Source organism: Strix uralensis, chromosome Z (genome assembly GCF_047716275.1).
Source record: "Strix uralensis isolate ZFMK-TIS-50842 chromosome Z, bStrUra1, whole genome shotgun sequence".
Lineage (NCBI taxonomy): Eukaryota > Metazoa > Chordata > Aves > Strigiformes > Strigidae > Strix > Strix uralensis.
The window spans coordinates 61659191-61803369 of NC_134012.1; the positions used below are offsets into that span (position 1 = coordinate 61659191).

Consider the following 144179-nt stretch of genomic DNA (forward strand, 5'->3'; position numbering starts at 1 on the left):
AGTAGATTATGTCAGTTGCTCTTCCCTTATTCACCATCACTATAATCCCAAGGTAGAAGGCCACCAAATTCATCAAGTATAATTTTCCCTTAGTGAAGCCATGCTGGCTGTCACCAATCACCTCCTTACTTTCCATGTGCCCTAGCATAGTTTCCAGGAGGATCTGCTCCATGATCCTCCCAGGCACAGAGACGAGACTGACTGGACTGCAGTTCCCTGCATCTTCCTTTTTTCCCTTTATAAAAATGGGGGTTATGTTTCTCCCTTTCCAGTCAGCAGGAACTTCACTGGACTGCCATGACTTCTCAAATGTGATGGATAGTGGCTTAACTACTTCATCCACCAGTTCCCTCAGGACTCATGCACGCATCTCATCAGGTCCCATGCACTTGCACACCTTCAGGTTCCTTAGATGGTCTTGAACCCAACCTTCTCTTACAGTTGCCCTTCACATCCCTGGCTTTGGCCTTCAACCTTCCTAACCTGATCCCTGGCTACCTGGACAGTTTCTCTGTATTCCTCCCAGGCTACCCTTCCTGTGAGTATGAGGCACGTAATTTACTTTTCATTTCCCAGTCTTTCTTCCATACCCCTCTTCGGAAAGGGAATAGACAAAGATTATAGGCATAAAATACTCAGTATATTAAATAATTAAACATGCAGTATCAGGTCAAACTCATTCTAGAATGTATAAAAAACATTCTTGTATAGAGGTTCTGAAACCTGCCTTTCCTCCCATGGGATACTGCCACATCACCCACCCTACAAGATGGAATGAGCGTGCATATAGAAGCAAACACACCTCTTCAATTCCTTCTCCTGGATATGAAAAAGGCCTCTATAGCCAGAAACATGCACAGAGAAAACTGATAATCTAAGGACAAAAAGAAATGTCCTATTCTGTTCAAAGACCATAAGCCTCCCACAAGGCCATCAGAACTAAGAAGAAACCAGGTGTGTTTGGACCACCTCAGTCCTGTTACTCTGACAGGAAATTCAGACTGATCCATGTGCAGAACCCACCTTTACATTCCAGTTTTAAAATGTTCTTTTCATGGCTAGAGATGCTCAGTGAGTTCATTATCAGTCAGTTTCCTTTCTTTATATGTATGAAGCAATGGAAAAATCCATATCAGTAGGTAAAAAGGAATGCAAATATAAAGAATTATTTATCTCTTTTGACTAATCAGACCATGAATTTGCTGGGGGGGCGGGGGGGGGGGGGGGGGAAGACATTTAATTTTCATTACAATTTACCTAAAATTATTATTTGTCTCACTACTGCAATGAGTCAACAAACTTGCTCACATCTCTTTGTACTCACAGGTTATACCCATTTATGCCTGAGAACAATACAGCACATTTAGGTCCAAAGAGTAGAAAACTCCAAAGTGTGTTTTAAAGCTCTTTTCACGAGACAGTTTGACTTATTCTCTTTTTGAGTTCTATTCCACTTCCTGCTTGCCAAGACTTTTCAACCTACCTGAACGCTGATGCACAAGAATCCAAGCATTTGACCATGTAAAAAAGCTGTAGGAAAGGCAAGTTCTAAAGCCACAGGGCAGATATGCATATATACACAGTTATACAATGGGTATGCTTTCAGACTAGAAAGGTTAATTGATGGACAGCAACCATACTGTCAGCATGATGCCTTGGAAACATACCCTCAGTCAACCTTCTTTGAGTTTGGATTTCTCTCTAAGAGATACAGGCCTGGCTATAGTGCAATAACCTGGCACCTTTCTCTTCAGAAACAGTTGAAAACCAGAGACATTTGTAGAGCTGTACTGGGAATGTGTTACAGTCAATCTCTGTGTCAGAGAATTAGGAGATGAGGTCTAAAGAGTGATCCTCACAGTCACAGCATGGCAACTTCAGAGTTTTTTCTTCTGGAAAGAGAAATGATGAATGGTTATGAGCACCTTTCTGGAGGCAAGTCTGAAAAATAAAGCCTGTTCTCACACATCTAACTCCAATCTCCCATTAGAAAGAGGACTGTAACTACTATTTTCAGTGAGGCTATGAAGACTCTGTGCCTGACAAAGGCAGGCTCCATCTAAAAAACATGACCACATAGACATGAGGAAAGACTGGCTCTACTGCAGGTTCCACTTCTAAAACAGAGCTCATTTCACTAGTTTATAACAGTATTACATTACATTGTCCTGTAACAAGGTAGCAATAGGTATTTTAATGCAAAAGCAGGTTTAGTGAAGGGAGCTACAAGTCAAAAATATTCATCTGCCTCTTCTCATTAATCATAATGCAGTTTAGATACTCTGACTATAAGAATTCTTAATGAAAACAATATTAGCAATCATGGAAATTGATCCAGTTTTAATAAATTTTGCAATATTTACATTTTCAAATAAAATACGTGTGTTCAGCAAAAAAGGATTTTTTTTCCTATGTAAACCTTTAAACTGTGTAGTCATCTCAAGGACCTACAATACTCCATCTTGATGGCAATTGCCACAATCTTAAATTATTAATTATATTAAAGTAAAAATATTTTTTAATTCCTCTATGTTAATAGTGATTTTATAGAATTGCTATATAATGCTCCACCATAATCTTCTATTCATTTACTATGATCAAAATTTCTTACAAGCACAAAGTAATTATTTCACTTCTATGGCATCTTACCTAAGGATCTCAAAAAGTTAAAATTTGTCAGCTAATTAATTCTAACAAAATTCCCATAATTTGGCAAAGGTTATACATGTATTACTTCAGCCACCAGCAAAATGCCTTTTCCTCTGATGTGAAATGCAATAGCTGACTGAAACGTCTCAGTAGAATAATATTTCAGGTCTTTTTCTACCACATGCTCAGCAGTCTCTATTACCCAGTTGTAGATTTTTCAGGATCTTACAAAAAATTACTTCAGAGAACACATATATTTATGTAGAAGGGATCAAGAAACACATGTGGTTCTCTACAGAAGGCATAGACTTAAAAAAGTAAAAATTTGGAATTAATATAGATTATGCATGTTTGGGCAAATGTCCTTTTTATGTTAGCAAAATGACTTAGCTGTAGTGTTTGTTACATTTATATTCCTGGACACCTTAGTGTAATTATCACACTTGTAATTTAACTGTTACACCATCAACTTACAAATGTTAGTTTAAATTGCTAGTATATGGCAATATCTGTAGGTTTATAAAAGACACGATAAGTCACATGCTTCTGGCAAGCACTTAAAAAGGACATGTTCACTAAGCATACATTTGGCATGGCTAATTACAGAATCAATTACACAAAATACAGGAGAGCAATAGAATACATTCTTGAACCATCCTGATTTGCACTAGGTAAAAACCCCAACATATCTCAAGAAATACAGTCAACAAGTCACCCTGTTTCTGTAAAAACGCATTAAGGCACTAGGGAAAGAATTGTCTGCAAAACTATTCCCAATGTATCAAAAATATGAGGTTTCTTATAAATCTAGAAGCACAGGTTATCATTCTCAGTGATCCTGCAGATACTTTGCAGCACCACTGTAATCACAAAGCAGCCACTAGCCTTTTTAAATGACAAGTTATCCTGCAGGCCTCAGGTCTAGCTTAAAACTACCTTCAGTTTTGTTCCATGCCTAGATTTGGCACGAATGAAACATCTGATTTTTTTCTTACAAAGAGGAAAAAAAGCACAAGTTCTTAATTTAGGACAAGCTGAATCCTTTATGCTAAACTATGTATTATGCTTTCTGAAGGGCATAGTATGCTTTCTGAGAGGCAAAGCACAGGAAAAAGTTTGATGCCTTTGCTCATGCTACATTTTGAATCACTCTAATATAAACCAGCCCCTGATTGGTGGTGATGGACTGCACACTACGAAGCCACACAGACCCCTCCTTTCATCCTGTCTTCAGTCCCTTCCTTTTCTCAACTCTCTAATTTGGAAGCACATGGAGAAATTGCATGAAAAATAAAATATATTCATGGTCTACTAAGTTTAATTCAGATATTTTAGTTACTTTTCAGATTTTGAGAATTGTATGTTGTTTATACCTCATACTATTTAGGAATGCCAGATCATAGCTCACTTAAAAAGACAGTCAAGAGGTTACTAAAGCTTAATCAGTTCCATAATCAGTGCAGTTCATTCCCTGAAAGAAGAACTCTCCTTTGTACCCTTTCAGCTCCAACAGCCACACAACACAAAGATCAGAACGATCTTTCTAGTTCACAGGTCTGGTCTGACTCAGCTCCTGGGCCAGTTTTCTAAAGCAATGTCAGTGTGTAAGCCACTTACTAAGATCCTGAAAAACAGTGTACAGGGTGATCATGAAACATCATGGCAGAACTAAGCAAAAGACAAACAGTGTGAAGCAGGTGTGAGCAGAAGAAAAATGGAAAAAAAAATAGTACAATATATATGTAAAAAGGCTAATACTGTATATGCTTCCCTCTGTCTTCTTTTCTAAATTATTTTTTTGGGCAGCTATTTTCTGGTTTGCTGTTACTTTGTGTCTCCTAAAACACTTTAATGACAATGTCAACATTAAAAAAATACAGAAAATCCACAAAAGGATAACCTTTGCCTCTTTTTAGAAGGGACCAAGAAATCCTTTTTCTCTCCACCCACCAAACTGGAAGGGAAGCATAGCAGTGAAGAATTTTCTTGAATCTTCTTCAGTCATTTTTCTAACATGCTGAAAACATGCCTCTTCCTTTCATATTCCCTGTCTCTACTCCTTCCCAATGTTTGCTTTCTTCTCATGATGATATGGTGCATATCGTTAACAGTCTTTAATGAAATTACTATTGTTTTGATTTTTTTTTTTTGAGTGCCATAGTTTGTACCTGCAACTGCTTACAAAGTATTTCAAGCAACCTAAAACAAGTGGCCTGAATAATTCAAGATTATTGGTAAGGGCACAAAGAGCCTTTCAACTCTGTAGGACAAATCAAAATGCATCACAAGATGATAGTGATGAATGCCATAAGCAATTATGTCCTAAAGTTTTGTATAAAACAAATGTGGTGTGCTCAGTGATCTATTCCATGTCGAGAAACCCACTACATGTGACACTGGTTAACAAGAGTTGGCAGTCTCCAAAGAATGGTTGCAGAAACAGTGCTTTATGAAATGAATTGCTCTTTTTGCCCTGGAAGAGGTGTTTTAGCTCAGAATTTACACACTTCATAAAGATGTGCTAGGTATGGCAAGCCTTTTTGAAGAGTGGTAAGGATATGGATGAACGCCGTGTCCGCTTAACTCTGCTGCTCAGAGATCTCTGTGAAATTTAACAGTAGAAATATTCATAGTACCAGATGGTCTGGAATTTAACTACATGGAGGATGGAGTGGGAGGGAAAGGAATAACCTTTGCCTTCACTGAAATAATCAAACTATATAATACAGTTTAGTCAGAGTATTCTTTTGTGGGTTTTTAACTGTGCTTCCTTCTTTTTACAAAAGGCACTGCCAGAAGGCAGGCCTGATAGCTGGCTCCAGGAAAACAGAGGTGCCAAGACATAGGGAAAAGGGGGACCCGAGCTTGGACTAAGCCAGCAAAGAGGAAGATAAAACACAATTTATGTGTGCTAAACCCCTGTGGCCACAGGACCCTCACAATTATCCTTTCTGACAACGTTACAGAAGAGAATACACAGAGATTATCTCAGTCCCTGGCTGGTTGTTGCTACCAGCCCTCACGCTAGTGTTCTGATATATGAGATCCTTTACAGCTGATGTCCCCAGACCAAGGATATTGGCCTCTAAAGAATACCCTGAGAAAATGAGCACTCCATGTAGCCATACATTTCGCATATCCTCCAACTGGTTCTGTGCATATGTCTTGCTTCCACCAGAGACCCTTTAATTAGTTGAAAATTAAGTATTAAATGTGCCTGGCATTTCTCACATCAACCAGTGCAAAGACCCAAAAAATCTGTTAATATTTTAGACAACTTCACTCCCAACTTCTTACTTCATGTGTTTCTGGAACCCAAAACTAAATTCAGAAAAGCAACACCATTTAGAGGACAACACCACGTAACATGTACTTGGACAGAAAGCAGGAACGAGGATCAAACCAAATAGATCAGAATAACCACACTCAGTAATTCAAATTACTCAGTAATTTTAAAAAGGTAGAGTATGCATCCTATGTATCACCTGCTATTACGCTTCCATTTGTCCTTCTGCCAAATGGTCCCTGAAGATATGCAACACCTGCACTCCAATATCTAGTAAAAGTGAGATTCTTATGGAAGCTTTATAGGTAAACTCTTAATCATTCAGTTTGTGCAAAGTGCCTATAAAGTTCAGAGCACAAAAGGCAATAATACCTAAAACTATCATAGAAAATTAAATTCTTCTTTGCTTCCAGTACTCTTAAAAAGTTTTAAGCATATTTTAGGTTTGCAGGAATAAACAGTGATGCTTTGTTTTTCAGAGGATTTGGGTGAAGAAAGCTGTTATTAAATCCATCCTAAGTACAGCCAGCTGCAGATTCAGACAGAGAAATGCTCTGGGAACCTCTGAATGCTCCTTGAAATGTTAAACATATAAGGTTCCTCAAACATGTTTTTCTGGGCTCTTGAGGAGCACGCAAGTAGTAAAGGATTTTGTTCCCCTTTTTGCCATTCCTGTGCATTGTGCACCATCTAGTGGCAAAACACCATATTTTTAAGTATTCAAACCCTTTCTTGACTTTACTATCAGTGCAAGACCTTATATTAAATGCATTTTTACCTATTTTCTCAGGTATTTCAGCTCTCTCTTACTTCGTGCCACACAACAGCTGAACACATTTATATGAATTTTTAATTAAGGTATTAACAAAATTAGTTGTAAGCAAATTCAAGATTCAGAATGAGATAGAAGCAATGAAAGCACAATTCAAATTACTGCTTCAATTTGATAAAGATATTCAGCGCAAATACATCCTTACCCTAAGCCAGAGGGATTGGTAGATGTCTTACAGAGGGCTAAGGGATACCTACATTAGATATACACAGAAAAGTCTGCAGCTGGTCTGCAGCGTGCCTATGTCAGACAGATGCATTCTGAGATGGTAGAATTTTTGTAATTTTTATAAACCATCACATCAAAACAAAGAGAAGATTATATTCCATTAACTTCTACTAAAGATTGTAAATAGTCATGTTATGCTGTTAATTTATACTAACAGGCCATAAAGGCCTAGTTTTAGAGGTGTATGTATTCAAAATGAGTTGACACAGCTGTATACTTGGCACCTCCCCACTAAAAAAAGATGTTGCTGACTTTGACAAAACAAGGGTATCTTTTTTATGCTATTACCAGTTTTTCAGACATTGTGTACCAAGAATTGCATGCAATTGTTTCCATAAATGTATTTCATTCAGCAGTGTGCAGCTTTTGAACTGTTTCCAAAAAACAGATTTAGCTCCATTCTTCATTTTGTTCCATAAAAACTGATTACAACACTGTCTTTATAATAGTTAAAATGGATTACCATTAAAACTAATGTACACCAATTCAATCATTTATATAGAACTTACAGAAAGGGGCCTGATTCTAGGCTTCTATAAGTAACATTTTTCCCTACAAGTCCATACTAATTTACAGATAGGTCACTGTTAAACAGGCATGCTACACCAAATAGTGTTAAACAAAAATAAGGAACATTTTGGTAACAAGGATAGAAATAATCGGCTTTGTAGCATACGGTTGAGAAAACATTTTAGCAAATACTACATGTATAAATACTGTTAAAGCTACTGTTTCGGTATCACAGCAAAATGACTTTATGTACCCGAAAATATGAGTTTTACTTGTACATATTATAGGCCTGAAAATAAGCTACAATCTCTCCCCTCTTATGTGGGTTACAACATCTCTAAACTTGTACACATGAAGAAAATTTAGCATATAAGCTCTCAGGCTCATGAGCAAAATTCTTATACTTTCACACCTAGCTTTCTAGTTCCAATGTCTGTCAACTATCTGAAGTGAGTTCTTTGCTGTAAAATAAATAATTGTTTGTAAACATTTAGTAATTATCGCTTATGCCTTTTTTTTTTTTTTACCAAACACTTCACCTCCTTTGCAACTTCTTCCACAGTCTTCTTGTAATCAATGCAAATACCTAACTTCAATTTCTTCATGCCTTTTAAGCATAACTGGAGATTATCTGAATATTCACAGGGTACATTAGCTTCTTTTTATCCTAATAGTTTTCCTCTCTATCTTTTGCAAGTGGTTCTCCACGGTAATGAGAATGAAAAGCTTCCCCTGGCAAGTACTCTTTTGTGTCAGATTTCAGTTAAACAAACCATCTGAACTGACATTTCAAAAACAAAACACAATTTAGTATTTGCAAAGAAAGAGTAAATCACACTCAAGATCAGGTAATATACAGATTCTGTACATGTTTAAGATAGTGACTTTAAACTACAGATGACAAATTTAGAACTAATATAGGTACCCGGAGCAAACGCATATCATACATATGTGTATGTATAGAGATAAAAACACACACACATAGCTTTGTTGTCTTTCAGCTTTGTAGGATGAGAAAAGCAACAACTTGTCTGTATTGTGCATATACAAGTGTTCTTGGTGTCACTACCTTACACACACAAAACCAGATAAATACACACTCCCTAGCTTCTGTATTGCAAAGCACGTATTTTGTTATAAAATTCAACCAGCACATACAATGTCAAAAAAATGTATTTGTTTACACATTAAATCCTTTTATCTGGGATATTTTTGTTTGGTTTAAGCTCTTCAGAAATCAGACTGATCCACTGGTTTATACTAGCTCAAGTCTCATGAGCACCCTCTATTGACTGAGATTCTCAGACCATGCTACTAATTTGCAATGGTGAAAAACTATTCCTGTTTGTAACATCTGCCCTAACTTGTCCACACTCAGACAAAACTGCATGATTAAATGTTAATTTTTTCCACTGGTTTATATACACTATTTGTTGCTGTGATTCCTTTGACACAAACAGGTACTGATATTCAAATCTTTCATGTATCCCAAACATCAATACATATTGCAACATACCTATAGCACAGTACTACCACACGTGCTCTGTACTACCACACGTGCTCTATCATTAGGTTACACTACATGAGCTACTTCAGGTCCTAGAGGTCTAACTGGAGCCATGCTCATAGCCAGGTAGTTTAATCTAGCTCCCTGCTGGGTTTCGGTGCTGCAATTAATATAGCAAGGGCTATTTTAAAAGCTCGGGAATACCTAGAAGGCAGTATAGACACATTCTTTGCCTGGTCATAAAGAAATGGGTAAAAACCAAGAGGTGCTGATTGAAAGCAACTTAGTATTTCTGTGAAAACCTTGAAATTACTTAAATACAACATCAATTTTTTCAGATGTTTAGTTAAAACAACTGAAATAGATTAAAACACAGCATACCCTGCCTTCTCACTTGCTATACTTTGTACAACAGTATCTCAGTATCCCTTTTTTAAAAAGTAATAAATTTGTATATTTTTGCTTTAACTTACATTTCTGTTTTTTAACTCAGTGAAGAAGTCAACAAGCGTAGATTTAACTATACAGAAAAGATGTTTTAACTGCAGTGCAAATTCAATACCAAAACTTCAAAGAAAGCAGCCCTGCTTGAAATGTGTACAAATCAATTCATTATATTGATTTGAAAAGAGTTGTGCTTTAATTTAATACATAGATGATCAAAGGCCAGAGTTGACAAAGTCCTATATTTCAGTGGGTAAGTTTTACGGAAAAACTGATCATCTGTAAGACACTTAACATCTCTTTTTTTTCTTCTCTAAATGACACAACCATTAGGACCCCCTTAAACTCTTATTGTTATTAATCTGTCTTCTACTGAAAACCTGTAAGACAATTTGGATTCCAAGCAGAATATGAAGGATCAGCTAACACTTTAGGAAAACCTTGAAAGATTGTAATTTAGACACGATATTTTTATACTACATCTTTTCTCTGGGTTTCTTCAGTCTTCTTCCTCTTACTAGATAAGGTGGAATCAAGGCAGACTTAGTGGTCCATACAGTTGATGACATTGGGAACTCATGTGATTAGACCAGAAACAACGGGACCTAATTCACTTCTTACAGTGAAATTACACTCAAAAAAAAATCATTAACATACACTGACTCTGCACCTGTGCCATAAGAGGGCCTGCAGCTCCTGAACAGAGCATTCTAAATTCTATTTGTCTTACCTTTGAATTTTTTAAGCATTTAATTAATTTTCTCTTTTAAGAAGCACAGTGGGAACACTTCACCAGCATACAGCAGGCTTGTTCTGTGTGTTATTGTACTATTTTGTTTTGTGTGTTATTTTTGTGATGGGTTCTACCCAATCACAGAATGGAGGAATTCTAAGGGCTGGTCCTTTAGGCTGCTTATTGAAACACTGGAAAGATCTGGGGGGAGAATCATTGACCTGAAAGAAACTGATTGAATATTGTAATCACTGATAGCCCTTATATACTTTAGATTATCAGGAGAAATGGCCTAAGAATGGAAGTATAAACTATAATACGGTGTTGCAACTGATACTGTTTTGTAGATGTGAAGGAAAATGGAATGAGATGCCATGTGTGAATTTGTTCTTTGCATTACGGGATAATGATGATGTACATAAGGAATGTGGTTTGATTGTAAGTGAAAGTGATATATTGGAGAAGTGAAAAGGGGGTGAATGGAAGGCAAAGGGAACAAAAGAATAGTGACGTAGACAGTTGCAACGAGCAGGAAGGTTTCAGGCCAGTGGTGGGTAGGACTAGGTGGGGAAATGCTCAGAACATACAAGCCCCTCTCAGGCAAGCACGGAGAGATCAGTTGAATAAAGGTGCCATTTTCAGTATCAGATTTAATGAATTGGAAGAAGTCTGCTGGTCCCGCCTGGGGAAAAGAGAGTGGTGCTGGAAAAAGCTCAGGAGGAGGAAGAGAGACTAAATACAAGGGATGGTCCAGACTGTTTTATGCCAGCACAAGAGCCAGGCTGCAATCTAAACACAGGGGCAGGCAGATTGATGAATAAACAGTATCAACAGCTGACTACTTTGTTCATAAGTCAGTCAGCACCAGCTATAAGAAGAAAGTCACAAAAGTAAAAGGCATGTCTGGAATGTCAACATCTCCATTAACAGAAAATGCAACAATTCTAGCAATCGCATTTGCTTAAGCACAAACCTCCTCTGGGGAAGAGGTTTCCCAAGAGGATGAAGAACAGGAGAAAATCTGAGAAACAGAATCCCTCTGGGAAGGGATCAGTGTGTGATCTGCAAGGGAAAGTAACACTGGAAAAATGAATGCCCAAAGAGACAGTCAGTTAACTGGATACCCCTGTCTGCACCCGTTCTGGAGGCAGACTTGTTTATGATTGGTACAGAAGACTCGGATTGATGGGGACCAGGGGTTGAGGAATTAAAACTCCTCAGCCCAAAACCCTGGTTTTAGTTAAGCTTGGGAATGAGACAGTTAAATTCCTAGTTGATACAGGGGAACATGTTCTGTACCAGGACCTGAGGGCAATAAATCAGATAACCCAGGATATTCATCCTATAGTGGCAAATCCATACATTGTTATGAACCCTCACTGAAGAACACGGTTGGTTCACACTCTTAGACATGAAAGATGCCTTTTTCTGCATTCCCCTTGATAGAAGTCAGGAGTTCTTTGTTTTCGAGTGGAAAATCCAGAAACAGGGAGAAAAACACAATATATCTGGACGGTTTTACCTCATGGCTTTAAGAATAGCCCAACAATCTTTCGAAATCAATTGACAAAAGAGTTAGAAATTTGGAAAAAAGAAAATCACCAAAGAGCTGTATTACAGTATGTGGATGACATTTTGATTGCAGCAGAGACTGAGGAACAATATCTTGCCCTGATCAGAAGCCTTTCAATTTTCCTGGGCATCAGCGGATACCAGGTATCAAAGGACAAGACCCAAACTGCCCAAGAATTGGTTACATATTTGGGATTTGAAATCCTGAAACGCCAGAGACAGCTAGGATCCAGCACAAAGAGGCCATCTGCCGCCTCCCTGAGCCCAAAACTTCTAAAGAATTACAGGCATTCTTGGGAATGGTGGGCTGGTGCTGCCTATGGATCATTAACTATGGATTACTAGTGAAATTTCTGTATGAGATGTTAAAAGATTCCCACAATGAGTATCTTGATTGTCGGGGTTACCATTAGCCAGGGTCCTTATTTCTTCGTGTGGGAACAGGAACGACACAACACCAATGTGATGATCAGATCGTCCACCTTTTTTTTTCCCAGTCCTAGTTACATTTATATCCTACTAAGTTCCGTACACGCACCCATCTATCTTCTAATAGGCTACAGGTCATCCACACGCGCTGTTCATGTGCCTCTACAAGCATTTGCATTGGTTAATTGCAATTAGCACGTAAAGCCCAAAACTTGCCAAAAACTCCCCTGTCTCATACCGTTTTGCTCAGACTTGTGTGCTTTTGCTGACCACAGGTGTTTCTCACTTATCTGCTATCTTGTGTGTTTTTGCCAGCCTTATTTTGCTGGCCTTGTCTTCGTCCTTGCATTCTTCTGCCTGCACTAACTTTCCCTCAGCGCAGCCCAGACTCCTACACTTGATTGAACTGATAATGCCAGACCTACATTTAAGAAATTAAAGTGGTAGCAGCGACAGTGTGCTAATCCAGGAAGCCCACAGATTTACTCTGGGACAAAAGATTACTGTATGTGTTCCACACATGGTAGTTACTTTGTTAGAACAAAAAGCAGGGCACTGGCTGGCTCCCAGCCGCGTGTTAAAATACCAAGTGGTGTTGCTAGAACAGGAGGATGTTCATCTTAAAACCACCTCAATCGTTAACCCAGCTGTGTTTCTCTTGACTGACTAAGTAGAAGGAGTGCCAGAGCACGACCATTTGCAGACCAGCGAAGAAGTCTACTCCAGTCAACCAGACCTCAAGGACATCCCATTAGAGAACCTGGATTGGGAGCTGTACACCAATGGAAGCAGCTTTGTTCAAGATGGAAAGCGAATGTCTGGGTATGCCATAACCACTGTTGACAAGGTAATAGAATCACAAGCTTTGTCTTCGAAGGAGTCTGCCCAGAAAGTTGAATTAATGGCCCTCAAGAGAGCACTAGACCTGAGTGAAGGAAAAGGACCCAACTTATGTACAGATTTCAAGTATGCCTTAGGGGTAGTCCATGCCCACAGGGCTATTTGGAAAGAAAGGGTTGTTATCAGCACAAGGAACTGTGATTAAACATGCTCAAAAACTACTGGAAAGCATTCAAAAATGCATTATAAAGCCCACCACACAGGTAAAACCACACCAGAATTGGGTAATCAGTTGGCAGATGAAGCTGCAAAGGAGGCTGCAGAAAAAGACATCCTAGCTTTGGTACCTGGAAAAGAAATAATTTACCAGACACACCACCCAAGTATGATAAAAAGGATGGAAAATTGATAACTAAATTACAGGCCAAGGAGCAGGTGAATGGGTGAATGGGTAGGCTGTTATGCCCACCAGACAGGTAATTATTCCACCCTCATTGATGAGGGAAATTGCTAGAAAAGAACATAATAAGGTACATTGGGGAACAGAGAATTTGATGAAACACCTTCAGAAAATTATTATGAGCAGAGCTATGACAGAAATTGTTCAGTCCATTACAGAGAAGTGTGAAATTCGTCTTAAAATAACCCGAACACTAGCAATAAACTAGTATTTCGGGTTACCAAAGGTAAGTAGATAGGGGTTACCAAAGGTAAATAGATTTTACTAAATTAGCCAGAAGGGGGGGGGGGGGGGGGGGCGGTTATAGATATATTTTCGTTTTAGGTGATACCTTTACTGGGTGGTCCAAGGCTTTCCCCTGTCACACCAACAAAGTGAAAGAGGTAATTAAAGATATGTTAAAAGAAATTATCCTGTGACTTGGTACACCTTTGGGGATGTCATCAGGTAATGGGCCTCATTTTATTGCTGAAATTGTGAAACAGTTGTTACCCATAAACAACCAGTCTAAAATAACTCTCTAAGACTCAATTTAGAGTTTCAAAAAGTAAGTATTCTTTATTGCAGTGCCAGATGCACAGGGGATAACTCCACCTAATAGCATGCTGGGGTATCTAAAAGCACTAAATATATATGGTTAATGTATACATATTCATTAGTTTTCTGAGAAATTATTAACATTCATACAATTTCTTGGAATTCATTAACATATGCAAATGTCTTTGACGCATGTGTCCTCATATTCTTCAGTGGTCTTTGGTGGTTCCTCACTGTGTCCATTAGTTGAACTCGGCTTCTGCGCATGCTCAGTCCTACTTCTTACTAAGTTTACCTACCTTGTTACCTACAGAACCAGTTTACACTAATATTACCCCTTTATCTTATTCTATTCAAGGATAGCATCTCAGAACAAGCTGCTTTATCTAAAAGCATTTGGCCTAGCTGTGCAATTTCAGTGGGAAAGGAATGCAGTTTCAGCAAGAGAAGAACTGTATGTCCTTCAGTTATTGTATCAATCCCTCCTTTTCTTTTGAGGGTTTGTAGCTAATAAGCTTCAACCCTCACTATTACACAAACTTATTGCATTTCCAGCAAAGGTTAGAACAGTAATTACAACATTGTACCATTATGCAAGTGATCACACAAACAGCTATGATAAAGATTAATAACAAAAAGAGCTTCGTTAATCAAGACCAACTAGGCAACCATGCAATTATTTTGTCCCAAACTTCTTCAAAGCCCAGAGAAGTATCATCCTTATTTACTTCATACAAGACCTTTGTTTGTTCCCAAATTTTTTGTAAATCTGTAGCAACTCTTTGACTTTGATTACATAAACACAACTGGTATTTATTAGGGTACAAACTCCTCCTTGTGAAGCTAGCAGCATATCTAAAGCCATTCTATTCTGTAATACTATCTTGCACAAGGAAGTGATTTCTTGGAGGGCCTTAATTGCATCCGAGGTCTCATCTGCGATTGTTTCTATTATTGAAGACACATTGACAATGGCTTTTTTTAATTCACTGACCCCTAACTGTGGGAAGAGCCATCTCACAAAACTATGAAATGTCTATTAATGGATTTGGGTTTCTTTTTACCTCCTGAACATAAGTCTGAACCCATCCTCCATGATGGTGTATTTTATTAACAATTGTTATGTTCGGGACTACACTACCTAATCATCTCATCAGTTGGAAGGAAGGCTCTTCCTGGCACACATTCCACATAACCAAAACCATCCCTTTCCTTTAGATACTGGCCAGGAGGTGTGTGTAGGTCCCACTTAATGTTTAATAGCCTGCTTAATTCCACAACTATTTTGGCTATAAAATGTGGGCCTCTATCCGATGACATTCCGATTGGTACACCAAGCTTTGGAATTATTTATTTTAGTAACACTTTTACTATTTCTCTGGCAGTACTGCTGCAACAGGGAAAAGCCTCAGACCATCCAGTATAGGTATCCACTAAAACTAACACATACTTCAACCTTCCATGCCTAGGTAGTTCAGTAAAATCTATTATTTGCCAATATTCTCCTGGTGCCTATCCTTCTGCCATCTTTCCAAATTGAATTTTGTTTTGTCTTTGAATTAGTCCTGCAACATATTTCACAACTCTCAGTGATTGACTTAACCATTTCTGTCATATTTCAACTGATAATTGCTTTTGAAGATGTGTTACCAAATTCTCTGTTCCCCAATGTACAGCATCAAGTTCTCTTTTTACTACATTACTCATAAGGGAATATGGTACCACTACTTGACCAGAAGGGGTGACTGCCCATCCATCTTCCCGTTTCTCTGCTTTTAATACTGTTATTTGATTTAAATCATTTTTATCATACACTGGTTTCTCCGGCAATAATAGTTCCTTTTCTAGTATTATAGTCAGCACTTTGGGTTCGATGCCTTTTTCTGCTGTTTTTGCAGCCAAATCGGCTAACTTATTCCCTTGCCAAAACAACAGTGGTTTGTCCTGACTGATGAGCTTCACAGTGCATAAGGGCCACCGCAACAGGTACATTTACACTTTCTAAAATTTTCAGAATTTCTTCTTTACGTTTGATTTCAGTTCCTTGTGCTGACAAGAGTCCTTGTTCCTTCTGTATAGCTCCATGTGCATGCACTATTCTGAATGCATATTTTGAATCAGTTCATATATTTACACGCTTTTCTTTACTCAATTGCAAGGTTCGAGTCAGGGCAATCAGTTCAGCCTTCTGAGAAGAAGTGTTGGATGGTAAGTCTGAGCTTCAACTCTTGATTTTATAGTTGTCACAGCATATTCTGACAGTCATTTCCCTTCTTTGATGAAGCTACTGCCATCTGTATACAAAGGAGTGTCCTTTAAATCAGGCCTACCTGAATAAACTTCTTCAGTGGTTTGCAGACAATCATGTTCCAGGTTCCCTTCAGTCTGCTGTGCTGAAAGAAACATTGCAGGATTTACCATAGAGGTGCTCTTCAGGGTCACATCATCTTGTTCCAAAAGTACTGCTTGGTACTTCAGCATTCTACATGGAAATAGTCAATGTCCACCTTTTTGATTTAGTACTGTAAGTACCATATAGGGAACATATACAGTCATCTTTTGTCCCATGGTGAACTTCTGGGCTTCGTGTATCATCAGTACAGTCACTGAGACAGCTCTTAAACATCCAGGCCATCCTTGGCTCACTGTGTCCTGTTGTTTGGAAAAATAGGCTATGGTCCATCTGGATTATCCTAAGTGTGCACCAGGGATCCAGCAATCTGTTTCCAATGTGTCAAAACACAACCCAAAGGTGATTTCTTTAAAATTCCCCCATTCATAGATGATCCAGTACTCATTTTAAACACAAGGAATCACGATTAAACACAAGAGATTACACACACAAGCGGATCTTTCACACAACAACACAAACAAATCATTATTACAATAAATAAACAGTTAGGATGACAATTATCGCAGTTACATTCAGCATTTATTTCAAATAGGGACTGTAACCCTCTGTTATTTCAAATGGGGATTCTAACCCTTTTCCAAATGGGGACTCTAACCCCTCACCCAGGATTTTAGCCCAACCTTGTGTAGCTTTCGTTGCATCTGACAGGCAGGCAACACTACGAGATTTTCAAAAGAATGCTTTAATACTCACAAACCAGTGGTCCTTTCCTCGAGCGCTCTTCGGTACAGGGATCGGGGTCTTTTCCGAGAATTCTCGGTGTGAGCTGAAGTTCCATGACCCCAGGATCTGTGGAGGCTCAAGAGCTAGGTCCCATCTGGGTCATCAAATTGTTAGCATAAACAACCAGTCTAAATATGTCCTTCAGTTATTGTATCAGTTGAGCAAAGCTTTGTATATAATTTGGGATTATCACATTACTTATAGACCACAATCCAGTGGTAAAGTGGAGCAAATGAATTATACTCTCAAACAGCAGCTTGGGAAAATTTATCAGGAAACACCTATGACTTGGGTACAGGCTCTACCTTTAGCATTATTAAGAGTTAGAATCCGTCCCCGTGGAAAGGGTAATTTGAGTCCATATGAGCTATTATATTGATGACTGCACCACGCTCTACATGTGCCATGTGCCACTCATATCATGGGAGAACTAAATTTTAAAACTTATTTGACATCTTTAGGGAATACCTTACGGAAGCTCCAGAAATACGTTGTGACAAATAGACCTTTGGAACCTGACACACCAGCACATCCTTTACATCATCCTGTAGATGATGTGTACATCAAATCACGGAACACTGTACCTCTGAGAGAAAATTGGAATGGACTGTTTCAAGTTTTGTTAACTACCTATACAGCAGTCAAGGTTTGGGGTAAAGGCCCTTAGATTCATTATTCAAGAATCAAGAAAGCTCCCACTCCATGGATAGTGGGGCAGCAGTCTCCTCTTAAATTGAAATTAAGGAGTTCATGACAGTTTTATGTTCGGTCTGTGACAATTACGATAGCCATGGGTTGTCTGGCCAGACCCAAAATGGAATCAGAATCTCCATTTAATTTTAACACAAAAAATTACTCAGATAATACACAGAAATGATTGTTGGGTCTGTACACATTTACCAGAACACTCTTTAGGAACACCAAAGTACATAGGGATTCCAATGCCTGACGATACCCCCTTATATGATAATATCACCATTACTCGAGGCCAGAGCTATGGACAGATTACAATGAGCGCAGACTTTCAGTGGGGCAGTGCTAAGATGACTACTCAATAAGAAATCTAAATAGAAGAACAGCAAGTATCCTATAACTATACTTTCATACAGCGATGCCATCTAAATGATGCAACTCCATACTGTAAAAACAACAGTACTATAGATGTAGGACTAAACGTGTCTAACAGTTATACGAAATATGTAGATGGCCAATTTGATCTAGCTCTCTTACACAGATTTAAACAAAACAAACCAAAACCCTCAATTGGGTGGCCTGTACCCAGAACAGAAGGAATAGGATGGTATTGGCTATGTGGTGGCAGAAATTTGGGAACAGACAAGAGTCTTGCATCAGACCACCAAAGACGATACATCCTGGAGCTTTGAAGAATTGTGGCACAAACTTACCTCATGGCTACTAAATTGGGTATGGTTAAGAAATCTGTTTGTAATAATAGTAGTAGTCTGCATCTGTATCTTAGCTTGCATTATGATTCAGTGTTGTAGCTGGTGTAGCCAAATCTGTATGAAAATAAGGTATGGGTATTGAGTATTGAGACCTTGGATTTGTGACTCCAGAGTCTCAAGAAAAGGGGGGAGTTTATGCCTGCTAAGTGATGCGTGCAAGCAGTTGATGCTAATTGCTGTAAGGGGCCCCAGACAAGAATGCACCCAAGGACATAATTTTGCAACTGGGTATGTCCCAGACAGGGCAGATAAGTCAGCAGACACCTGTGGAAACCCCTCAGAGACCCTTCCCCAAATTTTAGTACTCTTGTGCAATGTATTAACATATGCATTATATTCTCTGGAAATAGGTGTGTACTTCTCAGAAATTACATGCATATTTATTTCTTTTATTGTATGTAATAAGTGTACCCTTGTCTTTCGGCATGCACATTAGGTGTGATACAGAGAAATGATCACTTGTTTTAAGACTTATTTACTTATTTACTTATAGAAAACCGCTTAGCAACTTATTTACTTACTTATAGCAAGTTATAGTATTACTTACAGTATTTTTTTAATATTGCTAAGAATCCTGCTTGCCCAGACTGTTCTGTGGAATTTTACCAAGGACTACTCTGTCCATCAAAACAAAGCAGTTTACTCTGAAAATCTACCAAGAACTGCAGTGTTCAGCAAAATACCATGTTTTTGTCCTTGAGGAACAGGTGTGCTCTAACAAGCTGGGCCTCGGTAATGAGTAAAGATAGCCATATACGGATTGTAGAAGTTTCATTGGTTCCCCTAAATAAGACAGGATGAGTAAACCAGCTGAAAAACATTTTTGTTGTTCAAGAAATTGGCTAAGAGAATCTGCGCATGCTCCGGGGAAAAAACAAGGTGAGACAGACTACGAGCCTTCCTCCCAAAGACCCCTGAAGACGACCACAGGAGGCAATTGCGCAGGTAACAGATAACATAAACTGTTGACATCAGCCTCTAGAACTAACCCAGCCTTACTCATGCATATGCATGTTTGTGTTATGTAATCCAATGAATATGTATATCCACACTCTATAAGTTTTTGGTAAAATGTGCTGTGGGTGTGCAAGCTTTGTGGAGAAATCCCCTTGCACCCCGGCGCCGGAGTAAAACATACCTGCTTTATAACTCTATCCGAGTTGTAGAGTCTTTTTCCACAAATCAGGTGGAATGATTCCCCATGCATCCAGTGCTGCAATAAAGAATGCCTGCCTTCTAAAACTTCAAATTAAGCCTTAGAGGGTTCTTTTGAGATCAAATTTACAGTAACAATGGGTGTTGCATTTAAGGTAATGAATTAATTTGGTAAGAGATGAATCCCCTTGCATTCTAGCCAGTCCTCAGAGATTAGAGGGGCTAGGAGCAGCTGGACTTATCTAATAGGTATGCCAATTAGGGCCGTAACTATAGGCCTGACACCGATGCACAAACAGCCCGTATGCTGTAGGTCCGGCTGCATTCAAGAGAAGCAGTCAGGTTCATGAATAGTACGGTTTATTCTTATGCAACATCTACAGATTCTTTGAGATTGCCTACGATAAATGCACAAATTGCAGGTTGGCGATATAGCACTACACACAAAAATGATTGCAATCACACACACTTAATTCCCAGGTAATCACTCTGCATAGCCGAGGGCTCAAATCTTACCAAGAGGCATCCCTTGGGGGGGGGAGGAGCATAAACCTGTCCATCTGTCCCTCTGATTTGGTTTATCATCCCTCCACGTTAGACATAAACTTGGGGTAGTATTTATCTAAGTATGTATGTGTGTGTGTGTGTGACTGTGGTCAAGCCACTGTTTCTTGCGCATTCCTTGGTGCAAGGTGTGCGTTGGTTTTGTGAGAAAAGAGGAAGAATGAAAGATAAGGTCTGCAGAGTACTGCAAAACAGTCCTTGAGAGAAAGGGAAGAGCAGGAGATGAATCTGCATAGTCATGTCAAATGTTCCTTGAGAAAAGTGGAAGAATGGGACTGGGCAGCCTCCACCTTGCTTCACACGCCTCCTTGTTGCCATGGCATCACAAATCACCTGATCTTCACCCCATCCTGTGTTTGTTCTGGGCACCATGTGTTAAGGAAAAAAAAAACCTGTGTTTTGCAGGTTTTTTGCTGTTTTGCTTTTCCCACACTTCCAACAATGGGCTATCAAGAAACTAGAGCCACCACTTTGGGGAAGATCCACCTGAACTTTAAAACTGGTAAGTCTGCAAACCCAGGGGCCCCAGGCTGTGAGGGGTGCAGGAATCGATAGAGCTATATACAGACCCATGGAGAGATGTGCAGGGGAAGGCAGACCAGGGAGTAACAAAGAGAAGGCAGACAGAAAGGAATACAAAAGGGTCCAGTCACATGTAAGGGCTGGTCAATACACTTGTCTGGCTGAGCCCCGTGCCTGATAGCTGCAGTCTGTCTTATCTTCTTACATCTGCTTATCAAAACTTTTCTTAACTACCTGTCTGCCTAATCTCACTCTCTGTCAGGTGTGTGCACATGCTGCAAGTACTCTGTGCCAGATACTCGGGAGACCTGTGTGTGTGTGAGTGGAATTTGGTGCCAGCCACTGGAGTCAGACCTGGGGTATGGACGCCCCTGGCCTGTTGTGTCAGAGACTGGAGCAAGTGGGAGGATCCCAGTGTGAGTTACTGGAGCAAGTGGGGGTCTTTACCCTCCAGCCACGGGGCAAGAACTGTGTGTGTCCGAAAACGAGCTACTGGGGGGCACTCGCCTGAGTGAGAGGCTCAGCGCCAGTAGCTGGAATAGAACCGCCCATGTACCTGGTGCTCACTGCTGGGGGGCAGGTCTGTGTATCCTCCCCAAACGGGGTGTGCTTGGGTGTGTGTGTGTGTAATCTTCAAGCTGGACCAGCCGACGAGTCAGAGAGCTTGGGTCGGGACAGTGGTCTCACACAAGAGGGTCTGTGCTGGTGTGCCCAGGGAGACCTGCAAGTGTGGAGTGCTTTGGGGCAAGCGTGCGAGTGCTGCGTGTTTGCAGCGAGCACCGAGTTGGACCCGCCAGAGAGTTCAGGGACCTGTGGGACAGACAAGGGTAAAACAAAGATCTTCACTCAACAGTCAGAATTGAGTATAACTGTGAGCAGGTATTCTTTACTAACAGCGCTGGGCAGCACTGGGGATCGCTCCACCACAAGTGCCGCGCTTACTAACAAAACACTCTGACTAATATACACAAAAAGCATACATATGCATTAGATTTCTTAGAAAAGGCAGTCTTATGCTACCATTAGAATTCATTTACATAGTCTGAGCATGCATAGTAAAAATAGAGTGAGGGTCTTCTCCCCTCCTAAGGGGTCCCCACAGCCTTTTGCACACTGTCCGTTAGTGAACTTTAGGTCTCTAGTGTCCATATATGGTCAGAGAATTACTTCATCCGTCCTTCAGCTCCTGTTTGTTCCTCCAGCTTCCAGTCACTTATCTTGATACTGGCATCTTCTTAGGCACTTGTTTTCTTTAGGTTCCTGCTATTAGGGATGTACTCAGGGAGTTTTTCAGACTGTCCAAGGTCTGTCTTATCTTTACTAGGCAAGGAGTTAAAGCTTTTAAAACATCTTATAAGTGGGTAATGACTACAAAGGGTAGTTAGGAAAAAGTATGAATGAAATTATATACATTACAGTAAAATACAGGAAAAATACAGGAAAAATACAGGAAAAATAAAAGCTAGTAAAACACAAGTGATGTCTAACGTTAAAACTAAATGTCTTATTTTACAGGTCCCTGTACATTAGCAATTTCAAGTATACTGGTAGCAGCTTCCCTTCAAAGGCACCTGAGATCGAGGCAGGGATGCCGGGTGGGCAGAGGGGCCGTGCCGGTACTCGGGGGATCCGCGAATGTGTATGTGCTTGTGAACCTGGAGAGTGTCCCATGTGTGCTGCACTAGCAACCTGCTGCCTCTGCCAGCCCAGGAGGAGGAGAGGTCTGGGCTGTCTGACCTAGTGGTTGTTCGAGTCCTCTGTGGGGGTGCTGTCGTAGGCAGCACCTCCTCTGGGGCAGTGCGAGTGACCGGCTGTCAGCGTCCTCGGTGTGTGTGTCCATGTCTGTCTGTGTCTGTCACAGGGACACGTCCTCAGCTTCACTTCTGGTTAAGCCTGCAAATGGGAAAACACCCTCATCCCTCAGCCTGCGCAGAGACCTCAGATTCCCAGCCTGGACTCCAGCAGCTGGGCAGAAGAGGGCCTCGCCTAGAAGAGGCAGCCACACTCCCTACATAACTTAATAGCTGTATCAGACAGTGCTCTCAAAATTGTGTTAAATTTATCTGTTTACAGGGAGTACTCGGTGACAAAACCCTGTTTCTTTTCTGATACCAGTCCCTTCAGTGATCACCTCCACCTACATCATTAGTTGAGTCCGCAAAAATCTTTCTGGTGGATCTTAAGGTGCCAACTCTACTGCTGAAAATACAAACAGTATTCCTTGTCTACTCCTCCAACAAAAGAGTAAGCTGAACTTCATGAGTTTCACATACAGATACAAAAACCCAAACGATAAAAAGTCATAAGATTTTCAATATTGCAAAGTAAAACACTAAAATTAGGAAGTGTCATAATTAATGCCACTTTAATTCATCATATAGATGATAACAGGACTCCCACAACATGACCACATACTGTTTTTTCATGGTAGTATCTACATGTACAATGCAGAATGTACATTCTCTGAGTTCTGGGAACAAAATTAGGTTTTCTTTTGAAAAAGAAAATAATTTGCATGTTTCCTGCCTCGTTTATTTTGGAAGTAGATGGTGAAACTGATCAAGGCAAAGAATTAAAGCAGAGAAGGAACAGTTTTATGAAAGCTGCTTTAGAGAGCTCAAGCTCTATCCCTGTATTGGCTCCACCATTTCCCATGGATACCTAGAAAGTCTATTTTTTCCCCAAACAAGTAAAACTAGTTTCCTAGTTCTAAACTTTCCTTTAATTTAAGGGGAGTCATCCTTTGAATTCAAACCAAGATGCATGAAGGTAATTATCATGGAAAAAAAAAAAAATCCATTTGCAGGTATCAGTTAATTTCACCTTAAAAAAACCCAGAACACTGTTAGATGTTTTTAATACTAACTCTGGGCCTCAGCTAGTAGCCTACAGAATGGGAAGACTTAACAGCTCTTTCAACTCAAAATTGCTGCAAATACAATTTCACTAATCATGAGGAAGCATTTGTAAGCCAGACACTGACAGATCATTACAACCACTCTTATTAATCAACCCATATTAAACAATTCAAACACAAACTTAGCCACCACGTGAGAAACTTGAGAAGCTAAATTATCCTTTCTAGCACTCAGGGAGCCATGCTGCCACATTCATAAGCAATTAAATACAAGTTCTTAACAAACAAAACTAAATTAGAATAGGGAGAAAACTGAAAACACAAGCACACATAATATTCTTACCCATACCCTACCACCCATCCCTGCCCTTAAGATATCACTTCTTTTCTCTGTAACCTTAACACAGTCTATCAGGTTCTGATGAGTCCAGCAGATTACTATACTGTAAACATTCTTGTTGCCTCTTGGGGTTACATTTTGGGTTAGATCTTTGAACAGTAACATTTTTATTGCCTTCACCTTTCTCTAATGAATCAAGATTAAGCAAATTAAGCAAGGTGAAGGAGAGAAAAATGGAGTAATGGTCAGGTGCTCAATCTCACAGATGAGGGACCTGGGACCCTTCAGAGCAGTGATCGCTTCTGAAAAGCCACTTCCTGAAAAGCTAACACCTCCCCAGGACAGAGTCCTGATTATCCTGCTCCTGCCTTCCAGTCCTCCACATTGTGCATACTATCCCTGCAAATTTAACCCACCCCCCTCCCCCATTCCATTAATTGTTTGGGGAAAATTTGGTTCACTAACCATCATATCACAGACCATCCAATTTCCAGGAACACATTCTGAGCAGATTGGCACTCCTGCATTCCTGTTTCCTTGTCAGGCACAGCATACATTGCAGTACATTCCACAGCTGAATGAAACTTCTGTTAAGGCAGTTTAGCTAACTGAAATAATTTTGAGTTGAAAGACTCTTACTCTCCCCATTCTGTAGACTACCAACTGAGGCCCAGAGTTAGTATTAAAAACACCTAATAGTATTTTGAGGGGGTTAACTGAAATTAATTGGTATCTGCAAATCATTTTTTTTTTCTTTCATAATAATTACCATGGATGCCCCTGGCCTGTTGTGTCAGAGACTGGAGCAAGTGGGAGGATCCCAGCGTGAGTTACTGGAGCAAGTGGGGGTTTGCTACAGTTCTTTCCTAAGAAAAAGTGAAAACTCACATCAACCAGGTTCCATCTCTTCATGAGTGACTCATATTTATACCAATGGACCCTAGATCGGGTCCTTTAGCCAATCAGTTCTCAGGGAGGACTGCCTGGAAACCAATCAGGGAGATGCTTGAGAAAAAAAATAGTTGGATTGTGCCAAAGTCCTGGTGGGAAACACCAAAGTACACTATTATGGAATGCTGCCATGCCAGTTCAAGAAACCTTGTCAGCTAATACTGATTTCTGCTTACCTTGTAACAGCCTTGAATCCCTAATATAAGCTACCAAGCACGTCTACCAAGAAGTGCTAAAAGGTTAGTCTATTATAACTCATTGTACATAAACTGTTTGGCAACACATTCCTTTCACATGTCCACTGCCTTACTTTGTTTCTCTTCCAATGCACAACTTAAAACCAGAGCTGCCTTTAAACCTTCAGCTAGCACAGTGACTCCCAGAAAAAGAGAGCCTTCATAAAACATGTTGAAATTAAGAGGTAAGAATGAAGTACAGGCCCAAATGAAGAACTAGCAAACCTATGATATGCTACTGTTTTACCGAGTCTGAAAAGTGATAAAATATTCTTGTGTGTAATCTAGCCCCAACACTAAAAAGGAATCAATGCAGATTCTCACTCTAAAGAGTTGAAACAATATAAACATAAAATTAATGAGATTTTGCATTATTTTTAATAAATCTATTAGCCTAAGTAACTAAGCTAGCCATTTTCCCTAGCCCAGAAAGAACTGATAGTTAGCAGAGTCTTTTCCAGACATCTCTCTCAGTCCAGTTTATTGATTCAAAGACTTAAAAGGTAATTCAGACCACAGCTATATTGCCTGACAACATGGGCTTGAAAAACAGATACCTCATATCTACGTCCTTTCCTTTATTCTAGTCAGTTCCAGAAAAACAAACAAACAAACAAAACCCCAAAAAAACCCACAAACAATTTTCCTCCCTAGAATTGCATTACTGGCCCCTTTCTTTACAGATATTAGCTGCCCAAGCAGAGCTGATATCTGCATAAGGCTTGTGACATGGTCAGCAAGCACAAGACTCATTAGGCTTAAAAAGGCAGACTAATCTATTGAATTTACACCATAGGAGTAACAGTCACATTCTCTTCACTCTTGTGTACTCTTGGTTTCCACATAGCTTGTGGCTTTTACAGATGCAGTATGTTCATAATGCCTTCTGCATGTAGCGAAGTGGTAAGTCTCTCAGACTGACAAGTCTCCAAAATGGCACTTAATAAAGGATATTTAAGGACAACACATTGCAAGTCTCAGAGCCATCTCTCCCTGGGAGCATAATCCTGAAAGCATTACAGTGTCAGGCACCTAAATTCCCAGGATTAACAGCCAGGCATTGAAAGATCTGCACCTTACAGCAAGATCTGATTACACTAACCCACTACAGAAAAATAGTTAGTGCTTGTATGTGAGGTGTGACAATATGAATGCATCCCCCCAAAAATACTCCAAATTCAGTAGTCCATATTCCCATTTATTTTTGCACTTATCTTCTAACTACTAATTTGGAAGAGACACACAGGCTTTGAGAGTCTGAAACAGTAAGATCCTAGAGATACAGCTTCTAAGAATAATCAGTGAAGGAGGGTCACAAGTCATATATTCAGATGTTAGTTTTCCTTACTGTCCTGGTTTTGGCCAGGACAGAGTTAACTTTCCATGGGCTGAGAGAGAGCACAGCCAGAGGGCTGGGTCCCGACTGATCACTGGAGCATTCCATGTCATGTGATGTCATGCTCAGCATATAGGCGGGGGTGCTCTCTCACAGGGTTGTTTTCAGTTTCCACATCAGCTGGGCAGGATTCTCTTGTGGGTCGAGATCGCTGCTGGGGATGGGCTCTGTACCGGTCACTGCTCTGTGAGCCACTACTGCATTTTACCCGTTTTGGACTACTATCATTACTGTTATTCTTCTGCTAAGTAAATTTTTGTTATTTAACCTACAAAGGAAGCTCAGAGTATTCTCTTCAAGTTTCTTCAAGATTTTTTTTAACCCTTCAGGCATTTGGAATTCCTGAACAGCTACATGCTTGGGTAGAACCTAAACTTACAGTAGTTTCTGGCTGAGAGCAGTCTCTTCTACCACTTTTCCATAGTAATTCTAAGAGCCTGTTTTCATAATAACTGTATATTGCTAAGCTTTTGCAGGTAAGGTTATGAAACAACTGGGGATCAACACTTCTCTTCAGACTGCTTCTCTCCCATTTGTACTATCTTTTAGGTTTGCGTGGCAGGGTTTTGGTAGCAGTGTAGGGAACTACAGCGGCAGCCCCCTGTGAGAAGCTTCTCAGAAAGCTCCACCAGCTCCAGGTCGGACCCACCTCTGGCCAAGGCCGAGCCAATTAGTGATGGTCGCTGCATCTCTGTGAGAACGTATTTAAGAAGGGCAACCTGAGGTGGGGAGGCACACTTGTGAGGAGGACACCTATGTGAACACCAAGGTCAGTGGAAGGAAGGACAGGAAGGTGCACTGGAGCAGAGACGCACCCCCCCCACCACCACCACCCATGGAGATCACCAGAGGAGCAGAGATTTGCCTGCAGCCTGTGGAGGACCCCAGGACCCTATGGGAAGAAGCAGCCGCCGTTGTTGCTGTTCAGCGCTGGGAGGACTGCAACACATGGAGGTGACCCGCACTGGAGCACCTCAGGAACACATCCCATGGGGAGGACTCACAATGGAGAAAGTTTGTGGAGGACTGTCTCCCATGAGAGGGACGCCATGTGGAGCAGGGGGAACAATGCTGAAGAGTGCTTCCCTCTGCTCCCATGCAAGAAGAAGCAGCAGAGAGACTGCACCCCCCATACTCTGCCCCTGCACCTCCCGCAGAGGAGATAGAGATATCAGGAACAAAGCTGAGCCAGGGAAGAAGGAAGGGGTGGGGGGACGTGTTTTAAGATGCAGTAATGCTTCTGTCTGTTAACCCTTGGTGTCGTTAGCATTTGAATTAAAGTGATGTTCTTGTTTTTTTCCCCTAATGTGCCTGTCTTTTGCCTGTGACCATAATGGGTGAGTTAACCCTCCCTGTCCTTAGATACAGTTCCTGAGCCTTTTGTTTCATTTGTTCCTTCCCAGAGCTGTGGAGGAAGGGATGAGTGAATGGGCTCAAACCGGGAAACATGCTAAAAGGAGTAATGTTGTCTCACTTCTTGCAGGCACTCCAACTCTATTTTTGCCTGCACACTGCAATGCTGCCAAATGCATTCTTTATGGCACATGTAATTTTTTCTAGAGGCTGCAGCACAAAATGAATAGGGCATCAGGGCATTCAGATATTACTTCCTGTTTGCTGTCTGCAGTAATCAGAAAGCATTTTGAAAAGCCTATCATTAGTCATTATCAATACAGAGCCACCAGAGTCTCCTCCAGGATCAGAGTAAACTAGTGGCACAACATCCATTTCCACTCTCACACTGACAACCTCACTCAGACTCCAGAAGCCTTACAAATACACCTTTACAACAGTGCACCCCACTATTAAAGAGCCAACAGAATCAGTCAAGTCAAATCCTATACTGGCCAGTATTTATTTATTTATTACAAAACTCAGGAACCATGGCACACCCAAGTCCGGCACCACTTTGACCTCTGAGCTTTACTCAGATGTTGAATACATCAAAGAAAAACACAGCTTTTAAAGCAAGTTTCCACTGCATATTTTAATTCTGAAGAACCATTAAATTGCTCTTAGAAATTTCAACTCAGTGATTAAATAAAGTTCTACATATTATAAGAATTTGTAACATTTTATCCAGCACAGTAACTAAAGCTGTCAGCAGAACTAAAACATTTTCAAACTCACGAGTTGATATGTTATGATCACTTTAAATTCCCATGCAATTTTTTTTTATACTTACTAATAGTTAAGACAAAGGGTACCACATTATTTTTGCAATGATGCACTGGGAGACGGCATAAATTCCACTTGAAGTACAAGTGACGAATCAAAAAATGTAATACAGGTGGAAGAACTGGATTTAGCTTAACCTGCATGTCCCAACTGGAGTAACTGCAATCAGTTTTGCAAGATCTTACTGTAGCAGTATCACTTTTGTATTTTGACATCTCAGATACTACTTTGTCTTTTTATTTTTTTTAACATATGAGAAAGCATGTGGGGAAGAATGAAAAAACCCCAAGCTATACAACTTTTAGTATAACAATTAATTTTAACTCATTACATAAATTGCATTTTCTAAAAAATGCGAACTTTTCTCTATTTCAAGGAGTTTTTCCATCCAAAATGGAAAAGAAGCCTTAAAAAAATAAGCATTAGTCACCTTGTACTGCACTTCTGGAACATGTATAGAACTCTGGGAAAATTAACAACAAGAACTCTTCTGTCCAAATAGCTTATCATTCAGGAAGAAAATAACGATTCAGATTTTGCAAACTGAGAAAGCCTTTAGTGATACTAAAGCTGAAACAATTCCTTTATGTTTGGAAAACAGGGAGAAAAAAAAAAAAAAGAAACTTTGAAGAAAGTTCACAAGTACAATTCCTTCAAAGTGACTCTTCCTTCAGGGAGGCAGAGACAGAAGTTTCTGTAGGATCCAATATACACATGACTTATATGGTCAAAACTTCCTAACAGCAAATTAGGGGAGAAGAAAAAAGGGGAGGCAGGAGCATTCTCATAGCTATAATACCCTAATTGCACAAGCAAGATTTCACATGCCTTATGGATGCAATACAAAGTATACATACATTTTGTTCAAGAGTTTAAAGGAAAGAATCTTCCACGTATTTAGCTGATACTGAAGTCAGCGTCATGCTAAAAGAGATAACTTGACACCCATATACACATAGAAAAATTCTAAGGCAAAAAGTAAAAGTTCTAGCAATACTGAAAAGTACCACTGATTTTTTTAGCCTTTAAAAAACAAATTTATTACACGAAAAAAGCCTCATAAAGTAATTAAATAATGGGGTATTAAACAGTTTAGTTAGATGCTCATCTGAAACTCCATTTCACATTGTACGTGCCATAGATGACAAAGGTACTGCCAGAAGCACCACCAAAGATCGTAAAAGCCTCGCCAAACCAAACCTGATCTTTTAGTCTATAGTATTTCTTTCACCATGTAGCAGATACTTGTTGATCAGTGCTACAGTGCCATATTTTCTGTGTGTATATAGATTATACACAAGCAACTTACATGTCTCATTATCTTGAAAAGGAATATTAAAGAGATGGCACATACTTGTGTCATAGAAGTATCTTTCTGAATCCCAAAACATCCATCTTTCAGCTTAGTCTCCCTCCTAGTATGTTGTCTAGGATTTAGAATGCTTTTTTTCTTGAGTTTTACACACAAAGAAAACAAGTTTCAAAGCCCTTGACAGGGTACCATGAGTTAAATAAAGAACACAAAGACTGCGTTAGCCCACTTAAGAAACCAGGGAAATCATTACACAGAGCAGGATGTAAGGCTGAGTTGTCATAACTTCATAAATGGCACATTTAAGACATTAGTAAGAAGTAGAAATGTGGCTTTGTCTATTACAATGATAAAGCTATTTTCTTCTTCAGCCATTAATCACCACAGGAAGAAAAAATTACTTTGAGCATTAGCTACTGAAGGGCTGATGGCATCCCTTCACCAGGTGGAAAAAATTGCTTACAGGTACATGACCCACATCACAGAGGATATGGCTAGTTTCCAGCTGTGTGAATAAAATTAAAACCACATCCCTTACCTTTTTCATTTGTTACTATCTTATCAATTCTTTATGCACATTCACTGGTTTGTATCTGCATTGTTTCTAAGGGGAGTTTTCTCTCACACGGCTCACCCTCTGCCGAGGAAGTTTTAAGAAGAATACAGAACTTAACACCAATCATGAACTTTAAAGTTTGCTTATCAAAGTTATAAAGACCACACAATACATGCATAAACTTTGTACTGTCTATTATGTTCAACAAACCACTTACTACATATAAAAGCAAATTTTTAACAGTGACCGTCTAAAAACAATTTAGAACTGCACAAGCTGCAAAGAACAGTAACTTACATAAACTTTATAACTTATAATAAAAATAACTTAGATAAAAATTGAGTTTTAAAAATTAACGTTAAGTTTTTCTATCCATGACTACATGAGATATAGCAGTTACATCTGCCATTACTGGGACTGAAAGGACCCAGTCACAATTTCTCTCCTCCTCTTCACTCAATACTGGAAACATATGACACTATGGTAATATATGGACTTTGGAATATATCATATTTTCTTAAAGCACCAGGGACAAAAGCTGTCCAGTTCTTCTGGTTTGGAAGGTATGTGGTGTTGAATAAATTTGCAGGTGTGAATCCTCCCAACTCAAAAATTCCAAAGGCAAGTAAAAAGAAACTCCCGTATTTTTGTTTTCAAGTAAAGCGATTTTAAAAGAATAGTGTTCTTATTCTCTGAAACTTCATGGCCAACATCAGGACTTGAGACTATGTTTGTCACTTGGTTAACAACTTTTGTAAACCAAGCACAAAGCTTGTTAAGTAGTCAACAGAAGCAAACAGTAGAATAGACTGAAACACTCCCATGTTCATTTCTCTAGGACTAGTACAGCCTTAACTTCCCCAAGCTTTTCTTAGCCTAACAGCACACACTTTTACTGGAACTATCTTCTGGCTTCTAAGATCATTCCATTTTCCCTGCTAACTCTTCTCCCCCACCGTAATATCTCGCTTACTCCAATTTTCTTACACGTACTTGCACGTTCTATTGCTACACGGTTTTGCCTTCCGCTAGCATGGTGAAGCAAAGCTAAAAAAGATTGATTGCTTTCTATAACCATAAGCTTCCTCCCTGAAAGACAAAATGGCAGTTTCTTCCTTCACCAGTCCAGCAAGTTGGCCCAACTGGCAGCAGCACTCAGGTCACGCGGCTGATTTCCACCAGCGGTAGCTCGCTGCCGCCCCCGCCCCCGGGAAGCCGGCGGCACTGCAGGCCGACGGCCGCTGCAGAGACCGGACGCTGTAGTACGGCGCACGGCCGGCACCGCACCGCGGCGGGCCTTCCGGCCGGCCCAGCCCCACTGTGTGCACCCGGCCACCACCCGCGTCCGGCTCTCCCCCGCGGCACCACGGCCGCCGCCGGGCGGGGCGGACCCAGGACGCGTCCCCGCCGCGGCGGAAGAGCGCCCAGAGCCCAGCTCCCCGCGGCCGCTGCGCCGCGCCCGCCACGCACGGTAACAGGGTGCCTTGCGGCAGCGGCGCCACCAGCCGAGCCCGGAGCTCACGCGCGGTCCCGCCCTGCCCTAAAGCGCCTCCGTGACCGCTGCTCCCCGCACACTCCAGACACTCGGCCGCCCCCACTCTAGCGCGCCTCGGGGGCAGGTGGCTGCAAATCCGCGCCGCTGCGGCGGGCGGGAGAGGCCGGGGCGGGTGGCGTTGTTTTGCGCCGGCGCGGTGTCCGCCCCGGCGCAGCGCGTTCAGGGGCAGGGCTAAACCGCCAGGCGGTCGGAAGGCCGTTACGGGGTCATCCAGGTTTCGGGTCCGTGGAGGCAGTGGTATGCGTTTGTGTGTGTCTTTGAGAGGTGATCGTGGAGCGAATACTACGGAATATAAACTTCCGTTGTTTTGCGCGGATGCCGGCTGCCAGCTGCGGTCCCAGCGGCCCTGCCCCGGGGCGGAGGGGTGGGCGGCCGCCGGAGGCGTAGCAAAAGATACTAAAGTCATCTGTCACTGTTCGGAGGATTCCCCCAGCCTGCGAAGGGACTTGCCTTTTTGCGATTATTTTTCATTGTTTCCAACGGATCAGACTCGTTTCTTGGAGTGGGGGTTTTATACTCTTCTGTCTTGTGTCTGTGTTTGATCGGAAAACGAGAACACGTTTTTCACATGCAAAGAAGCTTCACTTTCACAGCAAAATCTTTCTCTCCTTAAGTCTCTTAAAAACTAGTCTTGATTTTTAGGATAAAATTTCACTGTATTTGGAGATGTGTGTGACTAAGATTTGGTTGGAAATAGCAATGTCATACAAATTAGAAGAATTTGACTGTTGTGTCCATACTTTTGGTGATAACAATGGTTATCTGTGTAGCGTTAAAGTTAATTGCTTTACTTAAATGCTTTTACTAACGGTGGACATGTTTTCAGGCATTTTTGTTTTCTTTTTTTAACTTAGTTGCCAAAATGACAGACTCTAAAAAGAACCTCCATCAGGACATCATTTCTCAGCTGCATAATTTTGCTGCTGTTGGAGATGCAGCCAAACTGAAAGCATTGCTCAGTCGTTATCCCTCACTTATCAATGCAGCTGCAGATAACGGCTGGACAGCCCTGATGTATGGTGCCAGAAATGGACACCTTGAGGTTGTCCAGATTCTTCTTGAAGAAAGGTAAGCTGTTCAGTAGATCCCATTGAAGAGCTCTAACCTGAGTCCCTTTTTGTCCATTTCAACTTGATCTCAGAAAAGTAAACTTATAGATAGATAGTAGCAGAATTTTCAGGGTTAAAACTCAAGAAAGTGGAGACCAGGGACTAGTGGCATTCCTCAGGGATCAGTATTGGGACCAGTGCTGTTTAACACCTTTGTCGGTGACATGGACAGTGGAGTTGAGTGCACCCTCAGCAAGTTTGCTGATGACAGTGGAGGTACAGGGTGCCATTCAGAGGGACCTTGACAGGCTTGAGGTGCGGGCCTGTGCAAACCTCATGAAGTTCAACAAGGCCAAGTGTAAGGTCCTGCAATTGGGTCAGGGCAATCCCAGACACAAATACAGGCTGGGCAATGAGTGAATTGAGAGCAGCCCTGTAGAGAAGGGCTTGTGGGTATTAGTGGATATAGGACTCACTGTGAGCCAGCAGTGTGCCCTCACAGCCCAGGAGGCCAACTGTATCATGGGCTGCATCAAGAGAAGCATGACCAGCAGGTTGAGGGAGGTGATTCTCCCCCTTTACTCCAGTCTCACGAGACCCCCACCTGGAGTGCTGTGTCCAGCTCTGGGGCCCCCAACATAAGAAGGACATAGAGCTACTCAGGTGAGTTCAGAGGAGGGTCATGAAGATGATTATGGGGCACCTCCATTATGAGGACAGGCTGAGAGAGTTGGGGTTATTAAGCCTGGAGAAGAGAAGGCTCTGGGGAGACCTTATAGCGGCCTTACCAGTGCTTGAAGTACAAGAAAGATGAGGAGGGACTCTTTATCAGGGAGCGTAGGGATAGCATGAGGGGTAACAGTTTTAATCTGAAAGAGGGCAGATTTAGATTAGATGGTAAGGAAGAAATTCTTTACTGTGAGGGTGGTCAGACACTGGAACAGGCTGCCCCCTCCCTGGAAGTGTTCAAGGCCAGGTTGGATGGGGCTTTGAGCCACCTGATCTAGCGGAAGGTGTCCCTGCCTGTGGCAGGGAGGGTTGGAATCAGATGATCTTTAAGGTCCCTTCCAACCCAAACCATTCTATGATTCTATTAAAATATACTCTGTGTCTGTTTATAACTGGATTCTACTATTGCAGCATGCTTTCCATATTTGCTAAGAAACTCATTAAAAGTTGTGAGCATCTCTAAAATTATTCCTTTGATCTTCAAGGATATATTGTCACTCCTCCCAGAGCAGAGACCAAGAGAATAGAACAGAATTTGTAGTATCCCATTCCAGCCACTGTACTGAGTATAAATTTGGTGTATTTGATTGTTCCACTTAGACTTTTTCTCTAAACCGCTTGCATCTATGTTACACTGCAGAATGTTTGCTGATGTACTGGCTGCTAAGTGGGACATGACAGACACACCTTTACCAAAGTTACTCCTTGATGAATTTCAGTTATCTCTTAGTTTTTGGACAATTCACTTCCTCCTTCTTCCTTGAGTTGTCACATTATTTTCTTCAGTCAGTATAACACCAAGCATGTTCATTTGTCAGAAACTTCCTATCATATTTGTTGTTTATATTCAAGTCAACTGTTCTAGTTTTTCAAGACAACCAGAAAAGCAAAGAATGCTTCAACGCTCTCCTTGAGACACCAAAGAAGATTCTTCTGAAGCCCAAATAAAAGTCAGGATCCAAATATTTCCAATGGAAAACATTTCAGAATGAAGGGTGAGAGTCGGGTGTTGCAGTTCAGCTGAACTCTACATTAATCAAGCCCACTCTGTTCCTCTCTGCAACCCTAATTACAGAACCAAGCAAGTTTAGTTCATTCTGTGGTTATGAGTAATCTCAGGATGCACAGCATTCCACAGCCTTCAGTGATCATCCTACCTTTTTTTTTTTTCAGTCCTACCCAGATGCTGTGCCCTCTGCTGGGGTTGCTGTTTTCTACTGTAATCAGTACATTCCAGCACATAGAGGACATTCCAGCATGTAGAGGAATATCTCACTGACAGACTTTATGGATTGAAATCATCTGTGTATTGAGGAATCTTTTGAGATTTTGGGGAATTTACCCATTTGGTAAATAGGAAAACAGTTTTTTAAGTTATGCTTACTGTAAAAAAAAAAACAAACGTGAATATCTGCTTGTAAATGTCCCCTTCAGGCCCCTTCTTTTAGGCAGGTGAACTCAGTTCCTGATGCTGTGGCCTCATTGATCTCATTTAGTTCATGCTTACTCATATTAATCATTTGGGAAAATACAATTGCTAGATATATAAACGTGAATATCTGTGAAGGTAATATTACATAACATTCCAGAGACTCATCCTGGAAAGCTTGTCAATTTTTTTTTTATATTCATCCATATTTGAAAAAAGCTACAGGAAATGTTTGTAGACTGGAAAAAAAGATCTTACCGATCTAAAGAGTTCAGGCCACTGCTGTGGACACTGAGAGGTAGCCTAATCACAGTCTGCACATACCTGAGCATATAGAAGGGGGAAGACAAAATCAGAACAAAATTTGGTTGCTGAGAAATAAGAAATTAAGAAGGAAATTAGGCAAGATTTTGCCTAAAGGAAGCTTAATCCTTAAAGATAACTGGGCAACAGTAATTTCTTCAGCACTGAAATCTTCTAAATTAAGTTTTGAATGCTTTTCTATTGAGGTTATTATAAAATCCCAAGTCAAAACAGTCTTGCGAGTGGTACAGCTACCAGTGTATCAGCAACATGATCTGATACTGGCATCTTCTGGTTTTAAAAACTCATGGGTGGCCCCACATCTACTGTATAATTTGTAGTTTACACTGAAATTTCTGGTTTACTTATCCACTTGAGTTTAAATTGACAAAAAATAAATGCATTATTTTTGACCTCCCAATCAACCCCAAACTTTCAGATTTTTTTTTTTTTTGTTGTTGTTAATATCACGAGGCAATGTTTCCTCATCTGTGTCGTTCTGCAGACATTTTGGTAACAAAGAGATCCCTACAGGGACCAGCACACAGTTGTAAGGGTGCTATTTCTCTCACTAAGCAGAGTCTGTATTCTTGGTTCTTATTTAATGGTAAATGTTTTATTGTAAACGTTTTGATGCTGTTTTCAGCATCTTCTAGAAAGTAATGTTCTAGAAGTTAAACTGCCTTTTTTTTTTTTTTAATTACTGGTTATTCAGAAGAGATCTGTAGCCAAATTTCTGTTAATGATCTTGAGCCTTTTTTTTTTTTCTTTTTTTTTGGCGTGATACAATGTGTGGGATTTTAATTCATTGCTGTTGTAGTACTGCATGAGCCTTGGTAAGTGATAATCTGGAGCGGAACAACACAAATGTAGAATCTGGCCTTAGCAAAAGAAAATGAAGTATGATTACTTTTCATCACCATAATGCTAAGTATTTAGCCTAAAGAGTGCCCCAATATAGACAGAGTGTCTAAAAGTCGTTGCACCTTAGGAGTATCAGATGTATATGCTGTAAGTGAGAATAATACAGCATCAGGACTCTTCCTAAACATATTTACCCTGTTAACCACTGTTCTTTTCTGTTTCTTTAGGTGTGACAGGTCCATCACTAATAAATCAAGGCAAACAGCTCTGGACATTGCTAAACTTTGGGGGTACAAGCACATAGCTAATTTGTTGGCTAATGTGAAGGGTGGGCAGGTGCCTAATTTTCTGTCAAATGATGTGAAAGAATATGAAAATTATTTTGGTTTGACACTTCTGGACAGAAGGAGTGATAAAAGAACAGATTCCAAGTGGCTAAGCAAAAAACAAAGTCATCCAAATACAGTATACATCCTCTTCTCAAATCTAAGTCCTTTGGTTACTTTGGCAGGGGGAATAGGGAGCCCCCAGCAGCCGGAAGTAAAGCTTTGCAGGCTGTACCACAAAGATGTGGAGCAGTACATGAACCAAACTGAAGAAGGCACATTGATTTTTCTTGGAGTTGAACTCCAGTTCCACATGAACCTGGTCGCTGCTTGCAATGGAAGAGTTCTGCAAGAAGATGAAGAGGATCAGTTAGTTGCTTGGTTTGCTCTTAGCATAGATTCTGCTTCTGCTGAGAAATTTCAACAGAAGCATGAGGACTGTTACTTTCTTCACCCACCAATGCCAGCACTACTGCAGCTACCTGAAAAAGAAGCTGGTAAGATGCATAAAATGCAGCACTTATCAAATGTGTAATCAGAAAGATACGGTTTGGGATTCACTGAGGTATAATGCAAGGAGAAACCACTGCAAAGGAATCAGGTATTTTCAGTGGCTTTAGAAATACCCTGACAGTGGTTTTGTGAAGAATTTTGTATGTAAGAAAATGTGTGCTTGCAAAGGGCTAACATGCAACAGCAAGTATTAGAGTGTAAAATCTATGGATCATCATGGTACTATTTAAAGATTAATGCATGCGCATTATGGTTCTAAATTTTCATTACAAGAAATTAAACGAAGTCCCTAATAAGTATGTTGGATACCTGTCTGAGAAGTAAACTGTGAGCAAGTCTTAGAAAGTCAGGATCCCAAAGTGAATTAATGTCATTATGGACATGTTAACAACTGCAGTTGTAACAATTTTGCTTTTACAGAAGGATAAAGGGCAAGCTTGACTTGAACCTGAAGTTTAAATGAAACAATGGATTATTATGTCAGTACCTGTAGTAGCCCTAAAATGGTCATCTAGAAAAGGTGTGGTATATAATTATGGCACTTTGTCCAGACAAAGTAACTTTTGTGAGAAATGGGGTATATTGATCTGGATAAATTTGTTTCTGAACCCATAAATTGGTCTGTAGCTACATAGTACTGTGCTCTATTGCGTAAGCTGTGCTACAAAGGAAAAGATCTGAATTACTCATCTTGCTCAACTTCTCTTGTAGTAGATTACAATTCAAGCCATAGTCTTACCTTTATTTTTATATTAAACTTTACTACTTGCTTTTTCTATACCTTTAAAATCTTACATGAATTAGTATATAATTTTGTGTGTTTTCGTTGTATTACTTTAAAGGAGTAGTAGCCCAGGCTAGATCTGTTCTAGCATGGCACAACCGCTACCGATTCTGCCCAACATGTGGGAGTGCAACCAAGATTGAAGAAGGAGGTTACAAGAAAAGTTGCTTAAAAGAAGATTGTCCCAGTCTCCAAGGTGTTCACAACACATCATACCCAAGAGTTGGTGAGAATATTGTAGGATAAACTTGGTCAAAAAGTGGCTTGTTTGTACTATTATATACCTGTAAATCAATTTATTTTGTTATTTCAACTGCTTGCTTCTGTTCCAGGTCTTACATACTTGTTTCTCCTCAGAGTACATGTGTCTCAGCTCTATTTAGCATTAAGTAGTTCAGGCTTCTCTTCTTTCAGTAGTCTGTGACAAAATCAATCTATTACAATGGAGTAATATCAGTTAGAAGTTCCAACAACTGAGATATCAATACAAAGGGTCACATTTTACTTTTTTTTTTCCTTCCCTGCATATTGTTTTCTCACTTTGCAAGCCATCCGAGCTTGAAATGTGAAATTTGGTCCTGTATCAAATTTCTGATGCAGTGCTCATTTTCCTGTAGTGCCGTTTTGACTGTGTTAGTCATCCTCACTGGCTTTCACTATTCATTGTCAGTTGCAAACTGCCAGGCCTATTTCTACTCAGAATATAAGCTTGTATAGAAAGTCTTTTATAGGTCCTTTTTTTCATCTGTTGCAAAGGAAGTATACTATGTTATTGATGGGGAACCAAGGAAGGAAAAAAACTTACCCTTTTGTTCCTGGATCATTTGGTAACTCTTTGACCACATTTCCCTCCCCTACCCTGTCCTCTCTTCTGCAGTTGTAGTTCTGGATGTTGTATGTGTGTTGGATGTTCTCTTACATGTCCTACATATACCTTTGTAGTAATCAAAGCAATTGTGCCATATTCTTTTGTCTTATGGACTATAGTGAAGCCTGCTAAAATACTAGTGGCTGTTTCTTTACAGTCTCTATCACAACAAGCTTAGAGAAGGAGTAGGATTATATAGGAAAGCCTGATGAACTAGCATTTTCTACTGATGCCTCTCTCTGAAGAAAGTTTACAAACAACAACACTGCATATTCTATGCTATGCCATGTGGCAGATATCTTTGAGCAGGACAGCCATCTTTGAAATTATTGCTTATTGTTGGTTGCTGAATCAAGCCTTTTCATACAGAGAAAATACTGGTGTTTTGGACCAAAAAAAGGTCCCAGAAGAACGATAGCAAGAGAGCAAATATATACAGGCAGAGGTAGATAGAAAAAATTAAAAACAACACATTAAGATACTTTAAGAGCTAGATAACAATAAAAAGGGTGAAAGGATCATAGACAAACACTGTGAAGAAAGGCATGACAAAAAGAATGATACCAATAGGAGAAAAGAAAGAAAAAGATACATAAAATGACCAGAAGTGAGAAAGTAAATAAAAGTGCAACATCAGGTGAGAGATTGATAGCAAACAGTCAACAAAGTCAAAAGTGGAAAGTTTAGTCAGTATTTACATTGTAACTAGAGTATCTAGCTGGTCTTTGGTATTTCAGACAAAAGTACATTCTTCAGGCCTGTGTGTGTAAAGGAGGTGATAGTAAATTGTTTTGCTGTAGAAATTATTGCTATCTGCTGGATGCATGGCTAGGTTAGTATTGCTGATACTCTTAACAGATTGTGTGCTTTGGTTGCAGGTATGTCCTGCATTTTAAGCCTTGGCTAGCAAACTGCTTCTACTAAGCATGTATGTGTGAAACAAAATAAACAGATATCTTACATGGAAAAAAAACCAAAAATGAAATAAAATAATAACTTGCTCTGCACATCTGTACAATTCTGATTTCAATCTCTTAAAGGTACATGCATTTACATGCATTGGTATTGAATAGGCTGAAATTTATCACTGCTTCTAGGTCTCTCAGATGTTGAAATATATTCCTTTCATGTCCCTTACAGATCCTGTTGTGATAATGCAAGTCATCCATCCAGATGGGAATCACTGCCTTTTAGGTAGGCAGAAGAGGTTTCCCCCAGGAATGTTTACCTGTCTTGCTGGATTTGTAGAACCTGGTGAGTAATTTCATTTTCCCTTACCAAACAGTTTTTCTCACATACCGTATTGTACATTAAAAATAATATAGAAATATGTTCAGTGTTATGTCAAATAAATGTTTTTGCTTCCTGTTAGATAAGTTGTTACAGTAAATATGCCTGATCTGTACTTTCCAGCAGCTGATTTATAAAAAAAGCAAAAAGCAACCAGTAAATATGATTTTAAAATAATTTTCTCATCATGCACTCTTAAATCATGTATTTAAGTGAAAAAATATTTTGAAACACATACAGGGTCCTTTCTTTGGTGACACTTAGCAAGGGATTAGCAAAGGAAAAATAAGAGTTAAAGCATAACTTAAAGTTAACATAAAGTTAAGCATATGCTTACATGTTTAGGGCCTGATTGTTTAGATGGAAGATAAACAGAAATTATATAATTTCAAAAGGAAAGAGATATTTTGCTAGCTGTGTTCAGGAATAATAGTTGGAATTAGTTGCAATTTTTAGTAGCTGCAGAACAATTTGTAAAGCATTCTTATATTGGGAATGCATCTTAATCACCAGTGAAACTATATTCAATAGCTGTGTGCAGGTGAAATATGGTGACAGCATGAATAAGTTTATTCAGGTATCATTTGAAAAAAGTCAAGATGTTTATTCCTTCACTTCTTTCTTTATTCTGCTGGCCTTACTACCTTCTGATGCTGAATTGAAGTATATAAACTAAAATTTAAGAGTAGCTGATCTTGTCATCAGCTTCTAATCAGCTGAACATAGCTGAACTAAAACTTCTATCTCTGATACATGGACTGTCTGTATCAGATAAAGATTCAGTTTAATGAACCTGTAATCAGTGATTACAACATAGTACATGTATGCATATGTAAGCCTATCACCATCAACACTCCACATACAGATCTAGCAGTTTTCTGTGAATATGGAAGTAAAGCTTTTCATTGCAGTTTAAGTTTGGAGAATTGTCTGTATGTGTTAAGACAATGGAGAATGAGTCAGGAAAAGTGAATAATACAATGCAGGAATGTGTGTAAGTCTTCTTAAGTCTCTATTTTCTTACTATTGTAATTTTAAATACTTATTTTCAAGTTCTATTACATGCTGTTACAATCATACTGATAATCTAAAAAAAATAACACTGCTATTTATAAATGAACAGATCAGCATTTCAAGTAATTAAAATAACAGTGTATTTCCTACCCAATTTTTGACATTTTAGGTGTGGTACTAATAGTTTGCATGTATGATAAGTTATCAATTCAGGAAATAAGTATTATGATGGAGAAATCACACTCTATTTTCAAAGTTCCATTTTGCTTTAGTGGCTAGTTTTGCCTTATTAGACTTCTGTATCTTGTGCTTAGGATCTGCACCCTGATCTGTGAACTAGATCTCTATAGATAATTGTTTTGGGCAGTTTCAAATCTTTTAAGTCAGTTCAAGGCACAGGATGTAATCGTTGCTTGGGGTATCTTCATCAGCTGCTTGCTCTTTGCCCTTTTTAATTAGGCGAAACAATAGAAGATGCTGTTCGAAGAGAAGTAGAAGAAGAGGCTGGAGTCAAAGTTGGCCATGTTCAGTATGTCTCTTGTCAGCCATGGCCAATGCCCTCCTCCCTAATGATTGGCTGCTTAGCTGTTGCAGTGTCTACAGAAATTAAAGTTGACAAGAAAGAAATAGAGGATGCCCGTTGGTTCACTAGAGAACAGGTAAAGTTCAATTTAATTTCCTTCTTGTATTTATTAGTCCGTGACAGGGTTGGTTCTGGCATACAATAGATACTTGCTTTTTTCAGCAAGTTGAATGAGCATGTATACTCTCTATTTTATCATACTACAGTTGCATTATATTGGAATTACAGATTACACACAACCAGAGAAAGGCAGATATTTACGGTAATTTCTGAGTCACTTGCACGCCCATTTTATATTATTTTTGCCACTTAGCTATTCACCTTTTCCTTTTGGGAGATAGCCAAATTATTGTTATTTTAACCCACTTCCTTAGCAAGCCTGTGCTTCTCATTTTGGCAGAAGTAGTATTCAGTAACTTTTAACATCTGTGTTTCTCCAAACAAGCATGCTACCAGAGTTGCTCGCAGGGGGGAGGTTTAGGTAAAAACTGTGGGACTTAGTTTGAGCATCTTTTTCCATGCAGTACTATTTTGATACTCTGGTATTGAATGCAGTTTACTGTGCATTAATAGGATATTCTACACTTAGCTTTCCTGAGTATTTAAAATGTGTCAAATAAAAGAGAGGAAAAAATTTCATGAGTGGAAAAAGGAAAGATTTCTTACACAATGTAGTCTTCACAGGTTTTTCCACAGGCTAAACTTTCAATAACAGTGTATTTCTGCCTAGCAGTTGCAAGTGTTTTGAATCTGTAAGTCAACTTGAAGGCAAAGTTAATCACCTATAATGTCAGTGTATTCTTGACAACGCTGAGAGCATTATTTTAAATGAATGTCAGTTCTGAATACAGCTAGTCACATGCAGGTTGGTCTAGAATTGGAAATAAGTGTACTTCAGAAATGTAGTAAATTAAAAGTGTATTTTTGTGTTGCTTGCAACTGCTTCAGAAAACCAGCAAAACACATTTCCTTCTGCACTCCATGTGGAGGAAAAAAAACAGAATAATTTATGGAACAGTGTAGAGCACCATCTGGTGGTCCTTACAGTAAAGAGGCTTCACAAAAACCTTAAATACTGTGTTAGCAGTCAATCTCCACAGTTGTATTAGAAAGACGGTCTCCTTTGAGGCACATTTGAGCTCAAAACTGTCAGAGTTCACACAGAATCCTGCGTGGTTTTTTCTCTGCATCTGTCTTGGAGAATCTAGTAGTGGCTCTAGTAATGATAGACTCATTGATCATCATAGTAAGATAATTCCTGCATTAATACAATGTTAGATTCCATATAGTATATTATACTACCTTCTAACAAAAAAAAAAAAATGTCTTTATTGCAGGTCACGGAAGTTCTCATTAAAGGAAACCAGCGTTCTTTCTTTATACCACCAAGTCAAGCTATTGCACACCAGTTGATAAAACATTGGATTGGAATGAATGCTAATCTTTAGTTCAAATAATTGATTTCTTCCAGTGAATGCTAAACTAGGAATAAATTAGAAAGAGCTTTTCATTTAGTAAATATGCAACCACATGAATTTTTGAGCTTTTCGTTTGGTTTCTCAGCTAAACCTTTGTAGGTTTTTCAGATCTAAGTTAGAACTGGACAACAACCCAGTGATTATCTCAAGCAAGCAAGGAACAAATAGGTAAAATTGGTACCTTGTTGTGCACAGGCTGCTTTTACATTTTAGAATCAAATTATTACACTTTTTGCTATTATGCTTTTGATGTTTGATTTGGTCTTTCCTGTCCCCCACTGGAAGGAGTCACAGCGTTACAAAGAGGCCTGACCTTGCCTGTTGTTTGAACTCTGTAATTACATCCTCATATTTTGTCTTTCTCATTTTTCCTATCGCCATTCTTTAAATTCTGCCTGGCACAGTGCTGAAAGTCTTACCAATGGTTATTTTTAAGCTAATAGCACACTTAAATTGTGAATATGTAGTACTTTGTATCTTTTACGTTAATAATCTAAGCAGAGTATTTACTCCTCCAGTGTGATTTGGCTGCACTTACCCAATTGTACATCAGCCTGAATTTAAAGGTATAACACAATATTCTGTTTATGAAAAAGGTATTGGAGAACCATCCCCAAAAGCCTAAATATTAGGTATTTTTATAAGATAATAATGTACTTATTGACCCTAGGCAGTGAGTTATTTCATTCTCTGATAATTAGAAATAGAACTGCAGAGTAATTGAGGAGAAAGGTAGATAAATTAAACAAGACATATTATCTCAAAATTTGTACAAAATTCTTTTATGGAAATGGAGACACTAAGATTGTTACTGCTATTAAAAATTTTACAGTGGAAAGAAATATTTACCCCAGTTATAAGACTGGAAAAGCAATATAGGAATTGAAATATTTATATTAATAATCATTATATTATTAAAATTATGTATTGATATAATGCTGCAGTTCAGATTTGTGCCTTAATTTGTTGTGTTACTGAAAAAAAAGTTAATATTCTTTCAAAATGGAAGGTTACAAAAGTATTCTGGTTGTATTATTAATGTCATTATGTAATGGTTCAGTAGTATGTGAATATGCATTCATTGCAGTAATACAAAAAGAAATGCAAATGACCCTAAGCAAATACAATTATAGTTGTAATTATTAGCTTATTATCATATGGTGATTTGTTTATTCAGAGTAATTTTAATATTTTTGAATCAGTGAATGATGTCAGATTTCTTTCAAATTATCTGCAAATTGGAATCAGTAAAAATGTTTTACAAATCCTAATAGGTTTTTTTTTTCCATCCAATGTTATACTGTGCTCAGCAGCCTTTTTTTTTAAGGCAGTGCATATCAAAATTTGAAGCAAGAAGCATTTCTGACAGCCTTAGAACAGCTGACAAATCATTACATTGCTTCATTCTCTTGTTTCAGCTATACCTACAAATGAGGAAAAACAGGTTATCTGAGCTATCTGGAAATGAGAAGGAAGCAGTACACCGCTTCCCTTAAAAATTGCTTTTACAGAGAAGGGGGAATAGAAAAGCTGTCATGAACTACAGCTACCAGCAGAACCACATGTTATCGGTGAAATTAATCTTTAAAATGTGGGACAGAAGGAAGCCTAGTTGCAGGTTGTTCATACAAGTAAAGGAGAACATTGGACAGTATGCAAACAGTGGTGGAAGCTAAGCAATGGAATGAATTTTTAACTAGCACTATGATGATTACACATAAAGGATGAACAAGGAACAAATGAGGAGCAGAGGGAAGAGGGAGGATAAAGCAAAGGGCAAATATAGGTAGTGTAAAGATAAATAATTTATCACATTGAAGTAACTAAAAATACGTGTATAAGACCCATCCTAATACTTGGTTTTCATGTAGGAAGTTATGGTGGGTTGCTATAGAGATGGGTTTGTAACTGAAACTCAGAAGAATGTATCCATAACCAATACTGATATTAAGAATCAGACTATTTTTTTAATTGAGAATCGGTATAAACAATGTATATCTTTAATTAATTACAATGGTAATAATTTGAAAAATTTCATTTTACTACATGAAAAAAGCAGAAAAATAATAGTTTCAGAAAGAGAACAACACTTCAGTAATCTTTCAGTTTGAGAGTGATCTTTCAGTTCTAATAAATTCTGGTGTTGCAACAATTTTTAATATGTATACATTTTCAAAAGCTAAACCAACAGTCATTTTTAAGCTTTTTCTTTTTTCCTTCCCCAACACATGAACCATTCACAGAGAAAATGACAAACACCCCTTGTTTAAGAAAACTAATTTGATAATTTAAATCTCTTACTTAAAGTGAAACTTCTTTTTATTGCTTAATTTGACCTGTTTGTAGGTTGTAAGATTGAGTTTTAGTTTGAAAATACCTATGCATAGAATTTTTCTGAAGGGTAGTTATTGTTTGCAGATTACATATGAAATACCTAACTGAAAAGCCAAATGCTGTAGTTATTTAGCAACTAGAGGAATTTAGAAATGTGACAAATTAAATTCAGCAACAGTTAAACAGAGGGTGGTTCTGACTGGAATATGGTCAGTGCAAGACCTCCATAAGATTTGGGTTGTTTGCCTTATCCGAAAGACTGCAGTTTTGCAAGTAGGCTATTTCTTGCCACTAAGTTAGTGCAGTACATTAAGAAAATAGTATTCCTAAAACACTAAAAATAGAGAGGTTTTGTTCGTGCTGTGTAATAATGATCTCATTCTCTTCCCCCTTGCTTCTACAATGGTACCAGAGCAAAAAGAGTACTCATTACATGCAGACGTACAAGGCAGAAAATTCTGGAGATGCCTTTTCTCCCAATTTACCTATATACTAGTGAGAATTAACTTCACTGTATAATTTGTAAATATTCTGTATTTTATGTGGTTTTGAAAATATAATCATTTACAAATAATAGGAACAGTAATTTGATAAAGTAGAAAAAAAAAGATGGCGTTGAAACACAAAACAAAATTGATACTAATAACTGTTAGCTGTTACTAAACTGTAAGATCATGTGATGTATTGCCATCTCATGTAAACTCATATAATACGGATTGTGAGATTTTTACAGACTTTGGATTGGTCGCTATAAGTATATTTCTTTTATCTCATTTTTCATATTGGATATGTGTAAACACATGGAAAATAAAATCATTCCAGTGTTGATACCATATATATATATACACAAACATTATATTTTGTGTTTTGTATAGGAATATTACCAAGTTGATAAACGATTATATTGAATTCTGCAACAGGTAAAGGAAGAGAGTGGATGTCAACAGGCTGATTAAAGGTAGACCAGTCATGATGCTTCATGGAATTAAATATACTAAGCAGATTCTGAGCTTAGGAGACAGAAATAGAAAAAGAAGTGGAGCAAGACTGTGAACAATGTTGCTTCCTCTTTTATCTTTAATTTTAATTAGGTAATCTGATTGATTAAGACTTTTCAGACAAAGCTGACATTTTGTAAAGCCCTGGTAAGTTTAGTTGTTACTTTTCTTACCTGCTTTAGCTGTTAAGAGTTAAATAACTAGTAGTCTTTTATTGGTTCAGTGATTGGAAGGATATGTGTATACAGCATATCATTGCTGACTGGGGTTGACAGTACAGAAGCGGTTAAGTCCAAAGGAAAAAAAAAAAATTGAACTTGTTATCCTATTAAGCCTTAGCAATACAGCCAGCCCATCTTTCATGAGCTTAGAAAAGCAAACTATTCAGAGAGTCCGTAATAGCAAGCAAATATCTGATGAAGATGAATACTGGCTCAGTATAACAGTAAGTATAAACATTTTTTTTTTTTTTTAATTGAAATTACACCCTGTCAGGTAGTATTCTGTGTTACTAATTGTTGTAACTCATCATAGCTTTTAAAAATATGGGATTTCTGCAGGGTTTTTTTCATAGTACATAGAATTTAAAGAATTTCAGTTATAGTTCAGTATATAGTTTAGTTTTCTGAAAAAATAAGAACGGTAGTTTCCCAAATAGAAGGGATTTTTCAGGTGGATTTTTGACTGTGAGTAAATAAGAAAGTTGTATTAAATTATAGGGATTTCTAAGATGGATTTTTGATTCCTAAGACTGTATCTGTCATTTTAGCATATAGGGACTTAATGTGTCTTAGTATATAATTTTAGAAGTGAAAGCCTACCTGAATGAACTTGTTACAGTGTACAACTATCGTGCAGGTTTCTTTTGGTGAACTGAGTTTCAAGAATAATCAAAGATTCTGGATTTACATTATTACAATGGATGAAACATTCTGAAGGCCAAAAGGTTGAATAATTCAGCTTGACAAAGAATTGTAGCACTTCATTGATAGGAACATCTTTGAGTATAGAAATTATATTTCATTATTGGAAATGGTCATGTGTTACAGTGAGATTTCTAATAATTTCATGACCAATTGCCACATCACATCTGAAGGGTATTTCACTTACCTGCTGTCATGTTCGATACTGACAAAGCATGAATTACATGCAAAAACAGAAACAAAAGTGACTAAAATGCAAGATAGCATACTAAATATCAGAATGACAAACTCACTGACAAGAAAAGGGTTAATCCAGCTAACATTCAAATTAGCAGTTTTTCCTTTGGTCTCTAAAAGAGAAATAGCAGAGGTCCAACAATGTCAACAGAAATGACAATTCATGGGATTTTTTTTTTATATCTTTTCAGAACTTTTGTTGAAGACAAAATTATTTTACCCAGTATAACAGAGATACAATGCACAGTAAAGTATGTTCTCTATGCCAGTTTTTAAAAATATGTTTTTACATACATGATAATAAATACATCCATTGCAATAAACTGACACCACTGGAAAAATCTGCTCAGTAAGTTGAAATATTCATTATGCTAAAAATATTCATTGTGCTAAAATCATCACATGATCTCTGTATGGACCATTTACAGCACAGAGACTACCTATTTCTCCATTTTGTTGCAGTGGAAAACAGTGCATATCTTTAAATGAGGGCAGAAATGAACAATCTTGTTGCAGAAATGAAACATCTCCAAAATACAAAATGCATGCTTATCTTTATTAATACATTATTTCTTCTTCTTGTGGCAAAAGCTCAAAATAATTAAACAGCAAGATTAGCTTAGTAAGTAAGTAGCAGCTTTATAAGAAAATGACTTTTATATATGGTTTTGCAGAATTTAAGAATTGAAAGCTGGACCTATGACTTCTCCCTGAAAAGACAAATATGCTTGTGCATATACAGCCCATGATGGCTGAACTTTTTTTTACCATGAATTTGCTGGCATTTACATTCTCAATTCTTAGTTAAAATAATCTTGAAAACATTTGACTGACTGCTACTTTATTAGCTTTTTTTAAAACTAAAATGAAGAGCTTCCTGTCTGCAGGAAGGTATCTTTAACATAATGGCAATAACGGTATACCCACTATTCCTTTAAAAAATACTGGTCAAAACCTATTTAACACTTTGTCTGGTGTCACTTGTTGCTTACAGAAGAGTCCAAAATAATGCAAAATCTAATTACAGGGGATTTGGATTTCCTGAATATGCTCATTTATGGCAAGAGTGATGTTCTTAGTTGCTTAGACAGTAACCTTCCTTGAGAATCAGAACTGCAGAAATATTATTGACTGATGTTTGCTATCTTCTCATGATCTGGCAAAGCAAAATCCTGATTTGGTGTGCTCATTAAAAATCCCACAGCACATTTCATGAAATAAAATACTTGATCACTGGGTCCCAATACAATACCTGTTGCAGATTAATTTCACTTACCCATGCTTTTCTAAGCATTTCGTTTGGATGCACTATTCTCATAGCTAATTGTATACTGCCAGATAACTACTGAGTTCCATTTGAATGGAACCCGATTCTTTGCAGCCATATAAGTCACGTTTTAATTAATTTTGTAAAATGCTTTAGGGTCCTGTTACAGTCCCTGCAAATGGCTGCCTGCTTCCCTTGTTCTAAACATTTTGCAAAGGCATTTTTTAAAAGCCAGTCTTTTCAGGAGAATATGTAGACAAAACTATAAATAGATGAAAATGAGATACATACCAGCCGAGGCAGGGAGTAAGAAACACAGCTAAGACAGACATTTTTGATAACATCACTTTTCTTGCATGTGTTTGGCATAAAATACATTTTTTGGCAACAGTCTTGCAGAAATGAGTGTTCAGAAATTATTCAAATAAGGTAATAGTGGGAGCTTGATAAAGAGATTTGGAGCATTTTTGTAGAAAAAAAAGGCAAAAACAGAAGGTATTTCAAAAAGACATATTTGAAGGAGGCAAATAAGAGGTAAATCAATAATGAGCCCTTTTTGCCTACTCTCTGTATGGCATTATTAGGCTCTCATACACAACTCATTCTAATGGCATTGTCTCCGTTAAGAGTAAATGATCTGTGGAGCATCTGCCTTGGTGCATAAAAACTAGCAGGTAATATGCCACAAAACACAGAAGAATAAAAAGAAAAATTCACAAGGAAAAATCAAGCTTTAAGAATAATTTGAGAAGGAGGAGAGGAACTAAGCAGTGAGAGCAGGGGCCAAACATAGTTGCTAAGTTGAGTAGCAAAGTCAAAGCAAAGATCAGTATGGAATAGAATATTGAGAAATACAAGAAGAGTCAATGGAAGTCAATGAGAACAAAATTCGGTGTAGTTAAGGTTATCTAAGGGCAATGGAGACAAAAAGTAGGATTCTGTATCCAAAGAGAGGAAATTAATCAAAAGGGTTTGACATCATTGAAATACAGAAGAAAAGAGAAGTAGAAGGTTTTTGTTTCAGAAAGGCTTGTTTGGGTATTCTGTAACAGTATTCTACAGTCTGTGAACAGTATAGGATTCAGAGGGGAAGTATTAAGTGAGCTGCCACTGAACGTATTTATAGCCATGCCTTCTACAATATAAGACACTGAAATTATAAGAAACTTACCATCTGAAACAGCAATTAATATTTTCCTGAAAGAACATTAAATATTTTGCAAATATATTGTATCACCACTCTATTCTGATTCAACATTATTAAATACTTGGACTTGTGCTGTCCCACACAATATCCTTGTCTCTAAATTGGAGAGACATGGATTTGATGGATGGACCAGTCGGTGGATAAGAAATTGGCTAGACGGTTGCACTCAAAGAGTTGCGGTCAACAGCTTGATGTCCAAGTGGAGAGCAGTGATGAGTGGTGTTCCTCAGGGGCCAGTATTGGGACCAGTGCTGTTTAACATCTTTGTTGGTGACATGGACAGTGGGATTGAGTGCACCCTCAGCAAGTTTGCTGATGACACCAAGCTCTGTGGTGCAGTCGACACACTGGAGGGAAGCTATGCCACCCAGAGGGACCTTGACAGGCTTGAGAGGTGGGCCTGTGCAAACCTCATGAAGTTCAACAAGGCCAAGTGCAAGGTCCTGCACATGGGTCAGGGCAATCCCACGTGCAAATACAGGCTGGGCGATGAGGGGATTGAGAGCAGCCCTGCGGAGAAAGACTTGTGGGTATTAGTGGATGGAAAACTTGACTGAGCCAGCAATGTGCATTTGCAGTCCAGAAAGCCAACTGTATCCTGGGCTGCATCAAGAGGATTGTGGCTAGCAGGTCCAGGGAGATGATTCTACCCCTCTACTCCATTCTCGTGAGACCAGAGCTGGTGTTCAGCTCTGGGGCCCCCACATAAGGACATGGACCTGCTTGAGCAGGTCCAGAGGAGGGCCACAAAAATGATCAGGGGGCTGGAGCACCTCTCTTATGAGGACAGGCTGAGAGAGTTGGGGTTGTTCAGCCTGGAAAAGAGAAGGCTCTGGGGAGACCTTATAGCAGCCTTCCAGTACTTAGAGGGGGCCTACGGGAAAGATGGGGAGAGATTCTTTCTCAGGAAGTGTGGTGATAGGACAAGGGGAAATGGTTTTAAACTGAAAGAGGCAAGGTTTAGATTACATGTAAGGAAGAAATTCTTTACTGTGAGGGTGGTGAGACACTGGAACAGGTTGCCCAGAGAAGTTGTGGCTGAGACCTCCCTGGCAGTGTCCAAGGCCGGGTTGGATGGGGCTTTGAGCAACCTCATCTAGTGGAAGGTGTCCCTGCCTGTGGCAAGGGGTTAGAACTAGAGGATCCTCAAGGTCCCTTCCAACCCAAACCTTTCTCTGATTCCAGGAAATATTTTCTCCATATTTTCCTTACTTTGTATTAGTTTGTCTCTTCTGCCAGTGTCTCATCATTACTGTATAGGTTCACTGAACATGCTTGCTTAGAAAACTTAAGTACACACATGTTTTCACATAAAATCTCCGTTTTGTAAGTATGCAAAAGTGAAGCAAAATAACTCCTGTATTCTCAATTTCACTCCCAACCAGCATTTTTTAAGAGAACTTTTCCTGCCTAACAAGATTATCTCAGTGGCATATGTTAGAAAAATATTCTGTTATTTTTTTACCCTTATTATCACAAAGCTTTTCATCACCTTCATTATCCTGAAAGAAATACTATTACGGATGTTATTCACACTGAAAATGAACACATCCTAGACGGAGCTTTAACTGTATTTATGGTGGAGAGTGATCTTTGATTCAAAATTAAGAAGTTATTCTGAGCTAACCCAAACAGTGCTGTTTAGAATAACCTGTCACATAGAGCACTATGTCAGTGGATGTTGACTTCCATCTAGTGAACTGCTGAGTGTCTCTGTTCTCATCTAAGCTAATTGGACTACTGTTCATCTAGTGTCCAGCAGTGGACAGAATAGTCCCTAATGCAGGGTCTTACCCTGCAGTCCTGATGCATACATCTAATCCTTACTCAAGTCAATGGGTCACTCATGTGACTAGGATTGAAGGCAATGAGATTCCTAATTCTGTTAGCACATCTCAGCTGTACAACCAACAAAGCAAGAACAGACAAAGACAATGCAAGGAAAACATGCACAAAAAAGATGAGTCAAAAACAAAGAACTGGTGCCTCTTCTGATGTAGTAAACCTTAGAGGAGAAAGCATAAATTAACATATGGAAATGTAGTAGAGACAACAAAACTATTGGCTTCATAAAGGTTCTTTCCAATATTTACTTAAAAATTGCTTTAAGATATCAACAATTTAACACACTGCATGTATGATTAAAATCAATAATATATAAATATGAAAATTAACATCTGAGAGATGTCTTAATCACAAATGAACAGTGCAAACAATCATTCTAAATTATAATTTTGTTCTACTTACAACCAATTACAGAAATAACTAAAAAAAAACCATATCCAGACTAATACAGATTAATCATCCTGTTCACCTAGGTCTTATGCCTCATCTTTGACCAGATAGCAAAATCTGTAATATCCTACCACTCTGAGCAACTTCGATCTGTCGCTACCTCTACTGATGGTTTTATGGCTGCATGCTCAGATTATTAAGTTTTAGAAGGTACTAGATCCTTTCTGACAATCCTGGCATGCAGAGAACCAACATTATCTGCCTTCACTACTTTCAGATTGTCCCATGCCACTAAACGCTATTTGAATAGTAGTGGAACTAGTGACCATTTCAGACCTAGAATTTATTTTGCGAAGTTTTATGATGTTTTGCCATGACAAAACCTGGCAAAAACATATAGCTATGAGAAGAAACTTAAATGAATATGATTTTCATTTGAATTGATCCACAATACTTTATACCTCCTCAATATTTCAGCATCCTTCTTGCAGTGTTTCCTCTTTTCTTTTTGGTATTGTTCAATGGTCTTTTCACTTTTCTAGTCCTTCATCCATCTTGAACCATGCTAACCTTATCCCCAAATCCTTCATAATTCAAAACCACTCCTAACTGATTACAGTCATGCCTATTATTCTTTCCTACAAAAAGACCTTAAACACTTTATGTACTAAATATATTCCTGTCCTGTAAGGTGCACTCAGCATTCAGTAAAATTCAGATTTTCTTTAGAGTAATCTGTAGTGCATACAGCTGTACACTTAATTATCAAATGCAAAGAGTAAAACAGGCAGCTGTTCTTGATCTGCAAATAATTTTTTACAGCATTTTAGCAATGAAGCTTAGCAATTGCACTTCCTATATTGAGATTAACCATTTCATTACTGACCATAGGATAGGGGAAAAAAATGAAAGTGGAATTCCTGGGGAACGACAGAAAATAGTATAACAAAGGTAAGTATTTTGGAAAGACAACCATGAAGGTCAAGAAGGGGAAAGGGGAGGGGAAGGAACTGAGTGTGTAGCATCTTCCTTAGGTTGAATTGAGAGAATTCCTAGAAGTAAAAATATTTTCTCAATTACAACTTAATGAAATATAACTGAAACCTCAAGTATCACAATCAGATTCAGAGCTCTGTTAGACTGTTGTTCCTATTGTCATAAATATATGACCAATCTGCAGATCTTACATAAGACACCTCTAAATAGGAGTTTGATACTCTTAACATACTTGCATATGTAACCCTTTAAGAGAATAACGATTTTTATCTGGAAGTAATAGACACTGTCTCATATCCAAAACTACAGATAAATATCAGTCCCAGATTTTGCCTCTGTGTCCTTTAAAGCCTTCTATTTGGCTTTAAGATCATTCTTCCCATGGACAACAGAGCTCAGCTGGCAAGTTTGGCTGTCTGTCAAGCTTTGAAATTTGACAATATAAACTTTACAAAGTGTCTACTGTGAAATAAATACAAAACTTTCTCAGTCTCTCTAGTGTATTCCAAAAAGATGGGGGAGAATGCCTGCACTTTTGCAGCCAGCTAATGGATGTGTTAGTGCACTAGCATATTCAGTCATTTAGCCTCACACAAAACTAGAAGTTTTCAGAAGTCAATGAATGTGTCTTGAAAGAAGAATTTTTTCCCGGTTGTTTGGCTAGCTATGTATAACTGCACACAGTGGCATGTAAAATGTGTCTTGCAGTGTCAGTGCAATGATTTAAAAACCTTTATCCTAATCCTCATTTTTATAACAAAATCCATACATCTCCATTACACCAGGTAAACTCACAGCCTGAAAAATTCACTCATGCTCTTTCCACAATGACTCATTTGATATACTGATGATCATCTAAAGATGGTTATGGCTATTAACATTTGCAGTCAGTTGATTTTTCCTACCAAAACTCTACTGATTTTCAAGACTATCCCGATGATGAATGAGCAGTTCAAACACTTCTAATTTCAGGTAATGTGAATTGGCTATTCCAAGGTCATGTAGAATACAATAGAAAATCTTTGGATTAAATAAACAGAAACAAATCCTAACACATTGACTTATTTTGGAAAGTTGATTATTTTCATTATCAAATGAAATATCAATCCCAGAAAACGCTACCAATTCTAATTGGTTAAATAGCGTCTACATTGCATGGGATACAGACCTCTTCCATCACTACCATGCCTTCAGTCAGCATTCAGCCCCATTGCATGATAGGAATGGTAGATGACTTTGGATTTTAGCTATTCTGTTAAATTCGATATAAATTTAAGGTCTCACTTCAGTGATCAACTGCAAGAAACTGGCTGACTAGCTAAATAAACATGGATGCAAAGCTCAGCTCCTAGTTGAGGGTTTAGGGATTCTTAATTTGTCTCAAATTATTAAAGCACACAAATAGTAGCATCCATAATGTTTCCCATGGGCTAAACCTTCTTTCATATCATGTTTCTTCAGGCCTGTTAAATTCAGACAGTGAAATTTCCCACAGGTCCACGGAGAAACAAAATTAAGCTTTTAAATTTTTATTTTCTTGATTTTGTGAAAAGAATAATATTTAAGAATTAATTATTAGAAGTATTCCACTTACCAATTAATTTTGAGTAGAGTAGGTCTTCAATACTAAGACAGCATTAACAATTAATCTTACATTTAAGAAGTTCCCCTATGAGATGAACAATTCATCTAGGACAGTTTTCTTCTTTCAACAAACAAACGCAAGGGACAACCCAAACTGTGGGATGCAGATTGGTTTTGGTTTGCTCTGCATGAGACTCAGTTATGCACTTAATCCTAGATGAGGCCTTTTATTCTCCTGTATTAAGTCTGAATTTTTCTCAAGAGAAAAAAACAATGATTACTAAGTATTTCATTATGTATATAAATAAAATTGAATTTAAAATGAATGCTTAAAACAAAATATTAATCTCTAAAAAGCAGAATTGGATAAAATCATACACTGGGAAAGGTCAGCCACTGAAAAAATCTCACACAATCATCAAAGAATATTGGTTCAGGCCCCACAGCTGAGATCATCAGACCTTGATTTTAAGCTATTATTTGGAAACCTTTAAAAATTTCGTACCAAATAATCAAGAGAAGAGAATAGAGGCACTAGTACCTCCTCTAGCACTTTTCTATTTTTCCTTATAACCAGTCAGTTCCTACATAGGAGAAAAGCCAAGTTAAAGAGCCTGAGAGAGCTAGAGAGCAAAATTATTCTAGAGAAACTTTCTCATTATCCAATGTTTTCCCTCCCACACAGAAGAGTGGAATCCAGATGTCCACAGTTCTTAGAAATGAGTAGAAAAAGAAGAAAAAGCTGCAAGGGCAGAAAGAGCTCTGATTCCAGAGAATGTAAGTTTACATAAATGTTTAACTTGAAAAACATCAGAATCATAGGTGGTTATTCTCCATTTACTCGTCAAGACAGAAATCCATCTTTGTGCCCCAATCTGTTTGTCAAATTGGAAATATTTACACTCAAGTGTGGGTACATACAGGTAATGTCTTGATGAGGCCAGTTGTTTTATTTTAGTTGAGTTGCTATCCTAGCTATTTCTGGCAAAGTCTTTCTTAAGATGTTGATGTTTAAATGCCTCAAATTTTCAGCATTCTTGCTGTAAATTTCTCAGTGTTGTCTAAATTTAACAGCTTGTTCTAATCCTACTTAGGTAGATGTCACTGTAAACTGTTATCCTCTAATGCACATGGCCTATTCTAAAAAAAGCCCAAGCAAAGCAGAATTTTATGTAATTGTATGAATGCCATGAAATCTTGCCTAGTACAGCTCCAGCCAGGAAACAGTATTTTCTTCTGCTTCAAACAGGGAACTGTGGCTCATATCCTCCTGGCAATGTGCCACTGATTTGCTGTGTGAGTGTGACAGTATTCATTATCCCTTTGTTTGCTCATCTGTAAAAGGATTATAAAAGTCAACTACCATGTAATTTACCCCAAACTGCAAACATGCAATGGGATATTGATTGTCCCAGTGTGTTCACAGGAATGAAGTAAATACTGAGAGAAGTAATGAAAGTAGAAAGGGTAGATCTTTCTATATGCAAATAGAATACCTTATCCTCTAACAACTGTAAAACTTTCTGAGAAAAAAATATATTAATTTCCTCCAATCAGAGTGAATTAACATGGCCTACCCTGTTTATCTGACTTCACAGTACTTATCAGATACTTAAGACAAAAGAAGTTAATACTGAAATGAAAAAAATAATGTTGTAAAAAATACACTACACCTTGAGGATAAAATAGGCATTTTCTATGAAAAGTGTCTCAAAGCTTATCAGACATTTGTGACATTTCTTACCAAATCATGGAAAAAATATTTTTTCTTTTTTTACCTTAAATTAGATGAACAGTTGTCACCCATTTGTAAATGCCAGCAAAATGTAGGAAACCTTGGAAATAAAGCAGATGAGGCTCTGGCGCACTTCACCGAGCCAGTGGATGTAAAAGGTACTGAAGAAGATGGAAAAGATCATGAAAACAAAAATCAGAGTAGCTCAGATGCATCTGAAGATAGAGACCTTGATAACGTATCAGACAGCGAAAAAGAAGGAAAGAAGGAAAAGAACTACCCTCCGCAAATGTTCTCTCCTCAGCAAGATGAAATCCTAGCTACAGTAACTTTTGGTGAATCAGAGGGCTCATCCACAGGAAAAATTACATTGTGGGGCAAGCCAGACTCTGCAGAGTCCATTAGCTTGGCTACTGGCAAAATTACTGCTGAAGTAAAATATGGTTCTTTTAATGTGAAAGTAGAAATTGAGAATGTTTCTTTGTTTGATTCTGAAACAAAACTCATAGCTGAAAAAAGGAAAAGTTCAAACAATAAATGTTGTCATGAAAGACACCAGAGAAGGCAGTGTTCAAACTGTTCGAAGTACCAGTGTTCTTCAACTGACCATTCAGCAGAACACAATGGGAATTACAAGGGATCTTCTAAACATAAAATTCAGAGTGCCATCAATAAAAATGCCTCCCTGAAAATCAACACTGAAGCAAATGAAATTAAAGTGGAATATACCAACAGAAAGAAAAATGTAAAGGTTAACATCAAACCTGGTGAACAGGCACAGAGCAAAACCTGCAACAGGGAACATGAAGATACATATTGGATTGAAACAGATTGCTCTGTAACAGAGGCACCTTGCAATACAGATTGTGAGTCATCTTTTAGCTTTTATGAAAAAGTAGACTATACATTCCCAGATGAATATACACTTCTCCCTCCACCTAAAGAATTTGCGGACTGTGACAAAATGCATTTTGATACAATTGCAGAGGGGGTATCTTCGTACCCTGTTAATGACAGAAAGGAATCTGACAGCCTCTCTACAACCTTGAGAATCTGGGGGGAAGAAAATTGTTTTCATAAACATAGCAAAAAGGACTATGAAGACCACACCAGTGAAAAAGAAGATTTTTCAAAAGATAAAATACTTTTCTCAAAAATAAATAGTACAAATTATTTTGTAGCTAGTAATACCTTAAATAACCCAAACACTGGGAAGGAGTATATCAGTAAGAACAATGAACTAGGTCAAGAAAGAAATATGTGTGACAAATGGAAAGACACAGGGCTAAAACCAGCAAGAAGAAAGTCTTTCCCAGATACTACCCTTGATGTACCATCACTAGTTCACCCTAGAAGGGATTCTGGGTTTTATTCATTGCCATCCTTACAAGTATTGCCTAAGGAGACCAAAGCAGGAGATGCCTGTAACAGGAACTCACATGTTCATATCAGCTATACAGAACTTTCTAAATGTCCTGACTTGACCTCCTCACTGAGAAGTTTGAGAGATCTTAAGTCTTCATATCAGTATGCTTTCACGTCATTTGATCATAATATTACCATTTATCCATCTGAGCCTGAAGAAAGTCTAGATGGGACTTGTTTACTGAATGACTATGTGGGGCAAGGTGAAGAAACAGAAGAAACATTAACGGAGAGTCTTCGGTCCAGTGGTGCTATAAATGAGAAAAAAGAACATGGTCATGAGGAGCCTCTGAGAAACTTAGCCATATGGGAAGAAGACTCTGAGTCTACTGAAGATGCTTCAGATGAAGGGACACCAGAGTACAACCATCTAGAAAAACACACTGAATTACAAAACAAAGCTCAGCTGGTAGACATCTCTCCACATTCTAGAAGCTCTTTGGGTGAAATACATAATGACAAGGAAAGTGCTAATAATGCATCCACAGAAAGCAACCCAAACCAACTTTCAGCTTTACAGCAAAATGTTCACCTACCCCCTGCAGAGCTTGAGGTAACAAAGAAAAGGAGAGGGTCAGTAATCACTGTGATAACTGGAGAACTAGAACGAAGGCTCATCCAAGGTGACACTAAATTGATACCTGATTCTTTTGACTCTGCAGTAAGAAAAGAGTCTAAACTTCCCTGTAGTATACAAGAAAAATCCTTGCTGTCATCCTTGCTATTAGGTCCTGGGGAGCATGACATAAATAATGAATCAGAAAGCTTCTCAGAGATACAAGACATATCTGGGGATATTCTTGTTGAATCTGATTGCCATAATGATTCCGCACAGGCTGCCATATTATCTACCTCTTTGGCATATACAGAAAAGAAAGAGAGTTTCCCAGAACAGTCAAATGTCGAGGAAAGACCAAAGAATTTTTGCAGTAAAGAGTCAACTGATGATAGCTTAAAGAGAGAGCCTGGAGCACATCAACTACCTCAGTTAACCAAACCCAACTCTGGTGAAATTGAGAAAAGGATTGAAATGAAAGAAGATTTTCATCAGAATGCAGATATTCCCCCATCATCAGTAAAACAGATTAGTCAGAAAGGTAGGTGTTATAAGACTTTGGGTGTTAATATCATTGACACACCTTTTGCATAGGTGGTTTATTGCTTTGGTGACATCTTTTTTTTGAAAATGAAGGTATATTATAACTTTACAAAGAGATTATATTGGCTTGCTAGACCATTTGGTTATAATATACAGTTATTGTGTTGAGGATCCTAGGAGCCATCTTGTAGAGCTAAGTAACTTAAATTTAAAAATAAAGAAAATTTTAATACAGCTTTGTTCAAGAAGTGGGTTTCCTACATTAAACAGTCAGCCCATCCTATGCTTCTAGTAAGAGAAGCAAATACCAAAACAAGAAGCGTTTTTTTGCAGTTGACATGTGGCATGGACTCAGAGGTCTAGTCAGTGTTTAAAACCATATAAATCTGGTTTTGGAATCCATGTGATCTAAGAGAATACTGAATTCTAAGTACATCTTAGTCCTAATTCTGGATGAGTCTTTACATGTCATGGAATGACCATACTAGATCATTTAACCTTCTTTCTCCTCTCTTTATGTCATTAAGAAAACTGCGTATGAAAAATAATTGTTTTTAATAGTTAATCTTTTACAAAAGTTCTTGTATTCCCTTCTGTAATCCATCTACTCATATCCATAACTGGTCATTTAAAAGGAGTGGTTTGAATTATAAAGATGTAAAGCCATACTGGGACACTGCACACTACAAAGTAAGCTTCTTACATTGTGAATATGTACACACACATATGTGAGTGTGTGTTTTTGAAATATCACTCCAAACACTTTAATTTTAATATTAACCAAGTTATATGCAAATATAACTAAGATTGTTCTCTCCAGAAGAGAATGTTTCCAGCAGGTTTGGAAGTTAAGAGTTTTATACTGGTCAAAAATACATGGGAAAATTTCTTCGAGAATCTTAGTAAAAAGCATCAGAAAGTTTTTAATAATCTTACTGGTATGTCCTCCAAGGTTGTCCTGTTTGGCACTGGTAATGGAAATTTCAAAAATACCTGAAGTCTATATAGACTATATAGATATATAACTAGATATTGCTATATAGATCAATATCTAAAATACTAAAATAAATAGGGAATTAATTCAATAGAAATCTCTTTAGAACAAGATATAGAAAGAAGACACTGAAGGAAGCCTACATGCTCAAAAACTTTGACTTCTCATACATTAGATCTCCATGGTTAAACACACAGCACAGAAGTGAGGTGTAGTTATTTCTCGCATTTTGATTTTATTCTTTCCTCTCCCTTCGCCTCTTGCTAAGAATTATCTATGTGTGTTCTTTCTCTAACCTATCACCTCACCTGGTCCGTAACTTTGGTCCTCTTTTGGTCTATGGCAGTGTTTTGATTTTCCATCCGTGTTATTCTTAGCAATGCTGTGGAGGTCCTGCCTTAAAGGAGTAAATGTGTACATCCAGAAAGAAGTATAAGCATTTAAAGTTTTAAAACTTGTTAATATGAAACAAAGTCCACTTGTAATGTGGGAATACTAACCTACCTAGTCAAGACACTGAGCACAAGGGACAGTGTGGGACTTCCTGTGCTTGGTAATTCAGTAACACTGGAAAGGAAATGTGTCATTTTTTAACAAAGAGTGAGAACATCTAGAACAGAGGAGAAAAACAGATGCAAATGTTGTAAAGAGGATGGGGGAAAGGAGTCCAGGCAATCTAGAAGTCTGCTGGTGCTGTGGGAACTTACTCATTATCAGAGGGGCAAGGACTCATGCAAAGGACACTAGAAGGGCACTACAAGTAATTGATTTCCTAACTCTCAGCAATAATCAGCTGCCCTGGAGAAGGGGCTCAGTGGCACACGTCTGTGATGGAGATCTGACTGAAGCCAGGAAGAGGCTATTGAGCCAAGACAGCACTTACACAGTCCTCTAGGGAGTCTGTTGAGGCTGGGCTCACTTTCTCCCTATCTATCCTTGCCAGTGGATTCAGTTGCATTTTCAGAATGGAATCCAGCACAGTCTGCTTTCCAATTGTTGTTTTAGCTGAAATAGTAATACAACAAATAAATTTATACTGCCCTACCTAGAAAGAAACTGAAAGTAGATAGGTATATTCTCCTTTTATCTGCATGTGCATCTTGCAAGATTTTTAATGGTTAAACAGCACTTCATATATCTACATACCGGCCACTTCAAAAATGTATGAGCACTTGTAAATAAAATCTATGAGCAATTTACATGTTTCTGCATAAAAATGGTGCCATACAAATGGCTATCTAGGTATTTAACTACAGATACAACTACCACAAGGTAATCACATGCACTTTTCTCTGCATGAAGACCTCAATTAGTCTAAAATATATACTTTCAGTATTATTTTATATGATATATTATATTTTCAGTATTATTTGCTATTTTCACTTCTGTGTTGGTTAGGTTATTCTCCTATTTAGAATGTGAAAATTTTAAACAGTATAATTGCTTAAGTTGTCTTACGCATTCCTTAAAATGTCTGGTTATAATTTAGACTTGAAATCGGAAATGAATAAAACCAGAAATCTGCCTTTGATGAAAGACACCAGAGCTAGTGATAGTTCCCAGGAAGAAGCAATAGACCAGTGGGCCAGGAGACGGAAACAGTTCAAAGACAGCAAAAAATGCAGTTCAACTGGAGGAAGCTCCATAAACAGCACAATTACTGAGGGATCAAGTGAGTACTTTAGCCTTACAATTGTATTCTTTCTCTTTCATGTGATTGACACTCTGACAGTGTTTTCCGCTAAGAAAATTCATAACTTCAGTCTATGTCTTAGTCATTATCATAAGCAAGCATATTTTATCCAATTGAACTATCCCTCACTTATGGGAGTTAGTATCCTCTCTCCTTCATATAACCAAGTGAAGAATCTGACTGAAAAACAGTTGTTTGTACCATTCTTGTTCATATGCAACTGATGTTAAGACAAGTTCTAAGCACAGACAAACAGGTAATTACATACAGCAGCAGCTTTGAGAGTGTAATGAAAGTCATACTTCTGATGCCTACTTTGCTTATGTCAAAGCCATGGTGAGCTGGGAGTCCTCTCTTCACTAAGATTACCACCTGATCCACCTTTATCTTCAGGCTGTTGCCTAGATTGTCCTTCACTGCCCCTCTAGTTACTGAAACAGTTATTCCCATAACTGTCTCATTAAGAAATCTGTCACATTGCTATATGCTTGAGCCTGTACCAAACTCATCATCTTAAATCACATGGGAAGGAATTTTAAAGAGTAACTGCTTGATGAATTTACATTTCATGCAAATGGAGTCCCTGAGGAAGGACTGTACAGTCTAGGAGAGAACATATGTGCTACTACTTACTTCACACCACCTTTGACTCCTGTTTTGTTATTTTAGTAGTGTAAGAAGTACTTTGATGAAGAAATGTGCACTTCTCTGTGGAAGTATTTTGTGCTGTGATGGTTACTTTTGACGAGGGAAGTTTTATCTGTAAATGTATAACCTCCTTTCTGAAGAAGGTTAAATGTAAACCTATGGAAGACTGAGAGATGTAAGGCTTCAGTGCAGGTCCAATAGAAGATAAACTGTAAATATGTTCTGTCCCTGTGCTGAAGAGGTAAGTTCTACACCAGCAGGGCATCAATTCACTACCTAAACATAGGTGTCAGTTGCCAGATGGGATGCCAATAGATTTCTGAGATGTGTGACCTACAGGCAACCCATGTCTTTTTAAAGCAGTTACTGGATGGCAAGTGAGATATCTTAAGGCATCTAATATGGTACTAGTCACCTGTGTTCAGATAACTGAGTCAATCCTTAAGTTTTTAATGCCTGTTATTAAAGCAGCAGGGATGAATGATGTGTCACATGAACATTAAAAAGCTGTTTATCAGTAGCAGTTTCCATGCTTTGCCCCTAAGACAGATTCAAGTCCATGGCAAGGAGATTAGAAAGTTACCATGTCAAACCACCAAAGCTCAAAAGCCTACCAGGAGAGAGATACACCGAGATAAACTGTTCATTGATTTCAACAGTAATGTCTGTTGAATATAAGACTGACCATTAATTTTACTAGATCAGGCACATGCTGATTTCATAGAGAAAATACAAAAAAAAAACCCAAAACAAAACAAAAAAAAACCCACCAATAAACAAACAATCCAAAAAAAAAAAAAAAAAAAAAAAAAGAAGACGACTAAGTTGCAAGAGCTACCATTGCTTTCCCTGGGACAAAGATTTTGGTAGCACATGGCATGATAGCACATGGCATGAACCTGAAGTGGTCTCCAGAACAGGTGAGTGAGCAGACAATTCTGTCACATATCTTAGTATATAAACATTTTGGATAGTATGCTACAGGCCTGAGCCTTCTGTCCCTTTTGCTTTGGTAGCTAGACTGTTCACTGGTGTTTGCAGACTTGAGACAATTCAAATCAGTATCTGGAAGCAGCAGCTCCTAACATGCTTACTTCCAGCAGCTGAGAAGAACCTAAGTGCAACTTGTTCCTTATGCGCATAAACTGCTCAGTTTGACATCAGTGCTGAAAGCTCAAGGAGGGGAGAGGTGAAAAGACATTCAAGAAATGTCTTGGCATAATTCCATAAGGCCAGCATGGCAGCATTTACTTCTCTGTTTTTGTCTATTTGTCACATTTTAAGTTCTAGTACAATTATAACAATTCTGTATCAAACTGGCAAAAAACTGTGCTGTACTGAATCGCTTGTTGCTAGTATAGGTTTTCTTAATTTAGAAATTCCTGTTAGCAAGCTAAGATGTGCTTTAAACATATCAGCCTAGTAGTATTTATTTATTTGCTTATTTTTATTTATTTACTAGCAGCTTTTTATACAGTTAATCCTGTCATCTTTTTATACAGTTAATCATGCCACCTCATACTTTCTGCATAAGGGAGAAGTCAGTGGATGTGGAGTATTTGTCTACATAGACACAGTTAAGCAAACTGTCAAAGTGAAAAAGGACTACCATTTAGATGTATTCAGGAAGTAACTTGCTGAACAAAACTAAAGAAAGTTTAATTTTTACCTTTTCTGTTTTGAAACAGGAAATCATTCTGCATAATTGCCACATCAAACACAGGATAAACAAAGCAAACAGATCCTTTCTCCAGCTGCATTAAATCTAGCTGCATTATACCAGGCATTTTGTACTGAAAGGAATATGATTTTTTTTCCCTCAGATAATTTACAATAAAGCATTTTTTCAGTCTATCTGTTAGTGCAGTCTCTGATGGTCTATACTTTTATATACTTTTCACTATCCAGTTTTAGATTGGAAGTTCCAGCTCAATAGTTGTCATACTATTGCATAGCCTTTTTCTTCACAGTCAAACTGCTGTTTATAGCCTGCCTGTCACACATTCAGCTGCCTGAGGTCCTATCTCCTTGTGAACCTGAACATTATTGCTTTTTCCTTTAGCGGAGCATTAGAGCCTTCCTCCCTCTCTGTGTTTATCTGGGTGACATGGTTTGACCCAGTGAACTCATTACAAGACATTGTGAATGCAAATTAAGATAAAATATGAACCTGAAAATCCTCATGATAACATCATATAAATATTAAACAGCCTAGGACAAGCCAGAAGTTTTATGTTAAATAAAAACAAAATCCAAACTATTATTTCCTCACCTCCCTTTTAATAAAACTAAATACATAGATCTGAAAGAGCTAAGATTAAGCAAACTTCAAATATGGTCATTGTGTACTATTACCTGAGTCATCCCAGTTACTTTTCAGTTTGTCTTTTCTTCCCATATGCACTAATCTCATACTAAATTTCTAGAAAATTTGTTTGGTTTCCTAATCAAATGAGCTGCATAAGAAAGCTTAACAAATGGCTAAAGCCTGACTTCTCTTAAAGAGGTGCAAGGTCCTCTTTCGACCATTTGCATTAAGACTTTACTTGGCATTTGAGTTCAATATGCAATAGCATCCAATATTGTGATCTTATATTTGGACATCTTTGCAGACTGCCCCTTTAACAGCAGCAAAATTGCAGAACTAAGTACAAATGTTACAAACAGTTCATTAAGAAGTTTGAGGCAATTATTCCATGCTGACTGAATGAGGTCTGTTATTCTTAATGCATTTTCCCTACTGACATTCCTTTTAATTGTTTTATCCTCATGACAGTAAATTCAGAGGATGCTCGGTCAGTAGATCTGAGACTACATTCTGAAAATGAGGACAGAGGCTTTTATTCAGAAAACTTTCATTCTGCTTCCTGGGTTTTCAGAGGAGATGATGTCTCTCCGGATAATAGTCCTAGATGTCTCAGCAAAAGGCCTAGACCAGTGGCAAGTAAGTTATCTAAAGCAGCAGGTAATAAATGTCATAAAACTGTATTTATTGGGAGGATTCCACGGGATCAATATTTTGGAGTAGATTCTGAAGACAGGAAAAAGAGCAACCCAAGGAACTAAAAAGTTAAAAAGTAAATAAGTAGTTCTTATTTAGCTACTGTCTTTCAAAATGTCATAATTACTTGACAAAACTGGTACTGGTAAAAGGTCATAATTAAACCTCATCTCTTGCTGCATGATAAGGGCAGAAGCAATGCAATTTCATAATTTCTCCAAGCATAGCAAAATCATAGAGAGCTATTTATGGACATAAAATATTACAATGGTCATAAAACCTGTTCTACATCAAAATTTCAAATATAGTAGATCAAGAAAGAAAAGAATCAAGTTTACTATGGGTATGAAGCTTTGCTCTGTGTGTAGTTTAAACCCTGTCATGCAAAACAGGTATAGTGAATAACTTTTTCAGGGGGGTGGGAAGTTTCCCTTCACTTTTCAAATGTTAAGTTACTGAAAATTAACAGAGTTCAAAGAACTAACACAAACTGAAACACCCTGTAGCTTTCCAGGAGATAGTTCTTTGATGGAGCTCATAAATCATTCACAATATGAGAGAAAACAAATGTCCTCTATAAATCTCCAGATATGAAAAATCTCCCTTGAAATATACAAGAATATTCTGGAGAGCCATTTTTATCGCCTCTTCCCCCATGGGAGAGCTCAGAAGTTCAGCGAGATCATTAAAGTAGGGATTGAAGTATACAGGCTCTTTTAAACAGGTAACATCAATTGGCCTGCTAGTAAAGTAACCTTTAAAGCAATTTCTATCTTCCAAACAGTACATAATTTGAAGACAAAACAGCTGTCATAAATTATTAAGTTGCCCTCCATTAAACAAATACAGTAAGACAGTCAAATGATCAAAAGCAGACACCCTGAGAATTCATATTTACACTGAAGTCCTTCATGAGTATAAGATATATTAATGAGCCAGACCATTTGAGACACAAATAATACTAGACCCTAGGAAATGTTGGAAGTAGGCAATTAGACCCTGGTCTTCCATTTTACTTCCTTTTCCCGTTATGTGTTAAATTCTGCTGACTTGAAAGACATTTCACATGGGTACAGCCATGGTGTCAGGAGATGCCAGTGTGGTTGGGATGATTGACTAGAGGATTGGAAGGCAGTGGAAGCAGGGAGCGGACAGGAGTGGGTAAACAAAAGGAAAAATTGGTATCCAAAAGACCTTCTAAAATATAAGAAGAATAAAACTACAAGAAACATATTTAAACTCATTTAAGAATTTAGAGCATATTTTGTATTTGCAGTTTAGAAGTCTGACACTGAGAGCAGGAGCACTTTTCTCTTTCACAACGCCATTGGTAGAGTGGAATATGTGAATGATTCTCCACCTCTTCATTACAAATTCCAGGCACTTAAACTGCAGATGAAAGCACACTTCATTGATACTGTCTGTCTTTGCCCTGACATGAAAGACATTTAATCAGTCATGGCATGAGGGAGGTACACGCTGGCAGAGGAGCAGCACCAAACAGCTAGGAGTGATACAGAAAGCATCCCAGCCATTTGCAAAATCAATAACTGTCAGTGCCTATAGATAAAAAGTTTTAAAACCAGGCTGCTGCTTGTTAAATTGAACTTGGCTTGTAGAGAAGAGGGGATGTCTTTTTTCCTATTTTGCAGTTCGTGAAAGAACGGTGAAGATCGCTAAAGGAACTGGAAATTACCCTTGGGGTTTCAGGATCCAGTTCTCAAAGCCTATCCTTGTGACTGAAGTAGACACAAGTAAGTTGTGTTCGTACGAGTTAAATTCTCCTATAAAAATGTATTAAAATAAATATATAATATTTAGTAATATAATATATGTTATCTACAACATATAGAACATCAGTTATATAATAATATGTAATATGTGAGTAAACCAGTCTCCACTGCTCTGTGTCCTTCCATGCCAGTTGGTACCTTATGCAAGTGTCTGCATCCAGCCTCTCTCCAGATGTAAAGTCCAGAACTTTTTGGGACTGACATCTCTTAATGACAACAGGCCTTTAAGAATGAAATGAAGGATGCAGTGACCCTCATAACAATATTTCCAAAACTCTTATTAGCTGGGGACACTTCTGTTTGGATGGGTTTCCACTGAGCCATCTATAAATCTTAACAGACATGCTGTTAACTTCTGCAGAGTAGTCTGATGATTGTGAGGAACGCCAGAAGAAACTGGCAAAACTGAATGAGTGAGAAAAAAGTAGCAGATGAGTTTCAACAAAGATGAAATGTAAGATAATGCTTCTAGAGAGAAATTATCTATACCATGTCTACATGATGGAAAACATAGTATTGGCAGTTACACTCAGGAATGAGATCTTGGGAGTCACAACTGAAAGGTCTCTGAAATCATTGGCTCTATGTGCAATGGCAGCCTAGAAATCTGTCTAAAAGCTGGCTCTGTCAGTACCAGCAGTAAGAATGAGACACAGGGAGTAACATTCATTTTGCTGCTGCCTAAAACCTTGGTTCATCCAAATCTAGAGTATTGCTTGCTGTTCTGCTCTCTGCATCCTCAGGATGGACACAGTAGAACTAGAGAAGGAGCAGAAGGTACAGGAGACCCTGACAGATTTCTAATACCAAAGGCAGGTATCATGAAAAATGTCATCCTAGACCAAGAATGGCAGTGCATGCCCTCTAGCAAGACATCTAAGTATAGCTCTGTCACTTTACCAGCATTGTTTTTTATATTGTCCAGCTTCCTGACAACACTGGGAAAGCCTGTGAATTCAGAAGCCTGTGAATCCATTAGTTGAACCCATCATTTTAAAAACTGCCTGCTAAACTACTAAATAGGGTCATCATTAAACTCCACTAGGGAAGATCAGAAAAGTCAGAAATCTGAGCCAGGGAGCAATATGCACAGAAAAAAAAAAATATCTGAAAAGGTCAACACTTTACTAATACTTTACAAGTCTAAGACTTGCATTAAAAACCCATACATCTCAACACAATTAGATTTATACCTCAGTCACGCTTTTTGCATGATGCTGCTGTTCAGTTCTAAAAACCATTCTAATGTTGCCTCAGAACAAATGTTTTACTTATTAAATACTAAAATAAAGCCTTCAGTCCAGAAGAGGAACTCAGGCAAAGGACAGACCTGTTCAAAAGAAATAAGGGAAAATGTTGGAAGTGGTAATTTTACTTTCTATATGGCTATGCCTATTGTTTCTCAAAGGATCTTGGAATATTTTGCTGTAAACTATGTGAAAATAAACATGATTTTGACACCAGATCCTAGAGATCATTCTGTATTTATACATGTCTGAATACAATCAGGAATTTCCCTTATCAACTGAAGCTTTACCAATAATGTAAATCTAAAAAACCTTTGCCTACAGAATACTAAACAAAGGACTTAGTATTGTGACTAAAGTGGCTATGTAATGTTCTTCATCCTGAAACAGCTACCTAATTTTTGTCCAGAATACGTATTTTCATAATCCTTGAGACTAGTCTTCACAGTATAACTTCTGTGAAAAATTATTTACTGTGAACAAGAGAAAGTAATTTTGCATTAAAAAACTTGTTCTGCTCATCTTATTAGAATGTTACTTTTGACTGCAATGTTAAAGATCAGTATCATTCATTGCTGATTATTTTAAGAAAACAAAATTGCTGGGCTCAGCCATCATTTGTCTTAATAGCACAACTGTGACAATGTGTGTGTGCCTGGACAACTAGCTGTTATTATCAGATTGATGGGAATTTCAGTATCTATTCATATAAAGTTATCTCTGTTGCAAAGAAATGTTTCTTCTCTCTAGAATGAAAAGTTTTACATGATTTCCCAGTTGTAAACATACAGATTCCCTTAGGGTTGTTTTGTCAAAGAGTATAACCTCGGAAGAGGTCTTTCAAATTAGAATGTGGGAAAGTGTTTTACCTAAATATAAATCATAGGTCATGCACACAACATTAGCCCTAATACCTACTAATTAAAATTAAGTATAGCTACTCATATTGTATATCACTCCTCTTAAATTTATTTGTATGTTTGTATGTTTTCTTTTCAAATGCAGTTGCTTTAAAATAGCAACAACAAAAAAAAGAGTATTCTTTTTTACAAATTTCTAATAAAATTGTTTTCTCAAAATATGACTAATTTTATTAAAACAGACAAAAATTGCATTTGTATCTCTTTTTGATTACACACTGAGACATTATTTTAATAATATTTTGAAGACTGCTTATAATCATAAAGTCTTGTATGAGATCCTCAAGGCCAGCACAACTCAAAATGTGCTGCCATTTGTAATACACATGAGGGTGAACCACGACTTTTTTGTGCCTGTTTATTATTAAGCTGTTACTATTCTCTTCCCTACAACTTTTAAGAAGCCTCAGAAATGCACTGAACAATCACATTTACTGCATAATAAGGTACAAAATCTTTAAAAATATACATGATATATATGGACATGGAACAATATTTTCCAAAACCATTTTTTTCCCAGTACATTAGGATTGCTTAATTATAAAAGAGAAGGAAAAAACAGACTGAGAAATTTGTAACTGGGATTTAAGTAACTGTGTACTGGTGCCCATGAATGAAGCGTATTTATGACTTCTCTAAATTGCCACCATTCCTGGCTGGCATGTGTCTGAGCACTATTTTATTAGGAGTGTCTGTACTTTGCAACAATTAACGAATAAACAAAAGGTTGATATATTAACAAATCTGATTCCGTCCCTCCTTCACTGACTCTTTGTTAATTTACTATGTTTTTTCCTCCTAAAGACAAAAACCCACAAAATACTATAGCCAAATTCTGTTAACCAGTAAGAGAAACATCAGGACAGAAAGTAGTCTCTTGGTCTTAAATCCAAAATTCACCAGAATAATAGATTTTTTTTCTACTAACTTTACTGAACATTGCATCAGGCATTTGTTTGCACTTTAGGACAAAATCCTCAGATACTGAAATGCCTATTTGCATCTTAAAGCTTGTAAGTCCTAATGGCATTTTTAACAAAATTTCTCCACTGCCGGTGATTATCTAGTGTTGAACCAGTACCTGAATTCTGAAGTTTCATTTACAGATGACTAACAGTTTTCTCAGAAAAACTTGCTCCACCTCCAAGTTGATATCACAAAGGCCCCAGAGCCTGACTGGTTGTACAGATACCTGTTTTGCTAGAAAAACTTGATCACATAGACATGCTTGATATCCTAACTCTAAATAATTTTTTTTTTTTTTTTAATTCCAGACAGTGCAGCTGAAGAAGCAGGGCTTCAGGTCGGGGATATTCTGATAGCAGTGAATGGAACTGATGTCACCAGCATGCCACATTCAGAAGCTGCCAATCTGGCAAGGAAAGGTAAATTTGAGGTCACAATAAATTACACGGAGAGGTCAGGATTGCTGTATGATGCTCCATATACATCCAGACAAGTTGGTTGATGGTTGCAACAGAAATCTTAATTAACAGTTTAATGCATTATTATTTAATACAGTACTACTACTTAAGTCACTTTTTATCTAGACCTTGCCAGGAAAACAGAAGAAAAACGGACATACAAAATATTCCCCAAAGAGCACATGTGACAGTAATACTTTTGTCTCTCCTGCCTTAAAGAAAGTGACTGAGAAAGTCCTGAAAGTGACTGGAGAGACACCAATACCTTATTTAAGCCTTATGCTTCCTCAGGAAAGGACTTCACAGCTTGGTTCAGTGCACCCAGCAGTTATTTATGTGTCACAAAGACCTGAAGTCTAGTCAGGAGAGCAGGGAGGTTATTTCACGAGGCATCTTTTTGCAGCACCACAGAAACAAGGAGTTAGTGATATTAATCATATATATTCTTCCTAGAATTGTGATGACTAAAATGAAGTCTAAATGACCAAAGATACCCATGTTTGCATGCTGAAAGTTAATCTACAGCCATTCTTTTATTGACGCCAGATATGGTTTTGACAAGGGCTCACAGGAAATTCAATAAATTAAAATGCTTTTACAAGACAGTGACAAATTTAACTTGACACATACCAAGTTCTTTAATTATAGAGGTGCCATTCACACTGTTATATTCAAGAGTATGTCGAATCTTTTAGTAGATAAATCTCTGATTAGTGGGTATTTTTAACTCCTCAGGGAATATCCCTGGCCTAAATCTTGGCACACAGACAGCATTCCCAAAGTCAAATGTCCTCAAAAGAGAAATCCAGCAAATATTTTGGAAATGAAAATGTGTCATAGTCACATTTCTTAATCCTCTTTAAAGCATTGCCACCTGCTCTGCCGTAGTATGCGATATAATCAGAATTTTAGGCCTTAAGGGTCAAAGCCATAGATGTATTGATAACATCAGCAAATATTATGAAATTGTACCTCATTGTTGACAACAATAACACATTTTTAGACAATCTTGCAACCCAACATCTCCTTTGAGCACTTATTTTTTTCAAATTATAAGTAAACGCTTTAGCACAGATTAGACTCCAACAGCAAGTCCCCTCAGTGAGGGGCACAGACAGCACAAAAGGTTAGTAGACTCCAAGACATGGAAAAGAAAGAATTCTTAAGAGCGTATGTAAAATAACAGAGACTGAGAGTGCCCCTAAGAACATTCTCAGAAATTTTTATATAAACCCCAAGTTATGTATACCCATTTGAGCAATGAAATCCAACCACTTCCCTAAACTGATAAAATATGCAAGCACCTAAGATGCTGCTTGCAAAAGTAGGTCACAAAAATTGTTTTGAGGTGTCTTCAGATAGCTGGCTCCATTACTAGTCCTCAACACAAAATTAGTTTCATTCTTGAATTTCTGTTAAAAGGAGGCCAAATATTGCTTGATTTAATTCATCATTTCCTAGGTTGCTCCTTGCTGCTTCTAGAAGCTACACTGGGAAGTGAAGGGAATGGGACAGAATATTACTTTCCTGCTCCATACTCTATAGGGGTATTCGAAAATATTAACAGATTATAGTTTTGACATATGTTTTCACATTCTTCATGTAATATTTTAGGTCCTGATATCCTGACTATGGTGGTGGGATCAGATATCAGCCGTTACCCTAACACCCCCAGACCTACCTGCAGAGGATATTTGCACAAACGAACACAGTCAGCAATACTGAAGGGCTGGAGAAAGAGGTGGTTTGTTCTGAAACATAATGGCTACCTACACTATTACAAACACAAGAAGGTAAGGAGAGAGGCTGGTGAGGAAGTAAGCCATGTCCTGAACTACAAAGTGAAGCAGTATTGTACTCAAATTTACAGATAATTATCTTGACTTACAGTATTTACAAAATAGCACCAGCACTGAAGATGGTTTTGTATGTGGTATATAGAGGAGGCTTGTTGAGCAGTTCTGCCTTCCTATATCCTAGTCACAGATAGTAGACACCATTGGGTTTTTATGGATTCACATTTAATCTCTTAGTTCTGATTATCAAGAAGTCTGTGAATCTAATAGTCTCTAGGAGGCTTTGGATTAAATGGTTTTGGATGTGTAGGAGCTCTGTATTCTATCGTGTATTTTCTTAAACAGGCATGATCATGAGACTTCTCTATGTGTACAAATAAGCCATGGAACAGCACAGAGAGGTATTGGGAAGGCTCAGTTTCTTCAGATTAGCATTACTCAGCACTTCATTCTCTGTCATGTGAGCAGGGGCCTGTATAGTACTTAATACTTCTAAGTAATATATAAGACTTTAAATTCATCTAACAGTAGACATCCAAAAAAGGAGTAAAACAGGAGCTTCATAAAGAGAAATATTTTCTTGGCTTTACCCTGAGGCTCCATTTTTGATATAAAAAACTTACAACACTCTAGTTGTATGACTCTTAATGGCCCTAAATCAGTGGCTTCACAGTCGACTCAGCTACAAACATATGAGTATTCTACACAGTTATTCACCACTAAATAAGTGAATAAATAAAGGCATTGCACTTTAAAAAAGGAGAAGAAGACAAAAAAAGGGTGTTTTCCCTTGAAGCAGTTAGCTCCAAGGGTGGGGAACACAGGCACCAGGCAGCAGGCACAGCTCATGGCCCTGGCCACAGTGAAACCAGCGAACTCACCTGCCTTATAGTAGCATTTTACTGTAGTTTCTGAGGCAGTTCAGTGGGTGATGCATGTAATTACAAGTTACTAATCCCTTCCCCTGTGTAACTTCATGATGAAGTTATTCATTGAGAAAGTTATGCTATAAAATCAAACAAATTGATTTCAAAGACTGTTTAGGGCTTTTTGTGGTAAAACATTTTACAGCTTGTAAAAAAGATTCAAGGTCATCCACTTAGCATTCATTTTAACCTGATTTCGAGAAAACTTAGTGAAGCTGAAAAAATTTGCCTTGGTGAAGGATTTATCACTGGAAGAAGCCTATGCAGCTTCCAGGGCATCTCCTAGCTGAGTTAGGAAGGGCATCAGTGGAAATATAAGCTGGTTAGAAGCAGGTGGAAACATGTTTGTCTCCAGTACACAGTTTCAACACATACCAGTGAAATACACCCATGTCCACCCATAATCAAAAACTACACGAGAACCTGAGCATGGCATCAGGTACTTGAACTCTAAATAGTTTTTATCTTTCCTAACATGGTCACACACCACCTGGTCAGCTCAGCATGTGAAGGACGTAGACGTACATGTACACATGTACATATGTAGACATAACAGCACAATTTTGCAAAAAACATGAATATAATCTAAACAAAATGATGTTAAGGAAGTTCAACCAACAGTAGATAACAGGGAAGTTAATACTTCACTACTGATCCGGAATCTACCTTTATATATTTTTTTCCACTATGTCATTTCTCTCTATTTCATACCTCAGTCTCCTATTTTTGTATTTCATTTTTTGTTCATATGTATTATCCTATTTTTTCACTTTTACATGAGTTCTAGAGCTGTTCCAGTAAAATCCTCACTTGAATTTTTTTCCTTTTTAGTTAAAACAAGAAATCAAATTATTTTTACCTGAAAGATGCTGATGCAATGGTTCTCAAGGACTGTACTTGGAGGACGGCATGGGTTAGTCTTTATAGTTAAAGATCTCTGACACCCCCAACAATGCATTCTGGTCCCTCCTCTGGGTGATCCAAAGCATAGTTTTTCGTGGACAATACTGTTAAGACAAAGAAAAGAATTCACATGAGGCACTGCAGTTTCATGTCCAAACTGAAATTAATCAGGATTTCAACATTTAAGCTTCTTGATCAAAAACAGACACTTCTGTGGGAAAAAGACATATTCTGAAAAGTAATTAAAAATTGTAGAAAGAGCTTGGTCTTCTACAATTGTCTATCCACCTGACATTTTCAGCAGAAAATCTGTTTTTTTCTATGCATATGCCATGATACACACACTAGCCATCTAATCAGGGTTATGCTGCAGAACCACTGGCTATACAACAAAGCAGTCTGGCTTTCCATCGTCTTTATTTCAACACTACCTATTCTGGTCTCAAGATAAAAAACAAACAAATCAATCTCACACTAAAAAGAATACAAAATATAAGAATATTTGTTTGGAGAGAAGATTTTATTTTATCCTAGTCAGGTCCTTCGTCAAACTCCTTAAATGTAAAAAAAAAAATCTAGTCATGTCTTTTAAACGCTCTCCGCTTTCCAATCAATTAAGTACCTCTGAATATAAAGAGTGTTAGATAAATTGGATTGAGGATTAGAAGGTGCCCCATAATCTTACATTAATAAATTTTCTTTTATTTCTTTTATCTAGCAAGTTTCTTTTTAAGCTTATCTTTTCTTCCCCAGCTAGCTTTGTCTTATTTACTGCACTGAAAAATTAACTATTTCAATCATACGAACATATGTTTTCCTAGTAGGCTCTTTAGCCACTGAAATCATGCATTTGTTTTTGCTTAAAAAGAGTAAATAAATTTAAAGCACCGCATAAACATTTTATAGTAATAATTACTGCTTGTTTTCATGCATTATCCAGGGCTAGTGCTATTCAACTGCTTTTTAAATTATTTCACACCATTTTTTTGCCAGTTACCTATCTCTCTGTCTCTGGACTCAAAGGATACACTGAAACATTGCAACTGTTTTAGAAACTGAAAGCACAAGGATCTTCTTCACCGCCTTATGTGCTTACAGAGTACTCCGAAGAGTCATTTAGTAAGACAGGAAGAAAGATACTTAAATACAAATACGCTTCTTCACTACCAAGAGATCCAATACCCAAGTGAAGATGGAGCTCAACTGGACCCGTTGGCACTTCTTTCTTTTGATATGATATGTATCAGGGCATACGAAGAACAATACATATAGATGCTGCTCATCCCACTTTCTTTTCTAAGGGAATTACAAACAATGTTCTTAATTCAACACAGCATTTATGTAACGTGTCAGCTGCATGATTAAGTTGGAAACATTATGTTCCAGGCCTTGACTCATTCAGAAGGAAAAGTTTTTCCACTTATTGGATATAAGATGTTCTTTGAAACAGTTCACTGAAGGCAAGAATAATTCAGGGAGACCAAAATAGTTCAGGATAATCTGCATGTCAGTATCCCACAAATTAACCAGTTATCAATTTCCAGGTCTTGATTCTGATGTTAAGAACAACAACTTACATAGGTGTAATTCCAGTGACTCCAGCAAGGTCATGCCTGATTTCCACCTATGTAAGAAGACAACCAGGCCTTTTCTTTATGCCTGAAGGGATGCATATAATGATTTGTCATGGAGAAAGGAAACAGTGTTTCGTCTTCTGCTTTAGTCCATATCAACAAACACAGAGAGCTACATTTCCTCATAATTGCTATCTACAGGAAGAAATTACCCATGTGAACTTTCCTTTCTCCACCTACATTAAAAAAGATTGATGTTTCTAGAGCTTTTTACATATTGACTCACCCATGTAATTGCTGCTGTTTCAGACTCATCTCTATCCAATCACATATTGGTGAAGTGACACCCATTGCAACAGATAGAGTCACTTAACATACAAGGTCATTTTGTTTTCCCTCAAACATATGCTGAAACTGACCTTGACTCTACAATCCATATAAGTAACTAAAACACATTTTCCACCTCAGTGAACATAGCTATATTTGCCACCTCACAGCAGAACTACTGGGCACATTGGGTTAGAACCTTGGTTTGTGTAAATTACTGAGATCATTGGAGATATAATGATTTATAATATTTTTGCTTACCTTAGCAACAGCGGAGTTCCATTATACAGACTACAGTTCTGATCCTTCATTGCCCAGACCACTGGATCTTCTCAAACATGCTTCTGTGCCAATGATGTGCCCAGTTTTCCTTCTGAAAGAAATATGTTTGGACATTGTGAGAAGATAGATAGACAGTGATGTACACTTAAGTCCTAACATTAGGAGGCAAATATAAGCAATCAAGTTGAACTTAAACCTTTTTTCAGGGAAAGCTGAAAGCACATCAGCATAGTCAGGCATTGGTCCTTTCTTTACAGATAGCAGTGTCTGCTCCTCTAAAACTAGCTTTTGTTGTTCAGTACAGTAAAGTGACTGCAAAGTCACCACAAAATGTTTATGGTGAATTCTTCAGTGTAGGACCAGTAAGATAACAAAAGCAATCTAACCACAGCAGTAGAACCTCAACATCTTAAGTAAGTTCACACAGATCTCTGAGCTGGCATCACCAAGTCACCTTTAGAACCTGGCTTAGAAACTTTACAGTATGCAGCAGCCTTCAGGATAAAAAAATACTGCTCTTGCAAACCCATTAAAAAGAAGGAATATAATTCTTGTGACCCAGGAACAAATAAGGGGTTTAAAAGCTGTGGAGCATGCATTCCTCTATCATGAGGACATACCTGCAAGAGCTAACAGTGTTCTAGGCTCATTAGAAATATTAAATGCTAATTAAATGCTGGAATTTACAAACCCACTAGAAATGCCAGCCAAAGCCAGAATTTCCTAGTTTCAGTTAATTGTTGCTTTCTTGCTATGTAAGACTGGTCAAAAACACATGTATTACAAGTGATTTTTATGAGTCATGGAAGAAAAAAAAAAAAAAAGGTAGAGTTGATAAAATTAAAGAATTAACAAAAGATCATGTTTGTAACAATGCCCTAGATCCTCTCTGGTTTGTGTCTTGCTGTGTTCATGGCTGTGTTTCCTGTCCCTTTGTCATAAATAGACTATGGGAAAGAGGAAAGTGAGACAGATAACCAATCTAGTGCCTGAAAAGTAAAATATGAAGTGAATATCATTCAGATTATGGCCTAGGAGAAGCTATAAAAATGACTGGCTCCAAACAGGGAAGTGTTATCAATGTATCTCCCTTGCAGATCTCCTTTCCAGAAATCAGAGACTGATGTATTCTAGTCAAATCAGCTCTGTCTGTCAGGTCCTTATGTTACCTTTGTCATTTATTCCATTTCTCTCTCTAACTCTCTCAGCTAAGAATGATGTGGAACAACAGTAATTAGGCATAAATGTCTAAAGAGTATACGTGTGTTACCAGCATTTTGTATGGAATCAAAGTAGGAAAGTCAAAAGAAGAAACTGTAATAGAAAGGAAGTAGGAGCAGTTAAGTTGGAAGGAGTAGCTAAATTGGAAATCACTGTTCTGACAGTAGAAAGAGCATGCTTTAGAGATTCAGACGTAGCAAGAGACTGAACTGTGAATAAAGAGCAAAGTCACCTTCACATGTAGCCCAAGCCTCAGAGAAATGGCCTTCATCATAGTTCATGGTTGTAATGCTCCGAAACATGATGTAAGAAAACCTCAACATATACTTGAGAAGTACTCTCACTGAACACAGTGGCAGCAATGAATGAGAGGACTGTACTCTCTATCAGTCTTTTTTGTGATTATATATAGTAATGTCAGTTTAAAAAAGAATTATGATTTGCATTTCTTAGGCTTAAAAGTTTAATGCCTCTAGGAAACTCAGGCATAGTGTGAGTGGCTAAGGCAAAGTTTCTCAAAGCTGAGACAAAGACAATGAGAACAAAGATGTACATTTCTTAACATCTAAAAGCAATCTGATCCCAGCCTGGTAAACAGCTATTACATCATCTAAATGACCAGATGTCAGGTCATATTCCTGTTTCCATTATGAAGCCAGTCCATTTCAATAGCTCAATAGAATCTTGTCTTCTCTGTCTATTGTACTTTAACACAGCCAGCACACTGACAATTAAGTATTGCTCACATAATTATACAGTGCTATTTACATTCAAAGGAGTCCATAACCTTCACTTTTTCTCAACGGCAGAATGCTTTCTTCACTGAATATTCTTTAATTAGTAGTGTCTCTATGAAGGAAATTGTTGTTCCTTAGTTGTCTCTATTAGAGTATGTTTGTGTTTGTAAATCATTCCATTCTCACCATCTGCTTTATCGAGAACCCCTGGAAACTGTATTACAATTTACTATTTCTTTTTATTCCAAATAAGATTCAACAGCAACATTTACACAGCCTGTATAACCAGATGGATACCAGTCTTCCATTTACCCTTTATTCACATCAAGACACATCACTTTCTACCCAGGCCTCACAGAACAAGTGAAAGCACTCCCTAAATGTAGAGAGGAGATTTAAATGCAGACTTAGATGTTCCCATTTCTTTCTACAATTCTCTTCTCTGTACATGGAAACAGGGCATTTTACAAAGTGTATTTACAAAAATTTTGTCATTCAGACACAACAGTACATGCTTCTGGTTTCTCACATGTACCCTTAGGACTGTTCCCAGTGAAATACAATAGAGAGGGAAAAAAATGCTTTTAAATTATTTTAATTTCTGTGGTATATACATAGTCTAATTATTAGACCAAGAAAGAAATCCCATGCCTGCCATGCATTGACCCTTCACATCATTTCAATCTATGACAAACATTCAGTCCTTTGTGCTCTTGAGCAAGCCTCTGTGTTCATCACTAAGCCTAAGCACTTTATACAAAAGGCTTAGCTATAAATAGATTTAGGTCTGAGCCATTGCTCATAAAGATACCACTTCTATTTGTTCTTCATTCTTGCTTGGAGTTTTATCATCATAGTCTGTGAGCTGCCACATTATTTAGAACTGGTATACAATCTGATTTGTTCTCTATGTTTTCCATTACACCTATGGCTCCAGGATATATTTTTCAATTTACATTTAAGGAGCTGCTGAATCCAAAGTTTCCAATACTTCCATTGTATTGTTTCTATTAATAAATAAGAAATAATGCTGGCTGATATGATACTCAAGTTAATTTTGGCCTACTAACAGATTGCATACCCTGACGCAGAGAAAGTGTCATAATCAGTTATATAATTTGACCTGATTCAGGCTGTTCAAAATTTTGACCCAATCAATAGTTCTTCCTAAGAAGCTTGGTCCTGTAAAGTTCATTACCTTTTGTGCAATAAATTGCAGCAAATTACTCAACATCAACAAAAGAATCAACTGGAATGTGAAGATTAATCATATCACAAGACCACTTGATTGTACTTAGTCTGACAGCCAATACAGTTAGGTGCAGGATAATTAGGTTCTTCAAATCAGAGGAGCTTTTACATCTTTTTCCCTTGTTGTCTTGCTCTTCAGTATGTTTCTACTCTCTCTAGTTTAGATGTGAATTGTTTAAAGCAAAACAAAACAAAATAATAAATAAACTCAGCTCTCCTGAAGAAAAATGCCATACAAATAGGTGGTGAATGGAGTTAAATCCAGTTGGTGGCTGGTCACGAGTTGTGTCCCCCAGAGCTCGGTTTTGGGGCCACTCCTGTTTAACATCTTTATTGATGACCTAGATGAGGGGATCGAGTGCACCCTCAGTAAGTTTGCAGATGACACCAAGTTGGGTGGGAGTGTTGATCTGCTCGAGGGTAGGGAGGCTCTGCAGAGAGACCTGGACAGGCTGGAGCGATGGGCCAAGGCCAACTGTAGGAGTTTCAATAAGGCCAAATGCCGGGTGCTGCACTTGGGCCACAACAACCCCCAGCAGCGCTACAGGCTTGGGGAGGAGTGGCTGGAGAGCTGCCAGTCAGAGAGGGACCTGAGGGTGTTGATTGACAGCTGGCTGAACATGAGCCAGCAGTGTGCCCAGGTGGCCAAGAAGGCCGGTGGAAAGGAAAGGAAAAAGATGTAGGGGGAAAAGATGTAAAAGCCTTACTCTCTCCTCTGCACCAGTGTGTCCAGCTCGAAGAAGAAATGCAAACAGGCTCTAGCTATAATTTCCTAAATACCCAAACAATGAGCCTACCACAAAGCACAGTAATTAAAAAGAAGACATAGGGAGGGGAAGAATTTAGAGGTACTACTAAGTAAGCAGCACCAGTAGTTGTCAGCAAAAAGCTGGTCAGAGAAAACCAGAAAATAACAGATGGTGAAAATGCTGCAAGCCTGAGCCAGGGAGAGTTGTGGCCATGTCAGCTGTGATGGAGAAAGTCAGGCAAATGATAAATAAGAAGCAAAAAGAAAAAAAGAGTTCATTTTCCTGTCTATTTTAAGAACACAAGGGCACATCCAGCAAGACATTTTTGAAAGACAGTCAAAAATTCAGTCATGCTCTGCTGCCCTGAAACCAGTCTGAACCAGTGACCTAGGGGCAACTGCTTTAATATTTTCCACTGCTAGTCTTTGTGCTTTCTAGCACTGCTCAGTTTTCACATTGTGTTTTACATTTTTTTCTATTATTTCATCTAGGATTTGATCTTATTTTCTGTAAAGATACTTTTACTCCATCTTCCTAGTACTTGCAGTCTCTCGTGTAGCTTCATTTTAGTCTCTTTTCATAGTGATTCCTGTTGTTGATTTTGATTCATTTCACTGCAAATAGCATGAAATGTTCATATATCTTTTCAGCTTCTTCTTTCTAATAGACAAAGAAGCTTAACAAGAATAGCAAATATAACTCTGCTCAAAATCTTTGAACACAGTGATTCATTCAGGAAATGCTGTCAATTCATTTATTTTCTGGAAGTATTTACACCAAATTAAATAGGGCTCATTTGTGAACCCTCCTAGGATACCTACATTACCATAATGACCATTTCATACAATAAAGCAAGGAGATGTCTACTTTCTATTCTTATTTCTCCTTTATTTCTCTCTCATAGTTATGCATTGTTTAATATTTTCATTTTTTTTTCAGAAACATTTCCCCTAAAACTCAGGCCATCTTAAGATAACTAGCAGCAAGGGAAGGGTTACTTCAGGTGTTTCTATTATTAGAACAGCATTTACCAAAGTAGCATAAGCTTTCTCCCTTCTACCCAAATGACTCCATCCATGTTAGATACTGCAGACTGCCAGGAATCCATGAAATAGCTGACATCAACCTTGAGAGAACAAAAAATCCTTCTTACTTAAGTGCAGAATGGGACAGTAGTAGCTAAAATCTGAGTTAGTTCTTTTAAAATCTGTATTACACGTATCATCAACTCAAGCAGCATCACATAGTTATATTAGGTTCCACAGCGGCAGTATCATCAGTAGGTTACTCACCAGTCACAGGCAAAAGATGTTACTTTTATAATTATTTTTTTCAGCAATATACTTTTGGCACTTTTTGTAACAGAGGGATATTAATCAAAGGAATTCTCTTAGGACATATTCATGAAAGCCATATGAGTGAAAAGAAATGCCCCTTATTGGCTTATCAGAATTAGGGGAGCATGACTGCCTACTAGTCAATGAAGGATATTTGGTCTCACTTTGAATGCCTTATATCCATCTTATTCCTTTCCTAAGTGTATTCATTTGAAATGGAGTATTCATAAATCATTCTTGATGCCATAGAGCTCTATCTGCATTCATTCTAGACAGCACAGAAAGTGTTTAGAAAAGGAGTTTATAGGGATGTGCAATCATAGTGGTCATACAGCCACTTCAGTATCTGCCTTGGACAGGATCCTGCTGAGTAACACTTCATCAACCTAGCACTTATTGTTCTTATTACACTAGGAATGAGGTTTGGAGCCTGAATACATATTTTGGTTATGCTGTCTTTGCAATGTAGTTTTGTATCTGAAGACATTATAAGTAAAGCAGGTCACACAGCACTGACGACTTTCAGGATTGCCTTCATCCTCTGTACTGACTTTAGTTTGGCATTTTAAAAAAAAGGAAAAAAGAAGAAAGCAAAAGAACCTAGGAAATGCATTCATGAGGGTTTATTTATACTAGTTTTCAGTATTAAGGGTTATTTTGTTCCTACAGAAGATTCATGTATAACAAAGGTATAATTACGTGTGCTAATGAGCATACAAACAAGTATTTAACTATTTAATAGTCACAGGTGCATATTTTGTTTGTGGAAAATATATATATTTATTTTTAGGATAATAAAAAAATTACACAGGGCACTTACAATTCAGCTCCTACTCACAACCTTTAATTAACTCCCAGTAATCAACTGTTTTTATTCTAAGAGACTCCACGATTTTACCAGTGGCACTAATGCTCTTCCTGTGTCCCATCATTAACTCATGTTTTCTGTTTTATTGCTGCCAAATCTGATGCAACTGTTAGAGCTCCAGTCATAGGTCTTCAAGCTCTCTAGCAATCTTCAAGCAAGAGAGCTAACTATTGTTTAAAACACAGCTAGAGTTCACTGTCCAGATGTGTGCACCTTTGTTTTGAGTTAAGACATACCTGAGGGAAGCTGGACTGGGAAAGTGGGGGGAGGAACAGCTTCAGCTACCTTCTTACATTAAGGAGCTTAATGGCTTCTTATAACTAACCACAACGACATTTACAATGCCCTTCAGTCTGAAAGAGCTTTTACTCAATCAGGAACAATATGGTACAAAAGGTTTTGAAATGCTTTCCACTGAAAGTTGTCTGAAATGAAGGGGAAGAGTTATGAACATAATGATATTTAGGTCAACTCTGCAAAGGAACTGAAATCCAGCCTTTTAAGTTATGCTCACTGTTTTCTGAATGTAAGCCTTTGTTCCCTCTATCAGCACATACAAGGTGAAGTTTTCAGCATAAACCCAGACTGCAAGCAGCATTGTTTAGTAGGGTCTCATGCTCCTAGATTCTTCAGCACACTTTGAAAATCCCACTCTCACTCAGTTACGCTCTCAAAAGTTGGAATATTTACATGTGTTTCCACATGCAGATATGACTCCTGATGAACCAAAACCAATTAAAAGATTAAAAATAGAGATACAAATTTAGAGGGTGTTTGACTAGTTTATCTTTTGTGACTGCACTGTATTTTCTGAGGCTACTGATCATTTTAAACCTTATGATGGTTCAAAAGCATAAGAGCTTATCACCAGCTTCTATATCTTTGAATATTCCCTGAGTTTATCCCCATCTCACAGGGACTGGTTTCATGTTAATTCTGAAGTTTGGCACTCCTTCTCTCTAATTGCAGGATGAAGGGAAGTGCAGACCCCTGGAAGTAACAAAGCTGGAAGGAGCGGAAATTGGTGTTGACACCAGTCTGGGTAAACCATTTGTTTTTAAATGTGTACCTCAAACTGGAAGCAGGATTTTCTACTTCTGTGCAACTTCCAACCAAGAAATGAAGAGGTAAGTGATCTTTCATTTTACAAGGTCAGTTGCGTTATTCCAGTTTAGAGAGAGGGAGTCTGAATTTTTGGAGGATGTTCATAATACCTGCCTTGATCAGTAGGAAAAAAAAAATAGTCAGCTACTTATGGGAAGATGGTGTCCTTATTTTCATTTACAGAAGTTTCAAAAATTATTTTTCAGCTTCATATTTTTTAATGAGAATATTTTTTTCATAAAGTCTTTAATATTCATGCTTTGCTCAAGATCCCGCTGAATTCTTGATTTATCGCCAGAAAAAAATATTCACCCATATTCTCATGCCTTGTCCCACATTGTTATATCAAATGGAAGTGTAAATCTTCCTGTAGATGAAAAGTTGCTTACTGGTCATTTCACACAAATGATCTCTCTTCTGCCCAGCAAGGACAGTGCTAGTAATATAACTATAATCCCATCTTCCATTTCCGTTACTGTCATTCTGTCATATTATCATTTTAGTATTTTAAAATGCAAGTATGCCACAAAAGCATACTGGTTGTGATGAGAGGCAATGAGTTTGGGTTTGACTCAGAGTTAAACTTAAAAAACATTATTCTTGCATTTCCCAAGGACTATAGCTGACAAAACAGACTAAAATCACCCAAACCACAAGTAACAACTTCTTAGATTTTAATTTCAATATGTACTAAAATCTAATCTTATTTCCCTTTTTGTTTTATTGTGAATTATCAGAATAGAAAGCTGTAAAGTGGGGTGACATTTGGTATTCATCCACCCATCTTTGTATGACATCTTACTACTTAGCATAGCACCAACCATTGTAATATCAGATCATTTTCCACTTCCAAATTCTATATCATACATAGTGCAAAAATCATTGCCAACTAATAACTTGCTTTATTCTGTAGTCTCCAATTTCAGGAACTCTTTATGTTTCCCACAAATTCCTTACCTACATTATAACAAAGACACAAGAAGAGTAATCATTTAACCTGATATGTTGAACCATATTCAAAATATATAGATTCCCTTGTTTGCAATATTACAACTTGTTACAGTGTGTTACAAAGCAAGCTTTGAGACATTTTTCTGAGAGTTAGCAATGTTTATTTAGATTTAATCCACTATTTTCCTATTTTGAAGCCTTGAATGGTCCTGAAAATTGCATATCCTTTTAGATGCTGTCTTTGTCAGCAAGAGTTAAAAGAGGCAGTGAAGCACATTTATTCTACTTACCACACTAAGCTATTCTCATTTTTTGTCATATCATAGATGGCTGGAGGCTATGGATAAAGCAGTGCATCCTGTCCATCAGGTAATGCTTTATTTATATGAGAAGCATATGTATACCAGATTGTGCAGAAGACTGAGAGACAGAACTTGTATTTGTATATGGTCAGATGCAGACAGCAATGTGGAAGCTGCATACTTTTTTGTATTGGGCTGCTGGGTCGTGAGTCAGCTTCAATTTTAAAGCCATATACAGACATGATTGTGACTCAGTAAATATGCTTTGCTGCCATATGGTGAAACGAATCAAAATGTTCCCTTTTCAGGTATCAGCTGCTTTAAGCTGGTTCAGAAACGTAACCTAAAATGAAGGTATCAGTAAGGGAGGAAGGGGAGAGATGACTCACAACCACATGTTCTGCCCTAGGTAATACTATTTGGAGTAAAGGGAGAGAAGGGCTACATATTCTTAAGTATGCCCTGCAATTCTGCCTTGGTTGCAAGCTACCTGCTTTTTGTGACAAAATGTTAGAAAGAGGGGGGGTTGGGGGGGGGACGGGACGACACACTGTTCAGTTCTTCTTTTCCATATTTTCAGAGATGAAGAAAGATAAGTTAGGTGATGAACTTTGGCTTATCTCCCTATCTCTTTATACAGCTACAGTCTCTGTTGGCCCCTATAGCTGGGAGAAACATAGCCATAACTGATCTTAAGCTGCTACAGAGAGACCTTGCTCAGCCCAACATAATTTAGTATGAATAGTCCCTGGTTGACCCCTGAACTGGGAACTGTAAAGCTCATTTTAGTACTTCCAGGGTTGTAACTATATAGGTCAAATCCACTTTAGCCTGGCTCCATGATTCTTATTCTTTCCTCCTATAGGCAGACCGCATTTATATGCCGGTGATCTGTAAAATCTTTTTTTAAAAATGCTTAGCTACTGAACGAGCTTGGTTTTTAGCAGAAAGAATGTGAGGCTCAAATGCAGAGTAAGTATCAAAGCCTACCTTTTTTGCAGATGAAATAAAATCATCAATTAAAAAATAAGAATATTGCAAGGTACAGATTATAACCTGGATTAATGCAGGGTTTTTTTAAAAAAAAAGAAAAAAGAAAATTAATTTCCTCCTTCTCTCAACTCAGGGCACATGAGTTACTCCTTCAGCAGTGTGCTTTAGTAATGGGTTTCCAAACAGTGAGAGGAGGTGTTAATTGTTAGTTTAATTCCTTTTCCACTGAAACAAAATTAATCAAACATAGATTTCTTTTGTCTTCAGCTTTCAGATAAGATTGTAAGTGCAAAGCCAGATTTGTTTCTATGTATATTCTACCTGGCAGTGTTTCTTAAAAGAATGCAAAGCAATCCACATACTTGGAAACAGTAAAAATAAATCAAACCACTTAAAGTGTGTACTGTAGCTGAAATAAACAACAAATAGCCTGAGCCAAAAAGGAGGATGAAGGCACAAAAGAAAACACATCAAATGAGTCATTCTTTAGTGTAACATGCAAAAAGAACTTGGCTAAAATGTTCCATTATTATATTTCAACATTATATAGACAGAAGGATCTCTCAGGCATTCAGCCATTAACAACACAGTAAGTTGGCTTCTTTCTGTGTTACTGCATCTTATTTTTGACTGCTTTATCTTTTTTAGTTTTGTCTTTGAGCAAACAATATCCTTTTCTGAAAGAAATGTTTGATTTACTATGTCATTTTCATTGCCTAACAGTATATCTGTTCCTGCCTTCTAACTGGACTTCCCATTCAGTTGAATAGAATAGGTTTATATTTTCCTTCTTTTTTGTTTGCAATACTGTTTGTTACTTTTTGCAATAGCTAGTGTGTTACAGTAGGGTTCACAACACAATGATTTAACAGACCAATATATTGATACTATGTCATCTTAATGAATCTACAAATACAACTATTTTATGAATACAGTTACTATTACTGAAGACCTCTTCTGCACTTTGCTGCAATAAGTCTCAGCAGGTTTCCCATTCATAACAAAGAATACAGCCAGCTATATTGTGCCAGGTCTTTTTTCCATCATTGCCTTATCAAGTATACTAAAGAAATATAAATAAATGCAAAAGAAAACCCCCATGGAAACAAACAGTTTGCCATTGATATTGCCTACATTCTCCCCATGGATTTCAAATGACAAGGCACTGGTTGATGTAGAATTGGAAACATGTATTGCAGAAAAGCAAAACACACTAGGAGAGGCTGAGCTCCTAACACCTCTCAGATTTAAAGAAGAAGAAATGCTTTAATCTCACATTAGACAACTTGGTCTTATTAAACAACAGTTTATTTTTTCCTGATTCTCTTATCATACAAATAACCTATACAAGGGCAATGTTTCATGGGTTGAGCTTTTTCTTCACCTGTAAATGACAATAGGCTAATTTTAGTAATGAAAAAGACTCTGCTTTTCAGAAAGGGATGGGAAGGCATCTGTAAACATTTTGTGTGCAGTAGTGCTTCCATCCGAGTGCTGTATTCTGGCCTCAGACACCACCACATGTTCTCTGAAACCCAGAGGGTAGATGATGAACCTTGTCTTGCCAGAATACACACAGTAAAGGCTGCTGAAGTCAGACAATCAGCAAGACAATTTTTTTAAAAAAAGCTTCTTCATACAGCTTTGACATAATACTGTTTATACCAGCAAAACTTATACTGAAAAACAAAATAGAATGCAGAAAAGACAAGTTAGTATTGTAAGAAGAAAGTAGAAATTTGTCACTATTAGCCATGAAATATAGGTTTTTCTAATTGCATTTTCAGTGTTGACTTTTCAAATTCACAATGAAAGGTAATGTCCTACAAGGGACTAGAGCTTGTGTCTTTTCATACTAGTAGGTCCTCCTTAATTTCTTATGAGAACTTTTCCTTACATGCTTACTTTACAGAACCATGTGTGGGTAGATGTCACACTGCATAACACTACACTTCCACCCTTGGCTATCAAAAACCCAGAGTGCCTGGGGCTTCTCCACCAGCTGGACAGAAGCAAGGACGTCTGGATTCAGCACTACTGCATTCTGAAGGATGGCTGTTTGTACTTTTATGCCACTCTCCGGTCTACACCTGCCCAAGGTAGGGATGGCTGCTGGATTTTAACTGATTATTAAAGCAGAAATGTTTCACTGCAGTTCCCAAATAGAACTTTTACCATTAATGAGTTTCTTATCAGCAAACTCACCCTGTTCTGTGAAGGTGAATGAAGAGCAGAATCAGTCTCTTTTCATAAAATAGCCACTTCATTCCCCTCTTTTCCTTTTCCTCCCATGGTCTGAATTTTTCTTTCTGGAACGGAGGTAGTCAGGATCTGTACACACTACCTCAGGAGCAAGTATCAGCTACAACATCCACCCTTCCAAAGGACTTTACAGTGGCTTAAGTCAGTGACTCGTATGGGAGTCTGCTGAAAGCTGTTGACTCCTGCGTGTTAGCTAGCATCCTTGGAGGGAGGGACATCATAAACTCAGACTGATTTCTCTGTCACTAGCAGGTTTTCACATGACCTTGGCAAAACTAGTCCACCCAACAGGCAGAAAGTCCCTACTCCAGCAGAGACTGATGTTCCAGGGTGTGGCCACGGTCATTTGCAGCTAAAGCTGCCATCTAGCCGCTCTCCCCATACCAGAAGAGAGTGTATGGCCACTCTCTGAAAGCAGCAAACGTGAGGTTACTGGGGTCAACTGCAAGCAGAGGAACTGAGTTTCAGGCAGTGAGGAGAGCCTTCAAGCACAACTCTATGAAAGTCGGTATTTTAAAAAAAAAAAACAAGTGCCCCAGGGAGAGAGAATGAGTCAGGACCTGCAAATGCTCTCTCCCTGTGCTAAGGAAGCTGGCAGTCAGAAGAATCAGAAAGAAAATGCTGTCGTACTTTTGCTTACTAGCCAGCTTTCAGGTTAAAAGAAAAAACTGTTTTCTTAAGGTTTGTGCTATTTGCCACATGGTCAGGCAAGAGGCATTCCACTTTATAGTCTACACCATCTACATAGCACTTTTCATCTGTCAAAGGTCATACACGTGATTTTCTCTCTGCATGAAACTCAAGTTAAGGTTTGCCAGAGCTAAGCAATGAATTAGTGGAAAGGCAAAAAATAAGTCTTATGTGTTGATGACACCCATGCCTATGCTCCTACTGCTAAATATGTCACTCTGGTATTTAAATATCCTACTATGTGTACATAGTAATGTTTTCGCTTTTGTTATTGCAACTACTGTTTTTTCCAATTTCACTACAGATTCTCACTCCCCCATATCATTCTCAATGGTATAGCATTAATTTGCTGCTCTTGTCACTAAATGTGAAACCCCCCCAAAAAAATACAGACCCTGAAGACAATAATGGGAACAATCAACTGCAGTTAATACTCCACAGGTATTTTCGGCTATTCACCATGTATGTATAAAGTGAAGTGAGGTCTAGGAAAAAAAAAAATATAAACAACTAAAATCAAAATGTCTTGAAGAACAAATTCTGTCTAATACCTTTCCTTCACAGCCGGCTAATGTGGCCTGCAATGATGTTCCAGTTACTAATGGCAGCAAGGGAACCAATGATGGCTCTAGGAATTTTTTAATGTTGAAATTCATATCCCTTTAGTTTTTAAAGGAAAGAAAAAGAATATCAAAAAGAAAGAAAATTTTTTTGTCACATCATAATTAATGAAAAGCTAAATATATACTGCTGATATTTATAATATATATTATGTATATAAATATATATACTGCTGATCATTTGCTGGAGAGGAAGCATGTTTTACACTCTTTTCAAATCAATTTTCAGAAAAAACCCACTGAACTTTCACATTTTTAAATATTCTACATGTAAATTCTGTACAGCCTGTTGAAACACCCAACAGAAGGCACCTGAAAATCCAACTTGCAAGAATTGTTTGTATGCTTGTAATTGGCAATAATTTCATAAATGGTATCTGCAATATAAATGATGCATGCTATTTTATTCTGTGCAGGCGGTCTTTACCTACAGGGGTATGTTGTGAGCGAGCAGCCTCTGGGCTCCAAGAGATCTGTAATTGAACTCAAACCTCCATCTGAAGAATTTAAAACTTTCTACTTAAGTGCAGAGAATGTAAATGAAAACAAAAGGTAAATCAAACAGGGTTTTTTTTAATTTTATTTGCCACACTTTAGGAGAGCAGGAACACTGTAGCTTTGGGAAGATTTAGGGACAACTTTTCATTCTGTTTGCACTTGTTCCCCCAGATTTCCTCTTAATTGTAACTTTAGTTAAACTGCAGTACAAAATGTTGGCACACGTGAGTCATCAGTTCTGCTATTGTCAGTGCTGGAACTACAGCAAGGCTGGCTTGCAGAGATTCATAAAGAAACCTGGATAAATGCGTTTCATAATGATGTGTGGGTGACTACACTGAACAGAAATGCTATGGTACCTCTCATGAGAGACAGTGGAAAGTATATCCTCCTCATTCCCAAGAATGACTTACTTCCAACAATGACCATTAGAATTAAAAAAGAAAATTGGCCTATGAAATCAAGTTTGCGGTGAATTCCCTCATCATAATCAGCCAAATTCCACTGCTGTGAGTGGGAGTTCTTCTTGTCTAAAGCCTACTAATTACATGATTCGGGGTTTAATTTAATGAACAAAGGACAAAGCTTTTCTGTATGTTGGAAATGGGTGTTAAGATTTGTTGTTATAGTCAACTCCTCTATCTCCTGCCTTGCTCCAATCCATTTACTATAAGCATAGATAGTAACACAGCTATACAAACACTGTTTATAAAAGGCATGTTTCAAATAACATAAAAATGCATGCATAACACTTGATCAGGGACAGTTGTTGGTCTTTCATTTATTCTAGGTGGATTACAGCTTTGAAAGCTTCAATTAATAAGTGGTTACCCCTACACCAGGCAATCCAAGATTTCATGAACAGACCACTGGAGGAGACAAGGATGTGAGAAGAAAGCTCATTTTTTCCCCTCAATTTCTGTTTCCCTTTAAAAATTCCATGCTATGTCTTATGATTCATCTCAAAAGATGCTCTAGCAGCAGGTAATATTTAGCATTGCTATAGATTCACAACTTTTGTAAATGTTAGTAAATAAACATAATGTTGCCTTCTTTGTGGCACTCTATTTTGTGTTTCTGCTTCAACTCAGACCATATATAAAGCCTGCTTTACAGCAGTGAACTGACATCAACATTTATCTGACACAGACAAAACAGAAAGCACTGTATTTCAATATACATTTTGTACTCCCCAATGTTTTATATCTGCACCCCTTTTTTTGCAAATGCACCCTTTGCAAAGACTTCTGCTTTACCATCAAGAAGTTTCATATATGAGTTTGCCTTTAAGTTTCTAGGCGGTGTGGGGCTTAAGGCTGTGACAGGCTGGGCTGACTGAAAGGTTAGCAGCTACATAACTATTACAGCATGCCTGGGGCAATGGAATAAACTTGTATGATTTGGATTAATACTTTTGTTCTTGTACATTCTATCTTAACATAAATTTTAATTTTACAGTGGTTCTGGTTTAGCCACCTGCCATCACAGTACAGCACATTTGTGGAGAGAAATCAATTCAGGAATCAAAGATACTGTTTACTCCAAAGTTAGCAGTAATAGACAGCACCATAAATCTTCATCAGGGATATCAGGGTTAGACATCTGTGGTTATTACAGCTGGTCATATACATAGGGTTTGACATTATTTCCTAACATTAAAATAATTCCTCCAGTGAATAAATCTGGGTATTCAGTTTCCAGGCTTCCCAAAATACTAATTCAAGTGAAATAACAAAAGTTAGTTCCATTTATTTATTGAAGACATGTGCTAACTAAGTATCTCATCCTAAGAAATTTACAATTTAATGCTGCAGCAAAGTACAGAAAGGAAAAAAAAATATGCACCCAATACTGACAAAAAAAATTGCCAGTTTGTGAGATTTTATTACAAAGCCTGTGATACTTGGTCTTCTTATCATGGTCCTTAGACCTTGAGATCATTTGACCGCACCAGAACCTCAGCTACATGCTTGCTCTTATTAGACTGAAAATATCGATTGTAATGCCATAAAAAGCTAAAAAGCAAGTGGTGCTACCCCAACCACCACAAATGTAATTTTTTAGGAGACCTATTCATTAGCCTCAGATGTTTGAAGCAATTGTACTTCAAAGAAAGCTGTTAATCAGTTCAAATGGTTTGCTACAGTGATTTGAGTGATTTAATTCAAAAATAAGAATGGTTAGTTGAACAGTGTAAACAATTTTCAGAAAACAGGCACCCAACCCCAAATATGTTAACACTCTTGTTTTGTATAAATCTGTACTCTGAGGTAAAATGTATAACCGTATTTGAAAACAAGCAGTCATCTCAGTCATGTTCTACATTTACTGCTAGTATTTTGAAATTTTCATGTTCAGGAATGAAATTCATATTTCTGCTACAACTCTCAGAACAAGTAACGAAGTAGGTATAAATGACTTCTTTTTCTTACTCTTTTCCACATTGGAGAAAATAGCACATATGAGTGAAATACAAGTGCTGTTGACCTGAGACTAACAACATTTCCTAAGGAACAGTTATCCAATTCAGAATGACAGTTCAGAGCTAGGAAGAAGAAGAATAAACAATTTAGAATGGCAGTTCAGAGCTAGGAAGCAGAAAAACAAGCAATAGGTAAAAAAGATGCAAGCAGAAAGAAACACAACAAATGTTCTTCCCATTAAAACAAACAAACAAACAAACAAAACCAACCAACACCAAAATCCAAACCCCGAATATTTAACTGAGTCACCCCATGGGATCCAGTTGTTTCTTCAATTGTTACTGGCTTACTCAGCACATTTTCCTTTTGACAAGTGCCACTTACAGCCATCCTCAGAGAGAATCACATGATTACCAAATATCTTGTTTACATAAACCTTTGAAGACACATATGATAATGATATATGTGGCACAAAGAACTGACAGCAAAGAAAGATTCAATAACCTCAATAGCAGGGTTCAAAAAGAATTGAGCTGTTCAATGGGAGTAAAGGTTACAGTATATGGTCTTTTCTCTTACTGTCTCACTAAATTTTCATGATTATAATGTCCTTAATAAATTAGAGTTATTTTCCCCCATAATTACAATAACTTCCAAAGTATATTAGTGTTACAGTAGCAATTTGTGCTTTATTCAGTGTTACAAACAACAAACATGAAAACTTAAAAATGTATGTAATTCCTCCCATTTGATGCAAGTCAAAAATGAATCAAAAATGCCACAAGTGTACACCTGTACTAAATAGAACAAAATCTTGTTTCTGTTGTAAAACTGTGTATTTACACAGTAGACTTCTTGGGTCTCTTTGCTTAACTGGGTATTATATCAGCAGAGTTTATTGAAATCTTTTTGTTTAATGGACTTGATTTGTCTTTCTCTTCTATGATTTTATACTGCCAAACTCAAATAAAATACTAAGGTGTAGTAAATGATATCATTTTTCAAATGACCATAAACTTTGAAAAATTACAAAAAATGTAAATTCTTTAAAAAAAAGCTATCAGACTTCGGAATTATCTAGTTTCTAACCCAAGAAAATTGAGGAGGAGCCAAGCTTGCTACATTTCTCTGAAACAAGTCTGGTTCCTTTCTGTACATCTGAGAAGAGATCAGAGTAGCTTATGGGCTGTTCTTATTTTCCTGTGAAGTAGCTACGATCTCCATAGAGGAAGGCTGCCATCCAGTCATTTTTGTAACACGCTTCATCTCTTCCCATTATTATCAGGACCAAAAGCACTTTGAAAAATATACTGAGGTTTTGCCTCTGTATCAATAGCATGAAAATTGTCAGCAGAGGAATCCTCACTACAATAGCTGCTTTTACTGTTATTTTTTAATGGGTATTCACACCATTTCTTAGACAATACTTCTAGTATGAGACAAAGTGCACTGAGCTTGGCATACATATGACTACAGGACAAATGTTAGTCATGGTCATAAAGTCAGCTATGCCTTATAAAAAAAAGTTGAAGTGAGATTGTTAACTCTAATCCTTTCTGCAACACAGCCAGATGGTATTTGCTGTAGTGAAACACTAATGTGTCTCTTGTCTCTAGTGAATGGTCATTTTTTCAGTCATGCAATAATGTCTCCTGAAGGTAGGAGAGAGACCAACGAAAGGATACCCAGATTGCTCACTTACCTTTCACTATCCTGAGCAGCTAATCCAAATACCTTTTATACTAGAGGAAATGTTATTACACCAAGTGCAGAGAGAAGTGATGAAGAAGTTTTGGGTAAGGCTTTTGTGGAAGAAAGTAAAGAAACCTGGATCTATTGGGCTGGGAAAGGGTAATGCACTGGATAAGGTGATTTGATGGAGAAATTGCAGTTGTTCAAAAGCAAAAAAATATCCCTTTCACTTATCGCAGGGCAAACTTGGTACCTATAATGTGCTAAAGTTACTAGATGGTAGATGTAGTTAAATGTGGAAGCCATTTCTAATTCTTTTAACAAGCTTTTGTTGCAATTCCTTCAAAACAAAACATGGAAAGCAAAACTGGGGCAAGCTACTTCACTGATGTCTCATGTCAGCAAGGGATCAGCACAGCTGTGCAATCTCTGTATGCCAGTATGTCACCATGGCTCATTTGTTTGTATAGAAGACTTTATATTTGTTATACCCACATTCAAGGTTTTCCTTTCACTGCCAGGAAAAATATAACTGTATTGAAACCAGAACACTTCCATTAGCAGAGTATGATATTCCACTGAGAAGAAATTGGGTCGTGTACTTGAAGCATGATTTGTTCAGATGTTTGCTGCACCCCAATGGAACCCATTTTCTGCCCTGTTCAGCAGAAAATCTGTACAAAGTTCTGTAGAGGGAAAGCCACAGAAGGTCACAAAGGCATTTTCCACAAAGGGCTAAGTTATTTAGCAGGAATCACTTTGAGGCCACAAAAACATTTTTGTGAAGTGCATAATTCCCTTTTGTAGCATGTTTCTGAAGGATAAAGGTGTTGAGGTTAGTTTTTCACTTTCTTTCTCCCAGACCCTGGAATCTCATTTAACAGAAGCTGAAAGTCATTTTCATGGAAAATACTGAATTTTCCTGAGTTAATCCACCTTTCAAATACAGCAATGATGAGATACACATTAGCCAAAGCCAAAACATTGCAGCACTCTAGGACAGAAATCTGACTTTGCTGACACATGAACACATGCCTATTCCCTCCCTTGGCATTGTGCTCATTCACAAGATGACATGCTAATTTTATCTGAGCAGAGGGGAAAGATTTCAGCAGTATGTAGAATTTCACATCTCTTATTCAAGATGATCTTCTCAAGGGCAATTTATGCCAGCCAAGACAGATACTTCATAACAAAAAAAACCTCATGCTGACAGAGCCAGGAAATACTTTTATTTTTCTGTGAAAAAAATGTTACTTTCGCCTAAAGGTTTCATCATTTAGGACAAGGTCTCCTGTTAATGAAAATACACAGGAAAAAAGTCCTAAAGTAATTTCTTAGTACTCTAGGACAGCTAGAGGTTTTGAAAATCATATTTGGTGGGTTTTTTATTTGTATTATATTATATTATATTATATTATATTATATTATATTATATTATATCATGTTATATTATATTATATTATATTATATTATATTATATTATATTATATTATATTATATTATATTATATTATATTATATTATATTATATTATATTATATTATATTATATTATATTATATTATATTATGTTATATTATGTTATGTTTATATTATGTTTATATTATGGTTATATTATGGTTATGTTATGTTATGTTATGGTATGTTATATTATATTATATTATATTATATTATATTATATTATATTATATTATATTATATTATATTATATTATATTATATTATATTATATTATATTATTTATTCTAGGGAGTCAGTTATAACAATGTATAATATCATATATATTTTTAGAATTTACAATTTAGTATTTTCTTAACTTTACATTTCTGAGAACAGCTGTTATCTCGCACCAGCTGAAATGTCTTGTTTTCATTACAACAAAATCCAGCCACTGTAATTTAGAAAAAATGTTTGAAAACCTGATAGAGAAGAAGATATTGTTCAATCAAAAATAAATTGTAAGCCTTTTTACACTTAAAGAATAATGAAATATTTCAAGTATAAATTAAGTTCTACATTTCTAAATGAAAATGTTTGGAAACAAACATTTGGAAGAAGGATATTCTGCAAGAAATTTTGAACATACTTGACCTTGTTCTATCTAGTAATAAAAAACAAAATTTGATATGTGATTACTAAGAAATAAGTTTATGAATTTTGAGTAAATACTAAGGGATATACAACCAGTTACTGATTTTTTTTTTAATCTTCTGTTGGATGTAGGCTGGGATTTTTCTATAAATAGTGTCATTGCTCCAAATTCTGAAATAAGAAGACATGCAACATTTTTAGCAACACTATGAAGTCTTTAGATAAATATTCTTTCTTTAAAAGCTAACCTCAAATAATAAATTGCAAACCCTGATAAACCTCTATAATTCCACACGTACAGTATAGCTGCTGAACTTGTAGCTGCCCTCGGGACTTTAGCAGGTGTACTATGCAGATTCAATAGATTCAGTTCACTACTTTGATCTTCATTTTCACAAATAAAAATACTTTTTCCTGACACAGGACAAGCACAACCAGTTGCCATAGCAATGGGTATCCTAAAATAATATGATGACAGATAACTGTACTCAGACCCAATGTTAACCAGTTATTTTACTACTTGTCAACTGCCATGGGACCATTCTTACAATTAAGATGGTTTTTGCTACATGGGGAGAAATAAGAAAATTAGCTTTTGGGAAGGACAATTTCTCAGGGCAGCCATTAAATACTCCACAGGCAACTACTTCCCCCAGGTTGCACCTCCCTGTCAATGAAGTGTGATTCCCCTTTCTGTACACCTGGAGGCCTTTTGCAGAAAGACTAGTGGATGCACTGCTCTGGCATCTTCTTCCTCAGACTCCTCACCAGACTAGAAGGCCAGATGAGTCAATATGCCATACAGGGAAAACAGCATGCTTAGCCTGTTATGGACTCTCCATTGACATGATACAAATTAATTCTTTTCAGTGGGAACAAATTATAACCAGTGAGGCTCTGGGCATTTTGGTCTAGGACCCATACCAAACCAGGTCTTTGATGCTTCTGTACAACTGCATTTTACATTAGAAGTGTTAGTGTTTGACAGTGATCAGCAAGCATAGCCAATGATTTTCCAATGATTTAAGGAAATTTGGTATTATGCACGTGTTAGTCAAATCACACAGAGCAAAAAGACCACTTGCTGGTGGCCCGGTGAACTAAGCACTGAAAAAATGCTCATAAAATAGGTAAACCTTAATTAAGCAAATGTCCTGAAATCTCTTCTCCAAATAAGCAGTTGCCATTGCTGCAAAGATGGTTTTGAAACACAAAAGGAACTACTAATTGAAGATGAAGTAGTATATTCACGAAGCAAAAAGCATGTATCTGGAAAGGTATGTCTCTAAATTCATATCTATAGCACACAGGGAGCAGGCATCAGAGCTAGTAATATCTCACTACTGGAACTAGCAGTGCAGCCAGTGCAAGGCTGTATGACTGATGGAAGCAAGGTCCAGTGGGACTCTATAGAGCACCACATGAAAGAGCCAGCACACCAGCTTGAACTTTGTGTTTCTATGTAGGCTAGTGTGATGGTTTAGCCCCTGCCGGGGTCTGAGACCACACGGCCGGTGCCCCTCCCCCACAAAGGGAGTGAAATCTTTAGCACAAAGCCCCGAGACTGAGATAAGGAAAGGTTTAATACAGCAGTGCAATAGCAACACAACAAACAGCAACAATAAGAATAACAGTGATAACATGAACAGAGCAAAGTATATCTACCAATAGAGGAGTGAGAGGAGCAGATGTATAAAACCACGCCCCCTGCGCTCCCGTGCCAGGATGTGACGCCCGCATGGTATCTGAATAACCTGGCTAGAGCTCCCCCCCCCACTGCTGGGGAAGCTTAACCCTATCCTGGTTAAACCAGGACAGCTAGAGATACCACAAGTTGTGGTTCACAAATGAGTTTGAAAAACAGCCTAGATTTTGCCAACAAAACAAACCTCACTCTAAGGAAATAGCAAAGCAGTCTGATGAGGGAAAGGATTGAAGCAGTAAGAGCCACCAGAAGGCAACAAGTTTTCAAACTCAGTCTGTAACAACCCAAGAAACAGCCCTGGCCAAAACTACATTCATTATAATCCACTGTCAAGGAGACAGCATGAAAGCTGAAATGAAGTACATCCTGACTAAAACCACAGTGCAAAGGTAGAAGAAAAAAAAAAAAAAGGTAGTCACCATTAACTAAATAAAGATCAGCAGTACACACAGTGACTGGATACACAAACATCCAACAAGAAAAGAGTGTGGTTATAGAAGGGATAGGAAAATCTGCCCTAGTTTGTCTTTAGATACTAACAGACACAAGACAAGCTGCCATCCACCTGCACAGGTTGGAAATCATAACAAAAACCTATAATGCCTGTAAAACTGAATTCCAGCCTCCTATGCCTTCATGACTGTAAATACCAGTGCTAGCAAAACAAAAGTATGCATATTTATCATAGAATCGTAGAAAGGTTTGGGTTGGAAGGGACCTTGAAGATCCTCTAGTTCCAACTCCCTTGACATGGACACCTCCCACTAGACCAGGTTGCTCAAAGCCCTGTCCAACCTGCCTTGAACACTTCCAGGGAGGGGCCAGCCACAACTTCTCTGGGCAACCTGTTCCAGTGTCTCACCAACGTCTCAGTAAAGAATTTCTTCCTTATATCTAATCTAAATTTGCCCTCTTTCTGTTTAAAACTGTTACCCCTCATCCTATCACTACACTCCCTGATTCAAGAGTCCCTCCCCATCTTTCCTGTAGCCCCTTTAAGTACTGGAAGGCTGCTATAAGGTCTCCCCGGAGCCTTCTCTTCTCCAGGCTGAACAACCCCAACTCTCTCAGCCTGTCCTCATAAGGGAGGTGCTCCAGCCCCCCAATCATCTTCTTGGCCCTTATACAAACGCTCTTGAGCAGGTCTATGTCCTTCTTATGTCAGGGCGGCCCAGAGCTTCACACAGTACTCCAGGTGGGATCTCTCAGTAGTGAAGTAAAGGGGTAGAATCCTCTCCCTTGACCTGCTGGCCACACTTCTTTTGATGTAGCCCAGGATATGGTTATGCAACAGTTACTCTTTCCCATGCAGAGTACATTCACTGCTGCAAAGGCTGCTTATTTGCAGTTACTCTGTTAGATCATTAGGTCACTGACAATTTTATCTGGATTGCAAGCCAAGTACAGCATAATCCAAACAGTAAGTAGTAATAGCAGAGTGAAGGAGTATGGCCAGATGCTTTTAAAAGTCATTTTAGGGTCCATCTAGGAAGCACTGTCTCTTTGAGCTGATAGGAATAGGTGGATATGTAGGAGTTTCACCTACAACAGGGCAGTGCAAGTAAGGTGATCCCACAGAATACATTCAATGTGAAAGAAGAAAAATGTCATGCAGAAAAACAATTCAGATCAAGGATCTTGATTTGAATCAAGGATCCTCACTGAGTGGACAAAGTCAGCAAAAGACTCTTCTCTCCTTCTCACAAAAGCACAAAAAATATTGGGGGGGGGGGGTGGGGGGGGGGGTGTTTACAAGGGTAGGGTGTCATGGACTCTGGCTGGGGTGGAGGAGCAGCCTGATCATGGTGAGAATTCAGTGAAGCACAGCTGCATCCCAGAGCAGAGGAGCCATTATCCACTGCATATGATGGAGGATACACATCTTTTTTTACCAGAGGGAAAGTGACTCACTGTTTCTGCTATTAAGAAAGGTCCAGTAAGCTGGTGCTGACAAGGATATATAAAGTTATCTAATCATATTCATCATGACATCATTATGGAGCACCTACATACAAGGAAAGAACAGCTGAAAAGAGTAAATGGTATAAAATATTGGAAGGACTGAGAAAGACATACTCTGACACATTTGTAACCAAATTTATTTATATATGGAAATAAAAGTAAATATCAAAAACGTCCTTTATTTCACAGTGGCTAGTAAGTTGTTTTGCTTGATGTTTGTGCTGGGTTTGTGTGACAGGGTTTTTGGTAGCGGCAGAGGGGGCTACAGCAGCGGCCCCCTGTGAAAAGCTTCTCAAAAAGCTCCACCAGCTCCAAGTCGGAGCCGCCTCTGGCCAAGGCCAAACCAATTAATGATTGTGGCCACACCTCTGCAATAATGTATTTAAGAAGGGAAATGGCAGAGGGGGTTGGGACTTTGAGGATGAGTTATAAGGACACCTATGCAAACACCAAGGCTGAGGAAGCAGGGGAGGCTCTCCAGAGCAGAGAGGGCCCAGCATCCCATGGTGAGACAGCAGGGCTGCTCTCCCTGCCACCCATGAAGGTCACTGGAGGAGCAGAGACCTGCCTGAAGCCTGTGGAGGACCCCCAGGATTTTATGGGAAGAAGTCCCTGCTGTTGTAGTTTGGCACTGGGAGGACTGCAACACGTGGAGATGACCCATGCCAGAGCATCTCAAGAATGTGTCTAGTGGGGAGGACTCATGACAGAGAAAGTTTGTGGAAGACTGTCTCCCATGAGAGGGACACCACGTGGAGCAGGGGGAGAAATGCAGAAGAGCGCTTCCCCTTCGCCTTTGCAGAAAAAAGCAGTGGACTGACTGTACCCCCCATCCCCTGCCCCCTGCCCTTCCGTAACAAAGCTGAGCCAGAGAAGAAGAGAGGGGTGGGGGGAGGTGTTTTTAAGATATGGTAATGCTTCTCACTGTCCCATTCTGTCTGTTAAGTGTCCTGTTGTTAGTGTTTTGAATTAAAGTGATGTCAGTTTTTCTTCCCCTAAGAGCCTGTCTTTTGTCTGTGCCTGTAATGGGTGAGCTCTGTCCTTATCTCGATTCCTGAGACTTTTGCTTCTTTTGCTCCTTCCCAGCACTGGAGGGGAAGGAGAGTGAATGGCTGCGTGGTGCCCAATTGCCCTCTGCGCTCAAAACACGACAAGGTTTGACCAAGGTTATTTAAAATATTCGTAGTCAACATCATACATGCACATGTGCAGAGACACTCTGGAATGATTGTACTGCTACCTTTAGTTTTAACCTTATTCAGGTCACCCTAGACTCTGTGGGACTGTGCTATTGTTTACTGTCTAGTAGCTCAGACATTTTCTCTGGAGATAGCTGTCCAGTAAAAGCTTTTCTACAGAGTGGAAACTCTCTACCAAAAAACCCCCAAGGGAACAGTTTGAAGATTTCCATACTAGCTGCTGAGAGGATAAAACGTATACTAGAACACCAGACCTCTCCTAATTGCATTTACTTGGTTTCAGTTTATTTGCTCATTTGTTTGCTTAGAGTGCCTAACTGGCATTCTGACAAAAACAACCCAGAAATTTCAGTTCAGATATGTGCAGCTTGATAGAGAGAATTGCACAGGAAGAGCTCTTCTTCTCCTGCTCCTTTGCAGCTTCAGTCTAATTGCTGTATCAGTGGAAGAACATGCAGCAGAAATATCTATACATATCCACAGCATCCAACTGCTTGCCCTTAACATCTTCTAAATGACACTGCAATGAAAATAAAGCTCTCGCATTGTAGGAAGTAAGATTACAATACAAAATAAAGAGGGTATTGGTGTTGGACACTGAAGTAGTATTCAGGGGTGACAAGTAATGCAATGTAATTAGTGAAGATCAGGGGAAAAGAACTTGTAAAGTATTTCACACCAGGAAAGACCCGCTAGAGATGCTGCAACTTTTTATACATGCTAGTGCTCATCTTGCCATATCATAAAGGTGTCCTAAAACACTGAAGGGGCTTTCAAACTGCACTTATAGGCTGATGGGAGGAGTAATTTCTTTTCTAAAATGATTTCTTGCTGCTATTCATAACCAACTGAATTTATAATAATTTAAGCCTCTATTTAAGATTTTAAAGTTTTCAAAAATCTTTCATACTAAGCAAATTTAGAGGGGGAAAACACAGTGTAGTTTTTCTTATCAGCTGTGAAACAATCTTAGTAAAAACCCGTACCTTTAGGGGTCTTTATCTCAGGGTCACTATTCACAATAGTGGTTATACAGTATCTGATCACGTGATATGCACCAAAATCACACTTTTTCTCTGCACTATCATCTGAGATAATTTTTTGTTCTAACTGTGCAAAGAGACCCACTACTTCTGCTGGTTCTTTTCCCTCCATGTGACTTTTCTTCCTATTAGTTACTCGTTCTTCTGCAAGGCAAAATTAGAAAGCATTAAGCACTAAAACACACCTTAAAATAATTTATTCCTATACAAATAAAAACACTCATAAGTATATCCACAGGTTTTTTTTCCAGAGGTTCCAACCAGCAGCAGTTTAACATTTTTCTCTTAAGAATGCAGGAAAAGGATTCAACTCAGAGGTGAAGAACCTTTCAAATCAAATGTGGGGCATGTACGTTGAATGCCAGAGAGCAAGCAGTTCATGAAAATGCTCATGAGTTAGTAACGTAAACGCATTCAGACTGTAGAACAGAAACAAATAACTGCATACAGCAAAACCAGCTAAAGTCAGCTGCATATTAAAAACAAAAAGCATGATGGGTTCCAAAACTTAAACAGTTCTAGGGTGCCAGTCTCAAAAGGATTATATGTTGTCTGAACACATATTGTGTACATAGAACCCCACACACAGCTCAGAGTGAAATCTAAAGGTGGGCTTTATCACCACTAAAGCAAACAATGGTATATCAGTTTCAAAGAGTACAAAGTATTTGCTAGGGGGTATGCAAAGAAGAAAGGTATCTTACAGATGCAGTAAGAAGTCTTTCAACAAGTCAGCTTCAAGTTTTCAGCCTTCTAGCCCCAGCAGCATATCCACCATCCTTGGTGTCCTAGGATGGGAAAAACCAACTGGTCCAGCCCATGTGCTGAAAGAGCAAGCAAGAAAGTGTGAGGAGGAAACAATCATTAGTGAACTTATGTAACAACTTCATTAGAGCCAGGCTTAGACCATCCTGATCTCTTTTTAATCAAATAGCCACTGGTGACAATGAAAGAAATTCTGTAAACATGTGTGTGGCAGCTGTTGCATTGGCCAACCAACTGAACTGTCGAAATTAAAAGCATAAAATATTGACTGGAGCTATAATAGTTTTGTATCTTTGGTGGATCAAGGGCAGAAAAGGCACTGTGACCCTGCCACAGCCTTGAGTAACACGCAGTTGATTCTCAATCCCAGATTAATGTGTTTTCTGTGCCACATATTATGGCAGCATACAACAAAGGTCAAATAGAAAAGGGAGGGGACAGACACCCAAACAAACCAAGGAAGTGAGACAACAGGTGAGTCAAATAAACTAGAACAGCTTCTTGGAGGAAATTAATTTTGAGGGTTTCAGTGATGATTAGAATACGTGGCATTTACAGGGACTTAACCAGAGCAAAGGGACTGCATAAGAGAAAGTACCTGCCAGAGACTATAGGGAGACAATGATGGGCAGAAAAATGGAAAGGCAAAAACAGATGGGGGAAGAGAAGCAAAACAAAAAAAATGGAGAATTTGTGGAGTACATGGAAACGTGGTACAAGTACAATGCCAGCGAAGACAGCCAGCCATGAAGGTGGTGGGGTAGGCCAAGCTGCAGAATATAAGTCACTTAGCAAAGCTGCTGCTTCATGTGGACTGGAGGAGCAAGGCTGACAGGAATGCAAAGTGAGCAAATAACATATAATAACTATTGCATGCACAGCAAAGACATCTTTAAATGTTTCAGGCAGTGGTGGGGGAGGGGAACATTCTGTTTTGACAGATTGTCCTTGCTTGAGACACACTGTCATCTTTGTGTAATGACGGATACCAGTAAAACCTGAAGAAACTGGTAACCTAAAAGTCTGTTCACACCTTCCTCTGTACAGCAACTCTGGAAAGACAGCCATTAAAACTGTAACCTATTTAACTTAAATAGGTTAGCTCACTTAAATAGTACTTCACAGAATAAATGTTTGAATTCTTATTTCAGCTTCTAGATGACCTTGGAGTGTCAGTGTGAACACATAAAGATGACAGCAGGCTTCATGCTGCAGAATGAACTGTTTGTTGCAGCAAGTCATTGTCAACAAACCTGGTAAAAACATATGACCTGCTCTACAGTGCAGTATTATTTCCAGTTATTCATATCTTCAAATCATGTCTGTGTACACTCTTCATTTGCCTTCATTGCCAATAGCGATCATCAGGAAACACTTAACTGTGGTACTTCAGATCTACACATTATCTCTGGTGCTACCTCATTCCATTGAGGTCTCTCACAACAAAGAGTTTGTGTTGTGTGTTTGTGTTTTGTCTCTCTCTCCTTGGAGTTAAACACAAGATTAATCCCTTTTAAACAAGTAAACAGAAATAGGTGTGAAATGTTAAATGGTTTCTACACCTGTCATGTCACCAGAAAGCTCTTCTTGCCGTGTAGAATTTTATACTAAATGCATTTCACCAAAGAGCCAATGCAGTTGCTGTACCCATTCCTATACCTATATGGTTATATAGTTATCTACCTATGCAGATACCTATTCTTAAAGGCAGCAGAAAGCAGTAGATCATCTTGGAGTCAAAATCAAGCTAGTGAAATTCAACAAAAAAGCTATGCTATGCGCTTTAGTGATAGGCAACATTTCACTTTCCATCCTGTAACCAGAAAAATAGACTGCAATCAGGAAACACTCCTTAATCAGCCTTCTTCAAAAGAAATCAGCACTAAAATCCCAAGCGTCAAAGCAGAGACTTTGATTGTGTCCTGCAGGGGTAATGTCAAAGGCCAGAAACTAGGCCAACACCACCTGTCATTCAGGTACAAAAGAAATACAGACAGCATTCCCTAGTTACTCAAAATGTCTTGAGCTTCATGATCCATGCATCTGATGTCATACTACAGAGCTACAGTGGAAAGTTTGAGTGCAGATTTTACTTACCAGTCTGGCAGCCACAGAAGAGAATGATAGGAAGCACTGAAAAAAATCTCTGTAATTACAGCCCAAACATGCAATGAGCCTCTTCCACAGTGTGTTGAAATCATCCCTGTTTTCCATACCCTTTTCAAAGGTCACCCTCCTTCCCTGCAAATTTGAGTTATAACGAGCTTAGCTGAAGTGTCTCACCTTAAATATGTATTTGTAGCCATTAGTAGAGATATGAGAGACTAGAAGTTTCCCCCTGTCAATATTCTTATAACAGGAAACTCAAAATTTCCTTTCCACTAAAGCAAGAAGTAACATAATCTAGTTCAAGGCAGTATACATTGTATACATGACCCAGAAATATGTGATAGATTTTAATGGTCGTCAAATCAGACAAAATATATACTCACACTGACATCATTTTAATACATTCTGATTAAAAGTTTCAGACAGTATTTTCTTTCCAACTTTTTCTTCCTTCTAATGCACACATCATTTAAATAAGTTTATCTTAATTATTTTTATGTTGCTTTTTTGTTGTTTTTTTTTTTTTTTAAATGGGTGAGGCAAGCAGCACAGAAGGAAACAAAATTGAGACTGGGAGAAACTAAACACCTCTTGTTTTGAAAAATATCTTCAATTTACATAGCTCCTTATCACACCAAAACACATTTGTGCAACAGCATCATCAGTAATAATATCAGAGTTCTGGAAGGAGTAGTGTTTGTTCATTGACAGTTCCTGAAGGATCATAGGAGGACAGACTTTTTTTCTGGGAACTGCTGAGCTCATGGCCAATACTCTTTACAAACAAGTAATGGCTATTTTAAAGATATTTGTGGCAGACACTTAGAGCCAGGAAGGCTGAATATCCACTTCAGCAGGAATCAACGGGACCTGCAGGCACTTGGTCTCTCTAAAAAGCAGAGCTATAAATTTCAGTAGATTTTCTCACAGTGCTGTTATAACAAGCTAAAGTATGTCACAATTTCTACCTATGTTGTCAACAACCTTTTAATTATTTTGTGTTATTTTCAGTCTCAGTATTGCATATTTGTTTTCCAAAAAGCTGAATTTACTGCAGTTAGCATAGAGAACATATATGCATATAATATGTTTATATATCTAATTAATAGATACAGAAAATTTTGAAAAAACCCCATGAATGTTAGCAACCCTTGGTGCAGTATAAATATGCCTCATGAAAAGCTGAATTTTCATATACCCAAAGCTTTCTTTATTTTCAGGAAATATAGGAAACTGATAATGAACTAAACATAGACCCTGACCAAAGCTGAGCTGGCTGTTTTGAAATACAGTGCTTGTCCCTGTAGGTACGAATTCTGAATAGTGACTGAGATATGCTACCGTTAGGCAGTATAGCCTGTTTGTCAGAGAACTTGCAACTGTAAAATGTTGCTCTGTATGGAAAGATATCAGTAAAAATTTCATAAACAAATTAATTCAAATGCTGCCTCACTCATGACTGAGAGATCAAAGACATTAAAATGCAATGCAAGTTCCTCACAAACATTGCCAAGCCGAGGTGCACTAGCTTGAGTATCAGCTGCCAGTTCAGACAATAAGCAGCAGAACTGAAGCCAAGACTCTGAAGGTGGAACAAGATATTAAATTCAGTGATAAATCTTCCTTCCATTTTTGACCAACAGAGAAAAAATACTTCAGTTATGAAGACTATAATTCTGCACCTAGTAGAACCTGACACTTACCTACCTGTCATGTACTTTGAGATCAGAGTTATATATTGCAGGCCAGATAAAGCCTTCCATTCCTCTCTGTAGAACTTCTATTTTGTCCCTCTTTTTCTGTTTATTGTTATGATTAAAGGAGAAAAAATCTGGGATGTGCAAGAGTATATGTTTGTCTGAAATCTGTCTAATTAATTGCATTAGTAGCTGTAGGCAGAGTTGATGAGCACTAGCAGAACAGACAGGAATTAAATCCAGCAGTGAAGGGATTACGTTCTGAGGAAATCTGTGTTTCAGATATATCTATCTTTAGTCTTTGTAACTATTATTTGCAGAATGCATTTAAAATAGATCATTCACAATGTGTTCACATTTAATTCTCAAATACTTAATGAAAACATTCAACTCAAGAGATTGGACAGGTTGTAAGTGTCCTTTCTATGCAGGCTACTGTGGTGTATTAGACCCAGATAGACAGTGGTCCTTCACTATTGCTAACTCTTCTGAGATCAAAGTGAAGCGAAATCAGTTTTTCACTAATGTTGGTTTTTTCCTTCATCGTTGCTGTTGATGGTGCTCATAGACTGATGCATGAAGACAGGCTGAACAATCCTGAATCCAAAGAACTAGCATCTACAGAATAAGGTGTTTCAAAATGCAACATCACCTTTCTTGAAAAGATTATTTTAGCATGTTGGTGGCCCATCCTAGTAACAAGCTAAACTAGTTTCTGCTCAGCTGTACTGGTCAGCAAGTGAGGAATGGAGCCCAGAGTATGTTGACAAAGCACTGACTGCAGAGGTCACAGTATGCCTGGCAATCCACAAAAGGAAATGAAGACAATTCCTCTACCCCTTTACTTTGGCAGCATAGAGTACTAGAGCATACTTACAAAAAGACTGTGTACCAGTGTGAGTTGTACGGAGAATGTGACTTTTTCCTGATAAAAGGTTTTTTTCTTCTAAGTTATTTATCTCACTGATCTAAACACATTCTGTTATAGGTAAATCAAGAAAAATCTTTTGCTATTTTAATACCCATTTTTTAGAAACACACTTTTCAGCAGACAAAATGTTTGTTATGACCCAATTCTCGTGTCTTATATCTTTCTCTGATGATTAATGAATTTCCCCTTAAAATTGGCAACCAAGCTGTGTTCTGAAATAGAGGGAGAATACTACAAATATTTTAGTAAAAACTCTGTGTTGAGCAATACATTTTTAAGTATTATGGAGAATATTTTAAAATAAAAACCACAACTGCTGTGGTTAGGAGAGGCCATATCTGCAAATAAGTTCTCATCTACAGAAGTGAAAAAATCAGTAATTAGCTCTATGTTTGTTACAATTAGATTTAGGATAAATTCTGCAGTGAAACAATGGATAAAGCTGTTGAACAGACAATAATTTAATATTTAATGGCAAGTCTCCCCACACTAATGGCAAGAATAACAGGCAAATAAAGAATTCCAAAATTCCAAGGAACATAGTAGAAAAGAAAAGCATCCAGAGAAAGAGAAGAAATCAACTCCCAGAGAAGAGATATCACTTCCTCCATTTGCATTTGAATTCTAAAGGTTCAACAAGGAAGAATGCTAGTTCAATCCAGAATCCTCATTATTAAAAAAAAAAAAAAAAATCAAGAAGGTGGATAGATATGTAAAAAGAAGAAAAGAAAAAAAAATTATGTAACAAAAGAACTCCCTGGACTTTTGAGAGATAAACTGAGAGCCCTGCAGGCTAGTTAAATCAACTGATCAACTGAGAATGATTTTTTGTCTTAAATTATAACTACGTTTGGGTTCTGTGAATCGAGAATTTAACCTTTCTTGCTTTTTGTCAGAAAAAACTTCTTGACTTCTTAAGATAGTATTTAGAGTAGATTTAAGATATTGCAAGGGGCACAAACACAGGTTTTAAAAGAGAACAGCTGTTACAGAAAAACATTGTGAAGAAGAGGGGACAGTTCCCATTGGTATCACCCTACTGAAGGTTAAATACAATTTCTTGTCATCATACATTTGGAGGCTCTTAGACACATTTTCAAAACTATGAAAAAGGGAAGTTATCCAAATGGAAAGAATTAATCACTTGATTTCTTCAAAAACATCAGAGATCAGTTTTCTTTTGATATCATTGTTTATAATCTTAATAGAGTATTAAACATCTCCCGATCATATACTTTTTTTAAAGATTAAATTTTAGCTCTAAGTTTCCAAACATAAACATATAAACAATAAGGATTCTTCAGAGAGTATCTCTGATTTTTGTACCACAGAAGTCTCAAATTACATCTATGTTCTAGATATGTTAGGGGAGAAAACAAGATACCTCTGTGCTTATTTTGTTTATGTTCTTTTCAGGAATACTATGATTTGTCCATCCAACATCAAACCCCAACATTTTATTACACATTAAGAATTCAGTGAGTGACAAACCTCCAGAAGTAGTTTCCTGTACAGAATCAGTATCTCCAACATTGTCAGTATAGGGCCAGAAGCTGTTCAGCAGTTGCATCAATTACCTGGAAGAAAAAAAAATACAGGGTGTATAGATAACACAAAGACTGGTAGAGTGATACATACTGGTATACACAAACAACAAAACTTCAGTAGAGCCAAATCTAGGACAAGAAATTGTACATACACTGTCAGGTGCAAAACTCAGAACAAAAAAAAAAGTAGAAAAAAGAAGTTGGGTAGTACACAGTTGGACAGTACACACAAAGAAACACAAAAGTTTTTCCCTTTTGTGGTGGTTTAGGCCCTGCCGTGACCCAAGACCACATTGCTACTGCCCCTCCCCCACCCTCCAACCAGGCGGGGCAGGGAGTGAAATACAAACCCCGGGGTTGAGATAAGGAAAAATTTAATACAACAGTGTAACAGCAACAAACTGAACAACAACAAGAATAATGACAATAGCAATAACAGTAATAACAATAAACAGAACAAAGATATACCAATACAGCAGTGAGAAGAGTGGTTAACACACCGCGTGGTTAACAATATTCCCGCGCTTGGGTGCCCGGACCTGATGTCAGCATGGTATTGAATAACCCGTCTAGAGCTTCCTCCCCACTGCTGGGGAAACTTAACTCTATCCTAGCTGAACCAGGACACCTTTTGATTGTGCTTTGTTGAGATCAACGGCCAAGTAACGCATTCAATCCCTGCTCCGCTTCTTAAGATGAAATACCACAAATTGAAGAGGCTGCAAAATTTGAGGCGGTACTTGGAAAAGTGACTTAATTGTAGCAGAGTTCACTTCATAAAAAAAATAATTATGAAAAATTATTGCAGAATTATTTGCTTTTAAATAGCCAGCCTGGAGAATGGGGTGAACAGCAGGAGGTTGACAGTCTATGGGGATCCTGTCTTTGGGAGATACTGTATTCAATTCATGTCAAATGCCATGCTGATGGCAACATAGTCCAGAAGAACTTTACAAAGGTAAGTGATCAAAAAGGTGACAGAAGACCTTCAGCAAAGATAAATTTAAGATGATGTCTATAGGGAAAAATAATCTAGATCTTGCCTGAAAGATGCTGAACTCAGATCTGTCGATTATAACTCAGGAACAAGATCTTGGAGTCGTCACTGAAAGGTCTCTGAAAGCTTTGGCTCTATGTCCGACGGCAGTTAAGAAACCCAAGAAAATGTTGGCCATGATCACAAAGGACACTGAGTGATGAGATACATTGTTCTATCCATCTTGCTGCTATACAAAACCTTGGCACAATCACGTCTTGCATACTATAGGCTGTTCTGGCCTCTGCAACTTAGTTAGGTGGTAGAGGAGTCAGAGGAAAGGTGCTAAGAATGTTAACTAAAGAGAACAAAGAAATGAAGCAGCTACCCACCAAGGAGTAATTGCTTTGCCAGGCAAGGAGGGATATGATCAAGATTTACAAAATCATAAAGGCAACAGATAAGGTGAATGCAAAACTGTTACCAAATCTTAGAAACCCCAAATAGGAAACACTCAGTGAAACAGGGAGATCAGTTTAAAACATGCATAAGAAAGTAGACTTTTTTTTATACTGGGCATAGTGAGTATCTGGAACTTGCAGATGGGCAGGAAAGTGGACAGTTTCAGCAAAGAGAGGCAAGGCAAATTGATGGACCACAGGTCCATTAAGGAGATACTGGTGGAAGAGGCAGCAATGTATCTTCTAACAGCCTTAATATGGTGACTATGGATGTTGGGAGAGTACAAGGGACATGGACTGCAGATTTTGGTGGTGCAATTCTTACACACACACACACACACACACCCCGCCCCTCTTTGTTGGGCTGCTTGGTGCTAGGTGCAATTCCACCCACATCCCCGGAGATATACACCAGACTGTGGAGATAAGGACTGATAACGTTAACAAGACTGGCTCCTGCCCCCTGCCGATTGCTTGGACATGGCTGTAACGGCCCATCATCTCCCAATGGCCTGGCACACCTGTGCCTGGGATGTGGTCAGATGGGAACAATAACAGAGTTGCACATTCATGAAGTTCTTGTGCAAGTGCTGGAAGGCACCAGATGGTATCTGACAAAAGTCAATTATCTTGGACCCTATAAACTGCGACCACCAGGGAGACCCTTTGTGCTCTCCTGGATCCCAGCAGGCCTGTGACCAGAACCTCCCCTGAGCTGGGATGCCTCTCAGGTACCAAACCCTTAAGGTGTCGTCTGCTGCCAGAGCTGACAGGAGGCCAGGGCGAAGTCCACCCGCTCGAGTGTCAATTATCGCCTGTTGAGGAATGCCAAGGCATTGTGAGTATTTTCTTTGAGCTAGCTTCTCTTTCACCCGTCCTTTCTCTGTTTATTGGGGGGGGGGGGGGGGGGGGGGGGGGTGTACGTACCCTTGTTTCTGTGTGTGTTTGTCCGTTTTCTGTTTATTCTACTGAATCCAAACACCTTTGTTTCCGTGTGTTTGTCCATTTTGTGTATGCGCATATATATATGTGTATAAAGGTGCCATTAAGTTAGTGTGAATCTTGTCATTTTAGAATCTGTGAATAGGTCGCTTTTCTTTCTTTCAGTATCTCTGAATTATTTTGTAATAATAAATTGCTGTTAGTTATTAATAAACCTAGATTTCTTACTAAATCATTAACATGTCAATACTTTCATCCGTGACAAGATTGTAACCAGGCTTCCACTCACTCACCCTAAAAACACATCTCTTACCATGCACGTCCAGACTGATCATTTGTATAACACACCAAGACTTTCTTATCTGGCCTTTGATAAGCTTGTTCAGCAGGGTTTATTCTAACTTTTTATATTTTTTAGTGTGTAGTACTAATATTAGTAAGTAGTATGCTACTCCCAACTACCAAAAAAATGGAATTGCCAAAAATCACTCTGCTGCATGATCTGAAACTGTGACGTATTTTCTAAGAATGAAAAAAATGCAATAACCTTAAAGTCAGTTGTTCTATGGTGGAAACCTGTGCATTATACCGTAGCTTTAGGAAAAGAGATCAGAAGGTTTCTGCCTGCAAATGAAGTTCAAAATTTTATTCTTTACCAAAGGTAAAACAACAATCCTGACATTTAAAATGTTTACTTATTATACTTATCAGGGATACTGGCTATCAAAATTATTGTTTTAATATCACAAATGACATACAGGATAGATATATGGCCATTCATAAACACTGGAAGATTGGAGCACCTTCCTTATGAGGACAGGCTGAAACAGTTGGGGTTGTTCAGCCTAGAGAAGAGAAGTCTGTGAGAAGATTTTATACAGGCCTTCCAGTATTTAAAGGGGGCCTACAGAAAAGATGGGGAGGGACATTTATCAGGGAGTGTAGTGATAGGACAAGGAGTAATGCTTTTAGATTTAGATGATTTAGATGATTTTTAGATTTAGATTGAGATTGAGATTGAGATTGAGATTGTTGTGGTTTGAGCCCAGAGGGCAACTGAGCACCACGCAGCCATTCACTCACCCCTTCCCTTCCACTGTGGGAAAGAGCAAAACAAACAAAAGGCTCAGGAGTCGAGATAAGGACAGGGAGGGGTAGCTCACCCATTACAAGCACAGACAAAAGACAGGCTCTTAGGGGAAGAAAGAAAAGAACATCATTTTAATTCAAACTCTGAAACCAACAACACTTAACAGACAGAATGGGACACTGAGAAGTGTTACCATATCTTAAAACACCTACTCCACCCCCTCCCTTCTTCCCTGGCTCAGCTTTGTTCCTGATATTTCTACTTCCGCCCACAGCAGCACAGGGGCAGGGGATAGGGGGTGCAGTCAGTCCACTGCTTCGTCCTGCACGGAACGAGGGGAAGCACTCTTCTGCATTCTGCCCCCTGCTTCACGTGGTGTCCCTCTCACAGGAGACAGTCCTCCACAAGCTTTCGGTCATGAGTCCTCCCCACAGGATGCATTCTTCTCCAGATGCTCTGGCATGGGTCACCACATGTTGCAGTTGTTCCAGCACCGAACTACAACAGCAGGGGTTTCTTCTTCCCATGGAGTCCCAGGGGTCCTCCACCAGCCACAGGTGCTCCTCTGTTGACCTCCATGGGTGGCAGAGAGGGAGGCCCTCCCATGTCACCACAGGATACAGGGGGCCTCTCTGCTCTGTCATATCTGCCCCTTCTTCCTCCTTCTTCCTTCCACCGACCTCAGTATTCACATGAGTAACCTTCTCATAACCCCTCCTCAGAAGTCCCAATCCCATCTCAGATTCCCCTTCTTAAATACATTATTGCAGAGATGCAGCCGCCATCACTGATTGGCTCAGCCTTGGCCAAAGGTGCTAACAGGTAACACATCTCAGATAAAACACAGAAATCAGCTGTCAGGCAACGGCTCCTTAAATCATTTCAGTGGAAAGTCAAATAAAGGTAAATATCATTTGAAAAATAATTTTAAAACCACTTCAAGACATTCCCCACAAATATAGAGATGCCATTTTAAAATGACATGTATCCCATTCCTTTTGTCAGTGTCAGTACTGTTAATCTACATCAAGGAGATACTTTCATGAATATTCATATTAATATATGCAACATGTAATGCAATTTATCAGAAATCTATGAGCAGCATGACTTCTTATGTATGCTCTTATTTCAATGCTAATTAAAAACCTTATCTAAACCAGTTTAATATCAGATTTAAAATATCTATTTCAATACAGTGAGGGAAATATCCTTTCAAATGGTTCTATAACCAATAATTTCCTAGCATGCTTTACAATAAATTTTTTCTTCTATTACATATCCAATTACAAAAGTCTTCATTGTTCCAAGTTATTAACAGTAGCTTTATTTATTAATGTAGTATTTGTTCAGTTTTATAAGAAACTCCTGTGTGGATGTAAGTTATAGAAAAACATGGTAATTATTCCCAGTTTATACCATCATGCTAGTTCTTCCCAGGTGGGATGTTTTGAATTATTTTGTTTGATAGCTTTATTCCTTTGCATTTACTCTCTTAGTCTGAAATACATTATTTTTATGTTGACTATGTTTACACACAATGTAGACAGTAGCCAGACATTTCTCCATATTGTCTCAAAACAGATACAGTCCCCACTAGTGCAGGTCTCCTACATATTCATCAATAGATCAGTTTAAGAGTTGCCTTAACAATGTGCATGAGAACTTTATTCTCCTAGCCCCATTTAAACCTCTATATCTATCTTGGGTCTTTCCATGGCACATTTTATATTAACGGTTCAGATCATTTCCTGATAAGATTACCTGATCAGAGGAAACAAAGTTCAGATCCTAAGTACATGTGCTCCAATTTATGTGCCTGAATTCTTGTCTCTCAGCAGTCGGGACAGGTCTGTTTGTATGCCAAATTTATCTCCGCTGGTGTTAATGTTGTTGTGCTCCAGAACTCAGGCCCTAGAGTAGAGTGAATGCATGGGTGATAATAAATCACCTCAGGGATGACCCAGATCATTAGGCCAGGAAGACACCACGTCTCCATTTGGCAATAGCGCAACAACAAATTTCACATCCATTCAGGATGAAACAAATGAAACTACCTGAAAGGAGATTGTAGCAAGGTGGGTGTTGGTCTCTTTTCCTAAGAAGTGATAGGACAAGAGGAAATGACCTCAAGTTGCGGCAGGGGAGGTTTAAATTGGATATTAGAAATTTCTTCACTGAAAGGGTTATTAAGCATTGCAACAGGCTGTCCAGGGAAGTGGTTGAGTCACCATCCTTGGAGATATTGGACACATGTAGATGTGTCTGTGAGAGACTGAACTGTCATATGACCGTCTCAAAGCTTGCTTGTCTCTGTGCAAACCTCCAAGAGAAGCTGCTGCGGCCTGTGAATTGGTCTGAGGAATGTCGCCCAGCGAAGGGGGAGTGTATTGAAGGATTCACACACGCCACCGCCGCCCCTCCCCCCCCCCCCCCCCCCCCCCCGACTTCTCTGCAGTTGCATTGTGGGACTCCTTAGACAAGCCTCAAAGGGGCAGAGGTGTGCTGAGCTGGCCCCATCCTGTAGCCATTTGTGGCTCTATTGTGTAGGCCAGACCCCATGCATGCCTTGCTAATGAACTGACAACAGGCAAACGTTCCTGCCCTGAAGCCAGATGCAACAAAACCTGTGGGACCAGAGAAAAAAAACTAAAGGTGGGCAGATATGTTAATAGCAGATACTATGAACTTAAAAAGGCAACAGAAAACTTTGCTCAGTGTGCATCCACCATCGAAGCTAGATCATGTGCACCCACCACCGAAGAACTGAAGACTGAGGACCAATGGGATGCCACTGGATCCATGGTGGTGACTATTCTTGCAGCCCTATCCCACATCTTTGCTTTTTTTCTGTCTTTTCCTCCCATCCTGTCTTATCGCTACCCCTCTTCACTTTTTTAATAATAAAAAACCGTTTTGGGTGTACAGTATCTGACCTCGTTTGTGTCTTAATCTTGCTCTTGGGATCATATCCAAACTTCCCCCAACAGTGGATCCAGACAATGACACTTAGGGACATGGTTTAGTGATGGGTTTGGAAGTGTTAGGTTTATGGTTGGGCTTGAAGATCTTAAGGGTCTTTTCCAACCTAAATGATTCTATGGTTCCAAATGCTGGGCGCAAGACAATAGCCCTAGCCCTCAGTCATGTTCTGTGTGTTTGCTGGTGCAGTTCCTCCCTGCCTCTCCTTACTAGGTTGCTCAGTGCTTGGTGTGAGTCCAACCCCCCTCCTGGGCCACATACCAACCTAGGACAGTATGGGTTGCAAATGGTAGTGGACCAGAGCGTTAAGGCACCCCCTTGACGTGCCGGGGTCCTGCTCCCCCTATCGCTTAGGAATGGTAATAACAGTCCATCACCTCCTGACGGCTGGTACATCTGTATCTGGGATGTGGCCGACGGAGGGCAATAACAGAACTGCACATCCAGAAAGTCTGAGCCTGCACAACTGGTGGAAACACCAGAATATTTCATCAGTTGACTTGGGCTGGAGTGGAAATGTACCTGATGAAAGTCAATTATCTTGGACCCTAAAAATAGCAACCCCAAGTGAGACCCTTTGAGCTCTCCTGGATCGCAGCGGGCCTGTGACCAGAACCTCCCCTGAGCTGGGATGCCTCTCAGGTACCAAAAAAACCTTAAGGTACTGTCTGCCGTTAGAGCTGATGGGAGGCCGGGGTGAAGTCGACCCTCCTCAGTCTCAGTTATCACCCATTGAGGAATGCTGATGCACTGTATTTACTCTAAACTCAGGAAGAGGGAAATTCGAACTTTGACCTAGCTTCTATTTCACCCATTCTCTCTCTCTACCTACCAGTGTGTTTAGGTATACACAGTTATTTTCGTGACTGTGGGTACATACTTAATTCACTGGATGCAAACACTTTTGTTTGTCTGTGTGTTTGTCTGTCTTGTGTTTGTGAATGCACATGTATATATGTATTGATTTAAGGTACCATATAGTAAGTTAGTGTGAATCCTGTCATCTTTGAATCTGTAGTTAAGTCACTATTTTAATTTTAACATATTTTACTGAATTGTTTTGTAAATCTTTAAACTGGTTAATGATTAAGTGCTGCTAGTCATTAATAAATCCTGATTTGCTGCTAAATCATTGTACTTTCATCCGTGACAGTGTGCATAAGAGTCATAAAAGGATGGATACAACATTCTGTGGGCTCCACACTCTTCTAGTCTCCTCATATAGACATATCCCAGTCATTTCAACCTGTCCAAAGGGTTTTGAGTACATACCTGCATGAACAGGAAAAACAAACTTATTTAAGTCCAAAGCAAACATATTTAGTTGACTATTTTGGCTTTCTGCTTTGTTTTTTTTTTTAATTATTCTTAATATATGTAACAGAAAAAAACACAGGAAACAATGATAATCTGAACACAGAAGGGTATATGGCATGATCACAGATTAGTTTATTAACAGATTAGTGAAGAGAGTCCCACCGTATATGATTTTCTTTAGTTGACCTGGAAAAAGATTTTTCAGCCAAACTTCTAATCTCTAAAATATGTGGATTTAACTGGGAAAATTACTTTAAAAATTAATTTGGATTTCCATTGTTTTAATTAAAAAATAACATTAAAAGGAAGAAAAAAATTTCTTTTCATTTTTCAGTTTGAAAGCTCAGTATTTAATTCATAAAACATTTAAATGTTACTTAAAAATTTTAAGCAAAATTATCTGAGGTTGACATTTAATTCAATCAAGATTTTTTCTGTCTAGTCTGTGAATGGTTGTGGTGATTTAACCTTGGCTAAATGCCAGGTACCCACCAAGTCGCTCTATCACTTCCCCCCCCCTTCCCTTTTTTTTTCTCAACAGGGCAAAGAGGGGAAAGAAAATAAGATAGGAAAAAAAAACACAAACAAGCCTTGTGGGTAAAACAAAAGCAGTTTTAATATAAGCAAAGCGAAGCAAAGGTCTGCACGTGGAAGCAAAAAGAAAACAGATTTATTCTCTACTTCCCATTAACAGGCGATGTCGGGCCTTCTCAGGAAGCAGGGCTCCAATACGCGTAGTGGTTGCCTCGGAGGACCATGGGTGACCCCCCCCCCCCTTCCTCCTTTCTCCCAGCTTTATACTCGAGCAGACATCATATGGTATGGAATATCCCTTTGGTCAGTTCGGGTCAGTTGTCCTGGTTGTGTCCCCTCCCAAGATCTTGCCCACCTCGTCCCACTGAGGGGGGAAAAATGTTGGAAAGAGCCTTGGTGCTGTGTAAGCACTACTCAGCAGTAGCCACAACATCAGTGTGCTATCAACACCCTGCCAGCTCCCAACATAAAACACAGCACCATGAGGGCTGCTATAGGGGAAAACCAATTCCAGCTCAGCCAGACCCAGTACAATGGTAAAGAAAGTAGAAGAACAGTCCTCTACTTGAATGCTACAGGAATTGATTTATATCCAGAGTATTCAGCACTCTATGAATCTCACATTAATCTTTCTGTTCATTAAAATCTTAGAATATGTCCTTAAGATTATATTTCAACTCTTCATTTGATTAACTGCTCCACTGGACTTTGATTTAAATCAGATAGAAAAACCTCTGTTTTGGGGATCTTAATGGAAACAGGTAAGCCCTACCTAAGCATCTACAGGCATAAAAGAGTGCCTAGCAAAAAGCTTCATGTTAGTTTAACAGCTTACCACAAATCATAATAAATGTCCAAGAGTTTTTGAAACAAACACAGAAAATTTCTGAAAATATGATTTTAAGCAGCTCCTGGCTTTCCACCTAAAGCCACTGCACGTCTCACCCTAGCTATACACATGGCATTTGTTACTATTTATCTTGTCACAGTTCTACCTGCAGACCCACACTTGTATGCCCCACTTCTCCAGCGGTGGTGTGAACAAGGGACCTGAGTGCTCTCTATCCACTGAAAGCTCAGGTTCACTGCACATCTCCAGAAGGCCTTTGCTTTTCCCTTTTCATTTTCTCTTCCAGATTCCCTATGAATCCTTGAAGTGCTAAGGCTTGGACAATAGGTCCAAGCCAGAGTTGACCTATAGATGAATCCTGTATGTTTTATAACTGATAACCATTGTGCTGACAGGTATTATACTAAGTTATAACAAACCACCTATTCTGATGTAAAAAGTGGAAGTATTGAAGCCTGAGCAACAGGCCCTGAACCGAAACTGTTAACTCAGTATGTAATCCCTAATGAAATATGCATGGAGGATGGAGCTATGATGAATGTATCTTTCCCTTCCTTTGTATATGAATAGGGTAACAGAGTCATGGAGGCAGGCGTCTGTCCTCGAGGCCTGATGTGAGACCTTGTGCATAATCCGATCTGATAAGCAGAGAAATTCCCTTAGTTTCTTCCTTGAGCCCTGGCCAGGCTCTGGGGGGAACCTAATGTGAAATTTAAAGCAGATATTGCCGCTTGAAACAAAGGTGCCAGCTATTCTGGCTTGCTGATTTTTAGCACAGAAGGCTGGGCCTGCTCACAGCGACTTTGGAAGCCTCACCCATGGGTGGACGCACAGCGTAGGATTTCCCACTTGCCGGGACAGGCTCTCCAAATCCTCGCTGTAACCGGGGCTGCCCAGCGACTGCGGATCTGGATGATGGTAACGTATGCAAGTGGTGATGGATCTTTCTTAATCACTGTTCTCTCTCTCAGGTAGCAATGATTTGATGCATTACGCTGTATCTTCCTATTTGTTTGAGTGCACTATTCTGTCTTTTCTTACTGTATGTTTTCTGTATTATTCTGTTATATTATTTAGTTATTTCTAGTAAAATACGCCTGCTCTTTTCACTCTGGTGTCTGAGGTTAATTGATATCCCCGATCAGCAAAACAATCCTCCATACACTTCCTTCTGGTTTTGGAAATCCCCTGCAATTCCCTCAGGATGAGCCTGCCAGGGTTCAAAGTTGGGGCTCAAAGTGCTCTGTTGTCCCACTTTCTTCAAAACCACTGTCCCCTACTTGTTGCTCACTCCCATGTCATGGGCTCTATATGCTTCCTCTTTCTTTTAAGCATTACTTACTCCTGCCCTGCTCACTTTTTTCCCTGTTGCCAGGACTGTGTTTGTCCCCCTCTTTCTAACTTTTGTATGTTTTGTTCACATACAAGTTCTCTATGAGCTTACATTACATATTTGGTCCCATACCAAAGGTACCATTTTCTCCCACATCTCTCCACCAGCTCAGCCACTAGTTTGGCTCCTGCCTGAGCAAGGACTCTCTGGGCACAGGACAACATGCTTCCTTTCCTGTGACAGGTTTCCCTCTTCCTATTTTATACCTTTCTACTAGGGTGAGATCAACAAAAGCCTTCATGGTGCCAACGTTACAACATGGCATCAAAGCTCTTCTGGGCCGCAGAGGACAACTGGGATGGGGAGAAGGTGGGCCGACCAGGCAAGTGCATCACCCCATTCCTGTTTTATGATTCCTGCCAAAATCAACAGGATCATCCAGTCTGCTGCCACATTACACACATATAAACAGCCAAAAGACATTAGATTGACCACATTGTAGGTCCTCAGCCCTTGACCACAAAGCAGAACCTGGCAGCTGGTATCTTTTGCATTAGGACATATACTCAGCTAGTAGGGGAACTAATTCAAATATTGTAATTGAATAATAATAAGGTGCTTTCTTGTTATGTCAGTGGCCTGGAGTAAACCAATTTTTCAATGTGTTCTTTTTCCTGATTATCAGGACAACTACATCCTGACAAAAAAAAATCCCAATTTTCAGGCTCAACCCTGAGGTGTTTATTATCCAGGGAAGATGCAATTATTAATAATTTAACAGGAAACTCAAATTATAATATATATTCAGAGAAGTCTAGTAATTATGACTTCAGAGACATAATTGGCCTAAAAATAATGGTGTTATTTTAGCTGGAAGAAATACTAAACTGAAACAGTCAAATTAGTTGTGGTCTTACAGATGGTTAGTTGTGAGAGAAGGAGTAAATTTGAGTATACCATTTTATGCAATGTACCCATAAAGGCACTATGACACTGTGAGTGAATAATTACACAGCAGTCTTAAGCAATAATTGATCAAGGAAATAATCTAAAAAGTCAGTGCTCAGTGGGAAAAAGAGTGGCATCTTTTACAAAACTAAATCATTCTTTTTGGCTATTTTTATTCTACTCAATTTTTACCATACTGAGGATTTTAATTCTGTTCATGCATGTATTTTCTGTTCATTAAAAATGAGATCAAAATAGACATGTCACAACTGAAAAGAGAAAATAATTAGGAAGCTGTTGAAAACAAAAATTCTCATTTATGATATCTAGGCCAAAATACTTTAGGCCCTTCCAGGGAAACAACTTTTCTTCAAAATAAAATTGATCTTGCATGTTTCCTTAATGCTCCTGATTTCTAGATTGAACAGGTGGAAGAGAAAGTTGAGCATCCACCTCTGATACCTAAATCAGAGAGGCAATTTCCTACTGCCCAGCCAGGCCACAACATTCAGGTTCCCCATTCCTTCATATTTTTGAGAGCGGAAAAACACTTGTAGCAGGAATTCTCCAGCCTTCACTAGATATGCCATATTTAACCCTCAGTTCCCAGGAAAAACATTTCAGCTCATGACCAATAGTCAGTCTAACAATCCTTCCACTTTTTTTTTGTTCCCAAGTCCTATTTGAATTTTCACTGTATTTTAGATATTCTTGAGTCACAAGTGATGCGATTTTAAACTGCCGCTTACTTAACTGATAGAAATGTTTAAAGAGAGAGGAATAACTTCATTCTGTCATGAGTTTCAAGCTGGGGTAACACAGGCACAAAACACTGCTGTAACATATGATCAACTTAAACTGCCTTTATCTGCATTACCATGCAGCTACAGATGCTATGGGGCACCAAGCTGTTCAGCTGTGTGCACACACACAGAAATCATGCAACTAAATCAACACCACTACTGTTTCATGCCGTGCAACACTTCGAGAGAATATGTTTAGAATCTGGAAGTGAAGACGGAAAGTGTTGGACTGGAGTACATGAATTCATTTCACCTGAGAGGGCCTGAAAACTTCTCTGTAAAAATACATTTCAACTTCTGCTCCCAAATACAGACTAAAATAAACATCTAAGGGCAGAAATGTTGATCTTTTACCACCATTTTTCTACTTATTTTTAAAAATGTTTCTTAGCAATCTTAAAATTAATTAGCTATATGTGTGAAAACACAGGCCAGTCACAGAAAATTCATATTTGGTTATTAAAAATTAATACCTATCACTGTATCACCTTCTTTCCCCTCGTCTTACCTCAGATTTCTCCTCTTACTAATCAACCCACAATAATATTTAGCATATACTTCATGCTATCACACAGATGACATTAAATAATGTGATTAAATAAATAAATTGTCTATCTTACAGAGTCATCTCCAGTTAACATCCTTCTAAAATCATGGTGCTTATTTTGATGAGACAAATGACAACTTGTATCAGTTTATTTCATTATATTAAAGTGCCAAAAGAAAAACTTAATACTCATTGTTATTATATTGGTTTTAGTTGGCATTATAATCCCTGATGTCCTAGGTTGCAAGCTCTTGTACCATTACATGCTGTTCTTTAGCATTTGTGGCAGCCTGGCACCAGATATCCAGATATTTGTTATACAGTATTGTTTATATTACCATAGGATTTTGGAGCAGTAGTAATGCATGAGGAATATACTGTTCCAGTCATTCTTAAGCTGTGACACATATCTTGCCTCTATAATCTTTCTTCATAGGTTAACAGTTCAACAATTCAACATTTTTTTTTTCTTAGAACTCTAATAGTTCTTCATTGCCTTATATATGAAGCTTGGATGCATGCTACATCCAAGACAGACATTGTTTTAGTTTCATGATTATACTACATTGTTTTAAGTAAATTTGATTCAGTTGAGAAATAACTAAATTGCTCTGTTAATAGTCATACATTTGAATATATGATTTTGATATATAGCTCTGTTTTCTTTTGAAGCATGAATCCTATAAGGTCATTCCACAAAGAGAGCAGGCATGGTATTGTGGTTGAATCCCACCTGACAACTGAGAACCACACAGCTGCTTGTTCACTCCACCCCACAGCGGGATGGGGGAGAGAATCAGAAGAGTAAAAGTGAGAAAACTCATTGGTTAAGATAAAGACAGTTTAATAGATAAAGCAAAAGCTGCGCATACAAGCAATGCAAACCAAGGAATTGATTCACCACTTCCCATTGGCAGGCAGGTGCTCAGCCATCCCCAGGAAAGCAGGGTTCCATCAGGCCTAATGGTTACTTGGGACGACAAACACCATCACTCCAAACGTGCCCCACTTCCTTCTTCTTCCCCCACCTTTATATGCTAGGCATGATGTCATGTGGTATGGAATATCCCTTTGGTCAGTTGGGGTCAGCTGTCTTGCCTGTGTCCCCTCCCAATTTCTTGTGCACCCCCAGCCTACTTGCTGGTGGGGTGGTACGAGAAACAGAAAAGGCCTTCACTCTGTGTAAGCACTGCTCAGCAATAACTAAAACTTCCCTGTATTATCAACATTGTTTCCAGCACAGATCCAAAACATAGCCCCATACTAGCTACTATGAAGAAAATTAACTCTATCCCAGTCAAAACCAGCATGCATGGATTGTTTATAAAACTAAATATAACTACAAGAGACATTTCCGACTGGGTTGTTTTTAAAAATAGATTCCCACCATTGTATTTTATTCTGTCATTTAGACATTGGCTTTTTAGAGACATGCAGAAATATCAAATCACTTCACAAATTCACTGGAATAAATGAATACACAATCTAAAATAGGAAATGTTATCATAACTGTGTCTTCTTATAAGCTCTCCTACATAAAAACCCTAAGGTGTTTTTTTACATTAATTAAGCTTTAGTTCTACTACATTAAGTACAACACTAGTTCTTCAATTTATCTATTTTATAGAACTACTAATGTCTCTTAAATGCAGCATTGAGAATCAAGATCCATCAAGAAGAGTTTAAAATTCAGGCTCTGATCCTGCAAGATGACCTATGCAGGCAAACTCTGTCTCTCTTAAGGAACTTGTTAGTGGGTGAAAATGGAGCACTTCCTTCATTTTTGTAAGAGAACACTTTCAGCAGTGTTTTCATTTGAAACTGTTTGGTAAATTCAGACTGAACTTGATAACGTCTAAAGGCAATTATCACTTTGATTCAGATCTTTCAAATAATTTTTTCCTGTCTTTAATTTCTTTTCAGAAATATGTTCTTTATTTTAAAAACGTCAACTACCATGCCTAAAACCAAAAGAAAGAATATCTCTGGTGAGTGGGATTAGGGTCATCTGTATGGTTCCAAACCATAAGGAGGACTCAGGACTCAATCTCTTCTTCTTTCAGAGCAGAATTGTTCAGCTTAAGTCAATTACAGTTTTCAGACATGAATACCTAAAATCACCTAATTTGCACCCATGCTTGATATTTGAACCTGCTGTCTCCAGCGGAAGCAGCAGGTATTCATATCTTTAATGAAACATCATTCACGTTCAGGAGTAACGGCTAAATTCACATACATTTAAAATGCTGGTGCTTAGATTCAAAGAGCATTGTTTTTCATAGGATATGAGAAAAATGACTGAAAGCAAGGCAATTATTTTACTAATTATTTAAAGAAACTGTTGTGACATTTAATTTTCACATAAGTAGAACAAATTGCAATATCCTCTGAAACCAAGCAGGTTGGTTGCTAAGGCTGCACTGGAAATAATGGACTCTTTTCAAGTTCCCTCCAAATTTATTTTCATCAAAGAACAAAAAAATGCTGGTTTGGCTATAAAATCATATCAAATAGCACATTTCTACCAGTTTCACAGTAAAAAATATTTTGTTGGGTTTTGTGCAAAATTGTCCTCAGTGAGCACAATTTTTATGAAAAGGATCAGAAATAGATATACTACTTTTAAGGAGAAGTTTCTTGCAAATGTGCTTTAAAATTAATAGTAACCAGATATCAAACAGAAGGAAGAAATTAAAAGCAAACTCGTTGCATTGATTATAGTCCTCTCATTTTTTTTGCTATGAATAGGTGAAATACTGTATTCTTTCCATAGCTGCTAGTGTAAAAATCTATGAAATTGTTACATTTTATCCTCTTTTTGCAAATGCTGGTTTTTGCTTTGGATTCATGTGAAATCAGACTGTGAATTATAATAAGAAGCAAGATGACAGAGCTCAACATTTTCCAGCTAATTTTATTCTACTTAAAGCATTTCTGCTGTCAGCATGAGTAAAATTTACTGACACAGAAAAGCATGGAAAAGTCAAATATGCTCTTCTAAAATTCAACATAACTTGCATATAGATGGGCCCACACCTGTGAAGGCCTCTCTTTTTCTATTTGTTAAAGTAAGGGCCAAACACCCATCACCACATAAAACAGGGTGGAAATGGACTGCTGCTTATCATTCCTTTGTTCAGCAAGAAAAAAAAGAGAAGAAAGGAAGGAAGAAAGAAAGAAAAAATCCCCTCTGATTTAATAAAAATTCTTAGATTCAGCATCCACAAATAATGCCACATCACGTGGGACTCAGTTTGCCTCCAGGCTCCACAGCATATTACAGAAATTTATTGGCTTTTGATCTTGAGAAATAGCTTACATTCACAGACACACATACACACCAGAAGATTAATACCCATGCAAGGTGTGCATTTATATTTCTAAGTAATGCTTCATGTACTTTCTAATTTTACTATTCGAGAGTTGATTGCATCATTTGTTAACTCTGAATTTGAGATTAAGTTAGCGCTGTGTTGATGCAGAGAAAAATAGAACTAATTAGGACCATTAGGGTAATTGGAAAGTAAGAATTCCAAATAAACTATGGGAATAATATGTACGGGGCTATTCCAGAGCACAAGTATATGAGTGTGCCACTTGGTCCAAAAGAATTTATCCATAAATCCATTTTTCCCCTGATAGTTACATTTAATTACTGTGGGTAATAAAGATTTTCTAGTATAAAATCAGTAACAGTTTTCCCACTAACTTCTAAAAAGCACTCCCTTTAATTTACAATGTTGCTGTTACTAAACCTACTGTATAGGATTCTTGACTTAAATGGCAACAGCTAAGACCCTATAGATATAACTGTATGTCTATGTCCTTCACTGCTGCCCAATAAAGCAAAATTTTTAAGTTACTTAACTACATTAATCAAGACAACTTTGAAAAACCTGCTTTTATTTATCTCCTTTCATCCATTTCTGCAGTTGTCTTAGCTTTCATTTGATAGATGTATTGAAAGTACTTTGAAATCATTGATTTATATTAGCTCGTATTCCATAGATACATTTACCAACTTTTTACAGCATATATATTGCTGCTAAGAGTATGAGTTATCAGTCTCTTCCTTCTTCTAGATATAACCTAATTGCAAAATCTAATGAAACCAAAAGCAGAGCAATTGATGAACCTGTAAAATTAATTTACAGTTGGCACTAAACTTGCAACATTTATAAAATCTGCTAACAGTTTAATATGGTACACTGCATGTCCAGAATCTACCCTGAAATTAAAGGAAAGGGTGACAATGGTGACATGCCCTATAATAATCTCACAAAACAATGAATACTTAATTAAATATAGATTTGAATAAATACAAAATATATTGCAACTTCATTTGGCTTTTTATTCAGTGCAATCGCATGCTTCAGTATTAATGCATTTTTTTTCCTCTGCCTATTAAGGATAACATAATTAATTTCATGATACTGGAAAAAGAGTACATTTACTTGCAGTCCAACACTAACCAAAATCCGCTAGCATCTTTGCTACATGGATAACAAGCTTTTCTGTCTTTGTCTCATAAACTGTTTCCAAAATCTTCCTTCAGTGATTAAATATCAAAGTGAAAATAGCACTAAAGCAGAAGAAAGACCACCTGGCAAAATAAGTTACTGTATTCTGTCATGATCTCTCACTCTAAAAATATACAGATGCCTCCAGAGAAAGACCTCTGTTAACAAAATCATTTCCTTTTTCACATAATAAATAAACAGATAATTCCTGTGTTTCAACACTGGAGAAAAATATCTGAATGTGCAAACCAAGTAGTGGAGTCACAGCAGCGCTTGAGGGGCGGGATGTGAGCCAGAAAAAGAGACCCTTACTCCCGCAGTTTTGCTAGCTGCTGTAGGAGCCTGCAGTGCACTGACTGACACTCTAAGAGGTGTTTGGACAACGCAATGAGACACTCACAGAGTAAGCAGTATAGCATGACATGGCAAAACAAAACAATTTTTGACACTAGGCCAGCTGGATTGCATTCCTGTTTCTCTCTGATAGTCTCATATAGCAAGTATTAAGTAATAAAAGCATGATGTATTAAAGACAAAGTTTTTAAGGACATCAAAGCTAAAAGTCAAATGATAAATGAGGCATCAGGACTGCAGCTTGGCAATGCTGCAGCCAAATGTCTGGCCATGTTTTTCAGAATTTGGGTTCCTGACAGTAACTACTGTTGCAGTGTTGTGGACAGCTGGGCTGACCTAAGAACTTGCTGCTGCTGAAAGCCCCTGCTTCCCCTTCCAAGCTCTCAGTAACCTTCGTCTTTTTGCACTAACTGTGTCTCCAGTTGGACTGTACTGTTAGTTGACTTAAGCCACTGCAAGATAATATAGCCTGGCACCACCTCAGCTATGATGGGCAGCCACACATGTCCTTCCTGTGTCCCTTTGTCCTCTTGATTAGAAATGTATTTAAGTGTGCAGATCAAGTAGCAGCTGTTAAAGCACAACTAGATGGTGCAGTGAAGTGCTAAGGCTTGGACAGTAGGCCCAAGCCAGAGTTGACCTATAGATGAATCCTGTATGTTTTATAACTGATAACCATTGTGCTGACAGGTATTATACTAAGTTATAACAAACCACCTATTCTGACGTAAAAAGTGGAAGTATTGAAGCCTGAACAACAGGCCCTGAGCCAAAGCTGCTAACTCAGTATGTAATCATTAGTGAAATATGTATGGAAGATGTAGCTATCTTGAATGTATATTTATCTTTCTTTGTGTGAGGATAAAATAACAGGGTCATGGAGACCATTGTCTGTCACTTTGGCCTGATGTGAGACCTTGTGCATAATCCAATTAGATAAGCAGAGAAATTCCCTTAGCTTCTCCCTTGAGCCCTGGCCAGGCTCTGGGGGGAACCTAATGTGAAATTTAAAGCAGATATTTCTGCCTGAAACAAAGGTGCCAGCTATTCTGGCTTGCTGATTTTTGGGTATATAGGGCTGGACCTGCTCACAGTGACTTTGGAAGCCTCACGCATGGGTGGACGCACCGCGTAGGATTTCCCACTTGCCGGGACAGGCTCTCCAAATCCTCGCTGTAACCGGGGCTGCCCAGCGACTGCGGATCTGGATGATGGTAAAGTATGCAAGTGGTGATGGATCTTTCTTAATCACTGTTCTCTCTCTCAGGTAGTAATGATTTGATGCATTACCCTGTATCTTCCTATTTGTTTAAGTGCACTATTCTGTCTTTTCTTACTGTATGTTTTCTGTATTATTCTGATATATTATTTAGTTATTTCTAGTAAAATACGCCTGCTCTTTTCACTCTGGTGTCTGAGTTTAATTGGTATCCCTAATCAGCAAAACATGCAGAAATATCTGTCTGCAGCCAGTGCACTTGAAGGGTAAGTCTATATTACACACTGGCTTCTGACTGTTGCTTGACTAAGTCATCTCCAGCATTCTCTTGCTTTTTGGACTGCCTCATTTTTACATAATTAAAACACATGCTGAATTTATGTGGAGTAATTCTGCACGTGTGATTTATTTGACCTCCTCTCTCCTATTACAGTTATAAACCTAACTGTATTGTAATTTTAACTACAGAGGTATCCCAGTAATATGTCTTGGGGTAAGTCTTCAGTGTCACCTGAGACCAAGTGCAGAAGAGCATCTTTCCATAAATTGTCCAAGAACAGTTCTTTGAGAAGGCAATTATCTACTAAGTCCAAAAAAATTCTCACTATATTTAGCACACACTCTAATAGAGATTTTGTTCTTCAGCTATAGCATTTAGTTATAGTTCATGTTAACTAGTGGTGATTACGGAACTAAAAAAGGCAGCCTTTTGGTTTTCCAACTTCAGGATTAGGTTTGCACTTTGTAGTGGGCATCTAATCTTTCAGACAATTTATAGCATCCTGGTGATGTCATCTTATCTGGATGATTAAGGACAGATTTAGTCTTCCAATCAGAGAAAACATTCTGTCTCAACGGGAGCTTTAATAGGAAGGATTACTTGCTGTGTTGAAATTGCGTCAGGGAACAGCATTGCGGATCTTGTCACTACAGGAAATTTAAGCTTCTGTCAATTGATCAGTCAGGATTACTATCATTTCACCCCGGATCAAAGATACAAGAAAACTTTTCATTTATGCAAGGAGAATACTGCAGATACCTATGCTTTTTGGTTTGTTTTCCTAAGTTGTCTTTAAAAGAACCACTTTGGCATGTGGTTCCAATTACTGTCTGAAGTCATTGTCATCTCTCATCTAGTTAATCACATATATAATTATTGCTTTTTTTTTTTTTGTGGCAGGATTTTTATAAATTAGTATTAACTGTTATCAGACTAAGGTTTCTGCCTTCTTCCCACAGCTCACTATCAAATAAAAATAAAAAGGCACCAGTCCCCCCAAAATTATTTCCCCTGAGATAGACAAGTCTCAACTGAGAACATTTCTCAAACGCATAAGCCAAGTAAGATTTTTCCTCTTGAAAACTGCCCACTTGAGACAACCTCCTTCTGGCTGAAGTTCTCCTAAATTAATCAATAAAAACTCCACAAAATAGGAGATGGGAAGCAGGCAGCTGATTGAAGGTTTGATGTCAAAATAGAGTGTTACAGCTTTGTGCTTCTGAAGTCCAGATCCTCTATCATTAAAACCAATGGCCATTTTCCCATTGACTTGAAGGCTAAATCATAAAAGTAGGGAACATGATACCATTTAGATGCATTTTAAAAAATTTCTCTTTTTGAGGCCAGATAGTAAAATTATCAATGACTGCAATAGTGATTTCAATACTGATTAACATCTTAGATTAGTCTGCAGTTGGTAATACAAAGCATACATTGTACTTCAAGAACATGTTAGGCTAAGAAAGATTTTTTTCTCTTGAAGTTTTTTAAATCAAGATCTAAGAAGACAGAAAAAGAGTCATATAAAATGCATCACTGATCTTCCAAAACTGGACAACAGATAAAAACATTCAAATATTGTAAAAATTAGACTAATATTTTAATGCTTTGAATTGGATATTCAGGTTTTCTCAGACAGTATCTAACAGCTACATCATCAAGTACAACATTCATCACCTTGAAAAATACAGCACAAGGACTTCAGTGAACCTCAGTGAATTTTTTTTTTTCATTTGTTAGTAGCAGTTTAGGTGCCAATATCACCATTTGAGGGCATAACTAATCTCAGTGGGAACAGCTGTTTGCTTCACCACTGACACTACTCCCTACAAGACTTGGGCCTTCTCTGGAAGCCCAGACTGAAAAGGGAGGATTCACTTAAATTGTAAAATCAGTTTAAGAAAGAATACATTCAGGCTTTTGGCTTTAGGTTTTTTTGTCCCATTAAAATTTTGAATATTCATTCTGCAAAGTTACATTCCAAGATAAAGCAACCTAAAATACAAATGTCTGAGCTGTTGTTACAAATCTCATAATCCACCACAAAAATTCCTTACTTTTTGTGCTTCTTTCCTTTTACAACTGGCCATTTTCACAGCTGGCCATTTAGCCTTTGAAGAGGTTTTAAAGAGGGCTGGTTTTACTTCACACTTATGGCTGCTGAAACACCCCAGGTACCATCAGACTACCTTGACATGAAAGCATGTGGAAAATGATCTTGTTGATAATTCCATTCTTTAAGAAGAAAATCTTGAAGGTGCACAAGCTGGCCATCCCTATGTGCCAAAAGATGAGCCGGCGAGGAGGAAGACTGGCCTGGCTGAAGAGAGAGCTTTGGCTGGAACTCAGGAAAAGAAAGAGGGTTTATGACCTTGGAAAAAGGGGCAGGCAACTCAGGAGGACTACAAGAATGTCGTGAGGTTGTGCAAGGAGAAAATTAGAAGGGCCAAAGCCCAGCTGGAACTTAATCTGGCTACTGCCATAAAAAGACAATGAGAAATATTTCTATATACATTCACAACAAAAAGAGGGCTAAAGAGAATCTCCATCTTTTATTGGATGCACGGGGAAACATAGTGAAAAAGACTGAGGAAAAGTCTCAGGTACTTAGTGCATTCTTTGCCTCTGTCTTTAATAGTAAGACCAGTTGTTGTTGGGGTGCCCAGCCCCCTAAGCTGGAAGACAGGGATAGGGAGCTGAATGAAGCCCCCATAATCCAAGGGGAAATGGTTAGTGACCTGCTACACCACTTAAACATATACAAGTTTATGGGACCAGATGGGATCTACCCAAGTGTACTGAGGGAGCTGATGAAAATGCTCACCAAGACACTTTCCATCATTTATCATCATTCCTGGCAAACGAGGGGAGTGACCAAATGTGATGCCCATCTACAAGAAGGACCAGAAGGAGGATCCAGGGAACTACAGGCCTGCCAGCCTGACCTTGGCACCAGGGAAGGTTATGGATCAGATCATCCTGAGTGCTATCACATGGCACATACAGGACAAGCAGGCGATGAGGCCCAGTCAGCATGGGTTTATGAAAGGCAGGTCCTGTTTGACAAACCTGATCTTCTATGACAAGGTGACCCACTTAGTGGATGAGGGAAAGGCTGTGGATGTTGTTTACCTTGACTTTAGTAAGGCCTTTGACATCATTTCTCACAGCATTCTCCTGCAGAAACTGTCTGCTCATGGCTTAGACAGGTGTACTGTTTGCTGGGTAAAAAACTGGCTGGCTGACTGGGTCCAAAGAGTTGTGGTAAATGGAGTTAAATCCAGTTGGCTGCCAGTCACAAGTGGTGTTCCCCAGGGCTCAGTATTGGGGTCAGTTCTATTTAATATCTTTATCAATAATCTGGATGAGGGGATCAGGTGCACCTGTAGTAAGTCTGCAGATGACATCAAGTTGTGTGGGAGTGTTGGTTTGCTTGAGAGTAGAAAGTCTCTACAGAGAGATCTGGACAGGCCAGATCGATGAATGTATGAGGTCCAACAAGGCTAAGTGCTGGGTCTTGTACTTGGATCAGAAGAACGTTATGCAACACTACAGGCTTGGGGAAGAGTGGCTGGAAAGCTGCCTGACAGAAAAGGACCTGGGTGTGTTGATTGACAGCCACCTGAATATGAGCCAGCAGTGTGCCCAGGTGGTCAAGAAGGCCAACAGCATTCTGGCTCATATCGGAAATAGTGTGGCCAGCAGGACTAGGGAAGTGATTATCCCTTTGTACTCAGCACTGGTGAGGCCGCACCTCAAATGCTGTGTTAAGTTTTGGGCCCCTCACCACAAGAAAGATATAGAGGTGCTGAATTGTGTCCAAAGAAGAGCAACAAAGCCAGTGACTGGTCTAGAGAAAGCCTTCTGAAGAACGGCTGAGGGAACTGAGGTTGTTTAGCCTGGACAAACGGAGGCTTAAGGAGACCTTATCACTCTCTACAATTACCTGAAAGGAGGTTGTAGCCAGGTGAGTGTTGATCTCTTTTCCCAAGTAACAAGTGATAGGCAAGAGAGGAAATTACCTCAAGTTTCACCAGGGGAGGTTTAGATTAGATATTAAGAAAAATTTCTTCATGAAAAGCATTATCAAACATTGCAACAGGCTGCCCAGGAAAATGGTTGAGTCACCATCCCTGGAGGTATTTAAAAAACATGGTTTAGTGATAGATGTGACAGTGTTAGGTTTACAGTTGGACTCAATAATCCCTCTGTAGTTTTATCCATTTGCAGACTATAGTTCACACTGGGAAGTTCTATACTGCAATATTACTGGCCTGAAATAGACTTCTAAAAGCATCTCAGTACCTAACACTTTTTTCAACATTTTTTGAGTTTCTGAAAAATAGGTTAATGTAAAGCACTACATCAAATTCTGACTTGCTCCATTTTTCATAGGGTTCAAGCTGTTATTGCTGTTCTCAAAGTTCTTGCATATTTTAGCACCTGTGTCTCCTTCATTTTCACAGAAAGCACAGGTCACCAGGAGCTTCAGCAGGCAAAAGTCTAGCAAAATGGCAAAATGAAATGGGGCAATAATCCCACCAGTCGTCATAGTTGGTATTTATACCAGCATTTTTTTTTTTACTGACAATAATAATAAAGGAACATAACAGACAAAAGCTTTCTTTTTGCTCCCATAGCTTCTTACACTTTGCTTTGTCAAAGAACTATGACATTGTACCATCTACCTATTTCACTGAGTAGAGCTGCAGAATATCACAGAAACACCACAGGATTTTAATTCAGACCATACTCAAACGGCATCAAGATTTTTATTTTATTCCCTCAGAACTCTCTTCTAAATTTCATCTAAGCTTAGGAGTATGAAAGCATACACAGACAGCCTCAAGCTCCTACTTTCTACCTTCACTGCAGCCCAGATTTGATCACAGCATTTTGCTAAAATGTCCCATCACCCTCAATCATCCAGACATACAGACAATTGCTTTCTAGAGAGATTTGAGACCAGCATACCATCTCCTTCCATGTCTTTGCTTGTTTTGATTCTGAAACCATACACTATTTCACTCTTGCAGCACTACCCCCCTGAGGTTTTTTATTTTTCTCCAGCCTTTCCCCTGATATATTCTGGTAAATTCTTTCTGCTCTCTCACACTTCACAAAAATAAAAGCACTGTGCAAAGCTCTCCTTTGTCCTCCCACTCTTTTCACTCCAGACCAGACTTTGATAGGTAAGATCAAGCATATGTAAGTTTAGACAACTGTCTCCTCAAAATGGATGGAATATAGTCAGTTAATATCCTTACCTTCCCTTTTGTTTTCAGTGCAAGTCGGCTGATTCTGGATCTTCCCCCACAGACTGAGAGTCTTCTTTCCTCAACTCTTCTAATGTGGCCTAGATGGTTCCTCTTTAGGTTTGCCTTGATATCATTCTCTAGCACCAAACTACTAAAGGTAAGAGTAAATTGAGGATGTAAGACAGATTGGCTAATGAAACATTAGGGTAATGTTCCCTCCCTTGATCCATACCACTAAAATGCACAAGACTAGGTTTAGTACTTAGACCACTGGAGCAGCAGCACTGAATCTTAACTCCTACCATTCAGAAGCAGTCAAATGCAGCAACCAAAGACAACTTCTGAGGGAGTAGCATCATTAAGAATGATCCTTAGATTATAGAGGAGGAAAGTAAAGTGGTTGTTGATTGATAGAAGTCATCACTTTGATGCAAGGAAAAAATGCTGAAGAACTGCCTGATAATGATTCCTGAGATGCAAGAGACTTTTTTTTTTTTTTTTTACACGAATCTGTGATGCTTTGCAGGTCAATTATCGGCGTCTCCTAACAGTCTCCACTCTCCCAAGCTGCACACACACAGTTACAAGTCAGAAGCAAACACCTACAGAAGCAGATCACAGAAAGATTTCTGTGCTTAAGTATCAAATATTTAACAATGTTACCTAGCTTTTACAAGATCAGAAGCAAGTACTGTAGACAACGAGGGAGCTTCCTTGCTCCTTCCAAAAAAGGAAGATTTCCATATTCTGTAGGCCTGAAGATACAGCTTGATCTTCCAAGTGCTTTTCTGATGGAATAAAGTGCAAAGACAAAAAAATATTTCACTAGCAAAATCACTGGTGCAAAAAACCCCATAATCTGTCTGAAGGTCCTCAAGGACATGGAAAGTTGGAATTAATCTCTGGCTAAAAGGTGTGGTATGATACAGACAAAAAAAAAATTAAAAAATCAATAATCCAAACATTATTGTGTTCTTCTGAGGATCTGTCTATCAGAAACATTTTTGGCAGTCTTACAGTGTTCAGTGTAATCACCCATCGTGAAACTTATGTCCCAATTAACAGATCAAATCACTGAAAACCACTCATGCAAATAGTCAGTCCCTGGAAAGAATCATCAATAAAATTGTATTTGCCAAATGCTCAGACAACATGCAAAGAAATGTGTACTTTTACTGTTGGCTGCCAAACTTTATACTGTCTTTAAAGTTATTAGCACTGTAATAAATCTACATTTTTTCCTACAACAGCTTAACATCTTAGTTACATTTCTGTAGTGTAGCTTCACTATAAAATTAGTCTTCCTCAAAGAATTTTTTCTATTTTTTTCTGCTTATGTTCCCACTGAAGATAATTTTTTTCTATTGTTTCTTTTTAGCACACATTCCTCTTTAAAATTAAGTTTAACATTAATAACTGACTTTAGCCAGACCACCCTCCCAAACATAGAAAACATGAGTTTTATTATGTTGGATAACTTCTGTTTCAGACTCTTTGTTACCAATTGAAAGAGTTAGAAACAACAATTACACAGAAAGAGTTAGATACATCAGTTATGTTATCCATAACAGTTCCTTGCTTATAGTCTAGGTAGTATTTCCCTTCCTACTACAAACTTTCATTTGAAAACTTGACATTAGCTTAGTATTCACCTTAAGACTTTCTTTTTTTTTTTAAACTGAATCCTGTGTTTCACCAAATTAAAACATACTTTGAAACCCACTTAGACTTTTTCAGACCACAGTTTTGTGTTCTGGATAGCTTTTTCATTTCTTCAAAAGGAAATTATACAGCCTGACACCACCTAGGTTTACAGAAACTAATCTGCTAATATTTCAGCAGATACTGTAGATTTTGGAAGTTTTTTATGCAGCTTATAGCCTTTCTGATCTTCTCTTATATTTCTTAAAAATTACACTTGTCCTCTTCTCTTATTAGCTCACAAAATAATGGAATTATTTATGCTCCAAGCCTTGAACTACTGAGAACCTTTTTGCATGTCCAGACAGCAAAATCTCCATTTTCAACAGTTTAAAAATAAACTTTCTGCATCCCTCTGTTCTTCCCAGCAGGAAAAAAAAAAAAAAACAAAAACAAAACAAACAACAAAAACCACACATTCAGGAGAAAAGTTTTAGAAAATTCTAAAAGCTTGTCTGTTACTTATTTTGCAATATTGTCTAGTAGCCCTAGTCTGCAATTAACAATTCCCACTAAAGTAAACATGCTCAACAAGAGAGATCATCACCCAAGAGAACTGAGTGTAAGTCAGAACACAATGGATGGACAAAGAGAAAGTAAAGGAAACGATAAGGTCAGTTAGGTACCATGTGCAGCTGTAAATACAAACCATAACAAAGCAGGACAGGAGCCGTAGTTACAAGTTTATACCCAAAATGAAGAAAGAAAACACTGAAACAAAGAATGGATTTCATACCAATCCTTTTTTGGTATATTTTTTTAAAAAATGCCAGCAGCATGCCTGAATTTAATATCTGCCTCAATAGCCAAGCTTACACATTTGTACTTGATTCCAGATCTGCTTTGGTATTAATGGTCTGTTAAATGGAATATTTGTGTTACTACGCTGTATCATTTCTACCTTCACTCTTTTAATCCTCTGAAAGATACCTAAAGCTGAGAAGGAAACATTATTTTTTGATAGTTTTTTTTCCTTTTAACTTATTACAGGAACAGTGAGAACTCACTTTGAAAGGTCAGTATTGTTCACATTCAATTTGATTTTAGTAGTTGAACTATCTCATCTTTGATTTTAATAGACTAGTTTAATGGAAGACATTATAAGCAGCAAAAATAAGACAAGATCAAAAGCTTTCATTTGGTTGAGATTTTGCTTAATGCAGAGGTAAAAACAGGAACTTCTTGTGGATGTAGAAGTTCTGATAAAGAACATTACAAACCAAACTTGCAAAACATTGGGCTCTTGAATGAGGATATGCTATGAGATCTGCAACTGTGTACGTTAAGCAAACAATATTACCACATTTTTATGCTTTAACTTGGCCAGATAGCCATCAACCTCTCTACTGTAGCTATACAATTAGGACGCTGGATGACACTAGAAACATGCACAAAATATCAGTAATTGCATGGCCCGTTTCCTGAAAGTAACAAACTTAAGCATCTATTTCACAGAAGTCCAAGATTCCTGCTCTCAAGTTGTTTTTAAATGATCCCTGGTCTAAAGATGTATTTTTTAAATGTCATAGGAGAAACACAGCAAAAGACTCAACAACAACAGTTGTTTATACCACCCTTTTTATTTTTCAGCCAGAAACAGTTTCATAGGGTATTTCAATGAACAGTGGTGTTTATTCCTTAAACAAAACCCCTATCTCTTTGGCATCTGACCATATTCTGTTTTTCAAACTACAGACTATATAGGAAGATTTTACTTTCAGGATCATTGTTCGATACATTAAATTTACAAAGGTGTAGTTAACTTTTAAAATTACATATCAGTTTGTTGGACTCTAATAAACCTAAAAAAAAATAACCAAACCAGCAAAATGCAGACTACTGGGTTGCCTTCATTTACAGCTGTGGAGTAAACGACAGAACGAGAAGAATCCTTCATTTTCCACAGCACATGCACTAACTAGTGCTTCCTGTTCATTCAGCACGATAAACAAACAAACAACCAAAAAAATCTTAATTCTACCAGAAACAACTGATAAAATAATTAATCTTTCAAAACAATGTGATCTTATTTTTAACTTCTTCTGCAGAGATCATCATACAAAACCCAGTTGCACACTGCTTCAGTAAAAGATTGCACCTAAAAAAAGTCTAAAAATTAGCTTTCATTTTTAAACATAAGTTACTAAAATGTTTTAAATATATCTAGGAACACAGCTGTCAAAACTGCATTTAATGTAATGTTTGGATAAAAAATTCTTAAGTAACAAAAGTAAACCAGTGTATTCAATCTACTCTTTTGAATAATCCAGGATCATCTCTTCAATGCTGATACAGAAATACTTCACTCGCACTCCACTAGAAAAAAATCAGCCTTCCGGATCTCAAGGGTTCAGTGCTTCATATCAACTGAATTTCTAAAGCAATGCTGAAGTTATATGACATCTTCTGTTACTATACATTATATAAATAATGAATTAAAATAAAAAATAGTACTGACATACTAATGCAGACATTCCAGTGTACTTACTGGAATTTGCAGTGAATCCTTGTTTGTGTGTCAAGACAGTGTAAAAAATAAATCCCACTAACAAAAAAACATTCACTCCCAAAAGGATTTGTTTTTAGTAACACAAATACTTATCCCGAACAAATTTTATAGAACAGAGGAGGCAAAGCAATTAATTCCATGCCAAAACTAAAAAATAATTTAATATGATTCAAGTAGCAAAGGTTTGTTTTATGAGTGACTCACCCTCATCACCAGTGCAAGCATAGTTTGAAAATGTTTGAACTGAACTGTTTAAATAGCAAGTGATCCACTTTAGCCAAGATCACTTTCCTCCCCACGATGTAGACAAAAGTAATACATACATTTTACTGTAGAATACAGGAACAAAAAGTGAAACCAAAAAAACCTCCTCAACTTGGGTGCTTATTCAAGAGCAGTTTCTAACATCAAGCCAAAACTAGCAACAACCAAGCAGACATTATCAATTTTTCAGTTAAATTACTGAAGGTACTAGATCTAACTGTACAAAAAAAATTATCCCAAACCCAAAAATCAAATGCTTTTGCTTTTTGTTAAAAGGTATCCAAAGAAATATTCACCAGTTGCAGTCAAATTTGCATCAGAAGCTGCTTGCTCAGGAAAGATTTCTCACTCCAAGTACTTGCAACATATTGTATTGCCAAGATTCTATTCAAATAAATTGCTTTCTGATAACATTTAGCTGATACAACCACCTACAATGTAGACAGTCATGTACACAGTACAACAGTGGATTTTTGCAGCAACAGAAATTTAATCAGAAATTGGTTCTAAGTTCGAAATAATAGCTCATGTGTTATTTCTTGCAAACATACGGTCCCCTCTAAGGGTAAGGTGTTGGAGCTGGTATTGTAGCACTTCTGTGTCAGCAGGTTCCTTAATGCTCATTTTGTCTAAATTGAGGTAGTCCAGTGATTTTGAATGAGCCCTTTTGCCTTTTAAAAGGCAAAGAGGCAGGGGACCATGAAGTGCCTTGTAAGGTTCATATGGTAAAGCCTTAGTGCATTTATCCCCTGAGCTGGGCATCCGTCTCCTCCTCCTTCCATTTACTGCTGGGATCTCATATGGCTGATAGTACCTACTTCTAGTTTTGTACAAACGGGAGGAACGTGCAAGTCCTGAATCAAGCTGTTTGGAACACAAGTTCGACCCAGATTCCCCTTTATTCTCTTCAATTTCTGTACACTTCTGGGCTAATTTTAGCAGCTCCTCTCCAGTTGTGAAGCCAACCAGGTAGTTAGAATCCATGTGAAGGATCTGATATCCTGCAACCATCCGTCGCATTGGTGAGCAGGGGGTACTGGAACAGCGGGGCTTCTCTGCTTCCATCCTGCCCACAGGACTCACCTCTGCAAGAGGCACAGGGAGAGTGGATAGGGTAGTTCTGGACTCTCCATTTATGTCTACTTCCATTTTACACACAGTGTTATCCTCCTAAAAATAAAACAGAGCTTGATCAGAAATAGAGCCTTTATGCAACATGAAGAGTTGAGAGAGGACAGCAGAAATGAGATTTTGTATCACCCAGAAACTCATGACCAGAACTTCTCTAGTCAGCCTCTGCAGGGTGTTGCATAACAAAATTATCACCAACATCTGCCTTTTAAAATTATCTTAGATTTTTTTTTAATAAAAGATACCATAAATATACTCCTGATATTCTTAAACGTTAAAAACACTCTTGAGTAGTACTGTACACAAAAAAGAAGCATCTTTCCAGTCCATTTTTTCATTCTTTTAGTCCATTTGATTCCTTATAGCCCCTTGCCTCTGAGGCCATCTACACCCATTAGCATATCCACAGCAACTTCTCCCATATTCAGCTGTGAAATTTTTTTATTGATAATCTCAGTAAACAAAGCTTTTTTAAAAAAATATGTCTAACAGCTGCTACCTCAGTCAAGCACGACCACAGACTAGACCTGATCTGCTCAGAGTACTGCAATACTTCCCTCTTCCAGATGTGCAGACAGCTTGCTTTAGATTCAAAGAATGGCATCCTGGCTGTTCAACAACTGTCTTTATATGTCATCAGTAATCCTACCCACCTCGTCCCTCCCCCCCCCCCAACCTATCATCTTATTCACAATCAACCAAACTCATACTATTTTATTCTAATGTATTTCTAAGAAAGGAAACAGTATATTAGCATTTAATGAATATAGCACAAGATTCTTATAAGCATCTTAAGAATAACCAATATTGTGAATTCTGTGGTTTTCTATTTCTTTTGGGATATTCTGGTTTTGGACTGCTATGGTTTTCTATTTCTTTTGGAAACAGACTATTTCACCCTGACCTTTCTTCCCTCACAACTATTCCAAATACATCATTTGGTGCCTTTACAGATACAGCTGTCTGCCACAAGCCATTACCATCTCTAACGTGGAAAGATAAAGTCAATACCCCAGCAAGTATACACCAGTGGATGCCAGAACACAGAGAAGGCTTAATTCTTTTAATTTCTTTGTTTTCAAAATCTACACCATCTTGGTGGCTCAGCTACTTAACAAAATAGAAAGGTCGCATTTGTTTCCAAGTCCTTCCTCCATTGTTAGCCTCACCTTTGCTCTAAACAGTAGCTAGTAGCTCTCTAGTTAATATAACTCACAGAACATTCAGCATAGCTTTGTAATGTTTAAAGGCAATGAGACTCAAAGAAGAAAGGCAAGTTAGTATGCAAGTGTCAAGCAGAAACAAAATTCTGAATTTCACTATAGGTGACCATAAACCACATTCAAAAGCTCAGTAATGTTTCATAAATGAGACTGTCTTAAAACATGCTATTACCAGTTTGCAAACTTTTAAAGCTGCTACTTGCTGCCATTCTGAGGCTTAGGAGGTCACAGGCTGAGTAGCAAGATGCAACAAACAAGGGAATACTTTATTCAAACTTTGGCAATTAGACATCCTCAAAAATTCTATCAGGTTCAATCTCCATTTCTCTTAAAATAAGAGGGAAAGCTGTGTGCATATCTCACTTGCAAAAGAAAATAATCTAGATTCATGCAAGATTTAAGCCTGCCTTGTTTCTATTCAGGGACTGGGAAGGAGCATTTTAAGTAGTGTTCCCATCTCTGCTTCCCTATTTAGTCTCAAATCAACCTGCTGCTTCCTATACTAATAAACTAGAAGTAGATAAAATCTCCAGTTCTGCTGAAGAGGGTTTTATTTGCCATTGTCAAACTTCTATTATGGAGACACTATTACTAATGTTCCTTTAGTCTTAAATGTCCTTTTTCAGTTCTCAAAATGGCCATCTGCTTCTTCAGTATAAGTTTTGTGTAGCATAACTTTTACAGATACACTTCATCCAGTCAGCTTTTAGAGCATTTTGAATTTTACAATACAGGTAGCACACCAAAAGATAAATAAAGAATTCAAATACTGAAGCAAACCAAACACCAAAATTTCTTGCTGAAAAAAACATGCACGTAAAACTCAAGAATGTTGCCCATTATATTTAACTGACTTTGAAATATATTTATGGGGTCAATTAAAACTTTCAGAATAGCAGAAGCAGTTGCTGTTTCCTACTTTAGCACCATATCTAGTAGTGAGACAATAAATATGGTGAGGTTTCAGCCACTGAGTTAAAGATATTCATGACAACTCCTTAAGTAGGAATTACAGTTCCTGCACCATCAGGAATCATGGTTACTGGAGGCATAGCACACAAAAATTTTACATTAAAACTTTCGGCTACCCTGTGGTTTTAGCCAAGGAACCTAAATATTTACCATTCCTGTTATTTTAATTCCCAATTTTTACCCTGCAGTTCAGAAATCTTTCCAGCAATCTTCTAGAAAGACTCAACCCATTCTGTTAAAAAGGTGAAATGATGCTAGAAAAAGTACAAGTGCTAGAAAAAGTATAAATAAAATAGTCAGACAGCAAGGTTAGAAAGGACTCATGTTGCCTAGTCACATATAAACAGCAACAACAAAAAAAAACCCAAACCCAACAATGACTTGCAACAGCAATACATGCCCTAAGGAAAAGGAGGAAGAGATGTCCTCATGCGCTTTTTGAGTTAAAAAAGTCTTGAGAGCTTGAAAGCAACCTGAAAGCTCTTCTCAGAACACAGCTTTTAAAATTCATTTACTTCTGTTTGAAACATGGGTGTGTGCCCTGGTAACAAAAAGCAATCAACTTTGAAGAGTAACCACAAACAGGAGGGAAGGAGGCAGGATTCATTGCCGAACAATTACCCCTCACCAGTCAAAAACAGTACAAAGGAAAATCAGAGCAGAAAAGCCTTCAAGTCAGCAAGCTCCAGGCTAGTAGTTCAGCCTGAAACTGCAGAACTTCTTGTCTGTGCTCCAGTGTGAAGAATAGTCCACCCCTAAAACCAATAAATCCAACAGACACTTGAAAGCAACAGTAGTGTCAGAAGCTAGTGCCATAAATGTCAGAAGCTCAAGGGAACAAGGGAACAGCACTGCTAGCTGGTGAGAGGAATGACAGGCCAGCCCCACAGGCAGAGGTCCAAAACTCAGCATGTATGCATGTGCTCAGCTGTTCTTTCCCAAGACTTTTAATGGGAGTTACTCAAGCTGCCATATGTCTTCAACATGCTTTGTCTCCTTATCTGGTGAAAAAAGATAAACATTATTTAGAAAACTTCTATAAGAGAAAATAAATTGAGATTCACAGTACCTGTGAATGTAGATACCATTACATACAAATATTTATTCAGAACTTTTAGACTGCATTTTTAGGCCATTTCCATAGTTATAAGGCATTAGATGACTGCTATTATATTCATTGCTACGTAGTGATGTAAGCTCATCGGTAATTCTCAGCATCAATTATAATACTGAAAAAAACAGTACTTCAATTTAAAAATATTATTTCTTCAGATCACAACTGCCTTGTCTCTTGCTTTTTAAAAAAGAATGACAACAGAGTGATGCCAATTCAAGACAATTTATAATTAAAGATTTACTACAAAATCAAAACAAGGCAAAAAGGAACAAGATGGCATAGCCTTTTCTTTGCTGCCGCTTCACATATTGTAAGAAGTATGGAAAATAACTGAAAATAATAGTTACCACGAGAATTCACTTGACCAACACACACCAGAATTGCTTTCAGAATACAATTCACTTCATTAAGATTTTTATCGATTCTCTTTATAATTTAAAGCAGGCTCTGCATATAAATTAATCTGACCCAATCCACTAAATATCGAGAAAATTGTCTAAAACACAGAGAAGAGAAATAGTGAATAGAAAATCTAGGTTAACTACTATAAATCATTGTATTGCCTCAAAGAATACGTTAATATGCTTGGGATAGCTCAAGGGTAAAAACATCAAAACTTCCACATTTTGCAAATATAAAGGTTTTCCAATTATAGAATCTTTCACAAGGAGGCAGAATGGAAATATGGCAATAGACTCATAAGTGTCAAACATACTGGATAGAGAGATCAACTGAGTTTTGACACTTTCCCTTCTCTGTGCTGCCATTACTTAATATATACAATGCACTTAAAAGATATGTTTGTCTATCAAATATCAGGAGTAAGTAAAGTCATCCTGCACATGTGAAGCACATGTGAAGCCAGCACACATTTTTAATTATTTCAGTTGTCTCTGTGAAGGGGAAGAATAAAGTCTACATCTTTCCCCTTGCAATCTGAAAAGAAATATGTGGTCTTGGAAATCCCATCTCATTTCTCTGTCACTGAAATATCCTAACGGAATTTTTGTAATTGTAGAGCAAAGTTTTCTGGAAATAATTATTTCCAATCTGCG

At 38.1% G+C, this 144179-nt stretch overlaps 3 protein-coding genes across 13 annotated transcripts in view; 2 read left to right on the forward strand and 1 right to left on the reverse strand.

The window, feature by feature from the left end:
* The first annotated feature begins 31871 nt into the window (after nt 1-31871).
* Nucleotides 31872-46650, forward strand: NUDT12 (nudix hydrolase 12). 3 transcript variants are annotated; one of them, XM_074855165.1, is made up of 7 exons: nt 31872-32167; nt 33106-33319; nt 36853-37448; nt 38307-38474; nt 40257-40370; nt 41880-42079; nt 43341-46650. In XM_074855165.1, the coding sequence occupies exons 2-7, from the start codon at nt 33114-33116 to the stop codon at nt 43449-43451; spliced, it is 1395 nt and encodes a 464-aa protein (XP_074711266.1). In that variant the 5' UTR covers nt 31872-32167; nt 33106-33113; the 3' UTR covers nt 43452-46650. The 3 variants fall into 3 exon arrangements, with proteins under 3 accessions (XP_074711266.1, XP_074711265.1, XP_074711264.1); XM_074855164.1 differs by lacking the exon at nt 31872-32167 and adding an exon at nt 32182-32315; XM_074855163.1 differs by lacking the exon at nt 31872-32167 and adding an exon at nt 32355-32488.
* A 138-nt stretch (nt 46651-46788) lies between these two features.
* Nucleotides 46789-94044, forward strand: LOC141937467 (uncharacterized). 4 transcript variants are annotated; one of them, XM_074855159.1, is made up of 13 exons: nt 46789-48322; nt 55948-56039; nt 57051-59519; nt 62005-62187; nt 65633-65800; nt 67510-67611; nt 71092-71202; nt 72856-73034; nt 84182-84339; nt 85594-85636; nt 88475-88661; nt 90551-90686; nt 91423-94044. In XM_074855159.1, exons 1-13 carry the CDS (start codon nt 48213-48215, stop codon nt 91520-91522), a joined length of 4038 nt encoding a protein of 1345 aa, XP_074711260.1. In that variant the 5' UTR covers nt 46789-48212; the 3' UTR covers nt 91523-94044. The 4 variants fall into 4 exon arrangements, with proteins under 4 accessions (XP_074711260.1, XP_074711261.1, XP_074711263.1 ...); XM_074855160.1 differs by having other exon boundaries at nt 46789-47258; XM_074855161.1 differs by lacking the exon at nt 46789-48322 and adding an exon at nt 52990-53633.
* A 43424-nt stretch (nt 94045-137468) lies between these two features.
* MACIR (macrophage immunometabolism regulator) overlaps nt 137469-144179 on the reverse strand; it is a 10874-nt gene continuing 4163 nt past the window's right edge. For 3 of the 6 annotated variants that reach the window (XM_074856249.1, XM_074856250.1, XM_074856251.1), the window contains exons 2-3: nt 142481-143008; nt 137469-139851 (exon numbers count right to left, since the gene is read on the reverse strand). In XM_074856249.1, the coding sequence (XP_074712350.1) occupies nt 139207-139830 (624 nt within the window). In that variant the 5' untranslated portion in view covers nt 139831-139851; nt 142481-143008 and the 3' untranslated portion in view covers nt 137469-139206. The remainder of the gene's footprint in view (nt 139852-142480; nt 143009-144179) is intronic. The other 3 variants (XM_074856247.1, XM_074856253.1, XM_074856252.1) reach the window with 1 other exon arrangement.

What these genes read in the sequence shown, in the direction of transcription:
- NUDT12 (XM_074855165.1), top strand. Translation starts at nt 33,114, where the DNA reads ATGACAGACTCTAAAAAGAACCTCCATCAGGACATCATTTCTCAGCTG. An exon ending in CAGATTCTTCTTGAAGAAAG is followed by an intron (nt 33,320 to 36,852) that starts GTAAGCTGTTCA and finishes CTGTTTCTTTAG; the next exon opens with GTGTGACAGGTCCATCACTA. An exon ending in TGCTGGATTTGTAGAACCTG is followed by an intron (nt 40,371 to 41,879) that starts GTGAGTAATTTC and finishes CTTTTTAATTAG; the next exon opens with GCGAAACAATAGAAGATGCT.
- LOC141937467 (XM_074855159.1), top strand. Translation starts at nt 48,213, where the DNA reads ATGCACAGTAAAGTATGTTCTCTATGCCAGTTTTTAAAAATATGTTTT. An exon ending in CCACTGGAAAAATCTGCTCA is followed by an intron (nt 48,323 to 55,947) that starts GTAAGTTGAAAT and finishes CCTCCCACACAG; the next exon opens with AAGAGTGGAATCCAGATGTC. An exon ending in ACTATTACAAACACAAGAAG is followed by an intron (nt 73,035 to 84,181) that starts GTAAGGAGAGAG and finishes CTCTAATTGCAG; the next exon opens with GATGAAGGGAAGTGCAGACC.